Consider the following 144,179-nt stretch of genomic DNA (forward strand, 5'->3'; position numbering starts at 1 on the left):
GATTATTCAAAAGCGCTTGCGGAATTATGAGACAGCAAAAAAGACGTATTCTTTGTAACAGTCTTTTTGCTTTCCTAAAGTCATAAAAAGAGTATGGGCAGGTACCTCTGGTTGGTTAGCCACACCTATACTGAGCTCCATCCCTGGAGGGCAGGCAACTTTAAAATAGCCCAACAGTTAAGATCTCACATACCCAAGAGGAAGAAAGGAAACTAGACTCTAGCTGTATAGAGTGAGGACTTGTGTGTGTGTGATTTTGAAAAGGAAACAGCACAATGTCTTCAGCAACCGCCACAGCTGCTTTACCCAGTGGTGCTTCAGTTCTGGCTTCATTTCCTGACATTCTTGTTATTCCTGAGTTTGTGAGTATAGCTTTTTCTTCTTTTAAAAATATAGCTCAGTTGCTAGAGAACACAATATAAAAAGTTATTCTGACGGTTAGACTGTATCTAAAAAGCCCTGATTAGATGCCTTCAGATTTGTTTCATAGGGATTCTGAAAGCAAAGTATCTAGATTTTCCAGTTTTTCTAATACCTTTCCTCCCAACATCAAGTACATTTTTAGCGGAATAAGCTATAGTTTACTAGAATGAATTATATTTTGAAAACAATAACGTGAGGCTGGGTAGCAAAGGTATTTTTTTTTAAAAAAGAACTAGACTAGCAAGGAGGTAACATGGCCCCACTCCTCCATCCCTTGTTGACAGGCTTCAGAGTTAAAAAAAATATATCTCTATTTTTAAATTTCAAGAGCATGTTTAGTTGATTTTCAAGGTTATACTCTGCTAATTCATGCACGTAGCAGGTCCACCCTGGGCAGGTGTGCAGCACTCAAGTAGCTAATTATTTGGTTGAACTGGTGACCTGTGTACTGAAAACCAATCTTCAAGGTCTATTGAGTTTGCTGTTTCCTGGAGAAACATGGCATACCATTCTTGTATGCGGAGGTGCTTGGGTTCTTTAATAGATATTAGAATATGTAGAACATATGCTTGGAATGTGAATGACTAGAGGAGTAGCTACAGTTGCAGTGATTGTAAAGGCTAAGAGAGATTGACAGTCTTGTGTCCAATGCAGCTCTCAGGTTTTTGAGTTGATCAAATTTAGTGGAGAATTCTTTTCTCATAGCTCACCACATCCATTGGAGAAATTATCACTTTCATTCATTCAGGGTGCTTGGAGGGGTATATGCATAGAGCTTATTTTCTATTCTCCTAGAGCAGTGGTTCTCAACCTGTGGGTCACGACCCCTTTGGGGGTCGAACGACCCTTTCACAGGAATCGCCTAAGACCATTGGAAAACACATATTTTCGATGGTCTTAGGAACCGAGACACCAATTTTATGGTCACCACAACATGAGGAACTGTATTAAAGGGTCGCAGCATTGGAAAGGTTGAGAACCACTGTCCTAGAACAACTCTGTAAGATTGATAAGGCAGAGGGAGTCATTGAGGTTCCATTCCTGAACTTCAAGAATGAGTGAAGTTTTGAACTAGAGTTTCCAATATTCTATGTATTTACACTGAAACAGAGACATATTTATCCCCAAGGAGCTTTATCCTTAAGGTAGGCATTCAACAGGTGGTTTCCCAGGGAAATACCTGAAAATATGATAGCTTAGTGACTTTCTTCCTCTATAAGAACCCTGCTAATTGGCAGCAACAGCCTTGAGTTACCTTTTAGATCTGCATGATAAAAGAGCCTGTAGATTCCCTTACCTATATCTACTATTATATTGCAGCTCTACTTATAATTTTTTTTAAGACTTAAGAGTGGAGTTATTAAAGAGCTATCCAGAAAGATAGTATTTCCTTCTTCAATGGGAGACTTGATATCCTCTCCAAATGTTAAGTGCTCATAATAAATACAGATTGTACAGATTAATCAAGTCTAGTGATTTACCAGGGTGGGGTTCAGTTGTGCATATGCTTTTTCAGTTAAAGGGATTTAAATGTTTGTGCTGCATTGAATGTTTTGCAGGGTTTAATCTCTATACATGTCCTAGCAATTATTTGAAAACTTCAGGTCATTTCCTTATGAATACTGGTTGGGCTTCTGTGACTGGGTTCACACAATACTGTAATCCCAGGTAATCAAAACACAATTGCTATATTCTTCTAATAAGCTCTGCCTAGTGTACTAGCCTTATTTACACAGCCTAAGAAAAAGATTTCACAATACACTGAATGGCAAAATACCCAACCCCATTTGAGCGTAATTTTGGGTGTTGAATGGATTCAGTTTTTGTCTTTTAAAATTTTAACTGTAGCCAAGTATAGTGTCAGCAGGAAGGGGACAATTTGTACTCCAGTCCTGCAGTTTCCCTAAAAGACTCTCAAAATTCTCTCTGCACACCTAGAGGGGCCATTAGTTGCTCATTTCTCAAGGAGAAGAAAAATATGGACTTCCGTACCCAATAATTCAAAAATGCCAGTGGCATGATTATTCTCATCTACAATGTGACCTTCAAATAATCTTTTTCTAAACCCTTCATTCATAACAGAAAGCAAGCAAACCTTCTTTTCTTTCCTAGAAGATAAGGATTAACTACAAAGCATAAAAAATTTAGTGATCAAAATAAAAATAACATTACAAATACAATAAAAGAGACTGAATAGCTCACCTATGCCTAGGGGAAAAGAAAATTTTCATCTGTTAACAAAATACTATTTTTCCAGGATGTTAACCCAAAATATATGCTAATTGAAAGACATATTTTGAAAAATATGTCCTTAACTGTCTTATACTGAGTAAAAAGCATCTTGAGAAGAATCTCCAGTTCCAGTCATGGAATTATTGTTTCACACCTCAGCTTTGACATGCAAGCCACATTAAATCAGCTGTTTTTACCAGTTCCTTCTAATTTAGGAGTCTCCAGCTGTTTACGTAGACCTCCTTAGTTACTTCTGAACAGGACAGACTATGGGGAAATTCCAAAACCTTTGCTCCATTAGTTCTGGTGTTTCTAGGGATTGTGGCAGGTCACTATATTAGTCAATTAAGAGTCTAATCTCTGGGTGGAGCCATAGCTTTAACATTTGAATTCATACCATTCATATATGAACTGGATGACATCTTTTCCAATTGGACCATATAATAGTGTGAATTCCACCTGCAATTTGATTGACATGTTACAATCCTTCCTAAAGAACTACTTCATGTGATATCTTTGATGAAGAATAATTATGTCTCTACCCTTATGGTGTCCAGAGAGAGCTGGCCAGTGGCCTTGTTTAAGGTGACCCTGTCCCTTCTGGACAAAGTGGAGTCACAGGAACTCTTGAAGGGCCCTTGAGAAGATTATTCTAGACATCTACTGGATAAAGTTATTCAGAGTTGGAATCCAGTTGTACAGATTCTGTGGAGTTGCCTGAGGGACAGTCTTGCCTGATTAACTGGAAAGAGTGCTAAGAGTTCTGTTGGTTCTAATGAACTGGCTAGGGTCTTTGGAGTGGTGAATTCAGCCACCTGTATATTAGATCTCTATTGTTCCTGGTTGATTAAGATCTCTTGGGGGCTGGAAGTGGCTGGGCCCGTGCAGAGGTGAATACTTCTCCTCTGGGAGACAGGTGGCTGTGTGTTTCTTGAAGGAGGCAGTTGTTTGCCCCTTTTTAATAGGAGTATACAGGATGCAATGCATTTGGACAATTTTTACTGAAAGTGGTTGAATTATAGCTCCAGAAGGCACTGAAAGAAGCAAATTATCTGGAATCTTTTCAATTAGGATTTAGGACTGAATATTGCATTGAGACAACATCATCTGTTGGATTTGAAATAGGGATAATGCATCCATTATTATGCGTCCTTCTTGATCTCGCTGTGACCTTTGATATCATTGATCATGAATCAGTCTGCACCAGTTCAGTGGGTTGGGCATGGGAGGCAATGTGTTACAGTGGTTCTCCTCCTTTCTCCAGAATTGACTCCAGTCAGTGTTGGGTAGAAGGAGGCAAGTTGAGCCTAAGGTCTCTATATTTTCCCCTCATTCTCTTTAATATCTATGAAGCCATTGGGCAAGGTAATAATGAACATGAGTTGATACCATCAGTGTGCTAATGATATCCAGTTGTACTTGTCCCCTCTGGGCCAACCAGGCAATGGGCAAAGACCTTTACCGTTGCTTGGAGACTATGATGCTCTGGAGGGGAAGAACAGCTTTTGGCTCAACCCTGACAAGATTGAATGGATGTGGGTTTTAGGGCACCCCAATTCTTGGGACTTTGCATCTTAATTCTGAATTATGGTGAATTTTCCCAGTTAAAGTTGGTGCCCAGTTTAGAGGTCTTCCTCAGCTTCAGAGCAAAGATGAAATGGCATCCATGGCCAAGATGACTCTTGCACATGCTAGTTCAACCCATACTTGGATCTGGAGCCCTTGCTCATGGTGAATCTCGCCTTAATCACCTCCAATTTGGATTACTGTAATATGCTCTATAGTATATCAAATTACCATTGAAGGGCACTTGGAAGCTGCAATTGGTCCAGAATGTAGTTTTGTGAGTAGTTTTTGGTTTCTCTTATTGTTCCAGTGTATCACTGCTCTGTGAATTCCACTAGATCTGAGTAGGCTTCTGGATTCCATTCGATTCAAGCTGATGTTTATCATTGTAAAGCCTTGCATAGCATAGGGCCTGCAGAGTACCTCCAGAACCATCTTTCTTCCATTGTTTTTGCTTTCCCCAGCCGATCTAGCACAGAAGGCATGCTTAGGATCCCCTCTATCACTGAGCCATGAAGGCACAGTGATTAGAATGCAGTACTGCAACTCATTGCTCACCCCAGGGGTTTAATTATGAATGGCTCAAGGTTGACTCAGCCTTCCATCCTTCTGTGGTCAGTAAGGTGAGGACCCAGATTGTTGGGAGCAATATGTTGACTCTGTGAACTGCTTAGAGAGGGCCGTAAAACACTGTGAAGTGGTATATAAGTCTAAGTGCTATTGTTATCAGATTTAATGCCATCTTGTGGAATGCCCAAGTTTTTATTTTCAGTAGCAGTGCCTGCCTAATGGATCAGAATCCCCTGGAAATTTAGATGGCGAGCACTCATGGGCCATCTCCCCATCTCTGAAAAAATCCAAAGGACTTGTCTATTACCTTCCTTCATTCTTCACAGTGATTGTTATCTCCGCTTGTTCATTGAGATGTCTTCAGTCAGCCATGATTCATGCTGGAAACCCCCATGTTTTGTCATGAGGTTATTTAGGTAATAGTAGTGGAGAAACAGGATGACATATAACCTTTTTCTGTGGGAAATGAGTTGAGACATGGAATACTTGCTTTCAGGAAAAGAGTTCTGCAATGGTTAATAACTACTAAGTTGCCATTTTCAAACACTGAGAGAATCGGATAGAAAATATGGCCCTTTTGATGTGGATAGAAAGAATAGGGTGGGAAGAAATGTCAGTAAAAGTACTTGGTGCACTCCACTGGAATCTGCACATGGGAGGTGTGACTGCACATGAGAAGCTAAGTACCAGTGATTCTCAGACTAGATTGGACAATTATGTGAATCCTCAACACAGCTCAGCCTCAATATTGTCCAGTGCTATACAAAGCCCATTATTTATGAAAAGAGCGAGAAGAAATATTAAAGATTTGAACTACCAGAGGTATAAAGAAGCACTTGTGTACCGAAAGCACACAGTCAAAAGTTTCATTTGCTGTATGATTATTGTAATGTTATATGGCTTGAATGTCATGTAATTTTTTAGGTTTATAGTTACTCTTCTGTTGCACTCTGCTCAGAATCACACTATTTGAGCTGGAATGGCCCTATGAATTCAATAATCTCTATATAATTCAATAAATAAATAATCAACCAGTATAGCTGTGCCATGCCTATGAGATTTCTACCAATTCCTTGCTTAGAAGACAAGTTAACTTTGTACAATGAAATATTTTAATGGGCTCCAAAATTCTTGGGAGCCTTAAATCTAGCAAGCTGTGAATATGCTTATGCTAAATCCAGTTCTTGGTCAAGAACACTGGAGAGGTGGGTTTTTTTGTGGGGAGGGATGGGGCAAATTCAAGTTGCTTAAATCGCAACATGTTTTATACTTCTGCTGAAATAGTCAGTTTTTTGTATTGCTATACAACAGAAATAGCAGCATCTCTTGTCCTTTAACTCTTGAAAGGAACAGATTACACATTCTATGCAATAGATATGATTGCATTAAAAAAAAAACTAAATACCATGATGTGTGATAAATCGAGAAATAAAGTAAAATTCATGGCATGTTTATGGAGGGAAAAACCAACCAACAGTAATCTGGGAATCCTATAAATCTGTTTTAATAGCTTTTTAAAAGGAAAATGAAGACTTTGTATTTGCCTATAAAATATTGTGGATATGTAAGCAAATAAGAAACTTCTGAATAGAGTGATTGACGCTATGAATATTGAAGCAGGAAAGTTATATCAATTTTCACACAATAATACCTACTGAAAGATTAAAATATCTACATTAGATCAGTCACAGCCTCATGTTATCATTTCCTAACCTGATTCCTTCCAGATGTGTTGAGATTAAAATTAATAGAACTTTATTAACTATATGAGAGAGGGGGAGTTTTGGGATCTGTGGTCCCAAGATGTGGGAAATGATGGGGAAAGTTGATATAAGATGGAGTTGAACATTTTTTGAATCACATCTAATGAATGTAGCAAGATTACTCCCCTTTTCATACTCATTTTTTTTGACAAACAAGAAATTTCTCCAACTTGAATCCAGATTTAAATCCTTCTTCAAAAATAGCCTTTGGATAACACAGACTAAATTGAATGATGACATATTATCTGCTATTTTATTTTCCCATAATGCTCTTGATCTGTCTGCAACTTTCTTTACTCTCTAAGGCAGCCTTTGTACCCTCTAATTTTCAGGTCTCAGGGAATCCATTCCACAAAAATAAGCAAGCAAGCAAACAAACAAACATGAAAACAACACAATTCAATTTACTTCTAACTTTTAACACTGTCCCAAAAGTGCTTTTCAAAAGGCAACTGAATTTTCTTGGGTTATTTTCCTTGAAGATATTTTACTTCTCATCCAAGAAGCTTCTTCAGTTCTTGGATGACAAGTAAAACATCTTCAAGGAAAAAAAAAACCCAAGAAAATTAGTTGCCTTTTGAAAAACACCTTCATGAGAACCATGACCTGGATGATTGAGAATCTCCATAGACCTCCAACCTATACAATTCTATTTTCCAACATTTACAACAGTAGCAATATGGCTAAATTGGAGTGTGTAAAGCTGCGGGCCATGTTACAATGTATAAAAATTCTGACTATGGTGAGCATTAGCATAATCTACAAAATTCAAAAATTATGTATATTTTTAAACTAAATGGGAATTATCTTCCATATTCTAAGGACTGGCTTACTTAGCTGTACCTTGTGAGTATTTAGCAGAGGTGTTATTTGAATCAGGAATTTCCTGATTGTACTTAAATTTCTGAGTCTTATAAACTAAGCTTCTCCACAACACAGCATAATAATCTCATTGGCGTAAAGAAATAGACAAAAATACTATGCTGCCTTAAAGAAGCCATAGCTGCACTTCCAACCTTCCTGGACAAAAATTCTGCCTACATCAGAAGTTTGTGTGTTGAGGGAAGAGTAAGAATGGGGAATTCCTCCTTTGCTACCAGTTCCCCAACACTACAAAGATCAAAGAATTGGCAGCAGAAAACCTACATTCCCCTTCTGCACTTTGTAGGAAGAAGAGAATCTTTGTGGTGCTGGGAGAACTGGCAAACAAAACATCCAGTTCCCTTACTTCTCTCCCCATATTTCCTGCCTTGCCTAGATTGGCAAGAGAGATAACAGATTTTTGGTACAGTGAGAGAATCCTGCTAACAGATGAGCAGCTCTGAAAACAAATGGCCAGTGGCCAGAGCAGAAAACTGGCCCCAAGGGCAAACTGGAAGTTCGGGAACAGACTTCCAGTTTGCTCATAGGGCCGTTTTTTTTTGCACTCCAGAGGCTTCAGGGAAGCTCCTGAAGCCTCCGGAGGGCTTCCGGGGTGGGGTGGGAGAGGCTGTTTTTGCCCTCCCCCAGGCTCCTATAAAGCCTCTGGAGCCTGGGGAGGGTGAAAAAAGCATGCAAAAATTGGGGGTTGCGCCTGTCATGCATGCTCACTGGGGGGTTGCACATTGCAGTATGGGTGCGGCATGCCCATGCATGACCCCCCTGCGCTCCCCCCACTTATGGTATGAGCCAAAAAAGGTTCGCCATTGCTGGTGTAGAGGAACCTTTATCATTCTTGAAAACAAATATATGTGGGACTTTAAAACTTATCTGATTATAACACAGGTTTTTACAGGCCAACTTTATTTTATCCGAAGTGTCCACCCTTGGTTCATTTCTGTCTGTCTCTCAAGAAAAGAATTTTTACAAATTATTTAAATGACTCAAACACCAGAAAAGATCAAACAACAGAAAAGTTAGCAGTGTATAAGTACTGGGTTGCTGAAATGTACTCCATTGGAGTTTCTGCATTTACAGCAGAAGTGTTTGAGAAAGAAAGGACAGGAAATGTTAAAAGATGGAATGTGATGTACTGTTACAGGACTCAAAGTGAGATTACAAAATAGTATTCTGTCTCTGCTGCTGATAGAGACATACTGACTTAGAAGTACCACCATATCTCTCAATATCAGGTACTAAGGGACAAAGTGGGACAGTGCTCATGGCCTTGATTTGATACCTGAAGGCTTCCATACTTGGCCACCATGAAGAAATTTTCTGGATTCCTTATAGTTTATTACTCCTAATGGGAATCATTATGGGATACTTTCTTAATGGGAGTGCTATCACTTTGTTGCCTGAGTGTAGTTTAGAAGCTGCTGTTCATAAAAGCAATGTACTCTAACATTACTTTCCCCCAACAATTGATTTGTGTGGGCAAATTTACCTATCCCAAAAGCTTAAGGGTAGCAGGAAAGATGTGGCCACAGTGTGTACCTGTTGCGAAAGCCCACGATCCCAGCACACCCAGCTTTATTTTCACCATTAAACAAACTGATAATAAGACATGGGGAAATAGCAAATAGTAAAGCTTATAGAGGTGGTGCCCACTCAGTGAAAGATTAGAGAATGGGTACATAGTTCGGTTGTGTAAAATTTGTTTCCCTGATACAATAGCAGAAAATCTGATAGTGAGCAAAGATAAAGAAGAGGGTGGTGCAAGACCAGTGGGGGGCGGGGGGAGGGCAGGACTTATGGCTCCAGTGCTGGGAAGAAGGACAGGGGAAGAAGAATTAATGGCCCATTTCATTTTTGTTTGGAGCAGCTGCTAGAAACCTGTTAAACCAGGTAGTCTGCAATAGACGGATGCAGGCTGCCTTTAAAAATAAAAAAAAAAACCCAAACTTTATTGAGAGCACTTGTAGAACAGCTAACAAGAATGTAGAGCAGGGGTATAAAACTGATGGCAGTGTCATGGGATGTATTGGGACTCCCCTCCTTTTGCTAAACTGGGCGTGGGCATGGCCAGCACATGACACATTTGGCCCATGGGCCAGGAGTTTGACAGCCCTGATGTAGAAGTATGCTCCTATGCCATGACTCGGCAAAGAATAGCCTATTAATCTGCAAATCTCTCTCTCTTCCCCCTCTTCCTCCTGTGTCCGCCCTTTCTTTTAAAATTCACATGGCAATTTGAGAAATATTGATTGCCATCGTCTTTGAATTTGGGACATTCAATTTCCTTCATAATATTCATAAGGTGGAATAAGGCATTAGGGTAAAACAAGTTATGTCTTTTTACTTTATGTATCTAATGAATGTAGCCTTTTCAAACCTGCTGCCCTCTGGAAGGGTCGAGACAATGGCTCCCCAAATTCCCATCTAGAATATTTAATGACTCATGCTGGTTTGGAACTGTAGAATCATAATTTCAATGAATCTGAAATGTACCTGGTAAGCAGAGGTGGCATTCAGCAGGTTCTGACTAACTCTAGAGAACCAGTAGCAGAAATTTGAGTAGTTGGAGAACCGGTAAATATCACCTCTGACTGGTCCCACCCCCATCTATTCTCTAGTCCCCCAAGTCCCAGCTGATCAGGAGGAAATGGGGATTTTGCAGTAACCTTCTCTTGCTTTGCCCACCACACACGCCCACAAGCCACATCACGCCCACCAAGACAGGCCCACAAACTGGTAGTATTTTTTTTTGTGTAAATGTGTTTTTATTTTCCATTTTCAATTTTTGTACAGTCACATATTACTGTGCAGAACCGGGGCCATATAACATTAAACAATAAACACAGCAATTCCTCTTGTCCAATCATACCCCCCAAAAATAGAAACCAAATGTACCTCTTCGACCCTCCTACACCCTTTCTTTTGCCCCCTTCCAACTTTCCATCTTCCCTCCATCATCCCCTCTACCCTACTTCCCCTCCTCCTCTACCACACCTCTCTCCCGATACACTCCCTCTCTTCCTTCTAAACCCTCCCTCCAATCCTCTCTCCCACCCTCTCTCCCCCAAAACTGGTAGTAAATTTTTTTGAATCCCATCACTGCTGGTAAGTGAAGAATGGGTTGTAATATAATATACCTGGAAAGCAGTGGTGGGATTCAAACAACTGGTTTGCTGAGAGTGCATGCAGTGTGTTTGAAAAACAGCTCTAAACTTACCTTCTACTGCAGCCCCGGTGAGTAAAACAGCTGAGGTGCAGCAATCCACTCTGCCGCACCTTCAGCTGGGCTTCAAACAAGGAATATAGAACAGACTAGCGTAGGGGTGGGTGGACGGGGCCAACTGATTGCCAGAACTACCGGTTCACGCGAACTGGTCCGAACAGCTGAATCTCACCCCCTGCCTGGAAGATACCATTGTGAATCTGAAGGATGCTGTATGTATGCTTGAAGTCCCTCTTCTTCAGAAAACCTATTCTAAAAGAGATCCTTGTTTTCCAGATGGCTTGAACACCTCAAGAATCCTGTATTCTTACACTTATATGGGCAAAGATACATAGGCCAGGATTGGTTTTAATCCTCTTGCTATTTTTCTGTATTTGCCACCACTAAATCATTTCATGGTTCTGACTGGCCAAGATGCAGATTGATTGAACTTCGTTCAGGCAAGAAAATCTATGTGGATAGCCTTGCTGCTGTTTTACACTATAGGATAAAAGAAGGGTGACAGCTGAAGTAGTCAAGTTTGTTACTGCTAATAAATTCTTTACAAGGTTAAAAGAGGTCAGTGAGGGGTTCCAACTGCATCTCTCCAGAATGGAAGTATGGTAGTAAAATGCTGATAGAGTTCAGTACAGGTAGTCTGTCAACTCGTGAAGTCTTCCCGACCTACTCTTGAGTTGCCATAGGCAGGGTTATGGGGAATCAAGTCTCGCAGCTGTATCAAGCAGTTTGCACCTCAGTCAAAACAAAGCACATTCCAGCCAGCAAATGTCAAGGCCATCTGCACAGAGATCCACAGTGGCTGGAGGGAGTGACTTCTGTAACCCGCAAAACTGCTTTGTTGGGGAATGTGACTGATGACACACCTTGTGGGGCAGGAGAAATAGGGTCAGAGCCAAAGGGCAAATTAAGTGCGGTCAGAGTTGGCTTCACTTGGTACGTGCCGACATGACACTCCTAATAAATAACTGGATTTCTTTTGAACCTCGGCTTGAGATTCATGTTTTAATTAGGGCATTGGTCAGAACCCTGATATAGTCCTTGACTTACAAGGCTTCAATTGAGCCCAAAATTTATGTTGCTAAGTAAGACATTTGTTAAGTGAGTTTTACCCTATTTTACGATCTTTTTTGCCACAGTTGTTAAATGAATCACCTGCAGTTAATAATATGTTGGTTAAGTGAATCTGGCTTCCCCATTGACTTCGCTTGTCAGAAGGTCGCAAAAGGTGATCATGTGATTCCGGGGCACTGCAACTGTCATAAGTAAGAGTCAGTTGTCAAGCATATGAATTTTAATCACATGACCATGAGGATGCTGCAACAGTTGTGTGAAAAATAATCACTTTTTTCAATGATGTAACTTTGAATGGTCACGAAATGAACTGTTGTAAGTCAAGGACTACCAGTATAAGCAATGTAAAGTGAGCACATTTGGGGGGGGGGAATTATACACACATGAAGACTTCTGAGCTGCAGATGACTGGACAGGATGGGACCTTGAAGTGATGGTTACAAATAGCTCAAGGAAGTAAAGAATTTACAAAAGAACATAAAATGGGGTTTGGCTATGGTCTCTAACCCTCCAAAAGCATGTCCAAATTGTAACTTTCAATGTGAAATAAGAATAAGTTATTATATGTATGATGATCTTATTGTATTTAAGTAATATATGTTATCATATTTAACTTTACATCAAATCAATGTTAGATTTTGTCTAAATCCCATTAACTTTGTATCCTGTTTATAGCAACTTTTGGGAATGTAGCATTCAGTTTATTAACCGAAGGCCAAGTATAGTCCATGGACTCCAAATGGTGTCCTTTTAGCAAAAGAATAGTTAAAACAATAAATCTGCTACTGCAAGGTGTGATAGTGTTGCCTCAGCTTTTGCACACTAGTTCCCAGCCTACAGATGTCTCAAAAGTGTCTGGTTAACCATAGTAAGAAAACAGGATATTGATTGAATTTGATGCACCAGTTGGGCTTCTTAAGACTCTCAAGACCTTCCTTAATGACCTTTCCCCACTTATAACTAATTACAGCATAAACATGCCCATTAACATATTTTTCTGATTGTGCCTGCAGTCTTGTCTTCATTTCATCCCCAGCCCGGCAATGAAACTGTTATAACACTGTTCTGAGTTACGTTGTTAGTGAAACAGATCATCATGCAGACTGAAAAGACAGCCACAAGTTTTATACAAATCTGTTAGGGAAGGGGTTCCCAACCCTCAGTCCCTAGACCGGCACAGGTCCACGGCATGCCACAAAACCGGGCCGCACAAACAGGCAGCACATGCAACCACATCCCCTCAGGTCCTCTCTCTCCACAGAACCGGTCCCTAGTGCCCAAAGGTTGGGGACCTCTGTGTTAGGGATTTGTTACCCATTATCTTAGAAGGAAGTTAGGTAGCTCCAGTGAACTGAAGTAGGATAAGAATCAGCAGTGAGGAACAAAATGTTTCAAACTGGTGTCATTTTTTTTAACGAACTCAAGGATGGATGGATAGTACTTCAATATGGAACATGAGGTGAGATGCCAGTGGAAGAAGGAGGTTGGGAAACATTTTCTCTGAGTTTGGAGTTAGCTGGAAAAAAACATGGGCAACAATATGACTGGGGAAGAAATATAATAATATGGTAGGAAATATTTAATGTCACCTTGCATTCAGTTTTCATTCCTGCGCTCTCCAACATTTTAGTATTTACAGTAAGCTGGAAATCTCTGGTTTGTCTTAAGGTATATAATTCTGGCCTGAACATACCCTTCCAATGTCCAGGAGATAGTGGTAGAATAACTCAAGTGTATTAACAGAGGTAAGCTGGGTAGACTATATGTCGAAACAGTTTCCACCCCTATCTCACTAGGGAAGCTAGTGAGCTGCTGTTAAGCATTGAGCAGGAGCTGGTCAAAGGAATTGCACCAATCTGGTGACACACCCTGCAACAAATACTTTAAAACAATCTCTTTTACTGTCTCAGAAAGCCAATCTTGTGTTCAGCAGCAGTTATTCTTGTCTCACCACATTGCAAGTTGTAGGATGTGGCAGAGGAATCCAGTTGGTGCATGAAGTCAGAACTTCTTCTTGCCTAACAGTAGAGTTTGATTGCAGTTAAGTCCTGGGATAGAACTTTCAAATCCAAGCCATAATGGGAGTCATCTGTAAAAAAAAAAAATGCAGATGCCATTTGAGGTCGGAGATGAAAGGAAAAAAAATGTCACTGGCTTATTCTGCAAGCACAGCAGCCAAGCTCTTTTTTGACATTGTTCAGAGAAAGAGAAAATGTTGATATCTAGGACCTGCTGAATATGTCACTCCTCATTCCCAAGTACTCAGCATTGTATCCTATTTACTTTTTGAAATGTGGATCCACAGTGTAGAACCTCCATCATGCATGGTATACTGAACCAGAAGCCTGTGGTTTTAGGCTATGTGCTATGGAAATTCAGGCTCCCGTGGTGAGCTGATGGATCATCCTGTTGTGTAGACACAACAAATTGACTTGAGTTCAACTGTGTATGAATATATTTGTCCTGCAAACACAACTACTGGCTTAATTAAAATGCTCACTGATTGTACCCTTTTCTCACAATGTATTGTAAAGCTACAGCTTTGGATATCACATGCAGTTTATGCCTTCCAGTGAGAATTTTTAGCTAAAATACTGTGTTCAGTAGAAAAGGATTGCTTGGCTTCATTTGTGAGAAGCAAAACAACGACAAGCTGGCTCTGCATGTTTGGACTTTCCTTGTCCTAATTTGTACTAGAATTTCCCCTTCACCAGAAGTGTTTGTGGGGCAGAGGAGGTCAAAACTACAACTGCAACTGTACAACTGAAGCATTGCCCCCCCCTTTTTTAAAAAGTGCATCAGGTGTAAGAAGCAACACAAACTTACAAATGAGGATACATTGTTTTCTGCAAACCAAGCAGGACAATTGCATAACCAACAGCTTAAGTATATATATAAAAAAGGACAAATTTGGACTCATAGACATCTTAGTGTGGCAGGTTTGAAATTGCTGACATCTTCTGCCTTTTAAAATATGTAATATGTTGTTCATCTTTTGGTATTCAACCTGTATATGTGCAAATAAATGCAAATATTACAAAACACCAGTTCTGTACTTGGTACAAAGAACTTGGCAATCTTTCACCATCCAGTGAATCTTTGCTCCTAGAACGTCTTGCCACATGGAAAGTGGAATGAGTGAAATAATGATTAGAACATGGGAAGTGGAAATATTTGCTGTACTTCTGCAAGTAATTCTACCCAAAGTTATAGGGCACTGTCAATGATTTTCCCCTTCCCTCTCTCTCTATCAATCGTCTGCCTGTCTATTGTCTGTCTATCTATATAATTTATCATCATCTGTCATCTATCTATCTATCTATCTATCTATCTATCTATCTATCTATCTATCTATCTATCTATCTATCTATCTATCTATGGTGGGTTGCTGCCGGCATTACTGCCGATTCGGTGCGCAAATAATTCTGCATGCGCAGAACTGAAAATCAAGATGGCGCCACCGATGCCAATAGAACTGGTTCAGGGGTGTGGCAGCTGAGTTACTACTTACTTGGCCGAACTGGTCTGAACTGGTAGGAACCCACCTCTGCTATCATCATCTATCTATCTATCTATCTATCTATCTATCTATCTATCTATCTATCTATCTATCTATCTATCTATCTATCTATCTATCTATCTATCTATCATCTACCTACCTACCTACCTACCTACCTACCTACCTACCTACTACCATCTTCCTCTCTCTCTGTCTCTTCCTCTTTCCCTCCCACTCTCTGTCTTTGTCTCTCTCTCTGCCTCTGCCACCTCTCTATCAGTATCTTTATCTCATATCATAAGAGCATCCAGGTCCATAGTTGCTTCTGAAGCAATAGAAAGCTCTTTTGTGCCAGAGCCCATAGATGTCTTTCAAACAATGGATCAGAAACCTCAAGATGTGGTGATTATAATTTAGTACAAGGAAACTAAACAGTACATGTTAGCAGTGCTAATAATGTATTCTTATTGTGTTGCTTTAAGATAAATATTTCCACCTGGAAAAAAACTTAAAACCTGCATTACCTGGGGCTACTTTGCTTGGCCTCACTTGGGCATCACCATTTTCTGTTTCTCCACAAACAAGTGGAGCTCCTGGAACTGAAAATATTTCTTCCTAGGAGAGAGGTGGAGTCTGGAATGTGGACACACAGTGCAGCCTTTTCTAAAGCTGTTGCCTTTAGATGTATTGGGGCTACAGTGATTGAAGTTTCTCAGCTACTGCATAATTGCCTACTCTTATTGATTTCCTCCAAGAGGCTATGGTAAATATCCATGCATTGTCCCGGATCATTTGTTGTTGTCCACTCAAATTAATCTATTTATGATGGCTCAAGTGAAAATAACTATGAAACAAACTACAGACAAAGTATGTGTCTTCAGTCACAACTTCCTTTTCTGATGTCCAGGAAAATCCAAATTATGGGTAAATTTCCCAACAATCTGGGTCCTCATTTTACCCTCCACAGAAGGATGGAAGGCTGAGTTAACCTTGAGCCAGTGAGATTTGAACTGTTGAACTGCAGCTAGCAGTCAGCAGAAGTAGCCTGCAGTACTGCCCTCTAACCACTGTGCCACTTCGAGAGTTGGGAGAGATGTCAGGAAAAACATGCATTTTACCTAGAGAACAATCTTTTCAAAGTTCCCATGTACCATTCTTGTTTATTATATAGTGTAGAAAATAATTATGTTGATAATGTTGAAGTCTTGTTTTCAGAGTAGAAGTCAGACTGAATTTAGGGAAAATGTTTGTATGTTGGTGATTTAAACTATATTGCTTTTTTGTTTTGTATGACTTTTTAAGTTGCTTAGATTTGACCCAATTGAAGCAGGATAGAAATCACAAGTCAGGAAAATAGCAATGCTGTATATTTAGTGCCTTTACTCTGAGTAATTCAAGATGAGAAAAATTTAAGTAGAATTTTCTCTCCCTATTTTGTCTTCACAAAATCCTTGGATGAAAAATTCCTGCACTCTGATAGAAATTCTCCCCAAATCAAATTTCAGTCAGCCCCACAGAACAATTTACCAGATAATTGCAGAGTAAACTATTAAGATGTAAACCTAGGAGAAGTGGAAGAGGATATAGCAACTAATTAGCCTCCTTGGCTCTGATTCTTAACAGCAGAGTTTTGGTTCTAACTGGTTTGAACAAGAACCCTTTGGATTCAGCATGGCTTGTCTGTCACTAGAAGGAAGAGTTTCAGCCACATATTTGTGCTTTAAGAGGAATTTCTATCCATGCAAGCAAAATGATTTGGAAGAAACCATGCTACCAGCTGAGCAACCAAAACTAGCTGAGAAAGGCAAATGAAAACATTTTCAAGGTTGAGAAACCAAGGAACAAGGAAACTGTCCCAAGTGGGGAACTAATAAAGTATTGTCCAACTGGCACACCATATGAAGCCATAGTTCGTTTAAAAGGATTTACTGAATCACAGCTGACTGAGTTCTCATAATATCTTAAAAGTCCCAAATCATGATTGTCAAACCTCAACCAAGCAGATTCAAATAAAGCATGTGATAGCGAAGTTCATGCAGCCTACTTTTCTATCCTAAAATTGCCTATCATTGGTTGCTTCTCTGTTGTTTGCTGTCTGACAAACACTAATGCAAAGTAGAAGACCTTGTAAGCAATAAACACAGTCAATAAATTGGGGAAAGGAAGATTGATGCAGTGGCAAAGTAGGTACTTGAAATAGGGAATGTTTATAAACTATGAAATATTGTGTATCTGCCATGACACAAATGCAATGTGTTTTGAGCATCCTTGAACCCAAAGCCCATCATTGAATTATAGCTGACTGCTATAGTTACACTGGGGGTTGGGAAAGAGATTAATTATAACTAGAGTTGTATATTGTGTGAGCAAAGCCTGTATCTGCTTTGGCAGTCAATGCAGAATTACCGTGAAACAATTGATTGAATTTCTTTATTAAATTTATATAGTCACCCGTCTCGCATGTGATTCAATTGCACCTAATAATTAGGGCAATGGTGCCTTTTTTATGAAAGGAAAACAACATTCAAATGTGGTACCTTATTAGTTCTCCTGGAAACTATAACTCTATCAGTAGTAAGTTGCAGCAAGTTGTCTGATGGGAAACACAGGATACAAACCTGCCATTTTTAGGCTCTAAGTGTAGATCTATCAGTAGTGAGTTGTAGCAAGGTGTCTGATGGGAAACAGAAGGTACAAACCTGCCATAACAGTAAACACTTGCGTGTTAGTCGTTTCCGGCTCTAGGGGCGGTGCTCATCTTCATTTCTAAGCCGAAGAGCCAGTGCTGTCCGAAGACATCTCCGTGGTCATGTGACTAAATGGCGAAGGCACTTGGAGCACTGTTACCTTCCCACCAAAGTGGTCCCTATTTTTCTACTTGCATTTTTTTACATGTTTTTGAACTGCTAAGTTGGCAAAAGCTGGGACAAGTAATGGGAGCTCACTCCATTACGCAGCGCTAGGGATTCAAACCACTGAACTTCCAACCTTCTGATTGACCATCTTAGTGTCTTAGCCACTGTGGTACCACATTCCCAACCTGCCATATTTAGCCTTTATTCTCACATCTCCTTTCAGTTCCAGGAAACATGGTTGTAGATGTTTCCCAAGGGAAAGGGAACTACTCAGGTAGGTAATTAAATTCCCACAACCTTTTTTTGAAGAGAAGATGCTCCATCTTTTCACCTGGAATTGAAGGAAATGGAACAGAAAATTCCTTCTCTAGGCTAACCCTTTAAATAAATAACTACAGCTTCCCCTTTTAACCTGGCTTATCAGGACAAGTGCTTTTCAACTAAATAGTACTAGAACAAATAAAATAGTGGGGAAATAAGTTGGTGATACCAAGTTATAGGGGATCATCCTACAAAAGCTTGCATTTGTTATTCTGCTGCAGGCTCATGGGCAAAGAGATAGATAGAAATTGTGAGCGAAGATAAAATGGCATAACTGAGCAAAGTAGTATTGAAATAAAATATTCCCAATACTTCTGTCTATACTGCTGGATCTTGACAACTTGACTGATCCAGTTCTTCTACTGCTTTTGAGCATATCGGATCCCTAAATCCAGTCAAAACAATCTTCTATAGTCCTTGTTGTTCTCATGACCTGAAGCCAAGAAGAATAAATCCTGCCCCATTTCTTACTGAAAAAGGCTTTATAACTTCTGAAACCCTAAAATCTGTAAGCAAAGTGTTCGATGATAAAGCTACTACATGTTAAAAAGAAAGCAATAAAGCAAGTATCGGTAGTAGAGTTATAAAAGGTGTTTGTACATTGTCAGAGCTGGGAAAAGAAATGCTGGCTCAAACCCAGGCTTCAAAGGAATGTAACTGTGAGCAAAGTGCTGGATGGCAAATATAAAACTAAGAAAATGAGTTAGTGCCAACTAAGCCAATGGTTCAACATCATTTAGAATCCGAATCTGCCCAAGAGTAATATAGTTGCAGAAGATGGTAAACACTGTATCACACTGGTAACTCATTAGTAAGCTGTTCCAAGATCCCTGAAGGAAACTGATGTATGGATGAACCAGTGTATGTATGTATGTATGTATGTATGTATGTATGTATGTATGTATGTATCTATGTGTATGTATGTATATATGTATATATATGTATATGTATGTATATGTATATATAGTATATGTATATATATGTATATATGTATATATGTATATATATGTATATATATGTATATATATGTATATAATGTATATTATGTAATATATATGTGTGTGTATAATATGTATGTATGTATGTATGTATGTATGTATGTATGTATGTATATGTATATTAGATTTTTTACAACCCCCGGTATGCCCAAATATGGGAGGAAGATCACTACTTCCATTTTCTGTCCTTCGGCTTGTCACAAGAGACCATCCAGACAGAAACCCAATATTTTTACTGTTGCCTTTTTGTTACATTTTTGTTGTATTTGTGCTGATAAATAAATAAAGGGAGACTAGTATAGATCTATTTCAAGCTATTTAGCTCTCATCAGCTAGCCAAATGGTTCAAATCCCAGTAAGGGTATGGCTAGCTGATGAGAGCTAAATAGCTTGAAATAGATCTATACTAGTCTCCCTTTATTTATTTATCAGCACAAATACAACATGTATGTATGTATGTATGTATGTATGTATGAATGTATGTGTGTGTGTGATGTATGTATGTATGTATGTATGTATGTATGTATGTATATACATCATTCTATTCCTTTGCTGGTAAGCGACATCTCCCAGGACTTAGTTTGCCCTGATGGGATTTCAGATAGGACACTTTGTCATCATGCATGATCAGGGAAATGTGCTATCAGATATAGTTTTTCATGTCATGTCCCTTGGTTTGGGATCCTAGAGAGTTCATCTCTAATAAACATAAAAGACAAAAGGACAAGTATAAAAAATGGAAAGAGGGGCACATACCAAAGGTAGAATATCAGCAAATAACTTGAACCAGCAAAGATAAAGTCGGGGAAACTAAGCCTCAAAATGAACTAAGGCTTGTGACAAAAATAAAAACTAACAAAAAATAGCAATAACACTTAATATACCGCTTACAGTGCTTTACAGGCCTCCTTAAGCAGTTTACAGAATCAGCATATTGCCCCCCAACAATTTGGGTCCTCATTTTACCCACATCAGAAGGATGGAAGGCTTAGTCAACCTTGAGCCTGATGAGATTTGAACTGCCAAACTGCAGGCAGTAAGCAGAAATAGCCTGCAGTACTGCACTCTAACCACTGCACCCCCATTTCTTTCAACATGTAAAAAACAAAAAAAAAATCAACAGAAATGATTGGTCCATTAATAGGAGAAACTGACAAAAAGATGTCGAGCGGCAGGGAGAAAGAAGAATTGCTTAACTCATTTTTGATCTGTCTTTACACTAAGGAAAAAACAAACAGTTTGACCTATTCCCCTGCCCCTCCAAATACTGTAAAATGCAGATTAGAAATGCAAGTCAAATAAACAAGAAAATGGTAAAAGTACAATTGTCCACTTTAGACAAGTTCAGATCATGAGGACTAGATGGATTACACCCCAAGGTTCTGAAGAGGGTGGCAGACATGCTCTCAGAACCACTGAACCATGTCTTTCAAAGATCACGCAGCACTGGGGAACTACAAGAGGACTGAAAAAGAGCTGATGTGGTTCCCATCTTCAAAAAAAGAAAAAAAAGATCCAGAAAACCACAGAGCAATCAGCCTGGCATCAATACCTGGGAAGATTCTGGAAAAGATAATCAAACAATGGATCTGCAAGCACCTAGAGGTGAACAAATTCATAACCAGAAACCAACATGGGTTTGTCAAAAACATATCATGTCAGATAAATCTTATTGCATTCTTTGACAAAGTGGCAAAATTAGTGGGCCAGCGAAATGCTGTGGATATATTTTACTTGGACTGATAAAGTAGACCACAACTTCTTACTTGATAAGACATAAAATGTGGGTTAGACAGCAGCACCGCACCATAGATTCTTAACTGGCTGACCAACTGCAATCAATGTGTAGTCCTCAATGGAACTGCATCAGGGGTGGGTTTCAACCGGTTCGTGGCGGTCCCCGCGATCCGGTTGGTCGCTGAACCCGGAAGTAAGTACTTCCGGGAACAGCGAAGCCCCCCCTGCGCCCCGCGCGCCCGCTCCTTACCCGGTTGTTGCCGAATTCTGCGCTTCCACGCATGCGCAGGACGCATACAGTGCCTGCGCGATCTTCCAGGAGCAGCTGGAGCATCGCACAGACACTAGTACGCATGCGTGCGCTGTGCGCGTGCACGCGCGAGGACGCCGCCGGCCTCGTTCCAACCGAACCGGTTGGAATGGGGCGAGAAAACCCACCCCTGAACTGCATCTACATGGAGATAACTATGCAGTGGGTACTCCCAGCTCTGTCTTAGGCACAGTATTCTTCAATATCTTCATCAATGATTTAGGCAAGGAGATAGAGAGGAATTCATCAAATTTGCAGATGACACCAAGCTGGCAGGAGGTTTGGACTAGAAGAACTCCAAGGTCTCTTCCAACTCTGTTATTCTTTTATTCTGTTATTCTTTGGTAAAGGCAACACATTAATTCAGAGATACAGATATTGTACACTTCAAGCCACATTCAGGTCAGTATGGTATTGAGGTTGATATAAACCTAAATCAGAAAAAGGTTTTACTCCATTATGAATTCAAGAGAGTGATACTGAGGTAGTCACTCTCAGTGTTCGATTATAAAGATAAAGTAGGATAGTGGAGATCTTGTACACTACAGTATTCTAGGACAGGGATGTCGAACTCAAGGCCCGGGGCCCAGATCTGGCCCAAGGGGTGCTTAGATCTGGCCCACTGGGCCTCTCTGGAAACAGTGGCCCGGCCCGTGGTGCCTCTGACAGCGAAAACAGACCTTGGGAGGGTCGCACATAGTCCTCCTGAGCTGTTTTTGCTGACAGACGGTTGCAGGAGGCCATCGCAACTGAAAATGGAATTCAGGAGCCCATTTTTGCTGGCAGAGCACTCGGGCCACCACAGGACCCCCAACATGAGTGACGTCGAGCTGGCCATGCCCACCCTGGCCATGCCCAACCTGGACCCCAAGGTCAAACACAATCCTCAATGGCCCTCAATGCAATCGAGTTTTACACCTTGCTCTAGGAAAACAAATGGATATAAATGATTTTTAAAACAATTAACTGCATTCTTCTAAATCTGTTAAAGTCTTGTAAGATACCATGCCTGGATTTCTATACCATGTCTATTTTAGCATATTGTGAAAATCTAGTCACGTGTTATTTCTAACTGATAATTATTTTTATATTTCTTGTAGGTCTTTGGTGGCCTGGTCTGGATCCTTGTGGCTTCTACCAAAGTTTTGGCCACAGTGAGTCAAGGCTGGGTGATGTTTGTCTCGGTGTTTTGCTTTGTAATTTCTACACTTCTTTTCCTCTTATATTTGTGTGGAGCTCATGGTGGAAAAAGTGCTTGGGTTGCTTTGGTAAGTCACTTCAGAGAGACTAATATTGCGTATGTTAAATCTCATCTCTTTCCAAATTACCAGATCTTACAACAATGCATCATATACTTCCTCACTCCTGAGTTTAATTTACATGAAGCAGAAAAACTGGTGAGCTATACAAAAGGAAGATGCATCCTCAAAGTATTGAAGCAAATGACTTCAGATGATGGCAGTCTAGCCATTTTTGTCCGCTCATCACAGTTTATTATAATCAGTATTCTGGTTTCTCTTCAGATCATATAAATCTTTTACCAGAATCTTTTCTTTTACCAAATTCTACTGTTTATCAGTTAGAAACTGTATTTCTATTAATTTAGACCAGATTTGCATTTGTTTGCAGCCGCATCATACTACAGATTCACTTAATCACTATTTCAATATTTTCAAAAATATCACTGTGAAGTCATTGATTTCTAAGGTACATGACTTTACATTGATTGTAGTTAACTTTCATAATATTCTTTCAGCTATTTCTGTAATTAATCAAGGATGATTTTGATTTTTGTTGTATTAGTTGTCTCACAAAATTCAGTCTTATTTGAAAAATTGGTACAAATTCTTGTCCATCAAATACTGAAGAGTGAAATCTTATGGCACTGCACGATACATCTCTGCAGTTTGATTTGGAACCATTGATGGACACATTTTACATAAGATTTTTGAACAATCTATGTAATCATTTAAACATTAGGCCATATTACCCATATTATATACCCAATTAAGTCATATAATGTTTACAAAAGCGAATTTGGTGTAGTGACTAAGACATCAGGCTAAGAATTGCTAGACCAGAGGTTCTAGTCCTGCCTGTGACACAAACCCAACTGTATGACCTTGGGCCAGTCACTCTCTATTAGGCCCAAGAAGGAGGCAATGGCAAATCATTTTCAAAAAACCTTGCTGAGAAACTAGGCCAGGTAATCTACTATCTATTAAGGAATTTACCTGATTGAATGATATAGAATAGAATAGAATAGAATTCTTTATTGGCCAAGTGAAATTGGACACACAAGGAATTTGTCTTTGGTGCATATGATCTCAGTATACATAAAAGAAAAGATACATTCATCACGAATCATAAGGTACAACACTTAATGATAGTCATAGGGTACAATAAGCAATCAATAATACTAGGAAATCAATATAATCGTAAGGATACATGTAACAAAGTTGCAGTCATACAGTCATAAGTGGGAGGAGAGGGGCAATAGGAATGATGAGAAGGTTGATAGTAATAGCAATACAGACTTAATAAATAGTTTGACACTGTTGAGGGAATTATTTGTTTAGCAGAGTAATGGCGTTCAGGGAAAAAACTGTCCTTATGTCTTGTTGTTCTGCTGTACAGTGCCCTATAGAGTCATTTTGGGGTAGAAGTTGAAACAATTTATGTCCAGGATGTGACGGATCTGTAGATATTTTCACAGCCCTCTTTTGATTTAATTAGTGTACAGGTCCTCCATGAAAGGACCACATTTGCTTCTTTTACTGTCCTCTATTTCCCCTCACCCAGTGGCATTGCTTGTTTGCTATTATGTTTTTATTATTCCTTTTTAGGTATTCCCATCCATTTTCAACTTTTTTCCATTAGTTTTTCCTGCTATGAAATCCTATTCATTTTTGTTCAGGGTTTCTTTTTCTAAAGTCCAAGATATTTTTCTGTTAAATCAGAGTTCCAACATGAGACAGTTGCTTTCCCTATTCTTTCTGATACTTCCACTTCCTCAAGTGAATCTTTCCTGTTGATTAGTATTAAGTCAAGGATAATTGATCATCTTTTGCTTTCCTTTACCCTCAGAAAAATACAATAACAGCAAGATAAGTCATGAATTTTCTGGAATGTACAGGCAGCAAATTCAATATTATTATATTTTTAAAAATCATTGTTTAATGGGTTCTATTACTACATTTTTTCATTTTTAACTTGCACAACACTTAAAGTCCTCATAATCAAGCTCACCATGCTTTAGGCATTTGTACCACTACTTACTAAAACCAGTCATGTGCCAGCAGTCCATCAATGAATAATTCAGGCAGCGGCTCAGAAACAAATTTCTCCTATTATCACTTTTTGCCTAGTGAGTTATTTATCTACAGCATTCTTCCTTAACATTTTCTGACATTTTGAATTCAAGCTGATTCAGTATGGCTTATGAATGAATAGAATGAAACAACTTGAGAACATTGCATAAACTAAAGGAGGCTGTGGTATTGTTGTGCCATGCTTGGCACAAGTCAGAAAAGTAATTACTGATGTTACAGCATTTTATAAATGTTCATTGTTGAAAAGGGATGCAAACTGAACCATCTGCTCCTATTAGACGCTTATAGTGGCACAAGGGTGAGAGGGGAATGTGGGTGGATGCCTATAAATAGCAGAATTTGCAGAGTTCTTAAGATTTTTTTTTCTGATGTCCTTTTTTTCCAGGATGCTTTCTACCAGGTAATTGCATCACTTTTCTATTTGAGTGCAGCAGTTTTGCAAGCCTACACGACGATAGAAATTAAATTGCTTCCTAGTGAATTCAAGGCATACCAAATAGATATAGCAGCTGTGGTGAGTATATGTCCTTCAACTAAAATTAAAATGATTCATTAATTAGGGCAGGCTTCTTCAATCTGCTGCTTTCCAAATGCACTGGGCAACTGAAAGAGAACTGGGCTTAATTTATAAATTGGAAGTGAAAGGAATGGTGTTTTTTTTTGATAAAAACTTTTGGGTACATTTTTTTATTAATTAATTGTTAAGAAGTAACAATTTCTTATTTTATTATTAAAATATAAAATGGCATAGACAATTAGTGTCTTAAAGTAACATCTTGCCAGTTTCTCATATATTTGTGTGCTGCTTCAGAGCTGTTTTCTAAACTTTATATGAAAATTCAGCTAATGGAGTAACAGATATAAGGCTGAGATATCTCTGACTGGATGACAGCTCTGCTTACAATGAAGCATTTTGTTAAAAAGATGTTTTATAATGAGTGAGGCGATTTGTGTGTTTATTCCAGTAGTGTTCACTTACTCAGTTTCCCCCCCACATGGTTAATTAGTTCTCAGAGTCTGGAGCTTTCCGAGATCAGAATGTGCTGTGCCCCTGAATTATGGTTCTCCTCAAATGATAGGCATATATAGTTATAAAATAAATTGGCTAAATGACATTATGAACATTAGAGATTTAAGAACTGCTTGTTATTTGGGTGTGATTTAAAGTTTATTGCAAATATATAACACCTTTTGGCATGGTTTGGGAGTAATTGGGGCTTAATTCAAGATCCCAAACAAAAGTATCTATGTATATCCTGTGTTGAGTTCATCCTTATCTATGGGTGACCCTATAGAGGAAAAAAATCTGTATAGATAGAAAATGCCTTTAACTAAAATGGCTCAGACAGAATGAGAACACAATCAGGTACTTTTAAGGTACATATGAGTGAATCTGTTAACTACAAGAATATAAATGGATTATTGTGTAAAGTAAAAGTCAAGGATAACTTTTTCCTTCCTTCACTCTCTAAAAAAATACATTTAAAAGTACAGAACAAGTCTGTGGAAACAAGCTCTTAAAATTAGAGATTATATAAGGAATTGCAGTATATAAATCTTAGGACAGATTGTTATATAGAGGAACACATAGTACTGGCCATAACTTATTACAATAACAAAAGTCATGACTTCTTGCATTTTTCATTAATAAACAAAAATCTGATTCTTATGAGGAGTTAATATTGAGATTAAGAGTGATGACTAGATACGTTGGGGTTTGAAGACAACTCTCAAATGCTGTGCAGGGCTTTGGCTTTCTTTCTTACTGATGCTAATTAACATGATACTTTTAGGAACCACAACTTTGGCCTTGGCAATAAATTCTGGTTCCATAGGGATTGCGGCACTTCTAACATATGCATTCAATGGAACATGTATAGGGACTCACTATATGTAGAACCAGAAAATCCTCATCTACTTATTGTACTAGTGAGAACTCTAACCCCAATTAATACAGATTTTAAAGGTTCCTTATGAGATACTCAGCCTGATTTCACATTTAGTTCACTAGTATAAGTATTTGCCCTGTGACAAATCTCATAAAATCCCCAAAGTGTAACCAGCTAAAACTAAAGAAAGTTATATTAATTTCAGTTGGATAGTCACACCTACTTAACTCTGCTCTTCAGGTTATTGGATGGGCAACAGATTTAGGGACTTTCCAGCCCTGGGTCAGACATAGCCCCTCCTGGTGACGATATAACTTGTGATCAGTGGCTTGGTATTGCGATACAGCTTATTGTATTATGAGTGAATTATTAAAATGAGACTTTCTCTAAGATCTCAAGGCAGTTAACTTGAGGGTCTTCTTTAATTTTATTCTTACAAAAGCAAGTCGTGTAGAAAGTCAAACAGAAAGGTGAGCACTGATTAGTCATTGATTCTCTGTGAACTCCCAACTCACAAATGTATATGTATATGGTCGGTGGAAGCTATTCAAATAGTCTGGATAAATTTGGGGAACATTTGAACCTGAAATCAGAGATATGGGAAATGGAGAATCTGGTAGAGTAGAAGTGTTCTTAAGCTTTAAATGTTAATAATATTTAATATTGCAATATTAGAGGGCATTGGCAAAGCACATGGATAGAGTGGAACTATGTACAACTTACACAGACATTAGAAGAGCAAGTCCTCATAGCTAGAAGCGCTTGTTGATACTTTGCAATAGTAATACCTTCCGAGTATGATGGATCAGCTGATAGGTATGCTGTGATGATGGTGTATGTGTGAATAAAATCAGCATACAATAAATGTGCCTGTGATATAGCCCAAAATCTAATTGTACTAAAGTAAAAAGAGAGAAGTGGCTAAACAGAAAATGTTTCTGTGCTGGGACAGAAAATTAATAACAAAGGCAAGAAAAAATGACACCAAGACTCTTGCTCTGGGAAAAGGTCAGTGTTAGGAAAAGCCAGAAGAAAATTAGACATGACTTTGACTGGCCAAACTCCGAAGCTAAATTATCTTCTCTTCTCTTCTAGGTTTTCGCATTTGCAGTCACACTGACTTATGTAATCCATATGGTGTTCTCCCTCCTGAGATGGAAAGCTTCTTAAACCCAATGTTCTATGGATTTTACAGACATATTTGTTATTTTGTAAAGAGCTTCCTTTAGAAATCTTAAATACACAATAATGTACTTTATTACATGTCAATAGCAAATTTCTTTATCAATATTTACCCCCAATCGTTGAACCCCGGATTCAAATCCTTGTTAGAAGAAGAGAGTGAAGGAAACTAAGTATCTACCTTAAAATACATTTGTATTACAATGCCTTTTATGTAAATGGACAATAGGCTGTAATTTACAATTATGTAAATTGTACAATAAAAAGCTTCCAAGTTCAACTTTTAGATGGAGGTTTTTTTTCCCATTTTCTTCAGTGGAGTAATCTACCAACATGAACAATGATGTGACTAAGTTTGTTGGCAGCACTAAATTAGATTGATGATGTTATCTAGTTGGATAATGAAACATTTTACGAGCAAACCACCAATCTCAAGAGCTTCACATTCAACCTTGAGCTATAGATGCTATCATCTTCTGGAACACTACATTACTTTGAGTGATTAAATGATTTCAAATATCAGTACTTCAAAACGGATTGGGAAAGGTAGCGATGCATGTCTGTGTGAGAAAAATTCATTTATTCTAAGCAAAGTATAAATTAAGTAGTAAATATCCATTTTTTAAAAATTGTAACATCATTTGATGGACCAAACTGATAATGACTGGTCTAAAAACAGACGTAACAGTTATGGTGGTGTACTTGTTGGAAATGATCTATACATCAGGGGTGTCAAACTCAAGGCCCGTGGGCTGGATCTGGCCTCCAATGTGCTTAGATCTGGCTTGTGGGCCTCCTGCCAGAAAAAATGGAGCTCTGTTTTCATCCATAACATCACTATCACAAGTGACATTATGTTGGCCACACCTACCCTGGCCATGCCCCCAGGTCAAACACAACCCGGATGCAGCTCTCAATTAAATCAAGTTTGTCATCCCTGATATACAGCAACTAATTTTATGTTAGGGATTGTTAAATGTAAAAATAAAACTGCCAGTAAAAGAAAGGAAAAATACAGGAAGATTTATGTGTGTGTGTTTGTGTGTGTGTGTGTGTGTGTGTGTGTGTGTGTGTGTTTGTCATTAGAATTTAGGATGAAATATACCAGGGTAGGCTAAACACATGGAGATTTAGGGCAGACAAAAAGAGATACAAAAGTACAAAAGAGGGAGGGAGAGGAACTTGAACAGGCAATGACCAACTCTAGAGCCTGTTCAGCCAGATTGTTTCCTTATGGTTCCTCCCACAGGAAATCAGTAGCAATGACTTTCTGGGAAAATCTTAGAAACTGTTCTTAAAAAAATACACACACATATCTCAATTTTTTCTCTCTCTTTTTTTTTTAAAAAAAATCCTAATTATAACTTGTGTTCGTGCATGGTGAAAGTTGTTAAGGACAAAATAAATCAGTCAATCATTTATTCAGCGAGAATATAGAAAAAGTCACCGCCAGCCACACAATATACAATGCACAACTGTAAAGGCTAAGAATAGGAGCACGTTACCTAGGGAAATACTCCTTTATTTTGAATTGATATAATAGAACAGAAGAGACAGAATAGAAAATAGAGCTGGAAGGGACCTTGGAAGTCTTGTAGTCCAGTCCCCTGCTCAAGCAGGAGAACCTATACAATCTCACACAGGTGACTGTCCAGTCTCTTCTTAAAAACCTCTAGTGATGGCGCACCCACAATTTCTGAAGGCAAGCTGTTCCACTAGTTAATTGTTCTTACTGTTAGGAAGTTTCTCCGTAATTCCTTATTTCTTGTCCTGCCCTCTGGTGCTTTATAATAATATAAAATAGTATAATAATAGAAGATTATTCTATAATATATAGAATAATTTGACCCCCCCTTCTTTGTGGCAGCCCCTCAAAACTGAAATATTGCTATCAGGGCACCCCTAATTCTTCTTTTCTTCAGAAAAGTGACGTGCGGTGAGCTTCATGGCCGGTGAGGCAAGCGCGAAAGCCCCGCTGAAGCCCCGGCGCAGCATCCACCATAGAGCGGGACCCTCACTGGCAATGAAGCTCACCGCATGTCACTCGGCAGTTAAAACTCTGCTCTGCAGCCCAAACTTTCTCCTCCCAGCAACTTGGCCTGTTGGACACAGTGGTGGCGGGGGGAGGAATGGGCTGGCTGGCTGGGGAGGAGGGAGCCCTTTAAAGCCCTGCTGCCACATCTTCCCAGCAAGACTTCCTTTCGGCTCGTGGTTCCCCTTGCCTGCCTTAACCAAAGCTTGGCGCCCTGCCTCTGCTTTCGTGCTCTCCCTCCCTCAGCTGTGCAGCAGCGTCGGCGGCAGCTCTCGGCCTACAGCGGCAGCATCGCACAGACTGTGGAAGGAGGAGGAGGAGGAGGGAACCAAGAGAGGCTTTTACCGGGCGTGCGCCCCACAGCCAGGACCGTCATTGCACCTCAAGCTGCATTTCTTCCTGCAAAGCCCTTCGAGCATCAGGCGGAACTCTCGGGTTGCCCGAAGGGCTTTGCAGGAAGAAATGCGGCTTGAGGTGCAATGACAGTCCTGGCTGTGGGGCGCACGCCCAGTAAAAGCCTCTCTTGGTTCCCTCCTCCTCGTCCTCCTTCCACAGCCTGTGTGACGCTGCCGCCGTAGGCCGAGAGCTGCTGCCGACGCTGCTGCACAGCTGAGGGAGGGAGAGCGCGAAAGCAGAGGCAGGGCGCCAAGCTTTGATTAAGGCAGGCAAGGGAAACCACGAGCCGAAAGGAAGTCTTGCTGGGAAGTCGCGGCAGCAGGGCTTTAAAGGGCTCTCCCTTCCCCAGCCAGTCAGCCCACCCAGCCCATTCCTCCCACCGTCACCACTGTGTCCAACAGGCCAGGCGTCTCGCATTTATGATGGACATAAACGCGAGACAACTGGCCTCTTGGGACACAGCGGCGAGAACATCCCTGCCGCCTCTGCGCTCCTCTGCCTCACCCCCCTGCCTCCTACGACCCCACCACTGTGAAGAAAGAAACACACACACACACACACACACACCTCACAATAAAAAAATTACAAATTAAATTACAATAAATTTGAATCCCCCCTCCCTCCGTCCAATCCACCTTTTCCAGCTGTGGAAACTCTCTCAACTCTCCTCTTGTCCGCCCAACGTAAGCGTGCTCATAAGGCATGATTCGCTGCTCCCTGATCAGGAGGCGGGAGAATCAGTGCCTCTTTTGCATATGAAAGTTTTCGCTTTTTAACTCCTCCTTAACTTTTAAAAGGCGAAAAATTCCTTAGGCAAAAGAGGGCCCAAGTTCTCTGGCCTCCTCCCATAGTTAACACTGAGAGCAGACACCAAGCCATTGTGACTTTGAATCTGGTAGCAACTACCCTGGCTTTAATTAGTAAAAAAAAATTATTTAAAATTCTTCCTTTCTCTCAGGAGACTGGTGAGGCCCCGCCTCCCCTGCCTCTAGTGACTGCACGTCCCTGCTTTAGACTAGCCAGATCTAAAATCTGCAGCTTTTCTTCATATGGTCTTGTCTCCAGGCCTTTGATAATCTTAGTTGTGGGCTTCCGGGGGAGGTTCTTGCCGCCGTCGGCAGCTCAATGAAGCTGCCCTCAGAGTTCTGGTTCGTATATCTATTTAAGATCTTAGATAACTCTTTTTCCATTAAGGAAAAAGTAGGGAGGGTCCCTCAGCCAGTTAGAATCCTCTTTGAAGTTCGTAGCCTTTTTTTCTTTTTGGCTGCGAACGAAAGAGAGTGAATCAACAAAAGCTGAGTCATTTACTCCGGCCAGATCTTCTCAGCTGTTTTTTTTTCAGCTCTAGGCGAGTTACTTCCCCCCCCAGAACAAGCCTTTGTAATTAACCCATTTAAGATTAATCCGGGCAGTGAACATACCTGTGAATTTTTCCTTTTTCTCTATTTAAAATACCAGCTTCAATTTTATAAAGACTCCTTTTGTTTAACCTTTTTTTTCTTTAAAAAAAATGGCGATTTTGTAACTTCCGCATTTGCTATAACGATATATCTTCAACTTCCTGGACAGACTTAAGGGATTACAAACTAATTAGCCCTGTTCCCTCGAAGATTTCTTTTTATTGATTGCCAGGGGTTTGTTGAAACTACCTTATCTCAAATTAACGTGAGCAGAGACTCTGTTGCTTCCCTTTTTATCATGGCACCGAAATCGAAACCCAGACGCTCATCTCAGGCATTTGTTACAAAGCCGCTGTCCTTGCCTTCTACGCCCTCTACTGGAGATTTGCTAACGAAAGAATTTCTTTTGAAATCCTTAAAGAGTTCAGAGAGGAAATGCAAAATTTATTTCAGACTTTTATGACAGACTTGATGCCAAGATTGCTCAAACAAAGGAGGATATGATCGAGGTTATGAATGTTATGACAGATTATATTGCTGGAATGGAGGATAAATTGGAACTTTTGGAAGAAGCTAATTCCAACCTGACATCTAAATTGAAATATTACAACAGGAAATCCAAATTGCGCAAAAAACAACTTGTCATGATAAATTATAAGAAGACTGAGTCTGCAATAAGAGTTAGGGGATTGCGTGAAAATGAGCAGGAGAATTTGAAACAGACCTTTTTGAGGCTTTTAGTCGCTCGGTGGGAAGTCCGGGACTTAACTTTGATTGGCAGATTCAAAAAATCTATCGCCATAATTCGTACGTAGCAAAACAGCGACAACTTCCGAGGGACATAATTATATATTTTGCCACAAGAGAATCCAGAAAACGCGATAATACAGGAGTTCTACAATAATAGGCTGCGAATTGATGGACAGGACTTGATAGTTTTCAAAGAAATACCACCTCAAATATTAAGAGCCAGAAGAGACTATGCCTTCTTAACTAAGGAACTCAGAAACTCTCAGATACAATACAGATGGGAAGTGCCGTTTGGTATTACTGTTACATTTGATAACCAAAAACATTGCCTCAACTCTGTTTGGGAAGCCCGAGATTTCTATTACAATATTCTGAAGGCGGGACTTCCTGAATTACCTGGACATGGAGAAAGACAAGGAGAAGGAGAAGAGAAACAGCGGAACACGTGGCTACAAGGCGAGAGGCATTGCTTTCCCCCTCCGGAAGGGCAGAAGAGTAGAGAATAAAGACTTAGTTATGCTTCTAAAACATTTGCTTAATTTTAATCTGAATAATACTTTGTGATTTCTGTCTTGGGTAAAACGGTATAGCTGCATACTGACGAAGAGACATTGAGACTGAAAGAGACTGAAAGAAGTGGCGATGATTTTGGAATATATATTGTATGGATTTAAACAGGATTCGATGGATAACTTTGAATTTCTACTTAATTGTTCATGATTTATTTTTTAGGGTGAGGAGAGCGGAGATCGTGATCTTCTTGGATTGTGGTTCGGGTTGAATGGAGCTGGGAAGTGTGGGGTAGATGGGAGGGTAGTGAAGGTTTAAGTAGAGTTATTTTGAGACAGAAAGTAAGCTGATCTTTGTATAAATTGTTATTTGAATATAATGTTTGGAAAGATACCTATAGAGTCTGCAGGAAGGTGAAGCAAATATAAGAGGAGTACGGATGAAAATAAAATATATATATGGACACGGGTAAAGGCAGGATGGGAGGAGTTGGAAAAGGAAACCGAGAGAAGTATTTGAATGTTTAAATGGTTTAATAGAGAAGGAGGTAAAAGAGATAAATCAAAGGTTTGGATATTTAGATAAAGAGATAAGGCCTTCGCTGGAATTCCATTTAATTAACTTACTTGGTTTCAATATAGTTTGAAATCCTGCAAGTAATAAAATAACTGAAATTAGGAATGAGGTACATTGTTTAAGATTTAAAAATGATGGGAAGCTGAGTTTAATGTAGAGAATTTGTTGATTTTTCCCGTTTTTCCTTTTTTTTGTGTGTGTGTGTGGTTTTTTTTCTTTTTTTACTATTTCCTTTTTTTTTGTTTTTCATTTATCTTTTATCTTTTAATTCTAAAGTTATTTGATTTTAATATACTCCAGACTGTGCTTGATAAAAAGTTATGCCGGGTATGGGACCTGGGAAGCCGAAAGGGGGTTAGGGAGGGGGGTTTAGGGGGGACGGGGGAGGGTGGAAATACAGTCCCAATTTTCAGAACAATAAGAATGCACTTGTATACTGTTGCTCTCTTTTCTTTTTTTTTCTTTTTTTCTTTTATTTTCTCTTTTTTCTTTTCATTTTTCTTAATTTTAGAGTAAAATATAAACTGAATAGATAATGAATTGTAGAGATACACCAAAGTGAGGAGTAGAGGGAAAGAAGAGGGAGAAGTAAAGAGGGAGTGAGAGGGGAATGTAAGGAGGGTGAGATGGAGGGAAGGGGAGAAAGGAATGTTTGAGGGGGAAGGGAAGTAGAAGAGGGGAATGTTGGAGGGGAGAAATGAAAGTTGGAGGGGGAGAGAAAGGGTGTCTGGGGGATTGAAGTGCTATGTTGGTTTTCTATGTGGAAGATGAGTTGTGTCATTGATTTTCCCCTTTTTTTTAAAAAATGCACAGTATATAAGTGATTGTATAAAATGAAAATGAAAATGAAATAAACAGTTTTAAAAAGGATAATCTTAGTTGCTCTTCTCTGAACTTTTTCCAAAGTCTCAACATCTTTTTTGTAGTATGGTAGATATTTTGTAATGTCCAGAAGTAGATGAATCGCAAAGTAGGAAGGATTTCCGGAGGGGCTTTGTCTAAGCATCAGAATTACCTTGGAGAAATCCTGGAGATTGAATAAATTGCCAATGACTACAGGAACACAAATGTCCCTATTTTTAACAAAGATGAAATAGTATGAGAATGTTAAGCCAGCCCATTTGACATTGGTACTGGGATTCTATAGCAATAATAAAGCAGTCACTCTATGGCTACCTTGGAAACAATGCCATGATCAGTATAAATTAGCATGAATTAATCAAGAATGCCTCGTCAAACTAACTATATTTCATTTTTGATGGAGTAATTTCACTGTAACTGTTGTGTTCTGAGCTTGCGCTGACTAAAAGTTTAAGTGGGAAGCGCTCGACAGCTGATTGGCTGATCGTTTGACAGCTCCTGTATAAATAGGGAGCTGTCCAAACGAGCAGCGCGCGTTCCTATCTAAGCCGGTTCTGAAACGTTAGCTTGTACTTTAAGGGGATAAACTTGTTAGCCTTTTATTCCTGTCTCTGCCTCAGTTCTTCTGGCTACCCACAGGTCCTTGGTACACACCACTGGCGACGAAGGTGGGATTGCCAAACTGAGGTACGAGAAGCTGAAGTCACTTACTGCTGAAGTCACTCGCTGAGTCACTAGAACCGCGCTTAATTCTACCGCGACGAGACGTCGCTGGCTCTGACAGGAATGGCCACGTTAAATTTCGCGCCATTCAACTATGGCTCTGAGACATGGAAGTCTTACACGGCTCGGTTCGAATGTTTTTTGGTCGCGCACGACCTCACCAAGCTGACGGACGAGCGGAAATGCGCGTTTTTCCTGTCCGTCTGTGGCACAGACGTTTTTCACACTGCCAGGGCTCTCACAGCTCCTGAACCCATTAAGGCCGTTCCCTGGCCTGTGCTGCTGGCAAAGCTGACAAGCCATTATGCCCCGTCTCCGTCCAAGATAGCCCGCAGGCACGCTTTTCACCAGCGGAGCCAAGCTGAGGGGGAGTCCGTCAGTGCCTACGTTGCAGCGTTACGATCGGCCGCTCTCCACTGCGAGTTCCGAGACTTGGACGAGGCCCTCCTTGACCACCTTGTGTGTGGCCTGAGAGATCTCAAGCTGCAGAAGCGACTTCTAACCAAAACAGATCTCTCCTTTCAAACTGCCTTCGATGAGGTCCGGGCATCCGAAATGGCTGCAGCATCCTTAGCCACCATCGCGAAGAGTCGGTCTGCCACAGCAGCACAGCCGGCCAATACATTCAGCACAGCTACCGGCCTCTTAGATTCTGAAAGTGAGGATTCGGAGTATGAGAACTCTGAGGAGGACATTAACCGCCTTCACGAGGCGAACAAAAAGAGCGTTCCGCAGAGGAAAGGCGACCCTAAATCTGCATGTGTTGGTTGCGGAGGCAACCACGAGAGAGCTGAGTGCAGATTTAGGCAAGCCCTCTGCCAGCGATGTGGCAGGAAGGGCCACATCGCTCGGGTATGCCGAGCCGCGCAGCCCATGTCCTCCTCTGAATTTCAAACCGATCGGTCTCGACAACCGAGGAACCGAAATAGTGGCCCCAAGAAGGCCAGGATGGACTGTCACGCCATCCTCCGAAATGCCACCCAGGATCTCTCCTGCCACCAGCTCCAAAAAAAAAATACAGCTAACCGTTACCGTGGAAGGAAAGCCCTGCGAGATGGAGTTAGACACCGGATCCGCAACTTCCATCGTGTCCTGGAGCACGATTAAGCGCCTGCTGCCACAGCTGTCAAAACGCCAATTACAAGACTGTAATCTGACGTTAAGAGACTATCAGGGCAACCTGATTCCAGTAATTGGCACCCGCAAAGTCAGAGTGCAGTTCAAGGGGTTTGACGGCCGGTTACCCCTCATCATAGTGGAAGGCCGGTTGCCCAGCCTTCTTGGCCTCGATTGGTTCCAGTCCCTAGGCCTGCAGATCAGCGGAATCCACCATCTAAGCGAGTCAGCTCTTGATTGCCTAGTAGCAGAGTTCCCTGCGGTGTTTGATGGCTCACTAGGCAAATACACTGGCACACCCGTGTCTTTCAACCTTGACCCATCAGTACAGCCGGTGCGAATGAAGCCTCGCCGAGTACCCATCGCACTCAAACCAAAAGTGGACGCCGAATTGGACAGGCTGGTGGCTCAAGGCGTCCTAGAGCCAGTGGACCATGCCCAGTGGGAAACACCCATTGTGTTACCCATCAAGCCAGATGGCAGCGTAAGGATTTGCGCTGACTACCGCTGCTCGATCAACCGTGCCCTGCCTTCCAACGCGTACCCGGTGCCAGTGGTCCAGCATTTGCTGCACACCTTGGGCGAGGGGACTGTTTTCGCGAAGCTCGACCTCGCCCAAGCTTATCAACAGCTGGTGGTGGACGATGAAGCAGCGGAAGCCCAGACAATCATCACACACCGGGGCGCTTTCCGTTGCCGCAGATTGCAGTTTGGGGTCAGCATCGCCCCAGGACTGTTCCAGAGTTTGATGGAGCGGCTGCTCCAAGGACTCAGAGGCGTCGTTCCCTATTTTGACGACGTCCTCGTGTCAGCCACCTCCATGGATGAACTAATGGCCCGGTTGCGCTTAGTCCTCCAACGTTTCCAACAAGTGGGACTGAAGGTCAAGAGAGATAAGTGCCAGGTTGCGGTAACCCAGATAGAATTCCTTGGTTTCATCATTAATGGCAGTGGCATCCACCCCACGGCTGCCAAGACCAAAGCCATCGTGGAGGCCCCTGCCCCCACTAACAGAGCTGAGTTACAGGCCTTTTTAGGCCTACTTAATTTTTACGCTGTTTTTCTGCCCCACAAAGCATCAGTCGCAGAGCCGCTCCATCGCCTCCTAGACTCAGGCGCACCCTGGGTTTGGGGCCGCAGGGAAGCTTCCGCTTTCCTAGCTGTCAAGCATCTCCTCATTTCCAACGATGTTCTGGTACAATACAGCGAGCACTTGCCTCTCGTACTCGCTTGTGATGCTTCCCCTTACGGGGTGGGCGCCGTCCTTTGCCACCAGTTACCCAGCGGAGCAGAGGTGCCAGTTGCCTATTTTTCACGCATGCTCTCTGCCTCTGAACGTAACTATGCCCAAATTGATAAAGAGGCTCTTGCCATTGTGGCTGGGGTGCGCCGGTTCCACCATTACTTGTACGGCCAGCCATTTCAAATTGTCACTGATCACAAGCCCCTGCTCGGTTTTCTGGCTGGAGATCGCCCTGCCCCTCAGGTTCTCTCCCCACGCATGACCCGCTGGTTTGTTTTCCTCGCGTCCTACGAATACCAGCTGCACCACAGACCGGGGAAGCAGATCACCCACGCCGACGCCCTCAGCCGTTGCCCTCTGCCAGAGGCCTTGGAAGATCCTGCTGCTGCCGCACCTGTATTCCTTATAGACGACCTCAACCTTCCACTCTCTGCCGCCGACATCGCCCGGGAGTCCGCAAGGGATCAGGTAATATCCCGGGTGCTAGACTGGGTTAAGCGAGGGTGGCCGAAAGACCCCGTAGACCCCGTTTACCTCCCCTTCAAGTCACGCCTGGCGGAGCTATCCGTTCAGCACGGCTGTTTGCTGTGGGGCCATAGGGTTGTCGTGCCGGCCTCACTGAGGACTACCGTCCTGCGGCAGCTACATCACGCTCACCCAGGAATTGTCCGGATGAAAGCCTTAGGTAGAAGCTATGTTTGGTGGCCCAAGCTTGACCAAGACATCGCCGACCATGTCGCCGGCTGCCCACAATGCCAGAGCGCCCAGGCGCTGCCACCTAAAGCAGAGCCGCGAACGTGGGAGCCCCCTTCCACCCCATGGTCCCGAATTCACGTTGACTTTGCAGGCCCCATTCACGGCCGTATGCTCTTTATTGCTGTTGACGCCTTCTCAAAATGGGTCGAGGTCGTCCACATGTCCTCCACTACAGCAGACGCGCTAATCGTGACCCTGCGCCACCTTTTTGCCACCCATGGCCTGCCCGACGTGTTGGTGTCCGATAACGGACCGCAACTGACAGCAACCAAGTTTGAGGCTTTCCTTGCTTCCCACGGCATCCGACATGCCCTCACCTCCCCGTTCCATCCCGCTAGCAATGGCTTGGCGGAGCGCGCTGTTCGCTCCGTCAAAGAGGCTCTTTCCAAATTAGACCACCTTCCCTGGCAGGAACGAATTGACGCCTTCTTGCTAGCCCAACACTCTACTCCCTCGCCAGAGACGAACACGAGCCCAGCCGAGCGTCTCATGGGACGGCGGTTGCGGACAACCCTGGACCGTTTGCACCCCGCTTATTCCGCTCCAACCCCATTGGATTCCCGGGGAGGGTCCCGCTCCTTCGTCCAGGGGGAGGCAGTGTATGCCCGGAATTATGTAGGACATCCCTTGTGGCTACTGGGCATAATCACTGACCAGACCGGACCCTGCTCCTACAGGGTCAGGCTCCTCGACGGCAGAGTCTGGAAACGCCACTGCGACCAGTTGCGGAGCAGGCACCAACCACCAACAAGTCAGCAGCAGTCAACCGACCTGCCAACACTGACGGGCCCGACGACCGACGCCGAGCACGGAAACGAGGAGGCCAGCCGAGAACAAGCAGCCGGAGCCCCAAACCGAAGCGGCGACTTACTTGGTGGGCCAGCACCATCCTTCGTTCTCCGGCGGCCCGGGCGATCGCCGTCCTCCGATGCAGAGTCCTCGGCCGAACAACCAGAACCTCCAAACGGTGCAGAAGGGCCTAGGGCATCCGGCCGCATCAGGCGGCGTCCAGCATATTTACAAGACTACGCCTGCGCGAACTTAAGGGGGGAGGAGTGTTGTGTTCTGAGCTTGCGCTGACTAAAAGTTTAAGCGGGAAGCGCTCGACAGCTGATTGGCTGATCGTTTGACAGCTCCTGTATAAATAGGGAGCTGTCCAAACGAGCAGCGCGCGTTCCTATCTAAGCCGGTTCTGAAACGTTAGCTTGTACTTTAAGGGAATAAACTTGTTAGCCTTTTATTCCTGTCTCTGCCTCAGTTCTTCTGGCTACCCACAGGTCCTTGGTACACACCAGTAACAATTAAAGCAGATATATTAAAGAATTTGACATGTACCCCATAACATTCTAATTACTCTGTTTGAGTCAGGCCTAGATAATGTAACAGTTAAATGAATCAATATCAATAATCATTTAAAGTTTCCCAATATACTGGAAGGAGATAACTTCTTCAGATGCGTTCAAGTTCTCCACTCAACATTGACAGATTTTTTTTATTAATGATTTGGATGAGCAAAAGACATAACATTGGATGGTATAAATAAATAGCTAGAAAACTCATAATGACAAAGACAGATGCATATTTGCTATACTTTTAGTTGCTCTTATGAACAATGAGGTGGTGGCTCAGTCTGGGCCTGGGCCTGGGGCTGTTGACCTCATTGTTAAGGTCCAGCCCCGATTAGAACGAATGCATGTCTTGTGAATTTTTAAACTATCCTTTTTTTAATTTTCCTTTTCTTTTTTTCTTTCCTCTTTTGTAAGCCGCCCAGAGTCCTTCGGGATTGGGCGGCATATAAATTTTAACAATAAATAAATAAATAGTGGCTAAGATGCTGAGTTTGTTGATCAGAAAAGTCGCCAGTTTGAATCCCTAGTAGTGAGCTCCCGTTACTTGTCCCAACTTCTGCCAACCTAGCAGTTCGAAAGCATGTAAAAATGCAAGTAGAAAAATAGGAACCACTTTGGTGAGAAGGTAACAGCATTCTGTGTGCCTTAGACATTTAATCACATGATCACAGAGACGTCTTTGGACCCTGCTGGCTCTTTGGCTTTGAAACGGAGAGCACCGCCCCCCTAGGGAACAACTAGCATATATGTGCAAGGGGAACTTTTATCTTTTTATGAGCAATGAGAAACAAAGCAGCATTGGTGAAAGAAAATACCCCATTTAGGCCCAGGACCTCAAATACCTGTTCTTCACAAGTACTTGTTCAGAGGTAAAGGGGCAGAGGCAGGTGAAGAATAATGAAGAATGGTTCTGTGGAAAGGTGTGTCTAGGACTGGTGAATATTTTTAAGAACTGGTTTGTACCAGTAACATACAGCTCCTTTGACATTCTATTTTAATAAGCAACTGTTTGTTATAAAATATGGGAAAGGTGGAGAAGAGAATATGATTAAAGCAGATGATCAGGGAAATGCCTTAAATGCAGTTTCAGTTTAATGATCAACCAATATAGAATTTGGTTTTATTCAACCTTTCTTCTGTAACTATTTTTATTGTGAGGATTGAAAGACTGATATGTAGATGATAAAGTAAATTTGTTCTCTGTTGCTCTGGCAAATAGGCGTAAACCAATCTTTTCATGAAGCAGGAACTAGAGCATATCTGGCATGAACTTCCTATAATAATGTTTTTGAAGTGGCAGGTTCCCTATGATTTGGAAAGGCTTGGAACACCAGCTTTATTCCATTTGGTGTTCCCAACAGCAAAATATCTTTGTTGAAAATACATGATTTGCCGCTGAATTTGAATTGCATGATTTGAGGAGCTGCATAAAACAGACTGGGGGCTTATAGGGGGCTCAAGGGATCACAATCTGCTACTTTTCCATTGAATTTTCCCCCAAGAGGAGTTGTGCCATGGCCAGTGTCACATTTAGACTATTGCACCTGTGTTGATTGGAAACAGTCATTGAATATCTTGGCAGGATATGTTGCTTTTTTGTATATTGAGCATGTGCCTGGTTTTTGTTTCTCTTTTTTACAATTCCAAATACAGCTTTGAAAATGGGTAAATAGAATGGAGCACCATATAAGGCAACCATTCATTGGTGGAAGGGGCAAAAAGGAGAGAACAGGCAAGCTAGAAAGTTGTTAAGACTGTCAGCTGTGTTTGAAGTAGCTACCTTAATGTTTTAAGGCAGGTATTTTCTCTCTTTTTGGTTCTTTTGGCTTTCTGTTTTAAACGTTCTTTTTCTTTGTTTTTTCCCCAGAGTGACAGCTTCATTCATTTGAATATGTAAAGTACTAAATGTGATTCTAGGGCCAACATTGACTTACATAAATCACAGGAAACCTCCATTTTTACCAAACCAACATTTAAAAGCCCTGCACTGTAAACAATCCTTCATCTACAACAGTGGTTCTCAACCTTTGGGGCTCAAACGACCCTTTCACAGGTGTCACCTAAGACCATCCACCTCCACTGGCGTCGCCCATGCTCAGAAGCGCGTCCTGAAGCGGCAGGTGCATGAAGAGCACCGTGTGGCGAAGCAGCCTCCTCCCAGTTCCGGGCGCAACCTCCACGCCAGGGAAAGGCTGAGGCACTGAAGGGGGAGAGAGATGGGTTCTTCTGGGTGGCAGATCAGCCTCAGCTCTGACAGACGTCTGAAGCGAGCACGGTTGGCAGTGCTGCTTCAGCCCAGCTGCCTGCACAGGGCTTGAAGGCACCCGGAGAGCAAGAGACCGGCAGGGCAGTTGGGCTACCCGCTTCAGCTGGTAGGATGGACTCTCGCCCAGGCAGGCACATGCTGGGATTCAAGCCGCCTTGGGCCTGGATGCTGCCTTTGCCACCCCTGCCACCGCCACTGTCCTGCGGGCTAAACTGAGCTCAGAGACATTTTGGGCCCCGGGAAGGGCTGGCAGGAGAGGCCGGAGGGGAGGACAGGCCCCATCCACCCATTCCTTCCATCCTGAAGAATTCCACTTGGGATGGAAGCACAGTTCAATGTAGCTTAAGCCTCCATTTAAAATCCCATTTAAAGGGCAACTTCTGTGTTTCAGAAAGAAAGAAAGAAAGAAAGAAAGAAAGAAAGAAAGAAAGAAAGAAAGAAAGGAGGGAGGGATGGAAAGAAAGGAGGGAGGAATGGAAAGAAAGAAAAGGGAGGGAGGAATGGGAAGAAAGAAAGAAAGAAAACTGGTTGGGTGGGTGGAACAGAATGTAAAAAAAGTAAACTTAATAAAGTGAAACTCATGTAAACCACGAACTGCTGCTGGAAGCAGGCAGGGAGGTTGTTTTATCCTGGAAAATCCCAGCCTGGCTAATCTTCTCCCAAACCAAGATTCACAGATTAATCACTATGCTCTTAATTATGTTCAATTTGTAATAACGAAAATACATCCTGCATATCAGATATTTACATAACAGTTCATAACAGTAGCAAACATATAGCATAACAGTTATGAAGTAGCAACGAAAATAATTTTATGATGGGGGGTCACCACAACATGAGGAACTGTATTAAAGGGTTGCGGCATTGGGAAGGTTGAGAACCACTGTGATAGAGTGCATTACTCGAGTTTCATCCAATATGCTGTGTTTCTCATTATATGGTATACAACAGACCTGTGGAACATTGTTAATTTGGATTTGGGGACTGGGCTTCTATGACTAGCTTTCTACCTGCCTCACCTTTTTGTTTCATGTCAACAAATTTTGATTGATTGAATCAGACACTCTCTTGCTTTACCCTCCCTGCATGACTTTCCTCCTTGATATGGTATAGCAAGGGTTTGATGACAATAGCATAGGAATGCTGCTCCTCAGGCAGAGAAGTCAAAACTGGGGCAACTGTCACATATTTTGTACTAAGGGTTTGGCGTTGTTTGAGAATAAGCACTACTGTATGTTGCAACATACATTTCCCTGCATCGAAACCTTCCAGGGTTGGGCACTGGAACTGTCAAACTTTTGCTATGAAGAAAAGCAGCAGAAAACAGATCCAATTAGAATAGCACTACATAGATCTATAATGCTGTTGACAATTCAACTACCGTCAAAATCAATTAACAAATGGGCAAAGTAATTGCTGGGAAACTTGTACTATTAAAAAAGGCAGGTTTGTAATTCTAGGAAACAATATTAGGTATGCAGGAAAAATGCAAAATTTTGGGAAAATATTATGCATACAAGCTGGGAAATGCATTTGAGTTAATATCTTGATCTTATTATGATATTCTTACTTGCTTTGGATGTTGGTCAGATGAGGAGTTTCTGAGTAAACAAAAGTTTGGAGGTTGGCAATCTGTTGTTCAAATTAAAGGTTTTCAATCAAAGAATTTGAGAGGTAATTATGGAATCACTGATAGAGGACAATTCACTTATATCTAGTTTTTTTTTTTAAAGCAAAAAACAAAGGTCCTCTCCAGATTTTTCTTGGAAAAGAATACTTAAGCCAATCGAACTTTGTAGTGCACACATATTCCCATTAACCTGTAACTGTACTTACAAAAGTAGCATTTATGAACATAATTTAAGGATAACCAATTCTAACATTTCAGTTTGGGAAAGAAAAAATAAAGAGAGCTTCAGTGTGCTTGATTTTCTTGTCCGTAATTTTGAGAAAGGGTAGGCTGACACCTTCTGGACATAGTTGGGCTACAGCTGAGATGGTAGAGACTTACAGATATTTAGAATCTATTTGGTTCTGGTCTGCAGTAGAGACCTTGACCCATGTTGGCTGAAGTTAATGGTAGCAGCATTCCAAGAATATCCACATAACCACTAATATGAATTAGGTGTAATTAGATGCCTTCTTAGATTGATTGATGACTCTTTGGTTTTCTAGATTTGTAGTAATATGTGTCTTTACATTTCTATTCTGGAACTTGGATAAGACATGCATCCATAAAGGCATTTAAATCCCCTTCTTGCAATTAAGATAAGAGAGACCTCAGGTTTAGCCAAATTGTTTCGTAATTGAGACAGAAAGCTATGCCTCTTTATCTGTGAACCAACACAATTTCCTGTTCTTTTATAATTTCCAAAATTAGCTTTTTCATGCCATCTAAATGTGGAGTGGGCTCATCATGTCTCAATTCATAGCAGCTCCTGGAAAGGGCACTTTTTCTCAGGATCCACCAGGAAGGAAGAGTTAAAATTCTTCTGCCCCGTGTTCTGTGAGCACAATGGGAAGTGCCCTCCCCTACTGCTAAAGAGAATGAAAGCATTTGCAATAAAATTATGTAACAAAAAGAGTTATGGTAACTTGAAATGTGTATCAGTTGTATTTTAAAAAGTTTACTTATTTTATTATGTTTATATGACAACTTACAATCAAAGTCCTCTTGGCAGCTTACAGTAAAATGAATATTTAAATGTAAATATCTTCTGCAACCAAAAATGCCAGGCATACAAATTTGAAATATAATTAACACGGCCACACTTGCTTTCACTGGAGGATTGAATTGGGCTAGTTGACAGGTGGAGAAATGGTATTCCTGAATGTTCTCTGATGTAAGTTAAATGTAGCTGAATTGCATTAAGGGCAATTTTACAGACACACACACACAAACATAGAGTGAATTTTAATTAAATATGATTACTGTTCATTCATGTATGAACAAATTCCTCTTGTGTCATATTAAAGAGAAATTTGCTCTTTATGAATTTATTTCCAAATCTGTACAAAGCTCTGTATTTTCCAAGTGATATCCTAAAGCAGGGGTGTCAAACTCGTATTGTCATGGCAGCGTCACGTGATGTATCGGGACTTTTCCTTCCCTAAACCAGGCGGGGTGGGGCTAGCATGTGACGCATCTGCCCCACGGGTCACAAGTTTGACACCCCTGTCCTAAAGCATTCACTGTTGCAATGAAATATTTAAATCAGCTTTGTTTCCGCCAGGGTGGATTTGATTTAAATCAAGTCAATTTAAATCATGATTTAAATTACTAGTAAAAAGGCTAATTTTTAAAGAGCAACTGTCATCTCTGTCCTGCAGCGGCTCCTCCCGAGCCGCTATTGACTTATCGACAGTCCCAATATTGCAGAATATACAGCCTCATGCTACATAACTAAGCTCCATTTCATTCTGAATAAACTAAATTATTAATGTATCTTAAATAGAAAACTATTTTCAGATAGATTTTTACTCCAAAAGCATTTTATTAAAATAAATTTGATAAAAATAAAAAAAATCCAATTTAAATTTAAAAAATCTTATTTTTTGATATATTTTTTAAAAAAACAAAACAATTTTTATCCACCCTGGTTTTCACTAAAATAAATGGGGAAAGGGGAAGGAGGAAAGGGTTGATTTTAAAGCCAGATAAACCATTACAAGCATATACTGTATACTGTGTCCTCTAAGAAGAAAACAAGACTTTTTATTGGGCTAAAGAGAATTCCCAAACTGTTATGTTATTAAAAGTGGAAGTACATGCCAGCTTGCACCTTCAGATGCAACAACTGCTTAGACTTTCCTTTGATATATATAATTAAATTATGCAAATGAGTTTGATGTTAACTAATTGTAAATTATTAGTCATTTATCTGCTCAGTACATTAATATTTTTTTCTTAACCAGAAAATACCTTCTCAATGCAGTTTTTAAAAATGCGTCATCACCCAGATGGCTATGCAAAAGGAGCTAACTAGATTGTACTAAAAAGCTAAACAAATGTTTGACATTTATTCAGGATATAACATTAACTTATTACAAATTTAATCACCTTTATACATAAACAAAGTCACTTTATGCCAGAAGTCCTGTCAGCTACATAGAAAATACTATGTATAAACTGGAATTTATTGGCAATCTTATCTGATCATACCATTTTAGCTACTATGGATGTTGAGCTACTACTGTAGAGCAACCTTCCTTTTAAGCATTAGAAATATAATCAGGGCTGTCCATAAAGCATACCTTGCCACCAGTTCTTTTGATTTTGCACTGAATTCATAACTACTTTGACAACAACATTTATGAGGAAATCAGGTCACAGCTATGCTAGCTCCACAACACGTCATCATCAACATATTGACTTAGCAGCTTTCTTACCTTTTACCCTCTTAAATCCCTCCTTTATTTGATATTCAGTGATGGCATTTTCATTATCTGGATTCTCAGAAAAAGAATGCCTTTTCAATCAAGACTTCAATAAGTTCTATCCTACTATCAACCTAGAAAACTTTTTGTTCCATCACCAAAAAAGGATGCAATGTTTTTACGTATGTTTGAAAGTGGTGGATGTAAGTTTTAAGATTGTTGATGATATTGCTGAAGTCTTATACTATGACAAACGATTTCTTCTATTATCTCAGAACTTCCTACATTGTTTAAAACTGCTCCTTAGGGTTTCAATCTTATTTCTCTCAGCCCTGAAATTGGACCTGCAGCTTTCTGCAACCAATTTGCCTCCTCTGTCATAATGACGAATGTGGCAAGGAGTTATCCAAAACTTGTTAACATTACTAGGACTTCTTCCAATTGTTCCTTTTGGTTCAGTATTGTCCAAGTAGTAATAAAAACCAAATGCACCAAATTACCACATTCATTAAAAGCCCAAGTTTCCTACTTGAACATATAGAGGTAAGTGAAGCAAAATGAAATTCAATTATAACTTTATTTTTCCACACTGTTATCTTCTTCAGTTATTTGAGGAAAGATTCATTTTCCTGTCAAGAGATTTTGTAAATTCTTTTTCCTTTACGGCCTGCACACCACAAAATAATTGCATTTCAAATAGACACCAACTGACTACATTATAAAGGACTGCAATAATCAAGGCAAGCAATAATATATTTTTTCACTTCATGTGGAAACAAATATTGCCTTATTATACAATTATGCTGGCTCTTCTTTAATGTTTATATCTACATACTGCCCAAATCTACCAAACCGCTCTTTTGACATCAGCCCATCTACTCTTCATTCCCTGTGCTGCCTTCACTTCTTTCCATTCCAGTTTGACATCAAGAGCTACTTCTTCTGATTCAGGATCTTCTCTGACTGGTCCATTATTAGGCTTTGCAACAACAATGGGCAGCGGGCCACATTCTTCACGGAATTCTACCACATAGAGCTTCTTCTTGTTTGCTAGCTTTTGATGAGTTTCCTGTGGGGATAATTCAAAGAGAGTATTCTAATCTCCAGAAACGCCAATTCATCCGTTTTCAAAATTTAGTAAACCAATAATTTCATAGAAGGTAAAAGCTATCCTTAGCTGCTAGTTTTAACTCTTTAAAAACTCTACTGTTTTTAGTATGAAACATAGTATCCCTTAGCTTCAGCTTTCATTTCAATATTTTAGTATATCAGGAAAGATGGACACAATAGCCTTTGGTAAGGAAAGGCTGAAAGCCTGAAATGAGGAGAGAAAGTTCAAGATTTGAAAAGTCAAGACATTGAAAGAATAATATACATGTGAACAGTTTGTTTGTATTGAATTTTCAATCCAGCAATATTTGTCACTTACTAGTTCTTCAAACTAATTCCTAGTTCTTCTTCATACTTACTAGTTCTTCAAAACTATTTTGCCTATTTGCCATAATAATGTACTGGCATTCTTACTACCAAATGAGATCCACTGGTTGATTTCCACCTTTACAGATTTTCTTGGCATAAAAATGACTGGAAGTCAGATGAACTGAGATGATTTCACAGACATATGATAATAATGAAAGCAAGCAAGCAACCCAATCAGAAAGCAAGTTCTAAAAATCACAAATGAAGCTGAATAAAATACAGCAATATTATAAAGCTGAAATTTGTTTGTTTGAAAATCCTTCAATGAATGAAATGAAAACACTCCCCTCACAAAACAAAATTTAGCCAAAAAGAGAGAAGAATGGTAAAAATCAATATATTCCATATAGGACGCAAGTGGCATATTTCAATAATAATGGATCAGACAGCAGACGGTGAGAGAAAATCTCTTACTTGCCCAAAATCCAAGAGAGACTGTCACTCAAGCTGTTAACACTAGGCTACAATAAGGAAAACAAGTTTTTTATTTGGCTTCTGATTGTCATACCTGGGCAAAACCCCTAATTGATTTAATTTCATTCACCTTTATATTGCATCAATGTTGCCCTTGTTCTGCACCTGCCTCAAGTGTCAGCCATGGCAGAGTTTTTAAGAACAAATACAATCCATCTTTGGATTGTAAAAAAAACCTTATTTTTAACCAAAACTGGAGAAAATTATCATACTCCACAAACCATGTTTAGGAGATCAAGAAATTATTTTCCGGTATTCACTTTAAATTAATTTGAACATTCCATCCTTGTACCTTCCCACTGCACTACGGCAAAGCACAGTTCATAAAATATCATTACAATATAGGTCCAAGTTAATATTTTTAACATTCTGAGAAGCATGTATTAGTCTCTCACTTATTTTTTACCTGATTAGCTAATCCCTTAAAGAGACATGTGGTGAGATTCAGTATATTGTTCGATCCATAAACCCTGGCATACATGTCTTTAACCCCAATCAGTTTGCAGATTGTGATGATAGCACGGTGACAACGAAGTCCATACCCTGTGAAAAACAATTTAGTATGATTCAAATAAAAATGGCAATATTATAAACAGCAGCTATTATTACATTTTTTCAACTTATCTGAGGACTATATTATTTTAGACTATCTACAATAATGTATTCTTAGAAGCAGGTTTGCTAAGTGCTTCAAAAGGTGATGAATTTCTTCCTAATACAAGAAATGTCCGGTTACAATTCACTTGAAACAGCAAAACCTAATTTAATCTCCTTCAGATATTATTCACATGCCTTGTTTGTTCCTTGTTTGTCTTTTAAATAAACATTTTCTATGTTTATTAATCTGTATTAATTAGCATGTTTACCTGTTACATTAGCTACTTCATGAAATTTATTTAATTTAGTTTTTGACAGACACATATCATCCGTAAAAAAGTAAATGTTGTATTTTTATTTTTAAGATCTTACTATTCATACTCTTCCTAATATTTTGTTTGATATTATTGCAATTAATATTACTATAAGATCAAACAAAATGGGTAAGAACGGATGTATTTGTTTAGCATGGTTATTTATTTTAAAAATGTCTATATGAGAAGTCTGCTAAAATGCAATCAATGGAATATTGCTAATACAGGAAGCCGAGGGGTATGTCGGTTGTAAAATGGAATGTAGAATACTTCTCTTCGTAGATTTATACTTATTTTTGAAGTAGATATTCTACTGTCACTTTCATTGAGAATAATAGTCCTCTTATATTTTCCAACAGAAACTTGTTTCATGAGGTAAGGCTTATAAAGCTTTTAAAATTCCAAGTCTGACCAAATGTATTTTATGAAAAAGCTACAAATACAGCTCTTTGTGGTTATTTCAACTGCAGGACCAATTGTCACTCTGTGATTGGAGAACAACTGTTTATTTCTCATGACAACAGCAGATGTGCAATTTATTAAATGAGAACACTCCACTGAGATAACTATATGAATACTGGACAATACTTTTATCATTGATTCTTCCGCAAGTAAATATTGTGCTCTACATTACTTTGTGATTATAACAGACTAAATCCGGGCTGCTATCAAAGAGTTTAAAAGAAAATTAAAGCCACTTAATTGAGAAGGTCACTGTGGAGTCCAAACTGGATGAATATTAGCTGACTGAATAAAAAATACTATACATTTTCCCTATAATAGAAATTCACAATTTTATATGCAAATGTCTTTTTTTAACTCACCTTTGTTTTGCTTCTTCATCCGAATTGTCGTTTTCTTAAAAGTGGCTGCAATATCATGATAAACTAAAATAAAAACAAAATATTACTAAATAGGTATTTTGAATCCTGAATGATTTCAATGCACAATTTTAAGCATGTTTACCATTTGTTCACAGAAACTCTAATTCCTACACAGAAAGCAATACAGCAGTGGAAATGGAAACATTTTCATTTGTTGAGTGTGTATTGCTTTGAAAGTTGTCTGAAGAGCAATTTGTACAGTGTTTATATCTTTAACTATATGGCGCCAGAATGAAAACCAAGTATTGATTTTCTGGTTCTGAATCTTGAGAAAAGACAAAACTTTTGCTTTTCTATTGCTAAGATAACATAAATAATAAGGCGGTTTGGGGCAATCCACAAATTGGTGCAATTAATTTATGTTTGTGTGCTTTATCTGAGGTGGCTAATTCAAATGAATCACAGTAGTTAACATGCATTAAAAAAATCAAGGCATAATCTGAAAGAAAAAGCAAAATAATCCTGCTAAAATTAATCAGATGTTGATAATTTTGGGGATGGGAGAGGAAAGGGCCTAGGGAACTATGCAAGCACCCTGACATTTTCTTATGAATTTGGAGAAATTTATGCAAAAGAATGAATTGGTGTGAGATTTATTTAAAAGAAATACACCAAATAAAAGAGGAGATGGAGTTGCACTATATATAAGAAATAACTACATCTCTACAGAAATAAAGCACAACAACGATGAGAACTATCTTGAATGTATTTGGGTCAATATTAAAGGTTGGGGGGGGGGAATGACATTGCCATAGGTCTATACTACAGACCACCCAACCAAGCAGAGGAAGTAGATGAACTTTTTGCTAGTCAGCTAACTAAGGTATGTACGAAGCACATCACAATAGTAATGGGGAATTTTAACTACCCTGACATCAACTGGGAAACAAACTCTGCACCAAGTGGAAGATCCAAAAGGTTCCTAATGAACCTAGCAGACAACTTTATTCCCCAAAAGTAGAGAAGGGAACAAGGAGATCAGCCATATTGGACTTAATTCTCACTAACAGAGAGGAAATGATAGAAGGTGTTGAAGCCACAGGAACACTGGGGGCAAGTGACCATGCAATATTGGAATTCAACATTATACAAACACAAGTAGTAGAACAAAGTCAAACTAGAGTCTTGGACTTTAAGAGAGCTAATTTCAATACATTTAAGAAAGAGCTTGGGAAGAATTCCATGGATGAGAATCCTCAAGGGGAAAACAACTCAAGAATCTTGGGAAATTTTGAAACATGAGATTACAAAAGCCCAGTCTAGCACAATACCAATGAAGAAGAAAAATAACAGCTCCCAAAAGAAACCAGCATGGCTACATAAAGAATTGACAAATTGAAAGACAAAAAAGATAAGTCTAAAAAGTGGAAAGAGGGGGACATAACTAAGGCAGAATATCAGCAAATAGCCCGAGCCTGTAAAGATGAAGTGAGGAAAGCTAAGTCTCACAATGAAGAAAAGCTTGATACAAAAGTAAAAAATAACAAAAAAGCTTCTTCCAACATGTTAAAAACAAGAAAAAGGTTAAGGAAACAATTGGTCCATTGCTGGGAGAAAGTGGCAGGAAGGTGACAAGCAACAGGGAGAAAACAGAACTATTTAACTCATTTTTTGCATCTGTCTTTACACAAAGGGATAAAACAGTCCAACCTAGCAAAAACAGCACTACAAAAATCAGATTAGGAACACAAGTTGAAATAGGGAAGAAAATGGTAAGTGAGCACCTGTCTACCCTAGATGAGTTCAAATCACCAGGACCGGATGGATTACACCCCAGGGTTCTGAAGGAACTGGCAGACATGATCTCAGAACCACTGAATTATATCTTTCAGAGATCCTGAAGCACCGGGGAACTGCCAGAGGATTGGAAAAGAGCTGATGTGGTTCCCATCTTCAAAAAAAATAGATCCAGGAAACTACAGACCTATCAGCCTGATCTCAATACCAGGAAATATTCTGAAAAAGATAATCAAGCTACGAATTAGCAAAACACCTAGAGGTAAACAAAGTAATAGCCAAAAGCCAACATGGGTTTGTCAAAAACAGATCATGCAAGACTAATCTTATTGCATTCTTTGACAAAGTGACAAAATTAGTGGACCAGAGGAATGCCGTCGATATAGTTTACTTGGACTTCAGTAAGGCATTTGATAACGTGATAATTTGATAACTCAACATGTAGTCCTCAATGGAACTGCATCTTCATGGAGGGAAGTATGCAGTGGAGTACCTCAAGGCTCTGTTTTGGGCCCAGTACTCCTCATCATCTTCATCAATGAATTGGATGAGGGAATAAATGGGGAACTCATCAAATTTGCAGATGACACCAAGCTGGCAGGAATAGCCAACACTCCAGAAGATAGGCTTAAGATACAGAAGGAACTTGACAAACTTGAACATTGGGCGCTATATAATAAAATGAAATTCAATGGTGAAAAGAGTAAGGTTTTACATTTAGGCAACAAAAATGAAATCCATAGGTATATTATAGGTCAGCAATGGCGAACCTTTTTTGGCTCGTGTGCCATTAGCGGGGGGAACGAACCCCCCCAGCACGCATGCGCATATGATAGGCACCCCCCCCATTTTTTGCATGCTTTTTCCCCATCCCCAGGCTCTAGAGGCTTTATAGGAGCCTGGGGAGTGCGAAAACAGCCTCCCTAGTCCCCCGGAGGCCCTCCGGGAGCTTCAGGAGCTTCCCTGAAGCCTCCGGAGTGCAAAAAACCGGTTCTATGGGCAAACCGGAAGTTCATGAACAGACTTCCGGTTTGCTTGTAGGGCCCATTTAAGCCCTCTGGAGCCTTCCGGAGATAAACGACCCTACAAGCAAACCGGAAGTGACTTCCGGTTTGCTTGTAGGGCTGTTTTTAGTCCTCGGAGTCTTCAGGAGCCTTCCCTGAAGGCTCTGGAGGACTAAAAACAGCCCTACAAGCAAACCGGAAGTGACTTCTGGTTTGGTTGTTGGGTCATTTTTTTGTCCTCCAGAGCCTTCAGGGAAGCTTCTGGAAGGCCTCTGAAGGCTCCGTAGGGCTTAAACCGGCACTCCGAGCAAACAAGTTTGTCCCCAAACTTCCAGTTTGCCCATAGGGCTGGGTTTTTGCACTCTGGAGGCTTTAGGGAAACTCCTGAAGGTCCTCCCTAGGTTCCTATAAAGCATCTGGAGCCTGGGGAGGGTGAAAATGGCTTTTAAAAAGGCTGAAATCAGCCCTGTGTGCCTGACAAATGGCTCCACGTGCCACCTGTGGCACGCATGCCATAGGTTCGCCATCCCAGGTATAGGTGGTACCTTCCTCAATAGTAGTAACTGTGAGAGGGATCTTGGAGTCCGAGTGGACAACCATTTAAATAAGAGCCAGCAGTGTGCAGTAGTTGCCAACAAAGCCAACACAGTTCTAGGCTGTATAAACAAAGGGATAGAATAAAGATCACGTGAAGTGTTAATACCACTATAATGCCTTAGTAAGGCCACACTTGGAATACTGCATTCACTTTTGGTCGCCACGATGTAGAAAAGATGTGGAGATTCTGGAAAGAGTGCAGAGAAGAGCAACGAAGATGATAAGGGGATTGGAGACGAAAACATATGAAGAACGGTTGCAGGAACTGGGTATGTCTAGTTTAACGAAAAGAAGGACTAGGGGAGACATGATAGGAGTGTTCGGATATTTCAAGGGTTGCCAGAAAGAAGAGGGAGTCAAACTATTCTCCAAGGCACCTGAGGGTAGAACAAGAAGCAATGGGTGGAAACTAATCAAGGAGAGAAGCAACTTAGAACTGAGGGAAAATTTCCTGACAATTAGAACAATTAATCAGTGGAACAGCTTGCCTCCAGAAGTTGTGAATGCCCCAACACTGGAAATCTTTAAGAAAATGTTGGATAGCCATTTGTCTGAAATGGTATAAGATTTCCTGCCTAGGCAGGGGTTGGACTAGAAGACCTCCAAGGTCCCTTCCAACCCTGCTATTGTATTGTATTGTATTGTGTTCACCATTAAATCATCTTTCCAGCCAGCCTCCATGCTTCCAGTGTCTTTCTCCCAGCTTGGAACTGAACCAGATAGATATTTCTCAATGGAGCTCATACTCCCTTCTCCAAACCTCTGCTACTGTATTGTATTGTATTGAGATGGAGTAAAACAGCTATTCGTTCATGTGGCCAAAAGAAAAGTTTCAGATAGGGCATACTTTTGCAAGTTCATAAAAATTGGATTTTCAGATAAAGAGATGAAAGAAATAATCAGTTTTATAATATCTGGGGGAAAATACTGCAACTAGCTCACTTTTAAAATTTCAAAATGTATTTCTAATACTTACTTGTATGATCTTCATATCTTTCAACATACTGTAAATGGCGAATAGCTTTGTTCTTTGCCTGGGGAAACAACATTAGTTTAAAAAACTAGAAATGATTAAGAAAATGTACCAACTCAATTCTAAAGTTAAGTCACAGGTCTGATAAAAGAGAAAATATTAAACTTACTTCTGGGTCAATTATAAACTACAATCTAGTACTTATTTCAATTAAAAGAATCAAAATAATAGCTGGAGGTCTACTGATGTTAATATTATTAATATTGTTATTAATATCTACTCTCTTCTGCGTTATACTTTTAATAACTCTTTTATATTTTTAATAATGCTTGTTTTACAACATTTATTTTTTATTTAATTGCTGTACGCCACTTAAGTCACTTTTTGTGAGACGGATGACTATATGCATTTGCTAAATAAATAAAGTCTTCTATACTTAATAAATTCTGACTTCCGGGGGGCGTGGCCTGTTGCCGAGGAGGGCTCCACCGAGCTCCTCAGAGATCTGGTCTGTATATCTAAATAAGATCATAGATAGCACCCCTTTTTGGCTAAGAAAGGGGCAGGGAGGATAGCTCCGTAGGCTAGGGTCTATTCGTAAGCCACAGCCTTTTTTCTTTTTTGGCTGTGGAAAGAGATTAGATCCAGCCGAAGCGGAGCGTTTATCTCCAGCCATTTCTTCTCAGCTGCCTTTTTTTTTTTTGGCAGCCCCAGACAGGCTAGCCCCCCCCAGGACAAAACAAAGTTTTTTCAAGCTAGAATTGATACGGGCGGGTCCCACCCCTGTGAGATTTATGCTTTTATTACTATCGTAAATACCAGCACCATTCGTCTTAGAGACTTCTTTGTCTAAATAGACCTCAAAATGGCGATTTCTCTCCGTGGATGATTGATGTACTTAGCCGGTTTTATCTTCCTGCAGACTGCTCCTTAACAAAATAAACTCTTCTTCTTTTGAAATAGAGGGGAGCGAAGCTCTGCTTACTTGTTTATTTATTATGGCACCCAAGTCAAAGAAGCGTCTTGCTACAAATGTGTCTAAAGAATTTAAAGAATCTTTATTGGAAACACAGCCTTTGTCTCCTATGCCCTCTGCTGGAGAACTTTTAACACAGGAATATCTCTTTAAAATGCTTAATGCTTTTAAGAAAGAAATTAGGGAATTTGTATTGGAATTATATGATGATTTAAAATCTAAAGTTAATCAAATGAAGGCGAATACGTTTGCAGCCGTGTCTGCCCTGACAGATTACTCTGCTGAAATGGAGAACAAATTGGAAAGTCTGGAGAAGGCTAATTCTAATTTGACTACCAATATTCAAATTTTACAACAAGAAATTAGAGATAACGAAAAACAGCTTATGATGATAAATTTTAATAGGAAGGCATCTGCGATAAGAGTCAGAGGATTCCGTGAAAAGGAGCAAGAGAATTTGAAACAGACCTTTGCTGAAGCCTTCAGCCATGCGCTGGGAAGCCCGGGACTTAACTTTGACTGGCAAATTCGGAAAATCTATCGCCAGAACTCATTGATAGCGGCACAGCGACAGCTCCCGAGGGACATAATTATACATTTCTCTACAAAAGAATCTAGAAATGCGATTGTGCAAAAGCTTCATAATAACAGTTTCCGAGTTGACGGCCAGGACCTGATTGTTTTCAAAGATATTCCTTTTCAGATGCTGAAAGCAAGAAGGGATTACGCCTTTTTAACTAAGGAGCTTAGGAGTCAACAGATTCGATACAGATGGGAGGCCCCTGCCGGTATCACGGTTACATTTGAGAATCAAAGATTTCGTCTTAACTCTGTTTCGGAGGCTCAAGATTTCTATTGTAGGATTCTGAAGGCGGGACTTCCTGACTCGCTTGGAAGAGAGGAGAGACAAGCGGAAGGAGAAGGCAAACGGCAGGCCATGTGGCTGCAAGATGGAGGGGGTAGCCCCTCCTCCCTCGGAGAAGCAGAAAAACGGAGATCGAGAATCTAGACATTTCAAAATGCTTGCTAAAGTTGAGGACTGAATGGGGGTTTGAGACCTCTCTCCGGTAGAAAAAGCGGACTAATTTTTATCAGAAGGGAAAGCTGGGTGAAACTACTTTGAGCTAGATTTTAAATTAACGTTAGCATAAATTTGATAGTGGTAAACATCAGACAAGCAAGGGATGAGGGTAAAATTCACGTTGTTTAAAGCTTATTAATGACTTTTGCTGAAAGTATTATTTGAATATGTGGAATGATCCATGCTATTTAACTTTTATTTGAAGGGAAAGTTGGTTGAAATCGCTCTGAATTACATTTTAAACAAATGCTAGTACAAATTTGATAGTGGTAAGGGATGAGGGTAAAATGCATGTGGAATGAACTACGTTATTTGTGGTAAACATCAGACAAGCAAGGGATGAGGGTAAAATTTACGTTGTTTAAAGTTTATTAGAACAGAAAGCCGGTTGGGATTATCTTAAGATAAGTGTAAAAAGAATGCGGAATGATTTATGTTGCTTAAACTTTGTTAGAAGGGATTACTTTAAAATAGAAGGTTAACTGACTCTTGCTGAAAGTATTATTTGAATATGTGGAATGATCCATGCTACTTAACTTTCATTTGAAGGGAAAGTTGGTTGAAATCCCTCTGAGTTATATTTTAAACAAATGCTAGTATAAATTTGATAGTGGTAAATATCAGACAAGTGAGGGATGAGGGTAAAATGCATGTGGAATGAACTACGTTATTTAAATCCTATTAGAAGAGGAAGTCAGTTGCAATTATCTTAAGATAGAAATTGATTCCTGTGTAAAGTAATATTTGATCTACGCTGTTTAATTTTACTAAGAAGGGGATTTTGAATTACTGTTTGAAAAGGGGGTAAAGAAAGATCACTTACGCTGTTTAAATTTTACCAGAAGGGAAAGTTTGATTACTTGTCTGTAAAGTTATATTTGAATATATGGCATGAACCACGCTGCTTACATTTTATTGGAAGGGATCATGAGGTTTAGGAAGAGGAACGGGAGAATCTACAGAAGGTTGGGGTAAATAGCAAAGAAGTAAGAGACGAGAATAAAATATAGATAGAATGATTTATACTATTTAAGTATAGATAAAGATAGGGGGCTGAGATCAACACAAAGAGTGGTTTCTTTTCTTTTATTTTTTTTTCTTTTTTCTCTTTTCTCTTTTCTTTTCTCTTTTTTTTTTTTTCTTTTCTCTGTTTTTTTTTCTTTTGATATATTACTTTTATTTTTTAATCCATATGTATACAAGATATTTTAGACAGAAGGTAGTGCCAGGTGTGGGCCCTGGGAAGTCGGGAGGATTAGGGATGGGGATTTGTGGGGGGTGGGGTGGGGGGGTGTTAACATAGTCTTAATAAGAACAAGAATGTATTTATATACGGTGGTTTTTTTTTTTTTTTTCTTTTTTCCCTTTTTTTATTTCTTTTTTTCCTTGGTTCATTTTACTTTTATCAGATCAAACAACACTCGAATAAAGGCATACACCAAGGAGGGAGGTAGAGGGAAAGAAGATGGAGGAGTAAGGAAGGAGTAAGGGGAATGTAAGGAGGGTGTCCGGGGAGTAAGGGGAGAAGGAAGGTTTGAGGGGAAAGGGAAGTAGGAGGGGAGTGTTAGAGGGAGAAAGGAAAGTTGGAGGGGGTAGATGGGGTGTATGGAGGATGAAAGGGTTAGGTGGGGTTGTGAATGATGAGTTGTGTTTCCTTTTTATTTGTTCGTTTTATTCCCTTTTTCTTTTTTTTTTTCTTTTTTTATAGTAAATACCCTGTATATAAATGATTGCAAATGGAATGTGAAAATTGAATAAAATATACTTAAAACCAAAAAATATATATATATATATATATATATATATATATATATATATATATATATATATATATATACATATATATATATATATATACTTAACAAATTCTTCCAGATTATTTAGTATGACATGACATTTTAATAATTTGGGTCATAAAATATTAATTTTTGTCAGCTTTCTTGAAGTCCCCAGGAGGCAAAAGTTTCCTCAATCCAGATGCCCAAATAAGGGGCTAAATTTAATCTAGAAGATTGATATTCAAGAGAAATGTCAAGTCTGAATTAAGGAAACCTTATTGTTCTTCGCCTAGAACTTAACAGAAAGATATGAAAAATAATTATGATACTAAAAAACAAAGAAAATAGATGTTTAATTAATCCATCATTCTTTTAAAAAAAGAAAAGGGAAAATAAAATGGTCCGTAAAAAGTAAAAAAAAAAACCTCCAAAGAAATTATATTCCTTCCAAAGTCTTAGTTAAGTCAAAATAAAAAAGGTTACATGCAGAAAATAAAAAAAAGTTGCATATAATATTTAGAATCTGTATATATTTGTTGATTTCAATTAGTCATTTTTGAGTATAACCTTGAATGATAAATTGGCTTCAACTGAGAGGCCTGATCAGGTCCTTTTAAATTTTTGATAACCTATTATTTTCATCAAAATATAAACAAATCAGTTTTCTTATAATTTCTTTCCTTCTCCTCACCTCTCAGTCTAAAAAAGTTAAGAGCAATAGGGATTTATTTAGCACAAAGAGAAGCACAAAGAATCTGCGACCTACTGCACTTCACCATGAATGCAAATGCAAAGCCATAGATTCTGTATACATGACAAACAACATCTTTCAAGTGGATGCTCTTCCCTGACTTTTAAAATTGTGAAATCCTCCAAATCTGCCTTTTGAAAACACGGCAATTTGTTCAAAATGATAAAGAGGAGAAAAAGGGATACACTCTGCAGAAGAACCTATCTATCTTTTGAGTGCCCAAGTGCAGCAATGGGAATTGAGTGAATCTTGGCCACAAGTGGCAGCAGTGAATAATAACATTTCTCCATCTATACCAATGTCAATTCATTGTCCTTATTATTCCATGAATGATGTCTATGGAATTTGTGATGAGAAGGACAGCTGAAGGACGGAGTGTTTATTTTGCACACAAATTCAGTGTCTGCCAAATGCATATAAAAGCAGCAAATAGAAAGTGATAGGAAAGCTTGTTTATCAGAAAACACGTCCTGAGATATTTAACATTTTCCAAATGGATTCAAAGAAGGGTAGAAACAGACAATTATGACTTTATATCTCAAAACCACGGAAGTAAAGACAGACTTTAATAACAATAGATTATGTTAAGCTTTTGCATTACATACTTTTCTTAGTGCATTCTTCATGTGAGATGCTTTTCCTAGAGCAAAACCTGATAAATACAAACGGGCTGTTAGAAAACAAACACCACCATGGAAACTTGCAAAAAATGAGGAAACTCCTATATATAGCACCAATGTTCTTTATATGAGAAGATTCTCACCCCAGGATGCCCATCATCTTGGCTCTTATCTTTTAAACTTTTTATTCTAATTTTAATTGTTTTAAGTACTTTTTAACTTTTTATTTTATTGGAAGCTGCCCAGAGTTTCTGTATTAGTAAGATGGACAGCATAGAAATTTAATACATACTGTATATACATACATTCAAACATATGTTACATTACATACAGTACTAAGGTTTTACCTTATCTATGTAATATTAAAATTCTATGCCGGTTTCCCCCACCCGGAACTAGAACTTTTAAAAGCTGCAAATATATCCAAGTAAAAAGGAAAAGATCTGCCCCCTTCCACTACCCCCAATAAATATGCCCTTAGCTCCTGGATTAATCTAAGGTCCAGTTTTTGTTCAGCAAAACTCTGACTGTCATAAGGTTTTTAATTATATATTTTTTAAAAATCTAACAGATGAATATGGCTAATTATATTAGCTTTGTTGCTGGGCGGGATTTTCGTTCTGAACATAAATAGGTCCCTGATGCTGAGCTTTACAATCTGGGTTGTGTTGCTGCTACGAAACAGATTATTTCCAAGAAGACCCCTCTTGACAGATTTACAAAGCTTCCTTCCCTGTTTCTTCAGTCTTTGCCAGATTTAGGCAATACTGTGTTGTTTCTACATTTCGGTCCTAATATAGAACCTCTCTCTTTTACTTCTTGGCTGATTAAGTCATATACTGCATACATTTAAATTCTACCAGGAGAAATAGGACAAAAGCAAATAATGGGGCTATACGAAACCAAATGGTAAGAAATAAATGAAAACAACATCACAGATGAGATGAAAGCAGGAGATGTCTTCAAAAAATAAAGGGGGGGGGGATGATTTGAAAAGCCTGTTGCTGACCTGCTACCACAAAGTGAAGATAGTTAAAAGCTCATTCATTTGTCTATCCTTCAGTACATGCTTATATCTGAAGTGCTGGGGGTTATCGGAGAACGCTATGAATAGCATCCATTTTCAGTCAAGCCTGTTTAACAGAAGCAACAACCTCATTACATGCAAGGAAACAGTATCAACACTTAACGTGATTCTCCATCTTTCTGCAGAATAATATTCAGAGAAAGTGCATTGCAATATATGTTCAAGGTTCAGGGTGCCTGTTGAGCCACGTCCAATGCTATCATTTCCCAAACCTTAAATTTAATGGGATCTTTTGCATCTCAGCACGAGTCTGGATAGTTAGAGCAGACAAGCTATTTGTGCTCTTCTCTAATTCTAAAAGATGCCTGCCTGATGCAATATCCCCCAAATGTTAATGCATTCAACAAAAGGGAATTTCTACCTCTATTGGAAGGGATTACCTATAGCTTCCACGCTTTGAGTCATCTATTGGAGGACAATTACTTACCAGCAGATCCTTTTCCATTGCCAACAGCCACAAGGGCCCTCATGGATCTTTTTCGGCCTTCATTTGAAGTCATGTTAAATACAGATCTTAGCTGAAGGAAAAGGTAGCAATTATTCAATTTGATTAGGTGGATTGAGTAACATATATTCTAATTTTTTAAACATGAACAAAGATTTGTGATTTCCCCCCCTTCCTCTCCCAATGATTTGGGGTTGGAAGAAAGCTATTCATTTGAGAAGCAAATAACTCCAAGATTATTATACTGTTTTTCTGAGGTAGACATGAAATCAGGGACCCCAGATGCTCTCTGAGCTTGGTTGTTTTCTTGCAGAGTTTCATTACTCAAACTAGAGATAATGAAACTTCTGCAAGAAAATGTATAGGCTGCTCTAACTGACAAGAGTTCTAGGCAGGGTACAAGGAAGTCACACGCAAAGAAAAAAGGAATACAATACAGACCTGACTAAAAGCTATAACAATATTTTTTTCAAAATCCCATTGGTCCCTAATGACTAATTGCCCTAATGGCCAAGTGCCTCAACTACCAAGGAAAGTAATAATGGTAAGAAAAACCAATTACAGATGTCAAAATGTTGCCTGTCTCTATTGGATTGGCACTGTTATTATATATAACCTGTATTAACATCGTCTAATATAGTAGACCTGTATTGGCAAAGCTATGGCACACAGAGCCCTCTCTGTGGGCATGTGCGCTGTCGCCAGCTGCTCTTCTGGGTTCTGGCGCGTGCATGCACCTCCAGTTTCGGCACTTGGTGCCCAAAAGGTTAGCCATCACAGCAGTAGATGGTTTTTCATACTGTATCCCACAGAAACCTAAGGTTCAACATGACCTTTGACTAGGTTCCACGAGAGAGTAAAGATTTTTAAAAAATCATCTAAATGTAGCCAATTTTCCACCACTAGTTTTTGCCCCTTAATCAGGGATTCTGGGGACTAAAACAAAAAACAAAACAAAAAAAACCCTAACAAGTCCCTTTCAGGATTTAAACTTTTTTGCACTACTGGATCATATGTATGTTTTAAACGTTTTCAAATATTCTTTTACAGATGGCCTTTGACTTACAACCATTTGTCTAGTGACCATTCCAAGTTACATTGGCACCTAAAAAAATGACTTATCACCAGTTTTCACGCTTATGACAGCTGTAGCATCCCCATAGTCATATGATCAAAATGGGGACGCTTAGCAACTGGTTCATATTTATTATTTTTGCAGTGTCTCTGGGTCATGTGATCATCTTTTGCAACCTTTCCAACCAAGAAAAAAAAAAGGGGGGGGAACCCAGATTCACTTAACAACTTTGTTATTGACTGAACAACTGCAAGTGATTCACTTAACTACCCTGTCAAGGTTGTAAAATGTCACAAAGATTTTGCACAATGTCTAAATGTTAACATGAATAAAGTAGAGCTTGTACATGCATTCTTATGGAAAAAGGGAATCTTTAAGGAGAAAAAAAATCCACATTATAGGTGATTTGCAAGATATGCTCTCTGCGGTAAGCAAACCTTGGGTCAAGGTATGTTTCTTAAGATCATACACTGATTTAGGGGAAGAAAATGTATGGCTTTTATATTATCAGAAAATATGTCTTAAGAACCACTGCTCTAAGATTATGCTCCAACTTCCCAACTCTGGATTAAATGTCAGAGCACCAGGTGTTCAATGTTCACTCTGAATAATGCTAACCAAGACTTCTTATTAAATCAGGATTGAAAGATTAGCAGATTCTAACTAAAAGTAGATACGGCTGTTATAAACTGAGAGAACACAATTCCATAGACTGCCCGGTATTTATTAAAAATGTGTGAAATGTTGCATTCGTATTAGACTGCAGATAAACTGGGGGATGAAAATGCAGGAGACCAAGGCTCCTTTTTTCCTTTTCCAGCAGATGGCAAAAGCAGCACATAGAAACAAGTCAACCAAGAAGTGACTGTCTTTTAAAAAAAAAAAAAAAAACCTACCCACGTCAGCTGTTTTTGTGCAGCTGAGAAAGAAAATGTGCCCGGTCACCCATCACAATCACGGCTATCACATCTCTCTCAAAATTCCACAGAGACTTTTCAAGCTTGGTCACGTGTACAGGCAGCCATGGACTGCCACTACTTTTTTCCGTTCACTGAGCACTGGCAATTAGTTTGCTTCCTTCCCCTTTGTAGGAAAAGAAAATAGCTCAGTGTATAATTGCCTTGCTAAGAAATTTATAATTCTTACAGATATGAAAAAAAAGTATCTACTTTGGCTTCAGTGCTAGCATGTCCTTGATAATGCAAGTAACAACTCCATGCTAAACATAATCACTCAGGACTCCAATACCTGCTGCACAGCAAGATTTTTACTTAGCAAATTAGAATGTACACTTTAAGGAACGGGTGATGAAAAAGAACATGCTTGCACAGATGTATGTGTAAAGGTAAGGGAGAATCACAAGAACAGGGGTTACATCCAGGTTGCTACAGAACAGCATTTCTCAACCTAAGCAACTTTAAGATGCGTTGATTTCAACTCCCAGGATTCCTCAGACAACACGTTCCTAGACAGTGGACAGAAGGATAAAGCTACAGTACTATGTTTTCTTTTTAAAGACTGCTCTACTCTGTTAAGTAACTAGAATTGTAAAACAGGCTAATAGATGTATTTAATCCCTCTACAACTGCTAACTTGTCAGTCAAAGCAAAAGTTATTTCAATAGTAGCAAACATCACTTCATAACTCAAAGCTCAATATAGGAAACTTTAATAACATTACTGTTAGATATTAAAGAGACATCAGGGAAAAACTCTCTTTCAGGTTCTCTCTTTCAGGTAATGTGGAAGTGTAACCTTAAATCGTGTGCACCAGTTGTGACCTGATGAGAGGGAAGGATCAAAGAAAATATATCGAGAGATATAAAATATACTCAGTATAGATAAATGTAATGATAGACAAAATTTGTAATCTCAGAATATAGCTGTTAAAGCAGAAATATCATGAGCTACTCTGTGCTGTTATAGAGCAGTGACAGAAATCAAAATGCCAAGGAATCTCAGTTTAAGGACTATTAAGAAAATAATCATTGAAAGCATAGCAAAATCTATAGTTACATAGATCATCAGTAGGAAGCAGGGGTATAATTCAGCAGGTTCTGGAGAACCAGTAGTGGAAATTTTGAGTAGTTAAGAGAACCGGCAAATACCACCTCTGGCTGGCCCCAGAGTGGGGTGGGAATGGAGATTTGGAAATATCCTTCCACCAGGAGTGGGGAGGGAATGGGGATTTTGCAGTATCCTTCCCCGACCATGCCCATAGAACCAGTAGTAAAAAAAATTGAATTTCACCACTGATAGGCAGTACACAATAAGTTTCATTTCATATTGCATGAGATTTGGAAGAAATATGTACTTAAATCTTACTTTTATGGGTTTCAAATCAGAAACTGAACTCCTGAACCATTGTACTACATGTATAAGCTTTCTAGTTCTGGTGCTCAGCAATACAGGAAGGGATGTGTTGCCCTTAGTATATACCATTCCACATCTTTAGAAAACTTCTCATTTACCTTTGAACAAAATCCGAAGGGAACCATTAAGTATTGCTATTATGGCACAAGCTTAAGGTCAAAACAACATCTCTTAATGCAGGCCAAATACCCTTCACCATAAATTACTTGTGTACAAAGAAAAGTCTGAGGGTGAAGTCTTAGACAAAAGCTAGGAAGCTATTAACAAATGCAACATCCAATATGCAGATATTTACTATCCTGTTGCATCAGCAAGACAGATTAATCAGTGTTTTCAGAAGGGTACCATTAGGATTCATTGTTCATAAAATACTAGTAATGCTGCTTTGGCATCTTTGTTCAAAAAGCAGTTTCTTCTACAGTATAATTAATTTTCAGGAAAATGCTGATTAGCGTAGGCCAACAGTCAAGCACTCTTTAGAACCATTCCCCTTATTAACAGAAATGGAAACAAAAGTAACAAAGGGAACTATACAATCATATAAAAATCTCCCACCATTAATTATTCCATGGTGCCATTTCTGTCTGACTTACTATTCTATTATTATATCATTACAAGTTGATATAACTTGTGCATTTTTGATACAGTTTGATATATACTTTAGAGTTGATATATACAGTTGTGTTTTGTTAGGTTCTGTCCAATTTTCTGTAACTTGCCAAGAATGGTTTTTGTTGATTAGATGGCCAAACGAATGTTTTAAATAGATAAATCTTAAATATTAATGAGAATATACAGAATATACAGATATTTTACAATACTGTAGTGTTGCTTGATATATTATGAAAGTGTGTGGATTGCCAATCACTTGTTATAATGCTAACTTATTATTTGCTGCTTATTATTTTTAAAGCATTATTTGGTGCTTTAATGTTGCTGCCCTCAAAAGAAAACACACATTTGCAGAATGATCGCAGAACACTATGAAAGCGGGAAGAGGAGGACACAAAATTACAACTATTTTTATACTGCTTATAATTTAAAACTTCCTCCTCTCCAATGAAAAACATAAGCTTAACAATTACATTCTGAATTGTTTGCTAGTCCTTCCCAACTGTATAAGAGTGACTCAATATTTAAATCGTTAGTTGCAAGATTTTAAGATTTTTGTGAGAAAAGTACATTCATCTTAACTGACAAAACCTCAGCAGCAGTTTTCAAAAACCTTATTATTCAAGTGTTTTCTGACAACACTAATAAATTTAAATCAATGTAACTCTGAATTAAGTTACTGTAAGGCTAAACATTTTCTAGTACTCTAGACTCTTCCTCCCGATGTACCGTAATCTGCTTGATTTGTTGCATTTATTTAATGTTAAATGTTAAGCATTTTTGTTGGGATCCTTGTTGTAAATAGCTCCTTGCTTCTATTATATTTGGAAATCAGCCTTCTATTACTAATGCCTCTTTATTTCTTGGAATGAGTACAGGTAGTGTACTAAATAGTGACTGGGTACTTAATGACAGTTCCAAGTTACGATGGCCTCTCCAGAGCTACATATGATCTGGTTCTGGAATTTCAATAGCTGCAACACCCCCACCCACCCCACTACAGCTATGTGATTACATTTTAAGTGCTTGGCAACCAGCTTGAATTTACTGATTTTTGCAATGTCCGCAATCATGTGACCATGATTTTCAGCATTTTTTCTGGTTTTCAGAATTCTGCTTTCCAGAAGAAAAAAAAAGCCCATTGAAGAAAATGAATTTCTTTAACAACTGTGGCATTAGCTTACAACCACTGCAAAAAAATGTTGTACAATTGGGCATGATCGCATTATGACCCACTGAATGATGCCATGATTTACAACTGTAATTCTGAGTTTGATTACCATCAAACACTACCTGTAACACATTCATTTAAAAACTGAAGTAGAGTCTCTTAGGACAGCAATCAAGATACCATTTTAAAATTGAAACAAAAATATGATGCTCTTTCCTTTAAAGAGATTAAAATGAAATTTAAATTTCACAGTTCATTACAATTAATTTAATCCCATAGCACCTCAAATAGTTTGTTCAAATGCACTTGTGACCCATCTTCATCTATTTGTCTTAATGGCTTGATCTGTATTTGGTTGTGAGCTTTTTGGCGCTCTAAAATCTTTGGATGGAAAACAAGCAGCTGTTGAATTGCCTGTGGCATTAAGGGCTTAACATGACATTCTTTGCCCTAATTTCTTCTAATCTTTTTGCTGAGACATCATAAGCTCTGCTTTCATAATTTGGCTAGTAGAAAGATACGCATTCAAATTATTAATGGCCTCAAAAGAATGGATGGATTTTCTAGTCTCTCTCTTAAGAATCTTAATTTTTGTCTCGTAACATTACCTAGGCCTTGTGTCCATGGAGATAGTATTGAAAATCTGACAGACACTTTGCTATGATCTGTGCCTGGATGCTATCTACTTTTGAAATAGCAAGTTGCCTCAAGCTGTATATAGCATGTGTCTGCCACCACTTGAACATATGCTCAAAAATCTCAGTGACACAGCACATGCTTTGCGTTCAGATATCTCAAGTTTAAATCCTTGGCTTTTTCTATTAAAAAAGCAGCAGAGTTTTTTTTTTCTTTTAAAAGTCCCACTGCTACTATTAATCACATTTCTAGAGACACTAGACCAAAGTTCTGGTGTAGTGTAAGAGGGATCCTTTGTTCTTTCATGCTCCACAAGGCACCTTTATTTTGGTGGCAATCCTAACAGGAAAAAAAATGAAGACGCTCAATGATTTCTTGAGAGATGCCGAAGCCGAGCACTTGCTCCCAAGAAGGGAATCAAGACATGACTGAGATGAACAAAATTATGCAAAGTGTGGATAAAGTAGAGGAGGAGAAGCTATTCGAACCAGAAACCACCCAATGAAAGTGAATCCTGAAAGAATCAGGACAAAGAGATTTTGTTGCATACAGTGTGAAATTAAATTTTGGAATTCATTGTGAGATGTGGTGCTTGCTGGCTTTAAAAAGGATTAACCAATTAATATAAATTAAGGGCCATTAGCCTTGAGGGCAGTGTGATTGCTTCAGAAGACCATCTGCTGGGAGACTAGTGGACTACTTTGTGCAGTTGACTGACCACTATGAGAACAAGATACTGGAGTAGATGGGCCAGGGATCTGCTGCAGCAGAACACTACTTACGTTATTACTTGTATACATGTACTTGTACTTATATGTACAAGGTCAAATGATATTAGAAGACCCTCAAAAAACAACTTTATTATACATTCCAAAGGATTTGGTGGATTCTGTTCTTTTTTTCCCTTCTGAGCAGCAGATTTACAGATATACTTTGCTAATGCAACAAAAGATTTTATACAATACTGATGGTCAGACCAAAGGCACTTTCAATACTTGATTTAGATCTGAGATATGCAAAGCTTTCAACTTAACTATTTTAATAGTACAGTTCTGGGGTTAAAACTACCTGATGTCAAAGGAAAATCTGCTGATTGAGAGAAGAGTTTATACACAGAACAATTTAAGACTGATACCTTTTCTCTCCATGCTCCCATTACACATAAGGCTAAATTCCACACATAGATTCTTCTCCGTTTGGCATATTACATTACTTTAAAGGTAGAGAAAGCCAGCAACAGTATGGACTGAGACAACCTTCAAATGTATCTGGGTCTGTGGCATCCAGCATGATATAGTGTATTAGAAATAAAACAACTTCCAGATAATTACAAATTAATATTTAGCCTGTTCATTTTTTCAACCCTTTACATAAGAGATGGGTTGCTGCTGGTTCGGCCTGGATCGGCTGAACTGGTAATAGCAGAGGTGGGAGGCTCCGCCCACCTGCACGCTTATGTGCGAACATGCACAGGAACACGCTCGAACCAGTAGTAAAAAAATTAGCAACCCAACTCTGCTTTACATGTTGATTAAAATAAAGAAGAGGGGAAAAATTTAGCATCTAAACCCAGGGTCTTCTTCTGTTTCTCCCAAACATTTCAGAATAAAAATAAGCAGTAACTGCAATGCTGGGCACACTGCCAATGGAACGCAATTGACGATAAGTACGAGCCAAGATTGAACAAGGGACAGTGAAAATAATTTTAAAAAGACTTGCATGGGCATTTTTTCCCTCAGAGGACCACCAAGTCAGATATGTAATTTAAAAATCCCCCTTGATATCAATGGAAGTGGGTGGGGGATTTGTATGAAAAATCACACCTGCATTGGCATGACAGTCATTTCTTGCAAGGCATAGTTACTTAAAGTATATGTGTTTGGCCTTTTTCCCTTCCAAACTTGTTCACTCCCATCGGAAGAAAGCAAAGCTGACCACAAACTTTGCTTGATCTGCCTTAGTGGAATATATAAACTTGGAGAAAGGATCAGGGACCATGATCAAAGTGTATAAAAGGATCAGGGGCCATGACCACAGTGTATAAAATCACAGGTAGACAATGAAAGAAGTGGGCAGAGGAATATTTTTCTCCCTTCTCAATAGGTTCTCCAATAAAGCTAAGAAGATTTAGGACAGAATCATTCCTCCAATGCTACATTAATTACCACAGAATGTGTTGATGACCACTGATTTGGGTTAGGTCTAGAAAGTAATTGGATCCATTCACAAAGGATAGATCTATCTAATATGAAACTAAAAGCCAACTATGGGAAAAACAAGAACAGGTTTTTTTCCAGCTCCTGCTTCTGAGCCTACTCTACTCACCCACCTTCCCATGGCTATTATTAAAAGCAAATCAATAGTCTATGATGGTCTTTGGATGGTTCCACCAAGGACTCTTACCTTTTTATAGCACTTTTATTCTAGTCTACTTTCTCTTTCACAATTTTTTTAAAGCCCATGATTTTATTTCCTTTGTGGCATTGGAGGAGGAATAAAAAAAGTGAGATAAGAATTTCTTTTCTTCTCTCATCACCCCAAGGCAGCATCTTGATATTTATGAGAAAAATGGTCAAGAAAAGAGTGTCAATTGCAAAGAAATCATAACCAGCCTATTAACTGCTACCTCAGCATGATCAAGATTGAAGGTAGGAAAAGATACGGCTGCTTTAAGGAATTGCAAACAGTTGACATATTTATACTCCTGCATACTCCAGTGCCACTTCTTGAAGCCTGAATTTTATTAGTCCTAATAATTATGTTTCTTCAGAATGAACGACCTAAATTAGAGTATTAAATTCTCTTGAATATCAAGTACATTTATAAAGCTGGTAAAACATCCTAGCATTGTTTTAAAATTCAGTTAAAAAAAACCCGTAACACACAGAATTATAATTTAATTTACTAGAATAAATAACTCTACCAAGTAACAAGAAATTAAACTGAAATGCTAGTAGAAAAGTTTTAACATTAGATCCAGTTGTCTGCTAACTATCATACATGGTTAATTACATATATGCAATAAAGATTGGGTCTGGATGGTGGAGAACAAATCCTAACAAATATTTCAGAAAGGTTTAGGAAAGTTGCATTGTGTTTTATAGATTCTGAAGCATAAGCCTTATTCTTTTTATATATATTTTTAAAAAGAGCTGCTGGTAGCAAGAGTACTTTACTTTTATGGACACGTGGAAGTGTCTGGATACTCTGTAGACATTAAGAGGGATATTGCAGTATGTTTGACTGCAATATCCCTCTTAATAATGATCCTAGGTTGGCCTCAACATGAAATGGCTCATAAAGCTCTATTTTAATTACTAATAGATGGACAGAGATAGGTAATTACTCAGTGTAATGTATAATGCCTCAAAATTCTAAAAACAATTTTGACTATTGTAGTTTTACATGGAGAAAGTATCCAATATGGATAGGTATAGGTAGAGATGAAAGGAAATTTGTTAGATTTATGTATGCATCTAATCTGTACTTCTCAGAATAATAGATGAACTAAAAAGAAATTCTACTTTAGTCTTCACAATTCTCTGAATTTTATATTGCAGTTCTCTAATAAAAATGTAGCTAGAGAGGGAAATGTACACTGTGCAATTCACAAATTGTTATGCTGATTTTTAATTTAAAAAATAGTGAACTGCTGCAAAACTAGGTGGTTAAAAGGTTTGTAAGCCCAAGTAAGTATATTGACCTGTCTTGAGGAATATGTAAAGTATCAGCAAAGGCTATGTAAACAACAATCCATGAATGATTTATAATAAGGTTATAAACAATCAAGATTCTGAATCAGACAAAATAATGGGACCGCTGGAGAAGAAGAAAAGATGTGGTAATTTCCAAAATTCTGGTTTTTGTAATGCTGGGATATGTAAGAAATTTACAAGGCAGCTTTGCTGGGCATTTGCTTCCTGTTTAATTGAAATCTGAATTATGTGAAGGATGAGAGTGAATGCTACAAAGGGGGTATGAGTTAAAGTGAAAAGTAACTATGCAACATATTTAGGAAGAGAAAAGAACAGGAAATCGGAACTGCAAGAACATAATCCCAAATCCAAATTCACTCAGTATCATATCACATTTATTACATCTAAAGAATAAAAAAAATCACTCCTAAAGAAAATAAAAGAGTCTAATGTTTTTCAAGAGCAGAAAGACAAAAAGTGATCCTGACCCCACTTTATATAATTTTATTCTGGCATACTTTTGCTTTGGATAAAATCCAGATTAATTGAAGAACAGTCTGTTCCTATGTCTATTTCACTTTCATGTGATTAACCTAACAGTTAACTTTAGTTTTTCAAAATTGATTAGAAATATCCTCTATTTAAAAAATGCTGTCTTCAAATTATGATCTTAGTTTTTACCGTTTCCCTGAAAATAAGACCTCCCCCGATAATAAGCCCAATCGGGCTTTTGAGCGCATGTGCTAAAATAAGCTTTCTCCCCAAAATAAGCCCCACTGAAAATATTGCAACACAGCAGCAGCCATGAGGTGACCACCTTCGCTGCCTCCTGCACCTCAAATATAAGGCCAATAAGGGTCAAAAGAAAATAAGACCCTGTCTTATTTTTGGGGAAACACAGTATTGACTTTAATGTAGTCAATATATTTTTTTTTAAAAAAAACCAGCACATTTTACTTTACATACATTATTTCAGAATTCATTGGTCTGACAAATTCTTGTTTTATAGACCTGGTCAGCACAACATGTGGTTCATCAACAACCTTTTACAACCTGCTGGTGGTTTTTCAAAAGTCAATACATTCACTGCCATTGCCCCAAAAGACACCCTGCCAAGCGCCTCCAATGTCTCTAGGCTTCACTGTCATTTTGCTAGCTGTTAAACAGCTGATTGGTGCACCAGATGTTTCTTTGTGGCTTGCAATAATTTTTAATTTATTAATGGGGTCCTTTCTCTTCTACAAGCTACAGAGTAAAGGAATGAAATTGACATTGGATTTTAAACATTGCTTTTTATATTTAAAGATACTTAAACTTACATTTTTAATTTAAAAAACCCTCTTACCTCAAGTACTCTGCTATCAAAATCTTCAAATGTTTCTGTCAGTTAAGGAGACATGAATCAGTGTTATACTGCACATACAATATTCATATTATTTTCCAAGAGCAATTATGGTGCATCTCATCACAATCAGACATCTATGGGATCAAGTCATGTGGAGTACACTAAATTATACAGATGTTGGAATTGGCCTTCAAGGAGTCATTTGATGACCTGCCCATAGTGGTACAACAATGGCCTCATTCCACATGAATGTCGCTGTTTCTTTAACTTAGGACAAATATGAACCAGTCAACGCAGAAATAATAGATCACTAATGAACTGGAACATCTACTCCATAAGGGATGAAATTGCCTCAAGAACAATAGCCCTTTGTGAAATGCAAATGGAAGTCTGAAAAGAAGGAGTAAGACTACATTTTGTTTTGTCCTTTTTATTTTTTTAAAGTGACAAAATGTAATTAGGCAGCACCAAATTATAAAGCAAACAGATGACAACCATTTTGCTTAAATTAATTCTGAAATGCCTTATTCACCTGACTAAGCATTACTCGAATAAGCAATCATGCACAGATCAGATTGTATTTAAACTAAACAGAAACAGCCAGGCTCTAAATGCTCGCTTTTACTGTGCCAATACTACAACAGGATGTCTAGGAATGAGAAAACAATTAATATTTCTAACTATATTCTAGTTTCTCCAGTAAATTCATTTTCCAAGGGAGTCAAGAGGCAAATTATATTGAGCCAATTTCGCTGAAATTCTCTGCGCTTTGGGTGTTCAATTCTTCTTACAGTCACTGGGGAAATTAACGTTACAAGACATTAATTTGAATTTCTGGACAGTTCACAACTTTAAATTCCCATTAACAACCTGGAATAATATGCCAATTGAGCTATATTCTGAATCTTTTCCAATGTGTTTTAATAAATATTTTCAGTTATTAGATATGTAGCCTGAAATAATACTATGGAATATTACATGTATCTTCCCATCCTTTCCTCTTAAGATAATATTAGCAAGGAAACAATTTCCCCCCAAAACTAGGGTTTTTTGTTTGTTTGTGTGTGTGTGTGATATTTATTCTTCTACATGGATTTCCATTTATGTATACTGCTTGGTATTAGCAGTAAACACAGATTATGAAACCAACAAACAAATCTTGTTTCTAGAGAAAAAAATGTTCATTCTTTCCATAATTATCTCACCTCCATTAGGACCAGGATCAGGAGGTCCTAAACTGACACCTCCCCAGGATCGTCCAGTCCAACCTCTCTCCTTCTTAATCCGTATTCTCCTTCTTTTGTCTAGTTGCTTTTGTTCCTCAGCTTTTGCTAACTGCAAAGCCTTCTGCTCTTCTTCATCTCTCTGGGAAATGGTTTGAACTTTTCCAGATACCATCAATGGAGCATTGAGGCCAGGCCAAAGGTAACCAATTTTTCCTGAACACATCAACACAAAAACAATTACAACTTAAACAAATACCCCTGTCATAGATATTATTTAGCATACTAACAATCCACACTTCCACAGCAAATACCCAAAATCATAAAATGATTTTTTGCACTTTTATATGTACTGCTTTTCATGGCATCTTAAGATAGAGTAAAACTGTAAAATGTGGCGGCCAATTTTGGCTAACCAGAACTTCCAAAAGTTTAACTGTTTCTAATAAGATAGAGAGAGAATCCAACTATCTAGAACTTATGATTGAAAGTGAGTCCATATTTTTACATACAGTATCTCGCTCTCTTCCAACTTGGAATCAATTCTTTTCAAGTAGAAAACATATTTCCTGAAATAAAATCTGATTATCACTCTCTAGCTATTTTCAGCATCCCAAGGAAATCATTATAAATACACTATTATTATGTGGATCCTGCAATAAGAAATTGTAGTACATCCTCATCTAATAAGCGAAGTCTTTCTGCTGGGATTCAGCAGTAATTCCTTCCATACATGGTTGACTCTATTACAGTATTAGGTGGAGTGAGACCGCAATTTACCTCAGGCAGCAGATGCATGGGCATCTGGAGAAGATAGCAGTGATAACTTCCCCATACCATTATTGTTTCCCAGACATAGCTTACTACTCCAAAAAGATAGCTATCTCCCCTGTGTAAGCTATCTTTACCTCCCAAACTATCAGTTTACTATTTGGGGGATTTTGTTTTCCAATTAATTAATATTTGGCAAGAGCTGGAATTATCTTTCTAAATAACTCAAGGCAGTAAACATACCTAATGCTTCCTTCTTCTATTCCCCCCCCCCCCCAAACAACAACTTTGTCAGTTGGGCTCGGAAAGACTGATTGACCCAAAGTCATTCAGTTGGTTTTCATGCCTGAGGTGGGATTAGAAACTCAGTTTTCTGATTTTTAGCCTTGTGCTTTTAATCACTGGCACCCTTACATTTTACGTTGTTATATTATAATCCCTTATATTGCTACCTCCTTTACATTATTATAAAAAAAAACCACCTTCCTGAAAGTTTTGTATTGTTTTCAATGTTCGTTTGTGTTAATTTTGATATTTGGATTTTTAGGAGTAATGTGTACATTAAGATTACACTAAAGGGAAATGTAATGGCAATTTTTTTAAACCCCTATTCCTTCAAATTTCTTAGGGTCCTGATTTAACTCATTCTGTATCATATCAGCATCCAAATTCAGTGTAAGTTGGACTGATTTGAGTAATTAGCCCCTTCAGGACTCTTCACTGTGTCATAGGTTTACCTTCGCCAAGGACCTGGCCTCTATTGAGATCCCTTGTTCTTTTCCGCTTGCCTCGCTTGCCTCTCCCTTTCCTTCCACCTGCAGTATTCTCAGCTGCAACTCCTTTCCAGAGTTGGTGGGCTGTCACTGTTACAAAACATAACATAAAAACATAAGGACCTGTTGCTTGGAGGTTGAGTCATGGCAATTGAACTTTTTCTTTTTGGTTAGAAATGTTTTGCTGCTTAGCCAGGTAATTTTTTTCAGTCTGACAATTGTCATCATCATGATCTATTACCAAACAATTGCATCAATTTATATAATCTTTTTCATTTCCACAAGACTGTCAAATAGTAATTTTCATCACCAAGTGCCCTCCAAAGTGTAAAACTTCATATAGCCGTAGGACTACAGGTAAATCTTTGGGATATGATGGCAATTCTGGTAATCTCAATTGCCATTGCTAAACAAGGACTGCATGGATTGTTCTACAAGGCTCTTAAACCCTGGTTGACCTTTGCCTTCTTGCTCCTGCTGTTGATCATGCATGTCCACTCTGGCCCTTTGCAAGGCAACTGCTAGTTGAGCAAGGCTTTCTTCACAAGGTTGTGAACTGCAGCTTTCTTGCATGACTTGGTGAAGAAGTGTGGCCAAACAGCTATCTCATGGAGGATCAGGCTCAACCTACCTCATCAGCAACAGGAGTAAGAAAACAACAAAGGTCAACTGGAGTAGTGAAGTGAAGGTGGCTGGGGTCTTAGAGTGCAAGGGCCTGTGTGCCACACTGCTGGGCTAGGCTGTATCTGATAGGGCTTCCTAGGTTGGTTAGGGCTTTGAGCCACACTACTGGGGCTTTCCCAGGGAGCCTGTGGCTTGGCACAATGCTTCTGGACTGGGTTGGGACTTCTTGGGGCTTCTGTACTTTGCTGTGGTTTGGGGGCTTAGAGAAACAGTGCAGCAAGTAGCCTCAGAGCTGCATGATTTTGGAGCTACTTGTTGTCTCTGAAAGTCAGCCAAAAGGGCAGAGATGAGAGCAATAGGCAGTTGGGGGGAGTTGAAGGGGAGGTGCTCCTTTACCTTCAAAGAAATGAAGCTTGGGGCTGGGAGGGGCTAAACTGGGAATGGTTTAGATCACGGTGGGTCTTCATCTAATGACTGGTGGGATTTCGTTAATGATGGCTTCAAGAAATGCCATGAAATTAGGTAAAGGTAAAGGTTCCCCTTGAACATATGTGCTAGTTGTTATTGACTCTAGGGGGCAGTGCTCATTTCCGTTTCAAAGTCGAAGAGCCAGTGGTGTCTGAAGACGGCTCCGTGGTCATGTGGCAGGCATGTCTAAATGCTGAAGGCGAATGGAACGCTGTTACCTTCCCACCAAAGGTGGTCCCTATTTTTCTACTTGCATTTTTACATGCTTTCGAACTGCTAGGTTGGCAGAAGCTGTGACAAGTAACGGGAGCTCACTCCCTTACGCGGCATTTGGGATTTGAACCGCCGACCTTTCTGATTGACAAGCTCAGCATCTTAGCCGTTGAGCACCGCGTCCCATGACATTGCTTAGTTACAATTGCCATTGTAACTCAAAAGACTTATTTTTAAGACATTTGTTTTAAATTTTCTTTCTCACATGGGGTCCATCTCATCATCACATGAAAGAATATAAAAGATAGAAAACACTTAGGTCTGCAGCAAAGTACAGGTGGCCCTGGTTAAACAAGCACTTCTTCAGTGACCATTTGAATTTACAGTACTAAATGAGTAGCCGTTATGACTGGACTTCATTCGACTGTCACAATGTCCTGTGGTCCTGTGATTGCAATTTGCAACCTTTATTGCTGGTTTCCCACAAGTAAAATCAATGGGGAAGCCAGAGGGAAGTTGCAGTCACACAAGGACCTCTTTTCATGACTCAGTCCTTCTTTAACAACAGCAACTGGGACTGCCAGAACTTCCATTGCTAAGCCGAGGTGGCGCAGTGGTTAGGGTGCAGTACTGAAGGCCACTACAGCTGACTGTTATCTGCAGTTCAGTGGTTCTAATCTCACCGGCTCAAGGTTAACTCAGCCTTCTATCCTTCCGAGATGGGTGAAATGAGGACCCAGACTGTGGGGGAGATATGCTGACTCTGTAAACCGCTTAGAGAGGGCTGAAAGCCCTATGAAGCGGTATATAAGTCTAACTGCTATTGCTATTGCTAAGTGGTGTGGTCATGCTTTCCTTACCACCACGTCTTTTAATGATGGATTTTCTAGTTGTAGTTAGAGTTGTTGAATGAGGATTATATATAAAGCTGTACTGACGTTATGGATCAGCCATTTGAAATATCCAGGGCAGGAAATAGATACCAGAAGAACTAATGGAATTCTATTATTTTGCAGGTTATAACAACCCTTCTTACCCCCAAAGAGGGGGTAAGGGGATTCCCAAAGAGAATCCAGGTGGAGTAATCCTTAACTTCTTTCTCTCCCTCTCCAGTTTTTCAGGGATAAGCTGGTATTTACACAATCCTTCCCTCATTTCTTTTTAAAGGTTATGTCCATATTTTTTCATTCTACCACTCTCAAATAACTCTTGCATTTAATTATTAATGATCTGAATCTGTAAGATTTTTATCATATAATTATTTATATGATTATCAACATTTTATTTTACCTTTCTGGCATAAACATTATTCAAATAATATACAAATAAATATCACAGCAAGAGGTATAATGCACCAGTTAAAATGATTTTTGAAAATATTTCTTAAAGCAGCATTTCTTCATATTAAGAAAAAATGGGTAGACATTTCATAGTTTTCATATTCATAAAAGTTTTCCCTTTGCTATTAGCTGACTAAATTCCTAATAGCTGGGATGGGTGGGCCAGTGGGATTAGGCCTCGGCTTCAGAATTAAATGACATTTTTAGTGGGACTTACAAACTGCAAAAGAAGATGCTGATCTTTAATATGAAATTAGAGTACCAAGATTATAACTGATAAAAGACCAAATTAATAAGATCTAACCAAGTTCATGCTAGAACTCATTCTGATTTTTTTCTTGTTCAGGGTCATAAAAAGTACATTACAGATGGTGACTATAGCAGGAACTGTTTAATTGTGCCCTGAGGATAAGTACACTGAGATTAGTCTAGACCAAAAGAAATTTATGAGTAATTTCAGAGTCTTGTTTCCATTTCGAACCTCAATTTACCCCAATTTTCTGGTGTTTTTGCCTTCTCTCCTGGCATTCTGTATTCCATACTCTTTTCTTCCCATCAACCCCATGACTCATCACTTCTAAAAAAAATCAATTCCCTACTCCTCTTCCACAGTCAATATGGAGCATAGCAGAATCAATTCACAGCTGGTGGTGACAATACTGCTAAGTGCTACTTAAAATGTTCCGCAGTCTTTCCTGAGGTGACAGTGTGTGGCTAATGTAAAAGAAAGTAATACTTCAAATAATTTTCAAAATATGGAAACTTATAGCACTTAACTACTCCTAGGCACAACAAACACTGTCAAATATTCATCAGGAAACTAATAATTCATTTATATTCCCTGTGGTTAATATAGCAAGTACAGAAGGTTTTAGGAAATGTAGACTCGCTTAGCCCTAATCAAGCTGACTTGAGACACAAACTCCAACAATTTATTTCTGCTTCAGAGGCAGATGAAAGGGAATTGATCTTTTGTATGTTAATATTTTCATTCGTCCAGTATTGATGCTACATGGAGGATCCAATCTAATCTAAATTCTTTTTTTCCTTTTTCTCCAGGGCTAGTTCCAGCCAGTATTAATGGGATCTAGCTCATGATTCTCTGCTTTGCGGAGTGCCTCAGAGCTTTCTTCTTTCCCTGCTCTTAACATCTGCATGAAGTCACCGGGCAAGGTCATCTGTTGGCCTGGGGTGCAATATCCTTCATATGCTAATAATACTCAGTTGTACATCTTTATCCTTGGGCTGACCAGGCAGTGCTGCCAAGGTTCTTTCCCACTGACTGGAGACTATGAGGGTCTGGATAGGAGAGAATAGGCTTCAGATCAAACCTGGCAAAACTGAATGGCATGGACTTTAAGGCCATCTAGTGCTGGGAATTTTCTATCTTTAATTCTGCATGGAGGTGCACTAAGAGTTGGTGCACAATTTGTGGGTCCTCCTGGACACGTGGCTCCTGTTTGAAGGGGTTTTTGTACGGATTTGTCTTACGTATCAATTGTTCCCATTCTCAGAACAGTATTACACATGGTGACTCATCTGAATTATTGTAATATGTGGTCTACATGGAGTTGCTCTTGAATAGCAATCAGAAGCTGCAGCTGATGCAAAATGTATTGTGCATATAGTTGTCAGCAGATAGTTGTGAGCCAGGGTAGCGCAGTGGTTAGAGTGCTGTACTGCAGCCACTTCAGCTGACTGCTAACTGCAGTTCGGCGGTTCAAATCTCACCGGCTCAGGGTTGACTCAGCCTTCCATCCTTCCGAGGTGGGTAAAATGAGGATCCAGACTGTGGGGGCAATATGCTGACTCTGTAAACCGCTTAGAGAGGACTGAAAGCCCTATGAAGCGGTATGTAAGTCTAATTGCTATTGCTATTGCTATTTCTTCTTATGCTCACAAAACAATGCTGCTCTGCAAGCTGCGCTGGTCCCAGTAAGGTTTTAGGTGTGATTCAAGCTACTGGTTATCATCTACAAAACCATACATTGGAGAGGACCAGGCTAATTGTGGGGGCCACCTTTTTCCTATTGTTTCCCTTATCCCACCAGATCTAGAGAGATCCAGGTCCTTTCTAATAAACAGTGTCATCTTGTTGAATCCTAGAGTCATGTCTTCTCAATGGTGCACATGTCCAAATGAATAGCATCTTTCACAGATGCATTCGGCCCCAACCCTGAATTTGAAACCTGGCTATTTGGGTCAGGTGGTTAGATGGCTCTACTACTGTCAATATGGTTTTTTTTTTCCTGGTGAAAAGTAATTTTTGGACACTTGGGGTTATATGTTATAGGTTTTGCTGTGTCTGTAATACTTGTCAGTTGCCTAGAGCTACTTGGCATCTATACATACATACATACATACATACATACATACATACATACATACAAACACACACACACACACACACACACACACACACACACACACACACACACACAAAACTCAAGACTAATGGGTCCTCTAATGTCAACCCCTCAATCAGTTATCCTACTACATGCCACAGTGAAATATAAGTGCTAAGAAAAAAAATAAAACATTGCAAGAGAGTTCACATCAGGTAGCATAGCTCAATGACAGCTTGGGAAAAAAATCATAATATCCTCAAAGTAGTTTTGATTTTCTAAATGTTACCAAATAACATTTCCCAGAACAAGTATCATTTGCCATTTTAACAAGAGTTGCTTATGGTTTGAAGTTGAGTAATTATCTGGAGGACTTCAATCTCCACTTCTGGTAAGATTGGACTAATCAACACTGATCAGCTCTGATTGTGAGAACTTTAGGGATCCACAGGAACTATTTTAATTTAGTCAACTGAGGAATCATGTAAACTCTTGAGCACTGTAATTTACTATGAGACAATTTGAGCCTACTCTATGGCAGTTAAGGATGGTAAACCAGGCAGACTTTCCCACCCTGAAAGTATCCACAGGAGGCCAGGCAGCTGCACACTTTGCACAAGTAGACTTCCTGTCCACTCCAGTCCAGGGAGAGCTGCTTGATCCCCTGCTGTCACTAAATTTACAGGTAATATAGTGAGTGATACAATTGCACATGGCTAATGTGCCAGCTATAAGCCTTTGAGTCAGGCAGCTTTAATGGAGGTTAGTCACACTTTAGTGAACTGCTGTCTTGATGTATCCTTGAAAAGTGTCCAAAAATATAACTGGAGAAAAGTGCTGCAGTTAGATTAGTGAAGAATGCACAAAAACTCTGAACAAATTGCCTGTCTACTGTGTTTCCCCGAAAATACGACATGTCCTCATAATACAGCCATGCCATATTTTTCTGGTGGGCAAAAATATAAGCCCCCCCCCAACCGCATATAAGCCCCCTGGACAACCCCCCACCTCTGGCCAAGCAAAGCGCCGCTCACCAACCTAGCTGTATCCTGCGGGAACCTGGGGGGAGGAAAGGTGATTGCATTGCTTGGCGCATTCGGGATACCGCTAGGTTGGTGAGCAGCGCTGTGCCCAGCTGAAGAGGGGGGTTGCTGGGCGGCTGCTCTCTTGCGAGCGGGCTCCAAAAAGACAGGCACAGCCTCATGGGTGAATGGCTGGGTTGCGCTGTCGCAGCAGTGCAACACAACAGCCATGAAGTGACCACGCTCACAAGCAGCCATCCGGCAAACCCCCTTTGCAGCCGGGCACAGTGCCATTCACTGACCTACGGGTATCGCCAAGCCGTGTGAGCGCCAGTTTGCCGCCGCATGGCTCCCGCAGCTTGGCACCTTCCAAATGCCAGTGAATGGTACTCTGCACGGCTGGAGAGGGGGGTTGTGCAAGCAGCTGTTCCGCTCTCGCTCACCCGCCTCCCAGCCTCAGGATGCATGGCCCAGCTATCATTACGGAGCCAGGGCAACTCCACCGCCGCCATCCCAGCCTGGCTTTTTCCGTGGCTTCCAACCCGAATCTTTCGGCAGCGGCTGATCTGGGCGCACACTCTATGGTTGTACGCTCTGCAGGCAGCTGGCCCACAACCATAGAGCCCACAGCGGCCACTGCCGAAAGACTCGGATTGGAAGCCACAGAAAAAGCCAGGCTAGGATGTCGTCATCAGGGGAGATGCCCTGGCCCCGTAATGAGAGCTGGGCCATGCATCCTGAGGCTGGGAAGCGGGTGAGCGAGAGCGGAACAGCCGCTTGCGGAACCCCTCTCTCCAGCTGTGCAGAGCACCATTCACTGGCAATTGGAAGGCACCAAGCCGCGGGAGCCAGCGAACAGGCGCTCATGTGGCTTGGCGATACCCCTAGGTCAGTGAATGGCGTTGTGCCCGGCTGCAAAGGGGGTTTGCCAGGTGGCTGCTCGTCAGCCTGGTCACTTCATGGCTGTTGTGTTGCGCTGCTGCGACAGCGCAACACAGCCATTCGCCCATGAGGCTGTGCCTGGCTCTTTGGGAGCCCGCTCGCAAGAGAGCAGCCACCCGGAAACCCCAAAACAATAAACTCTCCCCCCATAATAAAGCCCAAGCCATATTTTGTAGGTAAAAAGAAATTAAGACCTTGTCATATTTTCAGGGAAACGCGGTATTATCTAAAATTTAAGGCAACAATGCTGATTTTATAGCCCTAAAGAATTTATGGGCTGGTTGCCATAAATCTTTCCTGCTACAAGCCTGACTAATAACTTAACAGTAGATGCATCTGCTATCAGAAGCTTTTTTATCTGACATGTGGGAAAAGACCTTCTCTTGTGTAGCTTCAAGACTATGGAATCAAAAGTTTTCACCCAGATTTTCACTATTAATAGATTTTAATTTCACTTTATAGTTTGATTTTAAATGTGGTAAGCTGCCTTCAAAGTTTATAAAAGTAGAAAGATGGGGTGTGAATCTAATTAACATAAGAGTAAAATTATAGGTTGCAGGGTTGATTTAGCAGCTTCCAAATACTTACATTTATTGAAAAAGCTTCTCTGCCTTCTCTGCTGCGCTGTCACATTATATGATGCAGAAATGTTGCAATGTGTCTGAAATGTCGATGCCAAGGCAGCATACTGGCAACTGATTCCATGGTTTGAAATCAAAGCGTAACCTGTGGGGGAAAAATCATGTTAATTATTGAAAGGTTGAAAAAATATTAACTTATGAATAAGAAATATCTCAAGAAATATTAGCATATTTGGATACATTTCTTGGATAATATGTATATACATTGTATAAGAGAAAGAGTAATAAATTGAGTGAAAGTATAATACATTAATTAAAAAGTATATATTATTTTATAATAAATTAAGTGAAAGGATAATAGGAGATAAGGAAGCTTCTTGCTCTGAAGGCTTTTCTTTTTCTGTTCAAAATCTTCTCTTCGCTTCTTTATGGCAGCAAAGAAAATGCAAGAGCTCTTAAGATGGTTCCACCACCAATAATTTTTATAGATTCTTGTAGTAAATATAACAACTTTAGACTTTTGCTGACCAACCAATGAGCCATATCTTTTTACCTATTAAAATAATTTAAATGTATTAACTTAATTAATTCACTCATTAATATTTCTACCCTAAAGCAAATCACCACCATTTAAATATAAAGCAGTAACCCAGAGAAGCAACAGTCTACATCTCTCTAGTCAGTTTACAGAAAAAATGATTGTTTAATATTATAAGCCCCCCCCCCCCCCCCCCGGGGCCTGGTCAGAGTTTTCTAGGCAATTCTCTAGACCAGTGTTTCTCAACCTTGGTGACTTTAAGCTATGCTGGCTGGGGGATTCTGGGAGTTGAAGTCCACAGGACTTAAAGTCACCAAGGTTGAGAAACACTGGTCTAGACCAGTGTTTTTCAATGTTGGCAAGTTTAAGATGGGTGGACTTCAATTCTCAGAATCCCCCAACTATGCTATCCATTATAAGCTAACCATTATTGGCAAGGCTGAGAAACATTGCTCTAGGCTAGGGATGGGCAAATATGGCAACATTACAACCTATGGACTTCCGTTCCCAGAATTTCTAATCCAGCAAGTCCACAGGCCATGAAGTCGCCATAGTTGTCCACCTCTGCTCTAGAGAAAATAATTTCCTTCAGCATCTCTGTTACTGAGAGTACGGACTATGTATTTTCTTCACTACAATAAAGAAGCGAAGAGATGATTTTGAACAGAGAAACGAAGTCTTCAGGGCAAGAAGGTTTCTTCTCTTATTATCTTTTCACTTAATTTATTATAAAACAATATATGCTTTTCAATTAATGTATTATACTTTCACTCAATTTATTATTGAAGAAAGAAAAAAAGATCCATTGAACCATACTGCATGTCCACTTTAGTCTCTGTGTGTGTGTGTTCATTTCATTTTTTTTTTTTCAGACCATCAGTTATAATGCCCACAGAAACTTTTTAGATTCCAGTCTATGTTTTTCTACACTGGACTATCACAATTTTCAGGAGGATGCAATTGTGATTGGTTTCAAGGTCCATGAACAAAAATTCCTACCTATGAGTATCAATTGGAGCCCATTCTCCGTATCATCAACTCTTACTCCTCAAAGTTGGGAGGTTCAGAAATGGATATAATTCATACAAAAATACACCCACCCTAACAAAATTCTAATACAGATTATCATTGTTGTGTTTTACCCATTTACCTGTTTGCTTTAGGGAAATGTCATAGAAAGCAACCACTGTGAGATAAATGACAGCTGCAGTATTTATTGGGAAGTATGAGATGGGGCAATGAATGTTTGTACCAACTGGACTCACAATTTCAGAAAAAGAACAGAGACAAGAAAGGATTAAACTCTCTGCATTTTTAGTATCTTTAACATTTATTTATTATTAGTAAATTGATTTGCAATCGATTTGAGGTGATTATTCTAAACACTATTGGTTGAAACTATATCCACAATGAACTCTGAAAGCAATCCATCTTAAGCACAGCCTATGGCCGATATTCCAATTTAGAATGCTCTTTGCAATGAAGGCAAAAATTGCACAGCAAAATACAAAGTTATGCAACAATTCTAAAGTTATTTTATTCTATTCCTAATATGTAAATCTGCAAGTTTACAAGGTAATTCCACTGTTTTTTTCATTATAGCCAATCACGTTTGCCAAACGGGTTCTGCAAGCCAACTTATTTTATGGTTTAAAATACCATGTAAAGGCTTAGGAATGGTTAAGTTAATCACGAGTGCTAGTTGTGAACAGTTTATGTTCATTTATTCAGAAGCTGACTTCCTTATGTATTGCATTTATCCTTAATTAAGTAAGCTTGGCTTGATTTTCCAACTTGGATAAACTGCCTATGAGGAAACACTAAATTTCAGAGCCCGTCTTCTCATTTTTTATTAGCAGATTTGCTACTCTTAAAAAAAAGCAACCGAAGCTACAGGGGCTATGATGGCTGCAATCCAATACATATATACATATACATATACAAGGGCAGAGGCTAGAAGGGCCCAGAAGAAGGAAGGCTAATGTGAAGAAGCCCCCGATCCAGCCCGTGCATGGAAATCTCAGTCCAGGCGAAAGCAAGAAAAGGGTTCACCTCTGCACGCGGTCCTGAGGATGCCGGCATTGCAGACTCTCTGGGCCACGAAAACTACGGCGGCCGCCATGTTCCCAAAGATCCCGGGCAGCTCCCGTAGTTCTTGCAGACAGAGACCTCCTTCCGGATCTCAAATTTGAGCGCGTAAAAGTATGAGTTCGGTTTTTCAGTAAATCAGATGAAGTTAATCAGAATGACAGGCACTGTTGAAGGCAGCTTCTTCTCTCGGAGGAATTATCGTTAAGACGCAGCCTCCAAGTCCTATAAACAAGCATTTCTCACTTTAAGATGTATGGACTTCAACTCCCAGAATTCCCCCGCCAGTCATGAGAAACACCGTATTCTCATAGATTCAAGAGTTCTAGTCTGAGAAGGGTTTGTCGTCATATCCTGGTTTCTTTCGAAAGGGGCGAGAAATCTCCGTCTGCTTCCATGTGCGGGGCTCTAAAAAAAAACAATAAATCGATGACTATTTGTATTGAATTAGTGCCCAGCGTCGCGAGTGCCTTTATCAACACGGGAAGTACCACCTCGTCCTTTGCCAGTAAGCCTGGTTAATATGCTCCCAACTCCGCTTTTTGACGGGACGCTTCCAAACGGGCTCAACAATGCGAGGAGAAGCAGGTGCCTGGACTGGCTTAATCTGCATCTCTTTCTCCTTCCCTCTATGCTGGGGATCATATAAAGAATATTCTTTCATGGTTTGCAGTATAGCTGCAGCATAAGCGACAAATATAAAGGAATTCTTCCTGGCCATTTTAAAAAAAAGCCTTTAAAAGCCAGTTGACTTCTCACGGCTGCTAGGACGACTCCATGCAGTTTTCTAGGCAAGATTTCAGAACTGCTTATCTAATTGCCTGACCCAAAGTCATTCAGCTGCCTTTTGTGCCTAAGTAGGATTAGAATTTAGGATTTCTAGCTTGGTGTCTTAAACTGGCTCACATGACTTTTAGCTTCAAATCAATGATCTTGTAGTTACTGAGCACAGATTTAATGTTGGTATATGGAGATTGTTCAGGGGCCTGCTCCCCTGTTTCTTTTTTCTAGTTAGTGAAACACTCCTAGGAACATAAAAGTTCCAAATAAATTGCACAAACTTGAAATCTATTTTTATCTGTACAGAAGTAGACACTGTAACAGCATTGCCAAAAAGGCATTAAGAGTTGTAACCTAATTTTGTGAAGCTTCTTCTCTGGTAACAATGTACTATTAACATGGGCATACAAAAACTTTGCTAGATTAATACAATTGAGTGGATTCAGAGGTATTTCACGAGAAGAGTACTCCACTCCTCTGCTCACAACAGAATCCCTTACACCACCAGGCTTGAAATTTTGGGGTTGGATAATCTGGAACTACGCCGCCTGCGGTGCGACCTAAGCATGGTACACAAAATTGTCCGCTACACTGTCCTACCTGTCAATAACTACTTCATCTTCAACCACAATAATACATGGGCAAACAATAGATACAAACTCAAGATAACCCCTCCAAACTCGATTGCAGAAAATACGACTTCAGCGACAGAGTGGTCAACACCTGGAATGCTCTACCTGACTCTCTTGTTACATCCTCAAATCCTCACAGCTTCAGCCTTAAACTGTCTACCGTGGACCTCACCCCATTCCTAAGAGGTCCATATAGGGGCCGTGCATAAGCGCACCAGTGTGCCCACCATCCCTGCCTTACTGTCCTTATTTATCTGTGTTTACTTCCTTTGTTCATGTCCATGTTCATACTTATACCTGCTATCTTGTACATGTTTGACAAATAAATAAATAAAATAAATAAATATTTGTTCAGCAGTTCAATCCTCCTCAACTTTTTCTTAGTGATCAAGCCAACTCAATGTAATTTTTTGAAAATGGTCACTCTGTTTTGAGTTTAGTCCACATACAGTTAGCACTTATTCAGACTATACAGTATCCAGAGCCTTCCTGGCAAGATTTGCATATCATAAAATTTCTTTATCAATTTCCCCATGTTAATAGATTCTTCCAAGGTACACTAATTAATTTACTTGTTCCAAATGCCATTTATGTATAAATGGTATTGTTTTTCTTGTCAAATATTATCAAACCCTGGTTTTTGTATTTATTTTCAGATCCATACTTTTCATTGCATCATATAATCTAACAGCTGCTGAACAGCACATGTGCATTCATGTCCCCGACTGATATATCTTTAATACCATCACAAGCATTCCTTCTACACTTTACCATAAAGCCATTGAACAATGAAACATTACATTTCTTTGTCTTACTCCCAACTCATTGTTGAACCACTAAATAGCATTATCATGCATGCATTGCTTCCATCAATATGTAACTTACCAACTTCAGAAACAACCTTCAGCATCAAATTTGTGCACAGCTTCCATAATTCAAGATTATTTACTTTATCATGCAGTTTAATTAGATTTACAAAATACAATAAGTTTTTTTCTGCCATTTATAATTCCCATTAGCAGTGCTCCATTCGCTTCTCTGGAGCTCTGGAATATATTTTTTTCTTGCTGCATCAAGCATTTTCCACAGCCCACTTATCATTCATTCTACTGGGAAATGTATCTATTTTTTTCATGCAGAAAAAAATCATTTTTTCATTCATTTTTTTCATCATCCTTTTCATCCATGGCTATTTTATTTTTATGAAGAAACATTGTTGACAGGGTAAAACTAGCCTGTTCCATATTCAGAATCTCTCATCATTCTTATATCTGCACCTAATTTTAGCAGACCTTTTTTGGTCTCTCATCAAATCAATATTAACATAATGTTCATTTTTTCCTATGTGTACCTATGAATAGACTTATGCTTAAACCAGGGATGAAATTCAGCACGTGCTGGAGAACCAGGAGCAGAAATTTAGAGTAGTTCAGAGAACTGGAAAATTCCACCTCTGACTGGTCCCAGGAGTGGGGAGGAAATGGGGATTTTGCAGTATCCTTCCCCTGCCACGTCCACCAAGCCACGCCCACAGAACCGGTAGTAAAAAAATATGAATTTCATCACTGGCTTAAACCACATGCTCAAAACACTCACATAAAAAAAAATGAAACAGATACATATGCATCATATGAATAAACATACGCTTAAACCATGTATTCAAAATAAAGAGATACAAGTACTTGAATACTCATCCATCAGGGACCATTTTCTTTCATTCTTCAATCTAAGAATGGGCCAATAACTTTTTATGTACTGGGATGTCTTGCTCCTTCCCATTGTTCATATCACCTTGCAGATACACACACACAAACACACACAGAGACACCCACACTAAAAGGCAGTCATATAATTTGCAAAAGAATTACCATTATATACTGAAATCTTTTATAGTCCTTCAGGCGAAAATAGTCTGCATAGGAGGAGCCATTCCATTATTTGGTCATGCTCCATTGACTTGGTCCAAGTTTTAGCAGTGATAATTCATCATAATGTGGGAATTCTGCACAAAGCAAAATTCTTCTTAGGTCCAGCAATGATGATACCTGATTGGTGTATTTAAAAGGTCACCACCATTTCCTCCATCTATTTGGACTTCAACTCACATCAGTTACCTGCCACCATTACCAAATTTGGGAGTTGTAGTTGACCATTACATCCTATTGAGGTAATATTCTTAGCTTATAAAACCAATAGGAAAAGCAAATTTTAATATAAGCAGCCTATAGAACATCTCATGTAAATAACTTTGTTTCCCTCTCTCTAGTTTTTTTTTACAAAAAAGAAAAGCTTTTCTTTTTAAAAAAAGAAAAGCAAGAAACGATCCTTATTTTCTCCTACAAATGGCAAAGAAAACATTTATTCGTCTCTCTCTTTTTTTTTTCCTGTAAAAGCCATTTCAAATTGAAGTACATCTGAGAGACTTTCCCTGACAAAGATTGAAGAAATCAGTCATGGCTTACACATAGTATTTTACATGATTTAAACAGTTAGAGAATCAAGCAGCAGTAATAAGGCTAGAACAGAAGTCATAATTTCCCAGATTTGTGTGTTATGTAAACTGCACACAGATTAAATGCAAGGAAATCCTGAATACAGAATGTGATGACTGTGATTTTTGCAAGCTAGTAAATTCATCTCAATTAAGGATGGAGTAACTTATTGGAATCCCAAGTTTTCTTATCCAAGTTGATTAAAATTCTCAAGCCAATCTATGCTATTATGGAGCAGTGAAATGACAATATGTAAGGCAGCTATGTACTTCTCAGATATTTTGCGTAAGTGACCATAGACAATTCCAACATTAGTGAATTCTTTCCAGTAGTGGGATTCAAATTTTTTTACTACTAGGTCTATGGATGTGGCTTGGTAGGCGTGGCATAGCTTGGTGGGCATGGCAGGAGAAGGATACTGCAAAATCTCATTCCCATCTCACTCCAGAAGAAGGATACTGTAAAATCTCCATTCCCTCCCCACTCCAGGGGAAGGATACTGCAAAATCCCATTTCCTCCTGATCAACTGGGACTCGGGAGGCAGAGATTCAGATTTCAGATTTAGTTTATTTGTATGCCGCCCTTCTCCGGAAGGGACTCAGGGCGGCGAACAACTCGGAGGGGGAAAAGGGAACATAAAACACAATACACATGATTAAAATAAACAAGAATCATACAGCCATACAGGTCGAGAGGGGAGGGGAACTCATCAACCCCAGGCCTGCCGGCACAGCCAGGTTTTGACGGCTTTCCGGAAGGCCTGGAGAGAGGTGAGGGTCCGAATCTCCGCAGGGAGTTCATTCCAAAGGGCCAGAGCTGCCACAGAGAAGGTCCTCCCACGGGTAGTAGCCAGGTGACATTGGCTGGTGGACGGAACCTGTAGGAGGCCGACCCTGTGTGATCTAACGGGTCTTTGGGAGGTAATTGGCAGCAGGCGGTCTCTCAAGTACCCAGGTCCAATACCATGAAGGGCTTTATAAGTTACGACTAGCACTTTGAAGCGTATCCGGAGACCGATCGGTAGCCAGTGCAGCTCGCGGAGGATAGGTGTAACGTGGGTATACCGAGGTGCACCCACAATCGCTCGCGTGGCTGCATTCTGGACGAGTTGAAGTCTCCGAATGCTCTTCAAGGGCTGCCCCTTGAATATTGAATAGATGGGGACGGGACCAGTCAGAGCTGGTATTTACCGGTTCTCTGAACTACTCAAAATGTCCGCTACCGGTTCTTCACAACTGGTCAGAACCTGCTGAATACATCTCTGATTCCTTCCCTAGAGAAAGAAACATTGGTGAACACAAAATAGCTACAAATTAGTCACCAGGTGACAAACTGTTCCTCCAAGCCTGTCTTGTTTTACAGATCCTTTCTACTATCTATATTCATCATGGTCCTTTGGGAGGGAGGGGGGATAGGTGAACACACTTTAAATCAGGGATGTCAAACTCAATTTCATTGAGGGCCACATCAGAATTGTGTTTGATCTCGGTGGTGGGTGGGGTGGGGTGGGCATGGCCAGCTTGACATCACTTGTGTGAGGGGGCACTCTAGCGGCCTGAGCACTCTGCCAGTGAAAACTGAGCTTGCGTTGAGCTCCATTTTCTCTGGCAGAGGCATTGCGGGCCAATCTTTCACTGTTTCCAGGGTGACCCTGTGGGCCAGATCTAAGCATCCTGTAGGCTGGATCTGGCCTGTGGGCCTTGAGTTTGACACCCCTGCTTTAAATAAAATACTAGGCTATTTCGAGGTGGCGCAGTGGTTAGAGTGCAGTACTGCAGCCACTTCAGCTGACTGTTAGCTGCAGTTCGGCGGTTCAGATCTCACTGGCTCAAGGTTGAGTCAGCCTTCCATCCTTCCGAGGTGGGTAAAATGAGGACCCAGCCTGTGGGGGCAATATGCTAACTTTGTAAACCGCTTAGAGAGGGCTGAAAGCCCTATGAAGCGGTATATAAGTCTAACTGCTATTGCTATTATTTATCTATTTTGCATAGCAGGATGAAGTAATAGACAAATTTGGGGAATTTAATGAGATGGTTTTTCAGTAGAAGTACCCACACTTTAAGTGGCAGGTAAAAATATTCCTGCTACCATGATGTTTATGACTCTAGGTTTATCCCTAGTGCCACTTTTCTAGTTTATTTCTGCCTTCCGATTTTAGCTTTGATGTATCGCTGTTCTTTCTTCTGTGAGTTTCTGGCATTTAGATGATAATAAATAACAGGGAAGATCAATGCTTTGGGAAAAAGAAATAAAATCCACCTTTCCTCAGCTTAAAATTTACGCAGAACATAGGAAATTGAAAATTAAGCAAGTACCTGTTCAGCAAATGTATCATTTAAAAATGGCATGACCTGATTAATGATTAAGAAGAGAATGGTTTTTATTTAATGACTTCATTAATGCTAACTTTGTTTTCAGACACCCCCCTCTTTTTTTTCATCCTAAGCAGCTTTGATTTTTCCTATTCCTTCCGCAGCATTTCCCAAAGTGTGAGTTACACAATGCTTTCCTCGCAAACTCTTTCCACACATGTTTACCAGTTTGATGCACAAGGACAGTGAATGCAAAAGCCCCAGGGTGCTATATGAGCCTGAATGGGGTTTTTGTTGCTTAAACACAGCATCCTTGTCTTTCACAGGGAGCATTCAAGCATGAAATTTCTGTGCAAAGTTCACACACCCCTGACCTGAAATCCATTCTGAAATTGGAAGGGAAAGGAAGGACAGGGAAGAAAGATGCCATTGCAAGAGAAGAGAGAGGAACATACAAAGCTTCAAGTTATAAGGGAAGCAAAATGTTATGTGATTGTTATTACATTGAAAGAAAAACTACCAAATGCAACCCACCGCTTACCAGTGTTTTGCCAGCTGGAACATTTGAAGGAGCCTTCCTCATAGTGGTTATTACTGTGTCTTCCTCTTTACTCAAGAGGATGTTGTTAATACTGAAAGCACTGCTTACTTATTGTAACAAGACTGGTCAGTGGTGTTGCTGTCCTCAGAGAATGCAATCTAGACAGTCATTGGTGGATTCCCACCTAGTACTATCTACTAGCAGAAACCCAATCACCAATGGTTTTTCTGTATCTGTGGCAGGGACAGGCTGAGAGAGTCAACTGTTTTTGTTATGTATTAAACAACCTGTGCCCCACTGGTTCATCATTTCAGAAATATTTCCTTACTTAAACCTAAACAGAGAAACAGAATGACTAGAGGTGAACAAAAAAAGCAGTGGAATCAGGAGTGACTTCTGACTTCCAGTGGAATGCCTCAGGGGTCTCCAGACCATACTTTGAGAATTGCTGTTTATAGGGGGGTCATCTTATTGCAAAGCTGTAGAACTCTTATTCCAATCGACTGGCTTTCTGAACTGGCTCTATCTTAGGCCTAATTCCATGACCTGCCATTAGTTCATTTGTTCTATGGCCCAGGTGACTTATTTGTCAGACCTGGAAGCCATCTTTTACATTGGGCCTTCAGACCTGCCAAATTTTCTACTGTGGGAAAATGGGAGGGAGGATTATATAAAGCATAGGTGATATATAGTCAAAATAACATTCTTTTCTCAGAGAGTGAAGGACACTTTGCCCTGCAGTTGCAATGATGCAACTGGGAGATATCTCCAGTTTTGGATGGTACCTGATTGGATGATGTGACATGTGGGTGCTGGGCAGGGACTTGAACTTTTTTTTTGTGTGGGGAAAACCTGGAAACTTTCAGATTCGGGTTTTCCCAGATGTGCCAATATGACATCTCTAATAGAACGGAACTTTGAGGAAACTCAAGCCATTGAGGAGTCTTCTTTCATTAGGATTGTCACTTGGAATCCTGACATTAACCTGAATCCTCTTTAACAACTTTACCAGCTCCCCCGAACTCCCTGCTGCTGTCTGGGGTCCTGAGCCCCAAGCGTTGACCTGATCCTGGGCAGCGCAAAGAATCAGGAAGAATGACCATTACCAATAACAGTTACAATTGATTTTCCATCTTCAGAGGAAGCATATCATTAGATACCAAATCTTAGAGAAACAAAATAACCAACTACTGTCTTTTCAAATTGGAATGTATGCAGGGAGTCAAAAAAGTCTAGATGGTGGCCAACTCATACAGTGGAAGCCTCGCATCCATTTTGATTCTCCCATAGAGCCTTGTCTGCAACTTGAAAGCAGTGAAATGGCAACAAGAACCATTTTTAAAAACTATAAATAATTTGAACATGGAAATGTAGACTATTGCTGTAGTCATTATAGAAACATGAGGCAATCAAATATTGCAGAGGAAAGGAGCCTGTAATCCCTAAATGTTATGGAAATATGAGTGCCAGAAGACCTGTTGGCTGAAGTTTCAGGGCAGTAATAGAGCAATATCTGGAGGTTATAATTTCCAGATCTCATATATACAACTTTCTCCTGAGGTTAAGCAATTATGCTGTCATTTGGACCCCCTTTAGTTTGCTCTGAGTCACACACTAGGAGACTTCTAAACAGCACAGGGATGTAGCTGCCTCTCCGAGTCTAAGATCAATTTTGTTCAAAACAATTTTCTGTAAATAAATAGTTCCAAATGTATCCCACATCTAACCTTTCAAAGGTTCACACATGCCTTCAGTGCAATGCAATCAAGAGGAGAAAATGATCAGCTTTAGCATCGGCCTATTGTGACAGTTCATTGAATGTCAAAAAATCATCTTGCTGCTTTAACTGCATGCATGATTCTGAAAAGTTATGTGTTGTTAAAAACAAAGCAACCAGCCAATTGTGTAGAGCTAAAACATCTGAGCATCACCTCTTTCCAATAAAGAGGTTCTAAAATGACTATCAACAAAACTCCTCAGTTCTTAAAAGCTTTGAGAAATTGCACAAAATGAGATGCTGGAGGAGAAGATGATAGCTTCTGTCAAGTAATGTCCCTTGTTGAAAAGTGGCTGCTATAGAAATTCCTCCTGGAGAAGTGCAATCTGACTTATATAATGTAAATACAACATTTATTTCAATTCCTCCTCTTTACCAATGGGTTATATTTATTTAATCTATACAATAGAACAGTAATGATCAGCATGCAATTTATTTCCCTCCTTAGCCAAAATCATTGTGTAAAACAATCCACAGTTGGAAGGGAAGGCAGGAAGAGAGGTTGAGAACATCAGTACATTTCTTTTTGTTGTAATGAGATTGGTAAATTAAGGGGCATTTCTTCAACATGTATTGACAAGAATTTGCATTCAGGAGTATAATCAGGTAAACTGATTCAAAAGGCTTTTTTTTCCTTTCTAGGGACCTTGAGATTTGTTCTTCTGAAGAAACAATCCAAGCTGTTTAACAAAAACTTATTTACTACAGATTTTGAAAACCTTGAGGTATGTTGGCAATTTAAAATTTGTGTAATTTCTTGTTTCAGCAAGAAGAATCTGTGTACACATTGTATATCTCTTTAGCTAATTAAGTAGAATATAAGCAAAACAGTGAAATGTGGGATTAATCTAATGGTAAACAACATACTTAATAATATTATTTATACACTGAACTCATAAATAGAAGTGCTTCTTTGGCTGCTGTTCTAAAAACTTAATTTTCTTTTTTCTGGCCAAAGTTACTGTTTTTTCTATACTTGAAAGCTCACATTTGTTTATTTGTCCTTAGAGTTATTGCTTAATATATGGTATGTAATGGAGGCCAAGGTATTTAAATATCTTATTTCTTTTTGCTTTTTCCATGTACTGCATCTGCTTCAGGAAGTTTAAAGTGAGTTTCTGGTACACAGAGGTTCACAGTAGAAGCAATAATAGAAGCCACCACTGCTTTGTTGCTAATGAAAAGAAATCACTTGAGTTTCAGTTATTAAGAAGTCATTAACTCCACTATACACTATATTGAAAGAGATACAAAACTCATGGGCTAACCAAGCTGAAAATATTTTTTTAAACCATGATTGAATCTGGATGATGACTCTTAGCCTGGAGCTGTTTTCTTGTTTGAACAGCATCCTTTAAAAAAAACAACCCAAAAACCAAAACCTGTTTTGAAGCTCGCTTAAACTATTTATTTGAGAGATTGCCTGCAGGAGAGGCATTAAAAAGGATCTTGTCTATTAAAGAGTGCCATCTGGCAGGACCTTGGAAGAGAGACTTTTCTGTAGTATTTCCCACTCTTTCAACCATCATCCTGACCAGTTGTGGGATTCAAATAATTTAACTGGTTCTCTGCCCTAATGATCAGCTGGGTAAGCAGGGTGGTCATATGACTGGGTGGGCATGGCCAACTCAATGCCACTCATGTCGATGGACACTCCGCCTTAGCTGTTACAATGTAATAAAGGTTAACCAGAGAGACAGTTTCTGTAAGCAGGGCAATAAAGATTAGGCTAGAAACAACACCAGAATGTTTACCTCCTGCCTTCCTTGCAGTATTAGCCCTGTAAAGGAGGAGAAAAAATAAAATGAGATTTCTTCCAACAACTGGTTCTTTGAACTGCTTAAAAAGTTAACAACGGTTCTTCCAAATCAGTGTGAACTGGCTGGATTCCACGACTGCTCCTGACCTTGTTGGCTTTATGTAAGGTCTTGAAGATGTGGTTGTATCACCAAACATGGTGGACAGAACATTTGGCAGAACCCGTGGGATGGTTATATTGATAGATATCTGTAGTTCTGTCTTGGCTGCTGCTGATATATCCATCACTGCAATTTATATTATGTTGGACTTTGACTTGTATGTAGCTGCTCAGAGTCATTATGAGCGAGTAAGGGGGGGGCGATATGGAAATAAATAAATATAACCATGAATGCCAGCCATGGTGGTGAGATTCAAGCAGTCTTTGCTGAGAAGTTCTTCCATTTAGTTCAGTGATTCATTGCACACGGGAGCTTTATGGGTGCAGAAATTCTGCCAGTTCTCCAAAGTGCAGGTTTTCAAGGGATCTTGGGGTGCATTCTCTTATTCTGGTTGCTCAGGGCCCAAACAGGTGGATAAAAAAAAACAGAAACAGAAAAAGCCTTGGCAAAGAATGGCCGCAGTCAGTGGAGTAATCATGGTGGCAGCTGCAAAAGAACTATTGAGTGGGGGCAGTGCAACTTTGAGACTCCCCCTACTTCTCCACCCCCCAGAAGCAGAAAAATATATTTTCTATTTTTCCTTTCAAAGCATAGGATAAGACTGAAGCTCAAGTCATGCTCTTTCAGAATACAACACCTGAGCAAATATCCGAATTGTTTCCAATGTACTTGGAGTTAAATTTATCTCGGCATCCCTCTGTGAATTATAGAATTATTTAAATTAGGGACATTGTGGAATCATTTTAATAATGCTACAGTCATTTGCTTCAGCTCTTGTAAATAATTGATAATTATGCTGCTTTTTTTTTTAATGCTGTGCTTGAAGACAGAAAGTTGCAGCAATTAGCCTGTTCATTCAACTCCTCTGCTGGTAGTGATTCATATGTATTATTTAGTTTATTTACCTGCTGATTTCTCGGAAGGCAGAAATTTGCTGGATTGTTAGGCATTGGCCAACCTGACTTCATTTTCAATGTCAAGTTGTATATTTTTTTGCTTTTCCTTTATTAGGACAATAATTGTTGAGTTTTAGTTTTGACACTGGGCTACCTAGCCTGAATTTAAAGATTTTAAAGTTCAGTTTCTTATCCTGACTAGGCTGAAAAATACTTCTGAACATTCAGTCACTGTTGATTCAGACTTTGTATCTCTCTCTCTGTCACTATGAGTGAGAGGTGGTCCATCATCATGTGCAGTTAGATTAGCCCAGCTTTTTCCTCTTTGGAAACGAAAAGGCTTGGTCTCATAGGCTGGGAGATTCTGAGAGTTGAAGGCGACACATCTTAAAGTTGCCAAGGTTGAGAAACACTAGGCTTGGTCTTTTCCAAGGCCAGGATTTACCAGTGCTGAAATTCAATTTTTTTTACTACCAGTTCTTTGGGTGTGGCTTGGTGGGTGTGGCAGGGGAAGGAAACTGCAAAATCTCCATTTCCACCCCACTCCAGGGGAAGGAAACTGCAAAATCTCCATTTCCACCCCACTCCAGGGGAAGGAAACTGCAAAATCTCCATTTCCACCCCACTCCAGGGGAAGGAAACTGCAAAATCTCCATTCCCATTCCACTCCAGGGGAAGGAGACTGCAGAATCTCCATTTCCACCCCACTCCAGGGGAAGGAAACTGCAAAATCTCCATTCCCATTCCACTCCAGGGGAAGGAAACTGCAAAATCTCCATTCCCATTCCACTCCAGGGGAAGGAAACTGCAAAATCTCCATTCCCACACCACTCTGGGGCGAGTCAGAGGTGGTATTTGCCAGTTCTCTGAACTACTCAAAATTTCTGCTATCAGTTCTCCAGAACTTGTGAGAACCTGCTGGATTTCATCCCTGGGATGTACCTGTGGGGAGAGGCTGAGTGAAGAATGGGCATTCCCAGCAACTTCAGATTAAAGTGGGAATCTCCAAAAATCTAGAGAAGGCCAGAAAATTTAAGCAGAGAACCCTTTACTTCAGGATATCATCTGTTTCTGTAGAAAAAGGGAAAAGTGTATAGCCAGAAATCTGTAGTAAGATTTTATTTTTGCTTTCTGTGTTGTGTGTAGTCTCAGTTTTTTCTCCCTGTATAAATTTTGGAATTGAATATCTCAAGTTATATTCATGAAGATGTTTCTCCTTAAAAATTTGTTATAATGTACAATATTTTGAACTCTCTCCTTGTAATTTACATTATTTTGGGCAAAGGATTCTTCAGGTACACAATTCAGAATCACTTTGTGATTTGTCCAAATATATTGTAGTTTTAAAATAGTTTACTTTTAAAATTAATTTGCAAATTGCTCTATGATTATGAACTGGACCGCTCCATAATAATCTCATCGCACACTGATTGCTTGCATTTTAATATTTATGGTTAAAAGGGTTTTGTTTCCTTTTCATTTCATTTGTTTGATTTTGAAGGCAGTATACCTTTTCCCTCCACTATAGGTTCCAGCAAACTTTGAATTAGATAGTTCTGTATAGTCATCATATTTAACAGTCACTGATGGCTTCATACTTCATTAATTTTGCCAATTACTCTTTCTCTTTAAAGGAACAGAGGAAGGCTATATGAAAACGAATGCCTAAGTTACCAGTGTAATGAAATCTTGTTTGTAGAATGTTAGCTGGAATGATTTATGAAGCCCAATGTATAGCAGGCATATCTGTTATTGTAACAGCTTCTTAGCTTTTTACTTTCCTTGTTTCTGGCTAATTCATTCATTTTGATAGTTCCCAAGTTCTTTTTCATAGAAGGAGGATACTCTAGATTATTTTCCTTCAGATATAATATCTCCTCAGACATGTAGATTATTTTCCCATAAGTCATTTATAACATTATCTGGTACCACTCAACCATTGTGGAATGATATATAGTCTGCAGTGGTGGGCTTCAAAAACTTTCGCTACCGATTTGGTGGGCATAGCTGGGGGGGGGGGTTCATGTAACTGAGTGGGCATGGATAATTTATGTCACTCATGCCCATGTCCACTCAGTCACATGACCCTCCCCCCCCCAGCCATGCTCACAGGAAAAAGTAGGAAAATTTTTGGGATTTCTATCTCCTTTTCTCAGCCATCCCCATTTCACCTCTTTTAATGGCCCTGGCCCTAGTCCCACTTCCTCCACCACTATCGCCTCTTTGTTTGGGCTGTTCACCTTTTGCAGCTACTGGTCCAGAGTCCAGAAGGCAAGCTAACCAGAGTTCTCAGCAGCCCCCAGCTAGCCGCCACTACTGGGAAGTGGCTGGCTGGCAAAGAAGCCTCCCAGCCACTGCCTCTTTGAAAGCCGCTTTGCTTGGACTTGCAAGGCAATGGGGTGCACATGTACGAAGAACATGGCGGTGATGGCAGCAGCTTTTTTGATGACCAGAGGACTTTTTGGTGGTCGGTGGTCAGCAGCCAGCCATCTCCTCTTGAGAGCCGTGTTGCAAAGCATCTCTCAAAGAGGCAGTGGCTGGGAGGCTTCTTTGCCAGCCAGATGCTTCCCAGCAGCAGCAGCTGGCTGGGGGCTGCAGAAAATTCTAGTCAGGTTGCCTTCCGGACTCTGGATCAGCCGCCATGGAAGGTAAGCAGCCCGAACAAAGAGGCGGGGGTGGGGGAGGAAGTGGGGCAAGGCCAGAGCTGGAGAATGGCACATTCTTCGACCAGCCAAGGTGGGTGGCGAGAGGGCAGCAGCTTCAGGGCAAGGCTGAAGCTGGATGGTGGCTCTAGGGCCTCAGGGAATAACACATCCATGGAGCCCCAGTCTCCAACCCAGGGCAAGCGGGCGGCATGCTTACTTACCTTTGGTGAGCTGAGCAGAGCGGGTGTGGTGTGGAGGCGACTGACGAGATATGTAGCTGGGGGCTGGGCCACGTGGCGAAGGCATTTTTAGGGCCCGGAGGAGTGAGTGAGTGTTGGGCAGGGTGATCGAGCATCGAACAGGGTGAGAGAGCAGTTCTCCGACCTGTTTGGGGACATTGCCAGCTGGCCATTGCTACCGGTTCTGCAACCTCAGGCAAATTGCCATAACTGGTTTGTGTGAACCGGTGCAAACTGGCTGAATACCACCTCTGATAGCCTGTCTTCATCATGGCTATATGATCAAAACTGTTGAGAAGAAAGTCAGAAAAGTCAAGATGTCATTGTGTGACCTCAGCCTATACATGGATGGATGACACAGAGCACAATGATAATTGATCATTGATAGTGGGTAAATAGTCCAGAACTTGTAACAATGGCTGTGTAATTGAAGAAAAATGTAATTTTGCTAGCTTAGAAAAAGAAATTGCCTCACTAAGTGCTATTTACAATGTAAATACAGAAATGGATCCTCTGCTTATTTATTCAGCATTAAGTGCCACTAAATTGCACTTGAATTACACTTTTATCTATTACTTTTGAATCAGTATCAATTTATATCATTTTAAATGAAATATCAGGTTGGCATGTAGGAGTAATCCCACACATTTTTCAGAGCACTCAATCTACTATGACCTTTAATCTAATTCATTAGTGTGCACTTTTATAAGAAGGAAGACTTAATACATATACTTGATTTGTTATTCCTTACAGTTCTATCCTTTGAGACCTTTTCTATCTGTACAGCAGCTGGCTAGCTTTTATTTACATTCATTGTAATAAGAAAAATGAAAGTCAAGGTCATCTGCTGTTCCTTTCTATGACGTTTATGCAGCGTAGGCTGTGTCTTTACGGAAGGAAGCTTGCTGGGTAGATTGTTTCCATGGAAATTAAGACTGTGCCAACACTAAGAAATAGATGTACCCCAGTCCTAATTCATCAATTAGAGCACCAATTGATGGATGCTAACAAACATTTTCTTTTAACCAGTTGAACCGAGAATGTATTATAAATCACACAGTTACCTCTGTCAATGATATTGATGTATCAAATTCTTCTTCTGCGTAATATGCAGAAACAGTTCTGTGATATAATCATATTGCACACTTAGCCTTTGATAAGATCAAGAACACGTACTGAAACTAGGTACATACACTGCAATTAACCATAGCTTATTGAATAAACCACAGATGATGGTTTGCCCAATCTGCTAAATTGAAAGCAAACAAAATTACATTACACTTTAGCAAGCAGTGTGAATCTAGCTATGGCTATTTTGGCATAACTATAATCGGACTCGCAATATTATACATAATGAAAAAAAACTTAAATAGGGTAAAAAGAAATACATATATAATCTGGGGTTATTGCATTGTATTATAATATATAGAGATCTAACTGGGAATTCTAAATAAGAATAATATAACTATTTGTTTCAAGTCCCTCTTTTGAAATAATAACTTGAAAAGCAGTTCTAATTCATAAATATATAGATTGAACAGAAGCAAATTTTACAAAACTTGCTGAGAAACATGTCTCCTTAGAGATTTGTGGTCTCCATGTGTGTATTGTATAATTTGAACTAAATGGTTTGCATGTTTCCATAGTTACATAGTATATTGAAGAAAGAAAAAAAATCTTAATACTTAGATGAATGGTGTTAATATTCATACAATAAAATCAGCCTACTTGTAATCAAATCTATTGAAATATAAATGACTGTTTAAGTAGGTTTAGTTGCTAATTCTAATTCCTTTCTTAAATCATTGGATTCTGGGATGGGAAGGAGGTGAAATTTTAATGGCAATACAGAAAAGCTAGGAAGAATGACAAATCTGTTTTACAGATTCATCCCTATTAAATGTTAAACTTCTTCACACAGTAAAGGTTTTAACTATTTGGGATGGCTGTTCTATGAGCATACTACAATTTACTGGTATAAAGCAAGTATGTTCCAGAAATACAATACTGGAAATTCAGTGATCACTGATTAATGACATCATTTAAAGCTGTGATTCTCTGAAACTACAGAACATGTGATCAATATGTGGCTAGTAGCAGCTGAAAAAATTCTGTGACTTTCAGTGCCAGAATAATGCAGAAAAACCTGAGAGATTCCTCAATTTCTAGAAAATTTAGAAATCCATCTTTGTATGTCATGTTATTTTTTATTTATTAAATTTCTTTGTCGACTATTGTCAGTAAGAGTATCTTACTGACAATAATCTAAAAGCAGCTGTGTATTTGGCCCCGATATGAGAAACAGGAATCTCAATTATCTATGACAATACTGTGCTCTTTGTGTTAGATGAAAATGGATGCTAAAAGTATGGAGAAACCTCTTGCTATGTTTACATTTACAGGTGTTGGTTTATTTTTGCTATTTATCCACTGCCTCAATTCTTATGAGCTTTCGGGAGTTTTACAGAGACTAAAATAACAGTAATAAATAGTACCTAATTAAAACAACAATGATAAGAAGATAAAAACAAGTTCTTCAAACTTTTTTATTTATTTAGTGTGAATGCTGTAAATAAGTAAAAGAGCATCTACAAAATAATTACAAAATGACAATTTCTGACTTACTAAAGTTGGAATGAATTAGAGGATACAGCTTAAATATTTTTATTTTGTAAACCTATTTGTAAATCTATATAAATCTATATAAAAAGTATGATAAAGGGAAGGAAATTACAGAAGAAAACATTGAAGGATGGAAAAACCTATTTCAGTATAATTTAAATATATTATGAGTTCCAATCCTTTGATAGTTCCTTCTATTGTACTGATTGATAACCCTTCTGGTATCTCAGAAGCAATTAAAAACAAGATGATTGGAAAACCACTTTTGGCTGAATGAAGCTGGCTGATTCAGTGATTTGGACTGATAGTTTTTGAATTATTGCGATTATTTGACTTTGTGTTCTATGTATTTACTTATCCTTGTATCCTATGGATAACAGTGTGGACGAATAGGAAGCAAAGGGTAATTTTTTTAAATGTTACTATAACATCCTGATATGTCCAATGTAGCTTTATTCTGATATGTCAAAATACCATATATCAAAGAATTGCCCTGTAAAGCTTGTTATAAATCCCACCCTCATGAGTTCCTGGGAATGGAGTGGCATAGACGTTGACATAATAATAAATTGAGGCCTAGACTAGTTGACCTCTAAGGTAATTTCTGACTCTATAATGCTAGGAAATAAATGAATAAATGCTACATTGCTGCTGTAAAAAAATACAACAACATGTAAGAATAGTCTTTTGTTCCCTTTAAATAAATGTGAAATATTTTTCTCATGCATTACCATGGTGACTGTAGCTTTTTCTTCAGTACAAAAAAAATGTGTTAACTGGCACTTGTTACTTCCCAACATTCATGTTACCAAAGGGAGGAATACAATAGATACTGATATTGATCAGCATATGCAAGGTTGCAGTTATTCAAGAGTTCTTGAATTCTTGTGAATATGCCTAATTGGTTCCAGTCCTGTTCTGCCAATTGAAGTCTAACACCAGGCTGTAGCATATTGATCAAAGCCATAGATCTGGAGCATCTTCAACGTTAAACCCTGCTAACTGAATCTATAAAGCTGCCTGATCTCAAATAAAAGCCTTTCCCTCCCTCTTTCCCCCTCCACTCAAAATTCTTCCCTTTCTCTCATCATGAACACCAGATTTGCAGAATCTTCAAAAGAATACCATGTTTTCCCAGAAAATAAGACAGGGTCTTATTGACCCCTGAAATAAGTGCTTGGCCTTATTTTTGGGGAGGTCTTATTATTTTTGAAGTGTAGGAAGCAGTGAGCGTGGTCACCTCATGGCTGCTGCTGTGTTGCAATATTTTGGGAAGGGCTTATTTTGGGGGGGGGATAGCTTATTTTAGCACATGTGCTCATAAGCCTGATTGGGCTTATTGTCCGGAGCGGTCTTATTTTTGGGAAAACAGGGTAGTTCATTTTTGGCTGCTCTTAATTTTTTTCCAAGGACTCCCTGTTTATTTTGTATGGAATGTATCTATTTCCTTCATAGAAGATGTCTCAGGCAGACTTCTATTTACTCCATGTAGAATAAGGAGCAGTACAATAACTTTTAGTTTCATCTTGTCTGGAATATCTTTTTCTATGAAGGCAAAAAACAAAACAAAAACCTGTGTGTGTAAAAAGTGACAAATCTGCACTTCCAGTTATCATTGGGCATATGTTACATTAATGTCTGCACATTTTAATGCATTTTTAAAAATAGTGAACTCATGCAAGATTAGCAATGCTGAAGAAATGTAGAAGGAAATAAAACACAAATTAACAGTTTCACTTGTCTCTTTCATCAGCTTGTCTTTATATATTATTCCATATTTATCATTTTACAGTTGTTTAAATGGAACATGATTTACTGTTTGAACATCCATTGACTCAGACTGAATAAATCTGACTGGAATTTTTCAATGTTTCTTTTTTTATTCAGCTAACCTAATATCATTATATCTCATCAGCAAACCTAACTACCTTACTGCTTGTTTCTTCCAGATCATTTATGGACAGGTAAAATAAAGTATAATGGGATTTTCTGATCCTCAGAATGAAAGTGGAATTTTGTAAAATATTGCAGCACAAGAACAGATGGACATGGTATTTGTATCTTTTAAACAGGTAGCCAGCTTTCCCTTAACTTATGAGAATTGGAAAGAAGATTGGCATCATGACATATTTAACATATTTACTGATAAAATAGGAATCTAAAATACTTCCAGTTTCAAGATTATGTAACCTAACTCTCTTTTCTGTGCAACAAACCTGGCTAAGAAGGATTGTGAGAGTTTCTTGTATATTATTAGGGGGATTGACATAAAGTCTTCAGGGAGTCCCACATTTTTAAAAAGGCAATCCTGATTTATTTTCTTTTTGCCATTTGAAAACAAAACAAAACAAACCCAACCCTATAAAGTTAGTTGAGAAAACGAAGCAATACATAAATCTGCCCCTGAATGTGAAGAGCTGACTCCCTGTGGCATTTTCCAGAAGGTGTCCCTTCAGATATTGATGGAATTTACTTTAGACAAGCCTCTTGCAAGAGCCACAAAGAAGCATTCGTCCTCTCAATGCAACACTTCTTTGATAAAATATTCTTTTTTATTGTTTTTGAAAAGATCATGATCATGTATATATTCATAACTGCATATGGATCTCAAAAGAAGAAGAAATTGACAAAAATGGCCACCATGTAATTAAAAGTAAAAAGGATGTACAACTAGATAGGGAGATAATCTATTTCATCCCCATCTATCCTCTAGTAAAGGTATGAGGTATGCTATGTAGCAATAAACGCTTCCTCTTCCTGTCTCAGCCTCAAGACTTGAGATGGCACAGTATAGCACTACAGCCCTGGCCCTGGGAAATAGGGGGAAAGTGTGTATTTTGTAGTTGGAGAACATCCTTGTCAAATATTAGTTTCAAAGTCAGAGGTGGGTTCCTACCAGTTCGCACCAGTTCGGTAGAACCGGTTCGTCAAATCTACCGAACCGGTTAGAAGAGGTTCCACCAGTGGACCCGGAAAGCAGGCCACACCTACAGAAGAGGTTCCAAAATTTTTTGAAACCCACCACACACACACACACACACACACACACACACACACACACACACACACAAACACAGACTCACACAGAGAAAGAAAGAAAGAGAAAGAAAGAAAAGAAAAAAGAAAAAAGAAAAAGTGAGAGAGATGAAAGAAAAAAAGGAAAAAGGGACAGAGAGACAAAAGAAAGAAGAGAGAGGAGGGGGACACATGGCTGGCAAGCCACTCCCACCAGGTCACATGGCCAGCAAGCCACTCCCACAAAGGAGGCCACACCCACAGAGTAGGTTCAAAAATTTTTTGAAACCCACCACTGTTCAAAGTATAACTAGTTAAGACTTGTGTGACTTGGGCCACCTATTAAGCTATAATATGGTTTATTACTTAGCTATATAACACAGGTAGTCCTTGATTTACTACCGTAAAATGCTAAGTGAGACAGATGTTCCTAAGTGAGGCAGATATTAAGTGAATTTTGCTTCATTTTACTATTCTTTCTTGCCACAGTTGTTAAGTGATTCACTGTAGTTGATAAGTTAGAAACATGGTTGTTAAGTGTGTCTGGCTTTCCCATTGACTTTGCTTGTCAGAAGGTCACAAAAGGTGATTACATGACTCTCTTATGAGTGAGTTGCTAAGCATCTGAATTGTAATCACGTGACCATGGAGATTTGCAATGGTCGTAAGTGTGAAAAATGGTCATTGGTCAGTTTTTTCAATGCTGTTGTAATTTTGACAGGTCACTAAATGAACTGCTGTAGGTCAAGGACTACCTGTATTATATGAAGGAATAAAAGTATTCCTTTAATCTGGATTTAAGATTTAAATCACAGCCACACAGCCGTGATTTCTCAATCTAATATGCCTCACAAAGTTGTTGCTAAAGACCACATGGAATAACTGATGTGATTTGAATTCTGAGGGGGAAAAAGAGGGATTTGTTAAATTAATCAGATGTGGCAAATAAATTCTGCAATTTAAAACATTATATGTCAGTGGGGTCATAATTACATACCTAATATACTATATCTGTGATTTCATTGGTTTAACCTGAGTCACATTTGCAACTACTACAACCTGATTGTTTTAACCACTGTTTCAAATTGAGAGAAGATTTATATTGATACCAAGATCATTCATCAATAAGCATTCACTACAACTGGTTTTGATTGGTTCAACTTTGAACACATCTACCCATAGCCAGATTTTCCAGAACACATCCTAAGGAGGAGGATGTATTTTGACAGCACTGGTAACATTATCAAATCATCTTTGCTGTCTGAAAGTTCTCTTAAGGTCTCTCAGACAGGCTGCAAGAAGGAGAAATGACATTCTATTGCCATCCTTTAGCCAAAAGCAATTAGTGACAGGAACTCTATTTTGTCTATCTTTAGTGATTCTGACATGAAAAAAGTCAGTTAAGGCCAAAACCAACCTCTGAGTAATTAGGTGTGTCTTCAGGATGATTTTTTTTTATTGATCTCTGTGTTTTCTCCCCCTCTTTCTCTGCTGCCCCAGAGGGATTTGTGATCAACCATACCAAACAATGAAGGGTTTTTTTGGAAATAATGTTCTACCCCATAGGCAGATTTCATATCATTCTTCTGCCAAAACCACATTCTTACTGTATGCTATTTTATTTTCTCTTGTTGTGATATTACTTGTAACATTTCAAGTTGCTGGATCTGGGAAGGATCAACAGTGTGACATAGTCCATCAACTTGACCAAAAACACTGTAAAAATAAAATGCATTATTTGAACAAATATAACAACAATTCAGAGATTAAAGGCCTGGCAAGCCAATATTGTGCTTCTTGATTTTTTAGAAAAATGCTACAAGTAAGCAAAATGCAGTTCAGATATTTCTTTATAAAATATGCCAAACTTGAAACAAATTTTAAAGACACAGTGAGTATATTATATGAAAGCTCCACCATAGTTCTTGCTGAGTTACGTTTTATAAAGGAGCATATTTTATAAAGAAATATCTGAACTGCATATTTTCTTACATATGATGTAAGAAAAAAATGTAATGCGATGGAACTGTGGATAAAACACAGCTAATGAACTTCAGCTTCATTCTTACTGTATACCAAAATATATCTTAAAAATCTTAGCTCTTTTATTAGTTTTTTTAACGTAACTGTTATATCACATGTTTACATTTCAAGTGTTTATTATCTATTTTATTGTTTTATTAATAAAGTGGGCTGAAAATATATGAGTACGAAGTCAAACATTTAGATAAAGGAATGTGGCAATATTACCGTACTTTCCCTCACCACCCATTCTCCAGGGTACAGATATTTAAAAAAAAATTCCTCTTCTCTGTGAAAAAGCTAAATTCATATGATTTAGCTTAGAATGAGCTTAGAATTCAAGATGCTAGAGAAAGCAACTTCAGAATTTAGGAGAAAGCTAGGTACTGATCAAATTAATCTGTGGTTATTTGGCTTGACTTTAGATGGATTTATTTGGGGCATATTCAACAACTTGTAATTAAACTATGGGTTAGTGCAGAGACAAATAATTTTTCTGCAGCTGACACTTGAGACACTGCTTTCTAGCCAAAGGTCTAGCTGCAAGTCACAGAGGTTTCTTCCCTCCATTTTGTGTCTGGGGTCTAGCACAGTAAGAACATCCCTCTTATGATTTCTCCCCAACTTACTTATCACATGAGCCGAGGTGGCGCAGTGATTAAATGCAGCACTGCAGGCTACTTCAGCTGACTGTAGTTCTGTAGTTCGGCTGTTCAAATCTCACCGGCTCAAGGTTGACTCAGCCTTCCATCCTTCCGAGGTGGGTGAAATGAGGACCCGGATTGTTGGGGGCAATATGCTGACTCTGTAAACCGCTTAGAGAGGGCTGAAAGCCCTATGAAGCGGCATATAAGTCTAACTGCTATAAGTGCTATTGCTATATTTTTGAACTGCCTATCTTCCTCAGAGAGGGAGTCTGGGTGGCATGCAATATATGTTATAATGTAAAAACAGTATATACTGTATAAAAAAAAATAGAAGGCTGCAAGGATGATTAAATACTGTTAGAACTATTTGAAAGCCGTAGGGAGTTTTTTCAGGGCACTATCCAGACCCATGGCTGCATGTTCCTCTGGGCTCCCTACATGAGGTTCCTGAGCAATATTTTGACCCCTTTTTGGAAGGCCAGGAGAGTAGATTGCCTCACTGGTGGTTTAAATCTCCCCAAGATTTAAAGTCTTTTTATGGGCTGTTTTTATTCTGCTTTTTACATATCCAATAATTTTCCCTTTCTGTACCAGAGGTGGGTTGCTCCCAGTTCAGCCCGGATTGGACGAACCAGTAGTGGCGGCAGTGGGAGGCTGCACTTGCCCACCTGGACGCAGAAGCGTCACATGTGCATGTGACTGCGCACATGAGCACGAGCGAACCAGTAGCGCCCGGATTTGCAACCTACCTCTGTTCTGTACCATAAAAAGTTTACTAATAACTTTTTATAGATATCTCAGCAGTAAAGGCAAGGCTTTTATAGGTGGTACAAAGCCAAATTCTTAATTTGTACACCTCTATCATAGGGAAACAGCCAAATGTCTGAAGTGTCATTTTTTTCCAAATGGAGTGAATCCAAAATGTAAGTTGCTGAGATATTTTTTTAGCAGTCGAAGAGAACATTTGCTTCTCAGCAAGAGTTAAAATTGCAGAATTTTCTTTCTATGGGAAGCAAGCAAAAACATTCAGTATAGACATAGCCAAACTCATATGACTATCATTTTCATAATCCATGTGATTATTTAACGATTTCCTCTGAAACATGAATTGAAGAGACACAATGTTCTTCACTTGATGACATTATGTGATCTGATACTCTCCAAATATCTTGCCATTCTTCGACACCAGTGCCCATCATAGTACCTGGTATTCCAAGTAAGGCACACAAAACTGAGCACATGATGTAGACCACTTTTTCTCAAATTGATATCCTTAAAATATATTGGGATTACAAACCCCAGAACCCCACATTAATATGACCATTGGCCTTTCTAGTTATGAACTTCAGCCTACAGAGAACTAGGTTTTCTAGAGATCCCAAAAGGCACTGCAACAGAAGCAATTTTCAGCATCAGAGAGCCCTGTAGTGCTGGAAACATGCAAAATACTCTTAATACGTTTTTGAAATCTAATAACTTTAATAAACTTAAAGTTATAAACAAACTTAATAAATTAAAAAAGGCCTAATTCACATCTTTCATCAATCAGCTTGCAAAAAGTACAAACTTTTTAAGGGGAAATTTTACTCTAAAGCAGATTGTAGAACAGCATACATTTTAATGAATACCTATCCTTACTTTTTACAGAGTTAAGAAGGGACATCTGGTTTTCAAAAGCTGCTAACTCCCAGCAACTCCCAACACCCCCATTTTATGAGCAATTGTGAAAAATACTGGGAGTTGCAATTCAGCAATATTTGGAGACAACAGACAATATAAACTTGACCCTGATAGAATAAGGTCATGTCAGCAAAGTTGATAACTGACTTGTTATTATTTTTCCCAGCCACCATTGTGGTATTGTCTAAAGAAAACCTAAGTAGATAAACACTTTATATCTGTAGGATGTGACCCTTCACAAATGTAAGATTTGTTCATATCTCAGAAAACATAAAGTGGCATATTCTGGCTTTATAAACACCATCTGTTGTAGCCTGTTATACTTTTTAATGAAAAGATCTTTATTTTCTTCAAGGAAAATAGAATTATATGTATTTTTTTCGAATATGTACTGTAGTAGACTTGAGAGAATCATTAGATTTTTCTGAAATTTGTACTTTACCATATGTAGTGAAGCAAGTTCATTTGCCAGGGAAAAAAAATATGTGTCATTTCATTGTTGACTCTTTTTACTTGGTAGTGCTGTATGGCAGATATAGAAGTGGGGAACTTACTATATTATGCTCCCCATTTACTCAGAAATAAATTGATCCCAAATTAAACTTCACTTAAAAGTAACAGATACTGTAGGTAGGATATGTATAAGTTACTTCTTTGTAATGAGGTGCATTAAAAAATCCTCTTCTATTCACATCCCATAAAAATAGATTATTCAGTACTCTATTCCTTTCTCATCCTTTTTATTTTAATAATAAACTGCCTCTTCACATTCTTCTTCTAAATGTTATGGCCAAAAGAAATGGGCCAGTTAATATCCTCTCATTATTATGTATTTTCTTATCTTCCTTCAAGTATAATACTGCTGTTTTATATGATGTGAATGTGCCATATGATAAATAATACTGCTGTCCTTCTAGAATACAATACAATGTACAAGGAGGAGAGGTTTCTATTATTATTTGTATATTTCCTGCTTCTATAAGACATTCACAATCCTAATTCACTCCAGGTATATGTTGCCCTATATAGGCACGACTGCTTCTTTTGCTTTTGTCCATTATTTCTTTCCCTTTTTTTTTACAACCACATTTTCAATGAAGGCATCGCCACCACCACCACCACCACCACCACCACCACCACCTCCCATAGCCAGTTCTGATCTAAGATTCCTTTAGTCCCTGTTGAATTTCTTCTCTCTCTCTCTCTGGCCTAAAAACAATGGGTGATTTATGTGACTCCATCAGATTGAAGATACATACTTTTATTGTCTCATGAAAAGCTCAAAGATAATGGCTGCTCCACGGTTGCTTATAGACCAAATTCACCCTCACATTTTTGAAATTTTTGAGTCCTCCATCTTTACTCTGATTTCAAAGAGCAACATATCTTTCATCTCATTCACAGCTTATTACAGTAAAATATTAGGATTTTGTAACTCAGTCATCATAGTCTTTCTTTATCAAGGACTTCTCTTAATTTACTAAACTGCAGATGTGTTTTAGCACACTGAAGTACACACTGAAGCACACTCAATCAGTGATGATTCCAGTGCTGAAGCAACCAGATATGGTAGCAAGGCTTGGCAGGCAAGTGGTTAACTAATTCTACTGAACAGACAGGATTGGGACTCTTTAATAAGCTTTGATTTACTTTTTAGATTTCATCTCATTACTCCTTTTAATTTCATATTAATCTGACTACCAGAAATCCATTGTTTCTGAATTTTGCAATTTCTTGTCCTTTATTCTCTTTTTCTTCAGCTATAGAAACATTTTCTTAATTCTCTTCATTACTGTCATTCTCTTCTGATCTTTCTGTTCATCTTCTGCCTATCCACCTTTCTCAATTTATCAGCCTTTTTCCCCATTTCTATTTCATGTGAATGTTTGCATTCCCTGAAAAGTTAATTTGAAGCTGACCCTAATACTTTGAAGTCAGGAATCCTTAAATTCTTTTCATTTACTTCAACCACTGTTCTTCTCTAAGTCTCCATTTTCTCAACAACAGTTCTGGCTTCCTGTTCCACCTTTTTTGCCTTTCAGCCCCAATAGATAGACCATACCACAAAATCGACTCCACAGGAAAGCTAAAACCACATATAATGAAATTGGCTATAATAAGAGAATCCTGCCATTCTCATTGTTCTCTTCCTCCTCCTTTCTCTTGTCCCTCAGTAAATTAGGGGGTGTTGGCCTGAGCCACTCAAATGCTATCTTGTTGTGGACTTTAAAAATGCTTCAGGCCTTTAGTAATGATTTTTGCATATTTCCGTCAAGATCATCTTTATCTTTACAATTCTTGCAATTCTCCTTTCTCAGTAGTGAACAATAATTGTGTTTCCTCTACTATCTTAGATGAAGCTTTTACTCATATCTCTGTTACTGAATGTTCTAATTGTTCTACTGATGTATCTGCATGCTTTTCAGTACTCCAATTTACGTTCTGCTCTGGTTTTGTCATTTTTTCCCCATGTGGCTTTTTTGTTAGCCATTTGTTTTTCTACAGTTATCTTCCTTAATTGCCTCTGCACTATTATTATTACATCTACTTCCCCAGCTTACTTAGCCACAATCATTAGTTTCTTCATCACAATATGGTCCTCGGCTTCTTCTATGATCATTGCCTTTTTTTTCTCCATCTGTCTTTTCCCTATAGTACACTTTCTCTCTAGGTCTAACTCTTATTTTTGAGTGAACATCAAAATACTGTAATTAATGGTACTTTCTTAAACCGATTTGTTGTTGTCTTTGTCTTCTGTGGTTTTCCTTGCTATACAAGTTGATATTTCAAACATTTATTCCCCTCCATAAACAATTTTGCTATTAGTAATTTAAAAGGATCTTTCCTTCCTAATCTTTCTATCATGATTACTTAATTAACCAGTTATGTAAGCAAAACAGACAGTTATATATCCCTGTTTTCCATTTCCAGTACAATTTTGGACATCACCAATCATACATTCTTTTCACTTGTCATTTACCTCAACACAATTAGCAATAAGAAATCCAAATTAGTGCCCATACATTTTAATTTTGGAAGAGTTACCTCTTTTTTTGTGCTTCTGTTTTTCTATCCACTTCTGTTCTCCTGAAATATCTATTTTTTTCCAATTACCACCATATCGCTTTTCTTCCCAAAGATCTGTAGATTTACCAGCTTTTCAAAGCAAAACATTTTTCTACTTTGTACATAAGTCTGTCAGAGATTTGTTATTTTCTTCAGATGTGCCTAATCTGATGGATGGCTTATCTCTGTTCATTTCCAAATCATTCATTCTGAGCTGCTTTCATTACTTTATTTGATCCTTATATTTTATTTTTATCTTTAATTCATACATAATTGATCTGAATTAATTATCTTTAATTCATACATAATTGATCTGAACATATTTACCATCTTCTCTAGTATAATATCTTAAAATCATCTGATCATTTATTTAATAATTGTGCTTACTATGTACAATTACACATAACACGTTCCTGTTTCAGAATGCAAACTTTATTTCTGAAAAAAACCAGATGCCATTTTAAATTCTTTGCATACACTTTTTTTAAAGACAGTTCAGAAAGCAGTTTATTATCCAGACAGATCATTTTAAATCTCTGCCACATCTCATTTAGTCAAATTTGGGAAGAACGTTATTAAGTTCTTTTCTGTTGGATTCTATATATTATCAACTAGTACCTGTTGTGGCCCAACAGCGGCCGGCTGAACTGTTGGTGGAATCTGACAGTGATGAACACTATGGGACTGCCCTGGAGGCTGTGGAAGACTCTGGGGGGGGGGTGTTCGGAGTCAGAGCAGGGACTAGAGAGGCCTGTTGGCCACCAGGTGGCATCTGAGTCAGGGAGCAGTGAAGAAGAACAGAGGGAGGCTGTCCCTGACATACGTATGTGTAGGGCTGCGAGGAGGAGGGAGCAGCTTTGGAAAAAGGGTCACAGAAGGAAATAGGAACAGGTGGCTACTAATTGGCCCCTCCTAGAGAGCTTATAGGTGGGGCAACTGGAGGGGAATTTTGCAGGAAACAACAATTTACTGATCCAGCCGTAGAGAAAGATTGGGAGAATTTCATGAGTTTAAGCCTTGTTTCATAGAGATAGCTTTCTGGGCTCCCAGCCAAGGGGTTGCTTATCTCCTTCCTTACTTGTGGCAGACAGCCAAGTCTGCGTCCGTATATATTGTAGTGGCTTGGGACAGAACAGTACCAGAGATGGGTTGCTGCCGGTTCGGCCCGGTTCAGCTGAACCAGAAGTGGAATTCAGGTCTGTGTTGCAGAATCGGCAGCAACCCAGGCCTGCCATGTCCCTGAACCGGTTCCCTTTTTGCCTCTTGGCAGAACAATTTACATTGAACAGGGAATGTGCATGCAAACATTGTGCATAGGTTGGGAACTGGCAGTGACCCACCCCTGACTAATATCTATCACAAATACCATGCTACTATTTTTCATAATCTTCACTATGAAATTATTTAAGGAAAAATCATGCTTTACATTGCACAAATATGGAACCATGAAGTGAGCTTGAAGTAACATGTGCTGGCTGTATTAGCATCAGGATGTTCCATCTGTTATAATCCTGTTTCATTTAATATCAAAAGTACAGATTTCCCCACCCCACCCCCAAAATATACATATATTAGCATCATTGCAGCAGAAATTATATTATAACAGCAGGGAGAGAAGGAGCAGAAAGTTTAATGTTTTGTTTGCTGAAGAACAAAAACAAAAGAGTTTATCCCACTGAAAACTCTTTGATGGCATGTAAAAAATGGAGAAAAATATTTTATGTAGAAAAAAAATTGTTCATTTGATGAATGAAATGAATTTGCTTATCATAGTTTTTGTCATCAAGATTCTTTTGCATAAATGCAGCCTCTTTACTTTATATTTAAGGAGATCGTTTCACATAATTCCTCTGACTTTATGTCTCTAGCACCATGCTTATGACCAGAATAACTAGAATAAAAAGTCCAAAACAACACCTCCATTTCTAAACGCCAAAACCAGCCTGATTCCATATTTGGGTGGGGGGGATACCTATTGTCTGCAATGACATTTATGTATCATGAACATGTGTGGTTCTTTTCACAATACAAAAAACCAGGTTTCGGATGCAAAGAAGTCGAATCAATTCAATAGAAGTAACAACAAAGAAATAAAAAAGAAACAGAATAGATATGAGAAAAATCATTTAGAATCATATAATCACAGAACTGAATTTTTGGGGGGTGATCTGTCATGCATGACACTGCTACATTATTAACTACAGGTGGCTGCCTGGCAAATAAGGGGGAAAAAAACCCTTTCCAAGGAAATCTGTTTTATTGCCAGTTTTTAAGAAGTTTCCCTTAATATTTAAATGAAATTTGCTTGCCAAGCTCTATTCTGTCTTGTACCTGACTGCCTTTTATGTATTTGAAGAAAGGTGTCAAACTTTCTTTGAATTTTTTTTAATTCCATTCTAAATTACCTGGCTGTTTCATCTGCTTATCAGACCACTTCGTTTTCAGTCCCCTCACAGCCTGATATCTCTGGGATGTGGTCTAATTTGTCAAAATCTTTAAAATGTGATGTCCAAAATTCAATAGAATACTCTAAATGCAGAGTAATGATAATACAGGAGAACTTACTTTCTGAACATAATGTTTTTGTAATATAGTCGAAGATTGTAATAGTTTTTCTTACTGCCACTTTGAACTATTGGCTTTTTTTTCTATCAAGACAAATTCCTTTCCGTGCTCTTTTCCCAAGTGAGTTCTCTTCCAACTTTTTGTGTCTCTTTAATACTTTGTGTTCAAAACAGAGGTGGGTTCCTACCGGTTCCTCAAATCTACCGAACTGGTTAGAAGAGGTTCCACCAGTGGACCTGGAAAGCAGGCCACACCCACAGAAGAGGTTCCAACATTTTTTGAAACCCACCACTGGTCCTTGGATATGATTATTCTACACTATCATGCTCATATTTATAAAACTCAGTGCCTCTGTGAAAGGTAAGGATGGCTACTGCGTTTGTGGTACAATCAGAACATTGCGTGTATTGAAGTTGTTTTAACGCAAACCAAAGATGCCTTTTAAAAAACAAGTTTACATCATATTCTTATGCATACCAGTGCTGTGTGTGAGGTAATTTAAGGTGGTTCTGACAAGTGTCGTCGGCATCTTCATATCCGGTCACATGGGCGGCAAGCTACTCCCTCAAAGGAGGCCACACCCACAGAGTAGGTTCGAACAATTTTTGAAACCCAAAAATTTCAAAATGCAAAAGATTTTTACCTATATCTCAAGGCAAAGAGGAAGCAACTTGGATAAGCAGCAAAATGTTTCAAACCTATAAGAAAATAAGTCCAGTTGTTGTGATTCAGCTTCCAGAAAACTCTACTTGAATGACTTAGAATCTACATCAAAAGATAGATGATATAGATATAGATATACAGTAGATATATAGATATACAGTATACACATATTAACAAGCACAGGACCTTCTGTTAATTAACTTGAGTACATCCAGTTAAACAGATCCATTAATATACTATTTTATTAATATATTAAATACAGCTATTTTAAATAGCAGATTGACTCAACCAGCAATGTAACATACAGCTCACCAAACAGTGTGTTACTATAAATGATAAATGCTTGAAATCTTTATTGAATTTTAGATTCTCATTTTGATGGGGCTATTATTCTCATGATCTACCAGGATAGTAAATATGAAATAGAAACAATAATTGTTCTTGCATAAATTTTTGACAAATCCATAGTAGTCCTTTATAATCAATTAATTATTGATCATGGTCACTGCTTGATTGTTTAATAGTCCTTTTTTGAAAAATTAGCCAGTAAAATAAAACTTCATCTAACACACCAGTTGGGTAAAATAGATTTCTATTAAATCCCTATTTACAGTATTGACATAAAATGTGCGATATTAGTGTTAACTTAAACCATCTGTATATTACACACTAGGCAAATTACATAAATGATATCAGTTGTCTGGACTGCTTCAGAAACAGCATATTTCCTGCTGAATTTGCAGGAAAAGGCGCTGAGATGCTCTTGTGTATCTGTAATCCAGTTAAGAGATATTGCAATCCATGAGAATCCTAGATCTTATCCCATCTGCATCATGCACATTTTGGGCATGAAAGACAGCCTCTAAAACCCTCATACATGGTGTGAACAACATATGTCATTTTAATAGGAGTCTTTTTATGTTCCAGTGGGATACAGGACACAGGGAATTAGTGCACCACAGGATTTACCAATGAATCAGAATACCATGGCAGGATAGAGTTCTGAATTTAGGTGGGTGGAATGTGAATCAGCACTTCTGTGGCACTTCTGTGAGCCAGGCAGAAACACCTTCAAGCAGCTACATATCTTTTCTGGGATTATTCCACCATGTCCACATTGATGAAGTTGGATTGTCTTTAGTTATGTTACTTGAGGCACACAGGCAGGGAAGGAGAGATAGGGAGGCTATCGTGCCAGAAGAGGGTCTCTCCAAAATTGTCTCCTAGGGCCTTTTATAAATTAGGACACTTTAGCAGGCCCGCCCTACAGGGAATTAAGAAATCCACCGATTGCAAGGCTCCATAGTTCCATAGCTCTTCTTCTCAGCTTTTCCTGACTTTGCCTAGCCTCTTCTATTTCCCAGAATTCCATCTTTTTCTACTTTAGTATGTTCCTTCATTTGATTGCCAGCATTTATTCTGGGGTTCACTGCTAAATTCTCTCTCACTCTGCAGCTCTTTTCTTTCTTTGCTACCTCTGTTACTCTTTTATTTTCCTCTCTTCTCTCCTCTGGCCCTTTACTTCCATTTACATTAGGCTACATATCAAGGGTACAAAATCCTGACAGCTATGGTAGTAACAACTCTAATGCTAGAGTTCTCCTATTCTGCTGGCCATCTGGATTTTTGCAGCCCAGATCTGGTAGCCCTAATCCATATTCCCATGAGCTTCTTAAAGTGGAATCCAAACTGCAATTGCAAGTGGTGGTTTCATTTATTTCTAAGTTCAGATGAACAATGAGTAAAGGTGGATTTGGTTTATATGCCACTTTGGCAGTTCCTTGCAAACTACAATATATAAATTAGTGTAAGATTAAAGGCAAGGAATCATAATCTGAATGGATATCTTTGAACATGGTTTATTTATTCCTGTTTGTATGAAAGCATCAGAAGCAGAGTTAAGAGAAGACACATACCATAAATCCACGGGAAAACATTACAACAAAAAAAGCCTTATCATAACTTGGTTAATTGCAAAGTGAATTGCCTTAATAGTGCACATTGCATGCACGCAGCTTTGTTTAATGAGCTGATAAATTATTCTCTAGGCTATCCCACCCCTCCTCTAGATGAAAAGTAACTTCTTATGGGTGTCTCTCCTGAAATATTTTGAATAACAGACAACTTGATGTCTGTTATCTTCAAGACGTAAAGCACTTAGTTTCATTACTATGTAATGCTAACACCATTTATACTTATCAGCAGTTTGCAGCATCCCTGTGAAATTTGTCAGCTGGCAACTGAAAAACCTATTCATCTCTCCTGTGTAGAGAACAAAACATTACAACTCTACTTTCCAGCCCTAGGCTGCCCTTGACCTTTTGGTGACATGCTAGGGGCCAGATTCAAAAATCGGCCCAAGACAAAAATGGAATTTGATTGAACATCTTAACTGCAGTTAATACAGTTCCCTTTATGTCATATTAAAACTGTAATGATGATGAGATCTAGAGATTACACTAAAGAGCTACTTTTAAGAGCTACTTACAATTTTAATGTCCTCTTTGTTTCCTTTCTTATACGTTGTTTCATTGTTTGTGAAAAAGATATTGTGCAGAAAATTCCTAAAATCATGAATGCGGAATTGTTGATCTTTGGGGTATTAGATGCTCCAGATACTGGCAAATCTCAGCTTCACCAAGTTCATACTTTTCCATTGTTGCAGTGTCCCACATCTTTAACATTTAATATTTAGTACCTTGCAATTGATTCAAGCCAAAATAGGGACAGTCCTCCAACGCCCGGCAATACTTTTGGGCTTGTTTGTTTGCTGTCATTAATAAGTATTGAAAATACTCCTTGCCTGTAATGCTTACTAGCAAGGATCCAAGAAGAACATAAAACTCCTACCAGCTGTCCCGTAATAGGACATGAGTCCTTCCTCAAATCCTACCATTCAAATGAATTATTACAGTCTGAAAAAAAATCCTCTCTTGGAACCAGTTTGGTGTCTGATGTGGGTGGTCTGGAGGGGGGGGGGAAGTAACAGCTGGTCTGAGAATTGTTAATGGTATCTTAATGCTTGTGGTGATGTAAGGCCGTCAGCATAGCTTGCCATGTCCTTGAACTAGAATGAAAAGGAAACAGAGAAACAGCCAAACCATATTTTTATTCCCTAAATAAAAAATAATGGCATTCTACCACACCTTATCCAGAGAGGCTCAAATTATTCTCCAAAGCATCAGAGGGCAGGACAAGAAACCATGGTTGGAAACTAATCAAAAAGAAAGGCAACCTGGAATTAAGGAAAATCACAATAGCACTTATACACCACTTCACAGTGCTTTACAGCCCCCTCTAAGCGGTTTACAGAGTCAGCATATTGCCCCCAACAACCTGGGTCCTCATTTTACCCATTTCAGAAGGATGGCAGGCTGAGTCAACCTTGAGCCTGGTAAGATTTGAACTGCCAAATTGCAAGCAGCTGACAGTCAACAGAAGTAGCCTGCAGTGCATCACTCTATCCACTACACCATCGTGGCTCGTAAACTTGGCAAGTGAGAAAAATTAATCAGTGGAACATCTTCACTTCAGAAATCATGGGTGAAACATCACTTGAAGGGGTTTAAGAAGAGGCTGGATAGTCACTTATCTGAAATAGTATAGGTTCTTCTATTTGAACTAGAAGACCTCCAAGGTTCCTTCCAACTTCTCTTCTCTTCTCTTCTCTTCTCTTCTCTTCTCTTCTCTTCTCTTCTCTTCTCTTCTCTTCTCTTCTCCCTTCCCTTCCCTTCCCTCCCCTTCCCCAGAAAAACACTTTAAAGATTCTAGTAAGGTTACCAGTTAGTAACAATAATAAAATTATGCCTCACGCAACTAGACACTGGACTTATGTCCCCACCCTCCATTTCCTGCTGAAATGGAATTTGTGGTAGCTCTTACTATATCATCCAACATTGTCAGCTTTCTTGTTGTACTGATTAGGAGTCCAGGTGAGGGCGGCAGGTGAAATGCCATGACATCTCCTTCCATCTCCTTAAAATGGTTACCAGAAAGCAAAGGTGAGCAACTTGTGGGCCCAGGACTACATGTGAGTTGCTTTTTTATATCCAAATCTTTAGCTTTATTAGTTTTAAAGGAAATTTCTTATTAAAACCTTCTGCATGTAGATGACAATGTGGTCGCATAGTTTCTCTCTCTTTTTTTTAGATGTTCACACGTTTTTATTAAAATCTGTATTCTTCTAGAGCTAGGCTGAAGAGAAGGCTAAGGATTCACATTAGATTAATTAAGGTATATTATGAAGTTCTGGCTGACTGGAGGCAAACTACCCTAATCATCTTAGAGGAAAACTCTTGAAGGGATTACTAGTGAGAATTGCGTAGCGCTCCTTTTCCTGATATTCAGAACACCAACTCCAAACTTTGCTTTACCTAGTTCAGTGATGGGTTCTGGGTGGGTTCTGGGCGGTATGCCCCGGTATGGAGTACCGGTGCCTGCTGGGTATGGTATGGTGCGTCGGAGGGGCCACCCGCCTGCCCACGTTTCTTAGCTGTATTTGACCCAACCGGGCCATTTGCACATGCAGCGTACGGCGCCTGTGCGATGCTCCGCTGAGCAGCTAGAGCATTGCGGGCTGTGGGTGCACATGCGTGGCAATGCACATGCACGTGGTGGATGCCTGGCCCCATCGCAGTGTACCGGTTGCCACGGGATGTGGAACCCTCCAGTGACCCAGGGTAATGGCTGAATTCACTTCACACATTGTCAACTTACAAAGTAGTAGACATGACAGATTTCATAGCATCCTGGTAACCTTAAATAGTCAGAACATCCCACTCTGATAGTAATAGCACTTCGTCTTATATACTGCTTCACAGTGCTTTTCAGCCCTCTCTAAGCAGTTTACAGAATTAGCATATTGCCCCCAATAATCTGGATCCTCATTTTACCCACCTTGGAAGGATGGAAGGCTGAGTCAACCTTGAGCCTGGTGAGATTCGATCTGCCTAACTGCTAGCAGCCGGTGATCAGCAGAAGTAGCCTGCAGTACTGCACTCTAACCATTAGACCAGCACGGCTCTTTTAAAGCTCCAGCTCCTTTCTACATGCACTTACCTGTAATAGAGCATGCTCTACTAACCATCATAGAATGTATTTCCAAGTAACATATGTAGGATTATATTAATAGCATTTTTTCTTTTTTTTAGACCCTCATTGGATTTAATTTGCTCAGCTCTAACAGAATAGGATATCAAATGCATTCTGGTTTTTCCAGAATGTGTTCATTGACAATGATGAAGTGGCAGGTTTTCAGTTTTAGAGCTTAATTTTTTTTGATAGGACTCATTTAATCAGCTTGCACAGATGATCCTGTTGGAAATTGATAAAATTGGGTCAAATGATTCATTTTTCTCCCATGAGCTTATTAGGCTGCTGGTTCTTAAACCTTACACTAAATTGGAAATGTTACAGAAAATGCCTTTAGCATCTATCTTCAAAACTAATAAGCAATTGCCTGAATTTTTATTTGGAATACTTTTTGCTCTCTCTCATATGTTGCCAGATTTGTTAATGTCAACATATCTCAAAAGCTCATACTAGTCAACACCTCATTTTACTTGTACAGTGATGCTTATCATTCTGTTTTGTTTTTAAATCTGTAAAATAATAGGAATCATACTTTTCAGACCTGTAATTAAACTCTTATGTAAATAAAGTTTGTAAATGTAAACATAACAAAATGAATGAAACTGAACAGCAGAGACAGAGAATTAATTGATACAGAACATTTCTGTGCCCAGCAATCTAAAATTCATAAGGTTATCAGTGCATGTAACACAGATGTTTGTGTGGGTAAGATGATCACTCCCGCTGTCAAGCAAAACCAAGCATTTAATAGTGAGTGCCATACCATGTGTATGAATCATACAAGTGGCAGAAAAATAGGGGCAGTCAGGCACAACACAGGTTATGTAGACAGTAAACACAGTAATGTTTTTAATATTTAATTGTAATACATGTTTTGAATTCAGAGCCATTCAGTTGTTTGCAGAGAAGAGCAGCTACAGAAATCAAAGCAAATCAATAAATATATACTGGTTGGTAGTTCTCAGACTCTCAGAGAGATCCTATGTAGTGGGTGATGGATTCAAATGCCAACCTTGGGGAAGCGAAGTCTTACTTATCAGTAACATCTGGATAAGAAAAGGAAAGTCTTTGTAAACCCATTTCTCTAGTCTTTTGCTTTGATATTGGAGAAGCTCTCTGCCATACTTTCAGTTCCCTTCTTGGGTTTTCAAAATGGAGTAACATGGGGAGCAGCTGTACATAGTACAATCAGTTGAAAGGTGAGAAGTCCTAAATTGCATTTAAGGTGCATTTGGGATGGTTAGTAAACAAATAGATCATTGTCATAGCTTGATCCAATTGCTCTGGGACAATTTTAGTGTTGTATGCATCCTCCCCTCTTTGGCTGGGGTGCTGGTGGTGAGGTTTTTGAGGACTCAGCAGGAAATGGACTGTATAGACCTCTTCCAATCAGATTCATACCAGGGCATAATATTGAGACAGCATTGGCTGTGTAGTGAACATATCTCAAGAATACAGGTTTTCTTTGATTCCTCAGTGCCTTGTTACTATTGATCATGGTATCCCTCTGGACTGCCTATGGAAATTAAGAAAGGGTGACAGACTATCGCATTAATTATCCTCCAATATGTGTAGTCACATCCAGTCTGTTGGATGGGTGTGATGAAAATGGCCAGTGATCCCTCTGTAGCAGGGGTGTCACACCCGCGTCATCATGGCATCATCACGTGATGTATCAGGTCGGGGGCTAGCAGACTGTGAGTTTGACACCCCTGCTCTATAGGGTCCCACAGAGCTCAATGCTCTTGCTGCTCCTGTTTATTATCCACATGAGGCTTCTGATGAGGTTGTCTATTGGTTTCAGATCAGTATGCAGCTTAACATCTTGACTGTGGGTTGACCAGATTTTGTCAAAGTCTTTTTTCTATGTATTGGAGGCTATATAGTGTCTGGATGAGAAGGAACACATTCAAGCTCAGCTCTAACAAGACCAAATGGCTGTGGATATTTGGGACACTCAAATTCTGGATATGATCCATTTAAATCCTGGCTAGTATTACATTCCTACTTTTGGAACACAAGAGCAATTTGGTATTATTTTTGGACTTACAACTTCTACTCAAGGGCAAGTGTAGCCAGGAAGGCTTCAGACATATTCATTTATTGTATTAAATGTGCTCTAACCTGGATTGAGAAGCAGACATACAGACACACACACACACACACACACACACACACACACACACACACACACACACACACACTAAAATTGTAATTGCTTTTATTATTATTTCATCCATTGCAGGAAGCAACATCTAATTAGCCTTAACTGTTCTTGAAAACAACTAAACATAGTCAGATAGAAAATGGTCAGAAGAAATAAGAATAGGAATATAGAAATAGAATAAAATAGAATAACAGAGTTTGAAGGGACCCTGGAGGTCTTCTAGCCCAACCCTGTGCGCAGGCAGGAAACCCTATACTATTTCAGACAAATATTGGCTATAAACTAATCTGGGAAAAATCCTGAAGTTGACAAGCGCAATCTACTTCCATATTATTGTCAGAGAACAAGCTAAATGCTGAAATCAACTTAACTTAGGGGTTTCTAGTCATTAATTAGCAATTTGTCCTTAATCTTTATATATTATTATTTTTAAAATATATATTCTGCATTTCTTCCTAAAGAGCCCTCAAGACAGCAAGGATTAAAATTGCACAGATCATACATAATGGTTTTATCAGGGAAAGTTATCTAGTTTTGAATAAAACATTGGATCAACTTAGCAATAGCAATAGCAGTTCGACTTATATATCGCTTCATAGGGCTTTCAGCCCTCTCTAAGTGGTTTACAGAGTCAGCATATTTTCCCCACAGTCTGGATCCTCATTTTACCCACCACGGAAGGATGGAAGGCTGAGTCAACCTTGAGCCGGTGAGATTTGAACCTCCGAACTGCAGTTAGCAGTCAGCTGAAGTGGCCTGCAGTACTGCACTCTAACCACTGCGCCACCTCGGCTCTATATGTGGCAACTTATATTTGATCGACTGAATATCATTCTCAGATGATACTTTCCTTTGGTTTGAAACTCGTTAGAAATATTGCATATATGAAATGTGAGTATTGAAGTATTTTAAGCTATTTTGACAAAACCCTGAATATTAATCAAGCAGAGCTATGCAAAATATCTGATTATTAAGGTTCTTTGCCCTTGCTTATTCTACTGCTACCGTGATAAATTCCAGAATAGTGGAACTCAGCAGGTACTCAAGCATGCAGACTGTTTTAAATGCAAAATGCATCACCTGCAGGAACACATCTGCTTAATGGGATCAGAGCTGATCTGAGGAGGCAATTAAACCTTTTCTTCCACTGTTATTTATCAGCTGCTCCTCACACGGAGATGGTAGTGAAAGTAAACTTGCAGATGATGCCAAGGTGCATTATTGTCACCTTTCATTTTGCCTAATATCTATTGAAACAAGAGGGCAGAAGAGGGTATTTTAAAGACAGTTCAGGTGCCAGAAGTATTTATTACTGAAACTATCCTTCATTACATGGGACAAAGTTCTCTAATATGGAAATAAATCAAGTGGCTTTTGATTCAGTTCAGAGACAAATTCAGTCTATTTATTCTTATCTTTTTAGTCCTGTGAACTTCCTCCTTTGGTCCTTTGCAACTGAAGTTTCAGATATCTGAAGAAATATCTGTGTCCCGTACCAGTCTTCCCAGATCATAAAAACGTAAAATTTATGTGTTAGAAAGAACATTGCATGTCTAATTCAAGTCCTGCTCAATTAATTAGTTCACTAAACCACTCTATACAGGTAGCCATATAGCTCCCATTTAAAACACCTCTTGGGTATGAGTATGTGTCTACTCACTGAAGCAGATTGCTGTACTGGTTGATAGGAATTTCTACAGATGATTCCTCCTAACAGTTAGCTTGAATCTCCTTTCTTTTAATTTCAGTCACAGTTCCTTGTCCTGCTCTGTTTTAACATAGGACAGATTTGCTCACATGTTGCAACTTTGTAGAGATGTGGACTGCTATATAACATCTGTTAATCTTCCCTTTTACTACAAAATAAACCTGACTCCTTATCAGTTATATTTATAAGACTTGACTTCCAGAGTCCTTATCATCTCAGTGCTCTCTCTAAATTCATTTCAACTTCTCCATGTCCCTTTTCAAGTGTGGTGCCAACAATTGGGCAGTATATTTCAGTGTGGTCTAATAAGCACAGTACGATATAATTTTTCTCTCCTATGATCATTAGATATTGCTTCTTAGCTGCTGCAGTGCTGCATCCGCCACTTATATTGATTAATACTCCTAAATCCTTCTCAAATGCACAGTTTCCAAATCAAGGCAATGTCCGCAGTTCTGTGTCTGCAAATCTGACTTTTTCTATCCAGATGCAGAAATTGAAAATTGTCACAGTTTAATATTATTACCCTGTTGAATTTGGCTCCAATGTTCCGGGAAATTTTCTGTGTGAACTGTGATTTTCTTTTTTAATGCATTTGTCCATTGTTTCATCTTCATTTGAAGACATATTCGGAATCTCTCCTGCAAGTGACACCACCATCTGAATAAAAAGGAAACATTTCCTTTTTGAAGTTATTACTATGACAGCATTTGTTGTGGAACAAGGTGAGTAGAAGTTTCTGCATTTTTACAGTGAGATTATATAATTTATTTAATATATCCTTTTTCAAATGAATGTATAAAAGGTTTGCTGAAATGTAGGACACTGTATATTGAAAAATAACCTGTATTGGGTTGGTGAGAAAGAATGGGGCAAAGCAGCAAGGAAATTAAAAAAATGCAGTTTAGCAGTACATTTACTAATATGATATGATTTGAGTTACCTCTGGACAGAAAAGACATAGTAGTTAGGAAGAAGGACAAAATATAGTCAGGGACCTATTGTTAAATGAATTTCAATGAATGGCTACAAAAAGGAACTCAGCCATTACATAATTAAAATTATGATTAGATTAAACTAGTTTTTCCTTTCCCTGTGCTACTGATTAATACGTATATGTTGTAATTATTTTCCTAGTTGCAATTTTTCAGCTAATTTTAAATTCTACTGAACAAGCTTCAGCTATTGCATAGGTGTTTTGTACCTGCCAATAGAATAATACCATCCACGATATGTATAGATATACTATTGCATAACTGTGATGATGTGTAATCTCTTTTCTCGCATTTATCTCTGTTTCATTCTACGTTTAATTTAGTAAATAATTATTGTTGTGAATGCAGCATTCTTGCATATGAGATGGCATTAATTTCTCAAAAAAGTATGCATTTTTGGAAAAAAAACCTAAAATAACCTTTAAAACTTTCAGTTTATATAGTTTTTTTTCTTGTTTGATTTTTCTGTCTCCTGCAAGATTGGTTACTCTCTCACTGTGAGGGAAGGAATCATGTAGCCAAAAGCCTCTAAGATACGCCAGGAAATTCTATGACAATATATCAAATGTTTCCTTTTAAAGCTGTTTTAATTTTCCAGTCACCAGAAAAGAGCCTAGAGCATGAGAGCCCTATTTCTCTCACACACCATGGTTAACAATAGCAATAGCAGTTAGACTTATATACCGCTTCATAGGGCTTTCAGCCCTCTCTAAGCGGTTTACAGAGTCAGCATATCGCCCCCACAGTCTGGGTCCTCATTTCACCCACCTCGGAAGGATGGAAGGCTGAGTCAACCCTGAGCTGGTGAGATTTGAACAGCTGAACTGCAGATAACAGTCAGCTGAAGTGGCTACAGTACAGCACTCTAACCACTGCGCCACCTCGGCTCTCAGAAGATGCCTGCTGAGACATTCATAGAAGACAAGTAGTGGTTTGGGGAGCCACTAAATTACCATCCTATAGCAGAACCAAGGCCAGGAGGGGATTATCCAAGGAGCCTTTGTTTTGATACATGTAGCCTTCTACCCTATGGGCTCAACAAGGTGGTGTTTGTTTTTCCCTCAATCACTACATTGCTGTATCAATGATTTTTGCAGGTTTGGGTTTGATTTGTACTTGGATGGGAGATCCCTAGAAAATACCAATGGTAAAGGCTAGACTTAGAAGCTTAAAAAATACAGGGAGAAGACCATCACAAACCTATCCCATACTGTTTTCAAATGGGGAATGAAAAATCAAATGCCACCCATATCTTTTACCCCATTAAAACTCCATGCCAGCCCACTCCACTTTCAAAACCAGGCTTCCCCTGATCCATTAACAAGCCCCAGATGACCAAACAAAAACCACTTAAGGGGTGTTAAACTCACATTGTCACGGCGGTGTCACATGATATATTGGAACTTTCTCCCCTTTGCTAAACTGGGCAGGGCATGGCCAATGTGTGACACATCCAGCCTGTGGGTCGGGAGTTTGATACCCCTGCCCTAGTGAATATATTAAAACATGAACCGAATGTTTCAAAGCATTTCCCACTAAGGAATTAATAAACCTCAATTTAACTCAATCATAAGTAAAGAATCCCCACAAGACAGGAAAATGCTTTAACAACACAACCACAAACCCCAGAGCCGGAACCCAAAAAACAAAATTGTAACACCTCATACAGAAAGGATGAAGAATTAGCATGTCTTGCAAGGTGAAAGTGCTGCATTTCTCCCTGGCAAGTATCTCCACAAAACTAATAAAAGACAAATTTCTGTATCAATATTACTGTCTCTCCTGTTCAATTTGTGGCCACCTTTGAGAGCTGTACAATCCTCTATGCTGTCAAATAAACCATCCTCCACTTCAAGCAAATTGCCCAGAGTGTTTATTTTTGTGACCTGGCTCAGAAAATGGATCAAAGAATTTTCTTCTAACACACAGAGAGACTGTACATAGAAATACCTATTTCTTAGGTATCACTAAGAAGCACTCCTGATTTGAAGGAGATTTTATTTTTATTTATCATATGGCTCTTACCACAAGAGATTACTATAGGTTTACTTTACATAATTTAAGTCTCTCAAAATCAAATTATTTCTAATGAGAAACACTTCAATACAGCTGAGAAAATTCCGTTTTTCTTTTCTTGCTTTTTGCATTAAAGTTGCCCACAGAGGGCAATTGGTTGATGCAAGAGGGTGCATCTGATAGGATTTAGTAAATTCACTACCGTATAATTGCTTTTTAAACTACTAAGTGACTCAAATGGCAATTAGATGGAGATTTTTACGTCATCTCTTTTATGAGATTGAGCTATATAGAATTACACAGGGTCTGATTCAAAGTTTCAGAAATCTAGCAAGAAAGCTGATGAAGCTTTACTTAAAACCTACCTTAGATGGCTGCAGTGCATAGTCTTTATTATCCACTCCTTTATCTAATTTCTTATCTTTCCTTTTCCTGTCCTATATTTGCAAAGATGAGAGGGGAAAAGCTTTTGGAACCAAGTCTTGTATTTAATGTTTTGTGGATGGATAAAGCCACATCATATATAATGGCATCTTGTTTGCAGGAGAGTTTTGTTGAGTTTGACATACTGTATCTATTGTAGAGCCCATATTACTGTTGGCATGTAGCCCATTCAAAAAATTTTACTACCAGTTTTATGGGCATGGCTTAGTGGGCATGGTGTGGCTTGATGGGCATGGCAGGGGAAGGATGCTGCAAAATTCCCATTCCCTCCCCACCCCACTAACCTGCTTTCCAGCTTCATTCTCCTGTTCAGGGCAACAAAAGAAGATCAACTGGGAGGCTGGGAGGGAGCGGGGGTGGGCCAACCTATTAGCAGGTTCTCCCAACTACTCAAAATTTCAACTACTGGTTCACCAGAACCTGTCAGAACTGGCCACCTTTGGTGTCTCCCCATCACTTAAATAGAAGGGATGCCTTGCCCAGGGAGTTGTGTTAATTGGCTAACCTTTCCCAACAGCTGCTCTTCTCAATGGACCATAGCTACTGAAGAGGTTTCCTCTTTCCCAGCTTGTTATTTATCATTATGATAAACCTAATGTGTTAGTTTAGGTTTGGATCCACAACTCAGTGTATCTTATTATTTTTCTTTGTGATCTTTGTCAGTCTAACCGTTCCTTGAATTTATTAAAGAAATAATAATCAGAGGATGTGTCTGTACTGACCTGACATTTACCAATAACAATCTGTTCCTTCCAACTCTCCTTCTGCTAAATAGCTCATCTAAATGGCTCATCTTTGTGAGTGTGTTTTCACAATCTAATACCTCTAGCGTACCATGTGATTTGCAGCAGGATGGATTGCTTGTAAAAGAAAATCTTTAAATCAACCCTTCATTGTTCTGTGGAATATACCTTTTTTCCCCCACAGCACCTGCTGTTAAATAAATCTTACCTTTCAGGCTGAAATCAAAGAAGGACGTTAAATGTGGATAAATGAATGCACATTTGTGTATGATACAATGGCAGGCTCCCATCTGCCTTATGCTTTCTCACTGTTTAAAAATTATTTTTCTCTTTATGCTGGAATGTTAAAGTATTATTGTAAAACTACCTGTCAAAATCAGGAGCCATGCTATCTATCACAGATTGTGTTTTGTGGTTTTGGGGAAATGAGAGACACCATTATTTCAGATTGCTTTTAAACTGTGGTTTGGCAAGCTAAATAATCTCATGGTTTGGGGGCTATGCAAACCCATCAAATTATGGCTTATTTAACAAACCATGATTAGGCAATCATAATTAAGCAAAATCATGGTTTATATTTTTATCTATCTATCTTTTAGTTTCAAATATTGTTGCTATATTGTCCAGTCTTTTCTTTCAAACCACAGTGATACTATCCATAGATTTCAAATATACTGGTTTTGTATATAAAGTCAGGCATTTGTGTGTAAAATAGCAATGACCCCAATATTACAGCTTCTAATTCTATGTCAGCAGCCAGCAGGATGGAAAGAACTGGAAGAAAAGATGAAATATACCTCTTGTTCTCATTTTCCTTTTCTCCTTGCAAGGCATCTACTGATTCAGATGCCCACTATCCTGCATTTCTCTCCTTCTGTGATGGCAGGTCAGGCTAATCATTTTGGAAAGGTTATACTTGTCATTTTTGATTCCTGTTTCTTTCTTCTGCCTGCTAGAGTCAGCTTTCTATTTGGACTCAAGTCAGATTGTTCAGTGACATGTTTGTGGACATGCACTGATGCAGCCTAAAGCAAACATTAATTGTCACTACATTACTTTGATCCAAAGGCCATCCTTAGAGAACCAAGATGTTTCTTGGAAGTAGAATATGAGAGAGAGGGAAACAGGACCCACTAGATATGGTGCCTAGTGAAATCCCATGGCTGTATTTTGGAAGTTAAAATCTCTTCCCCCCCCTCTCTCTCTGTCTCTCTCTCTGTCTCTCTCTCTGTCTCTCTGTCTCTCTGTCTCTCTCTCTGTCTCTCTCTCTCTCTGTCTCTCTGTTTCTCTCTCTGTCTCTCTCCCTCCCCCTTCCCCCCTCTCATATTATGGAAGAAGGCATTGGCAAACTGCTGCCATATTGGTGCCAAGATAGCTATACAGATATAGATAGAACACTATGGTGTTTATTTATTTATGTACTTACTACTATTTCTACACTGCTCTATCCAAAATGGCTGAGTGTCACAGATGTGCTTTACATCTTAAATGAGCACAACTCCTTGCTATTCATGTTTCAGCCTGGCTTTTTCAGGTTTCTACATGAACCTGAAAAGAAGCTTGTAGTGGCAATGCAGAAGATCATTGTTATTTCAAGGAATTTAGTGTCATATTTTGATTTCTCCTTAATATTGAGAAAAATCTGGACGTTTAGAGCTTATTCTGGCATAGCCTGCTTGGCTTTTTAAATTCTTGTTTACTGAATAAAGAAGCTGTGTGTGTGTGTGTGTGTGTGTGTGTGTGTGTGTTTCATGTAGCTGCAAAGCTTTTCTCACTGTGAAATTCTTAGACTTTCAATTTTCACTTCAGAGTGAGATAGAGTGATGTGCCAACCAGTCAAGGTCAAGTTTTGCAGTCTCCTGACCATAGCAGGATCATGAAATCATGGTGCCAAGTTTTGATAAAAAAAACCTTATGGTAATTGCTATTTGCTGGGAGTTTCTGCACAGTGCACAGTAACTAGTGCTGGGTAGATATTCCCAGCTTGGAATATCTCTGTTGTTATTAAGGAACTCTTGGTAGCTTGTAAGAGATCCGGGGTTTCATCTTGCTTAATATGCATGTTTATGTTATGTTTTTATGTTCCTTGAGTTAATAATAAAGTTTAACATTCCCTTTATATGCTTATTGTGTCTGTTCCAAAATAATAAATTGCCTGGGAAGGTGATCGCTGCCCTGACCCTTGGCAAAACATCAACGTACTATCCAAAGTTCATATGTGATCTTTGATAGCAAAATATTTCTTACCTCTTCTACAGGGAGATATATTTATTCACATGGAAAACCAACTTCTCTGAAGATTATTTATGGGGGGAAAACGCAAGCAGTTTTGAAGTGCATAAGGCATTTAGATACTGAAAGTCAGGCTTACAGAAAGGATGTTCTTATAATGTCCTAGGATCTTTGAGAATGCTTAATATTGTTCCTAGATAGGCTAGTCCACTAGAACACTATGAATCACCTCTTGTCCAGAAGATTTAACTTCTAGAAAATACCATAAATCCAGAGGAGACAGATAGAATCTCTGCTGTTCAGCATTGTACATCTCCAATTCCTGGGCTGTCTTCCTCCAAATATGCAGTGCGGCTATTAATAAGCAAAGTGACTTTTTTCTTATCTTTTGGCTATTAACTCAATGGGGGCAAAAAGCCCAGCCATTCACATAGTGTACATGACCATAGCGACAGGTATGGTGTAATTATGATAAAAAATACAAATGTCTCAGATTAAATACTTGGTAGAAATGCTATCACACTCACATTTGGTTTTTGGTTAAACTGGAAAGAAAGTGCATGGATCTTGCAACCGGTCTGGCAAAAAAGAATACAACAGATCACTATGATAGAATACTTGCTGGATAATCTTGCCTGACTTTCTTTTAATTATCCATTTGAAGTGCTCTTAAAAATAGGCAAAACTATGAAGATAAATGAAAAGATCAGTTTGTTGCAGATTAATTTATATGATACAAGCTAATGACCACAAGGTCTATTTTTGCTCTCATTTGTTCCATTTATGGAATTTGTTGTCTTCCTATTTCAGACTTCAGCCTGCTCATTACATTGGTATAACCATTTTACATTAATTTATCTATTAAAAAGACAGAAGAGTCTGCACTAAATCTTACACAGAAACTGCATTTAAAAAAGCTAATAAATTAACGCATGCAGTAGTCTGATTTTTTCCCCAAAAGAGTGATGGGACCTCTTCATATTGGCGACAATGAAGAAAAAGGTCTTCCGTCCATTGGTATCTCCTAAGGTCATTTTGACCTTTTTTTATTCAGTAATCTTGCATCAGTGTTTGAATATAAACATCTAAACAATATGCCTGCCCCTTCACATACAGGTAGTTGTTGACTTATGACCACAATTTCAGACCAACATTTCTGTTGCTAAGTGAGACATGTGTTAAGTGTGTTTTGTCTCATTTTATGACCTTTCTTGCCACAGTTGTTAAGTGAATCACTGTAGTTGTTAAATTAGCAACATGGTTGTTAACATGGCTTCCTCATTGACTTTGCTTATCAGAAAATCGCAAAAGGTAAATTATACAGAAGAGAAGCCCAGTAATGGTCTATAATGAAGTAGGAATATTACTAACAGTGTGTCAAGTTAGGACTCAGTACAGAAGCTCAATAATGATTAGAGATATTCAGATATTAGATATATTCAGCACTCTGGACAGTTCACAGAACAGTGAGAGCTTGTGCAGATTGGCCAGTTGACTATAGCCATTTCTGCCAGAAAAACAATAGAAAACTCAGTGCCTATCACTCTTAGCAGACTGGATACAGCAGGTAGAATGCACCATAGAATACATTCTATGTATTCTACACACAAACACACACACACACACACACACACACACACCAAGTTCAAGGTTGACTTTCATCCTTTCGAGGATGATAAAATGAGAACTCAGATTGTTGGGGGCAGTATGGTGACTCTGTAAACCACTCTGACCATGCTGTAAAGTATGATGGTATAGTATATAGCTCTAAGTGCTATTACTATTGCTATAGAAAGGGGAAATTAAATTTTGTCTCTTTTTGGTTCCTTTTCTATCACTTTATCTAGTGACTGCTTACTAGATCAAAAGTAACAATACACCAGCCTCAGCCAAGAAATAAAGTTAGCAACTCTAACTTGGTTGTCTTTTCATAAATAAAGTGCATAACAGACAAATAGCCCTTTGTCATAAATTTGTATTTGATTGCATACACGTATACATCTCAGAGACAGTGGATAGTGGGATAAGAGCCATCAATCCATAGCATCTTCAGGCTGGTCTTAATTTGCGTTTATTTGAACAGATGCCATTGTGAATCACAAAGTAGGAGAACACACTGCTCCGCACTGTTTCATACAAAATCATTGAAAAAGTTCATGAGGAGGACATTGGTAGTCTAGAACCTAAATTGGAACATGATTAATTGGACAAAGTTCACAACCTTAGAAAACAGCTAAAAGGCCTTCAACCGGAAGCTATTCACTCCGTCGAAGATTTTGTTTCATTACTTCTTACCACCATTTGCCCTAAAGATTTATGCAGCACATCATGAAGCCAAATGTCAAAGAAAGCTGAAAACATGATTGTTCAACTATTTTAAGTGAGATGTTTATGTGGATTGGCAGGGCTGGTTGGAGACATTGTGGTGCCTCAGGGAGAACATCAAAGGATCCTAGTTCTTCTCCAATAATTAACATAAAGATAAACTGACAGGAAGCATCAGGATGCTCCAGCAAAACCAGAAAAGGATTGAAGTAAGCTCTCTGGCTTCCCTGTAACTGAGTTTGTATTCTGTTTTTTTAAAATAACTTTATATAATGCCATTTTTTTTCTCAATACCAAACAATGGCCATGAACAATGGAGATATATGAAATACGAAATACCAATTGCCAAGATGAATAAGAGATGAATAAATATTTCCTTGGTGTTGAAGAACAGTGAGGATGTGTGGAAAGCAAGCCCTTCCGATGGGAACGTTTGAAGAATAGTTCTACTACAACAGGGGTGATAAACTGATAGCCCACGGGCTGGATGTGTCACATACAGGTCATGCCCAACCTGGCTCTGGAAAGGCAAAAAACATTGTGATATATCATGATATGTCACGTAATGTGATCAAGTTTGACACCTGTGTACTACAACTATGGTAGAACAGTTGGCTTAACCTGTACTTGTATTGCTTCTTAAGCAGATGAATTCACCCCCTCATTTCTGCTGTCTCCACAACACTTGTCATTCTGATGTTAGCCTGACACAGCTCCCCAATATTAGAGAAAAACGAAGAAAGGCAATAAACTTTTTTGATAATCTCTGCAGCCTTGTACAGTTCCAAGTTTCTTTTAAACATCTATGAAACTAAAGCATGGCTGAATGAGATGTGATTCATTAAGTGAATCACCCTGGTTGTTGAGTGAGACATTACGTGACCACAGATTGCAATTTCACTTCTGCATTCTCTATTAATTGTACTTGTTGTAAGCTAGTTATGAAGTTTGCAAATGGCAATCACATGATTGGAGGACAGTGTAATGGTTGTAAATGCGAAGATTGATTCTCCAAACTGATTTTTTTTCAACTGTTGTAACTTTGAAGCATTGATAAACAGGCAGTTGGTAAGTGAGGACTATCTCTAGACAATTCTGAGCTAGGAAGATAAATGGCCTGAATTGATATGTGGCAGACAGCCATAACTATATAGTTAGGAAAAGGATAAATGCACAATGCAATTAAAGTTGCAATGTTTTGAAGATTTCTGGTAACTTAAAACCCCTTTTCAAAAAACCATTCTCAAAATTTTATTGATCTCGAGAAGGGGAGGAAAATGACAAACTAAATGATAAAGAAGTCAGAATATTTTTTCTTTGAAGAAAACTAATATTTAGAGCATTTTAGTTAAGAAAGAATTGTTTCAGGACCATTTGTCAAGCTGTGTCAGGGGAAATTCAGGACAGACTTAAAGGAAGATTTCTTTATACAACAAAAGGCTGAAATATGGATTTTGCCACCAATAATGTAGTGATGAAAGCCAGCTTGCTTTACAGCATGGGTACAGGAGTGGGATTTCTGAATTTTAGTCCTGTCTTACATATGAGTGCTTAGCCCTTGGGCAAGTCAGGTTTAGGGAGAAGGCAGTGGCAAGCCACTTCTGAACATCTTGCCAAGAAAACTGCAAAGACGACCTTAGGCAGTCACCAGTCAAAGGAAAAAAAAAGGCACCAAACTACCTTGGAATCCCAGAATAGGGAATACACAATCCAGAAAAGCAGCCAATCATTAAAGCTATCTGATATCTCCAGCATTGGAGATAAAACATCTCTTATTACCATTTGCTGGAAACCAGAAGTGAGCTCTTGTCATATTGTCCACTTAAAGATATCTGGTTAGCCAGAGTGGGAGAAAATGCCTAGATGAGAAAGACAGAGGGCAGCTGAGCAATCCTGGGGATAGATACAGCTGCCTTAAAATATTTCAGAGAGATGATGTATTTGTATCCCTGCACCCTCTGAACCTATTTTTCTGAATTTATTTCTGAACTCCTAAAGAATCTTAATGCACCTTGTAACTGGATTTGTACAGAGAAAATTGTATCTTGAACACATGAATGTAGCTGAATCCCTCATTTTGCAAAATTAGACTAGCTTTGGGTTTGGTAGGCCTCAAGAAAAAACAAAATTCAAAAGAGCTTCCTACATAAATTAATTACGGTTTACCTGCCAGCATCAGTAAGTGCAAAAAAATAATAATTCAACTACCCTGTCTACCTTGGGATAGTGGGAACTTAACTCACAGGAATCTTTATTTTTAAAGGTTCTTAAGGCTTTTCTTTGTACCCAAGAACTATGAAATTATCAAGGATATTTTGTCCTAGATGGCCCCATGGTTTTGTTTAGCTGATAACAGTTTGCTTTGGTAAAATTGAGCTCCTACAATAAAACAAATATTAAAATCAAATGAAAAGCAGAATCAGAGGACTATAAAAGAGCCACAGGAAATACTGACAGTTCATTTCTGCTCTCACTCTAAACTAGATAACTGCTTACAGAATTAGAATCGATTGAGATAGCTTTTTCAATTAAACCACTCATTACCATGATTATTTATTGACTCATTATGGGAAAAAAGGTAGACACCATAATAAGAGTAAATCTATTTGTAACCTGCAATGCAGCTCATAGTGGGAAGGGAATGGCTTCCATGTATTGAGTTTTTTAAAATTGTTTCTTTCAACCTTTTTAACACCTGCCTAGGGAAAAAAGAGGAGGAGCACAAAAGCTGTTTTATGTCCAAGGGTTGTTCAAAATGTCACTAAGCATGGAGGGATATCACCTATTGAAATAGGTGAGTCGGATTATCCAATTATAGTTAAAAATCATTGCAAGTATTTGAACGTTATTTTTATTATGTATAGCTTACAAGACCATCAAAAAATGGTGGCAAGACATTTTTTTTAAATTCTCATTTAAAAAATGGTGGCTAGACATCATCTAGAGCACGGGTGTCAAACTCACCACGTCACATTGTCATAAAGTGACGTAAAAACATAAAACAGAGGGATAAAATCAAGATCACTTGAAGTGTTAATACCACTTTATAATGCCTTGGTAAGGCCACACTTGGAATACTGCATTTAGTTTTGGTCACCACGATGTAGAAAAGATGTGGAGACTCTAGCAAGAGTGCAGAGAAGAGCAACAAAGATGATTAGGGGACTGGAGACTAAAACATATGAAGAACGGTTGCAGGAACTGGGTATGTCTAGTTTAATGGAAAGAAGGACTAGGGGAGACATGATAGCAGGGTTCCAATATCTCAGGGGTTGCCACAAAGAAGAGGGAGTCAAACTATTTTCCAAGGCACCTGAGGGTAGAACAAAAAGCAATGGGTGGAAACTAATCAAGGAGAGAAGCAACTTAGAAATGAGGAGAAATTTCCTGACAGAACAATTAATCAGTGGAACAGCTTGCCTCCAGAAGTTGTGAATGCCCCAACACTGGAAGTCTTTAAGAAGATGTTGGATAGCCATCTGTCTGAAATGGTATAGGGTTTCCTGCCTAGGCAGGGGGTTGGACTAGAAGACCTCCAAGGTCCCTTCCAACTCTGCTATTGTATTATTGTATAAAGTGATGTTTCACGATATTTTCCCCATTTGTGGAGCTGGGGTAGGCATGACCTACACATGACGTATCTGGCCTGTGGGCCACCAGTTTGACACCCCTGAGCTAGCGCATAAACTGAAAAGTTAGAAAATGTGGAGAGAGCTGATCCATGGGCTTCATCCAAGAAAGTTCAGTTGTCTTTGAAAAAGCACCTTCAGGATAACCATGGCCTGGATGACTTAGAATCTCCATAGACATTTAGGAGGAAGGAGATATGTTGGACATGTATGAGTTATTTGTAAAAATAAGTGGGCTATAAACAAACAAATAAATATGGCAGTGGAAGAGTTTTATATGCCAAATAACTGCTTTGAAAACAGCCAAGTCTTTTTCACCATTTTCACCAAGGTGCATTTCACAAGATGTCTCCGACTTAAAAACTAAATGCAGACCAGAGAGGACATGAGCCCCATGCTGTAGCTGTAATGCCCTGTGAGGCCATCATAAGGACTAGTGTTGTAGCACCAGAAATAACTGATGCTCAAGGAAGACGAGGTAGGTGTTTTCACCTTAAGTTCTTCACCCGAAGATCTCCTTAAAAAAAAAAATAACTGACTAATTTTACAATATGCATCTCCATATGCATATGTAAATCCAGAGCCACAGGACACACACTCCTCCAAAGACATCAAAGCAGAAGCATCAAACCTTTTGAAAAAGAACAATGGTGTTAAAAAGAAAATCTGATCAAGGAAGGACAGGAAATGGGATGCCTCAAACTTGGCAACTTTAAGATGTGTGGATTTCCACTCCCAGAATTCCCTAGCCTTCCATAGTGACTGGGGAATTCTGGGATGCACATCTTAAAGTTGTCAAATTTGGGAAACACTGAAGTAGACCCTCTTATCCATCAAGTCAGCACCCATCAGGCAGGAAATTGTATTCTATCACTGATTCTTGTCATGTCTAATTTATGTTGTTTGTTGATTGGCTGAATTTAGAATCAGGTATTCCATGTTTTAAAAAAATGTGCTACCTGGAATGACCTTTCTTGGGAAGATCAAAAGACAGTTGCATTTTGCATTATTTTGCCTTGCCCTAAGTGGAATATTAATTTTGTTGCTGTTGCCTTGCATTTGTGTGTGAAATTGATATTGGTGAGAAGGACTAACATAAACATATTATTGCAAAAGCTGCTTTTCTAAAATCTAGTTCTTTTTTATTTTTCACACTTCCCACTACAATACTTTTCTCCTTACAACATTATTTATAAAATTGCCATTCTGGCCAATTCATTTTAATCTGTACTATTTTCTATATTCTTAGATCTACAGCTATTTCTTTTAAACTCTGTTTTTAATTAAATAAAGTTCTCCCTGGAGGTAACATACCATTGTAACAGTAAACAGCAAAATATCATACTATGAGCTCAGTACTCATGACCCAAATATCTTTCTTCTCTGGGAATAGTGTCACAAAATTAATTCATATTCAAAACGTAAGATGTTTTTCTATAGCGTTGCCATTTAATCCTCTTCTGCGTCTTAAGATCAGCTTGACATTCAAGTATTTAAAATGACATTGCGAATACCCACTCAACATTAGGAAAAATGATGTTATTTCAAGTGTGAGAGGCTAATGCTTCCACCTGCTTACATAAATTGCATAATTTTTAAAGTAACAATGGACCTCAGGCTCACGAGTTTGTCTCATGTGTTTATTCATATTTCATTTTTGACCCAATTTCATACCAATCTGTTTCCTCTAAAAGAAATCTGTACTGCTATACATATTTTGATTACATGGGTGGCGGGAGAGTTGAAACTTTTGAATTGCTCAAAGGGCTGGTATCATGTTGTACAGTTCAGGACCTTCAAGTTTTGATTGGCACATTTTGAGAACATTTTATTGCTAATTTCTCAATATCAGAGTGCTTTATAGGTTTCCAGCTTTGTTAATTTCCACGCTTGGTAATGTCAACACCAAGAATTCTTATCAATGGCCATAATGGCAGTGGATTCCACTGAATTCTTGGTGTTGACATTACCAAGGGTGGAGATTTGATGTCCACACATCTAGAAATTGCCAAGATTGAGAAATATTGCTATAGATCTTTTCTTCTGCTGAAATATCATTACTTTCAGACAGAGTATCCAAATCCAGATATTCAGTATCTGGTACACCAGTGGTTCTCAATTGTGGAAAAAACCTTTCCCTAATCTTTCTTGAAATTATGGATTGGATATTTAAAAGAATAATTGTGTATGGATGAACTATTTCAAAGAGTATTTGAAGTATTTATCTCCATTTTTTTGTTCTGCTGTGGAATTTCTAACTGAAAATGCTGATCAAATCCTTCTTTTAAGATTTAGATGCCTTTCTCAGCTACTGCTAGAAGAATAGCTCACCAGTATAAATCTCATTCAACATGAAAGAAAGGTTCAGAAATTGCAAATGCTGTGACAAGTTGTATCAAAGGCAATGCCAACTGAGAGGAATATTTGGATTAAAAATGTTTGAGCTTATAGGATAATGAAATGCATGAAAAGTTTCTAATGAAAAAAAGGCGAATTTGATAAATGACTTTCTACATTCTTTTCTTTTGGCAAAGTATCTATAGAAATCAATACTAAAAATGGCCAAGAAAATTAGGATTGTCAAGATCATAAATGTCTTGTGTATTTCTTTAGTAAGCAAACATTTGGAGTTTGCTCCAAATGAGTAACGGTTGAAAAATGAAAATACTTCATTGGTATTTCATCTTGTTGATATTAATTTACCTACTAATTAATTTATCTTTTGGACCTAAAACATATATCATTAAGAATAGTTTAGTATAATTCAGAAAGTTTATAACCTAAATGTGCTTAACATGGGGCTACCCTTGAGGATCTTTCAGAAGCTGCAACTTATGCAGCATGCAGGAATCCAGGGAGTGATGGACACAAGTATGGAAGACTGCTACAGTAGGAACTGCATTAGCTTCTACGTGCAATTGAAGGTGTTAGTACTTACTTTAGAAAATTTATATTGCTGCCTACTTGCACATGGCGACTCAAGGCAGCTTACACGGATTTAAAATGATATAAAAGAAATAAAAATAATAAAAAGAAAAATAATAAAATAATAAATTAGTAAAATAATAACTCCCTATCCTCCACCCCATCGACAACACACGTAGTAGTTACATTTAAGCCCTTTATTCATTTAACACAATTTACAAGGCTGCCCAACTCAATTACCATGACTCTGTGATGATGTACAACATATAAAACAAACAATAAAACAACACACAAACCATATAAATATTAAGCATATACAATATATAAATATAAAGGGGCAACTAAGAAATATAACAGAATAGTCAAAAAGGGGACTCTTGCTCAACTACCTCCCTGTGCCTGAGAAACATCCAAGACTTAATGGCTTTCCTAAAGATGAGCAGAGTTGTGGCTGTTGTATATGTGGGGTGGTGGTGATGGTGGTGAATTATTCTAGAGATCATGGTCAGCCAAGGACAAAGCATGCCTTTTAGGTCCTATAGGTTTATGAGACTGAAATGAAGCAGACTTTCTGTGGGAATGTGTAGGGCTGGCATATTTTAGGAGAAGATGGTTCATCAAGCAACCCAGTTCTATGTCATGTAGGGATTCAAAAGTGAAAACCAGCACTTAGAATCACACTTGGAAGCCTAGTGAAACCCAATCTAGCTTGCAGCATAGCAGTGTTAATTGAATATAACAAGCAGCACCCATAGCTTCCTATATACAGTGATGAGCATGATCATGCTAACCTTCAAATAGTGATGCACCACATTGATTTATTATAATTGTCTTAATGTATTTTTAAGTCATTATATTAATATTGCAAACCATTCAGAATCCCCCCAAACGGTGTGGCAAAGAGCATTAAATAAACAAATCAATAAAAAGGAGATGCGATGTCATGGCCATCTCAATTGCCCCAAACCACTGTATTATCACACTTGACTAGTACCAGCTCTCTTGGATTTTAGTTGGGATCCGTCCCAGCCGTACTTGAATCCTGGAGATCAAAGTTGGGATCTTCTGCATCTCAAGCAGGAGCCAAATAGATGTGTCAACAGAGTAAACTGACCATAACCTAAGGGACCATAATCTAATGATTATATCTAGCCCAGAGGCCAATAGGAATGATTGGCAGAGAGTTATTTGAAACAAGCAAAGAAGTTAGAGCTGTGGGAAGCAGAGAAAAATCTAACCAAGTTTTATGGCAGGCATAATCTTAACTACACAAGGGTGGGTTTCCCCCCACCCAATGTTATTACATTTATCTAGTAGACAACTTAAGTAGACAACACAGCTCAGATTCTGAGGATATTTTACTTTTCAGGAAGATCTTCCGAGATGCATTTTGACGGCTCACCACCCAGGGCAGCATCAGCTCATAAAAGGAAAGGCTCTTGTTTCCTATTTTTTTGTCAGTATTGTAACTAAAATTAAGGCCATATCACTCATAGGGGAGATGTCTTTTGCCTACTGTTCAGCAATTGCTCTCAGGATGCGAGCATGACTCGCATGAGCTTGACTTAAAGGCTTCGCTTTCTCTTTTCCTTTTGAACTGGCGCCTCCCATCATTATATATCAGCAGCTATTTTTGCAGTTAAGACCTTAAGGATCCATTCCCTTTATTGCTTCTAATTGTCTGCATTCTTAATTATTTCCTCTTTTATTATACTGTAATTTATATTTTGTTGTTGTGTTGCTTTGTTAACTGCCTTTGTCTGTGTTGTAAAGAAAGGTGGGTGATGAATGCTACTTATTCTTACTCTGAGTAAGGATGTCCCTATTACAATATCTGAAAATGTTATTTTTGCAAAAGACAAAATTGGTCAATGTATTTCAGGTAGTTTTCTTCTTCCTTTCCACAATGGAGCGTTTAGGGTTGGGCTGCCATAGTATTAAAGCTGCACCAGAGTTTTCTGTGCATTCCATTAATCAATTCCCCAAAGGCAATTAGCAATAAATGCTGCCAAGATTTCTGTAGCTATCAAAGCAAGGATGTTGCTATAGTTATTTATTTGACCTTGTTATTATTATTCTCTCATCCAAATGGAAAGCTTGTAAATTTACTTGGCCAACCTTTTCATTAAAGATGATCTTTTCTCCTTGGGTGAGTATTACAACTGTTTATTAACTTATTGCTTGTATAGGAAGAGATACAGTAGGGAAGGACAAGTACAACTGGAATTCTACTGAATATTCTGAACCTGAGATCTGTATTTTTTATGGTTTGATGCAAGTAGAAAGGTAAATGGAGGTGGGAAGTAGGATAGCCTCTTGCCTAGCACTAAAAGAAGTAGAATTCCAATAAAGGAGAATATTTGTACTTCAATGTTGAAGGGGTGAGTGGGTGTCATTGGTGCTCTCTGAGCTTGAAAGAAAGCAAGAAAACAACCAAGCACCCAAGGACCACCTCAGAGGTAGATTTTCATAAAATGTGTACAATCCTGCTTATGCATATGAATGCAAATTTAAAAATACAGGCCGTCTTTGCTCAGTGACCACAATTGGAACTGGTAACTCCATCATTAAGCAAGACATCATGTGACTGTGATTTGCAGTTTTACTGCTAGCTTTTCATTTGCATGTTTCCCAGAAGCTGGCTGGGAAACATGCAAATAACAATGTCTGCAGAATGCTATGTCAGTTGTAAGTGTGAGGGTCAGTTGTAAAGTTACTTGTTCATCACTGTTTTAACTTTAAATATTCACTAAACATGGCAGTCTTTAAACTAGGGCTACCTGGGAAATGCCCAAGAAACTTGCCATAATGGGGGGCTGATATATCTGTGCATCTGCTCAGCCTGCATTGGGGAAGTGCACTCATTGTGTCCCTACTCAATCTCTCAGTTGCCTCTGATCTCATCTGTGAGAAAAGCAATCAATTGTTCTCATAGAAGAACAAGGAGACTATAAAAAGCATATTTTAACCTCAACCCTCAATCAACCTCATAGCTTTGTTATTCCCTTAAATTTCCCTCTATATAAGGTCTTAGCTTAATGTGTTACAAAGGTTCTGCTTGTGTTATGTAAAGTGTAAAAATGAAGTCACTTGGGTTCTTCTCTTTTACAAGAATAACCCCATTTCTTTCACCATCTATCTTGGTATCCATCTGGACTGGCTTAAGATAGCTGGGAATGGGACACACTGTGTTCAATGGTTCTACTTTTTTCTCTGGTGTTGGTGGCAATTGGCATTGCAAAGGAGAAATTCAGCTCTAGGCTCTTGCTTTGCAATATGTTTCTACTTTTTCCCTGTTTCTTTTTAACATCTACATGAAGCCAAGGGTGAAGGTAATCTGTCAATATGGGGTGCAGCAACATCTATTTATTGACAATACTCAACTGTATATCTCTGCCTCTCATTGTATCTCAGTGTCTGGAGGCTGGATTGGAAAGAAGACTAAAGTTCAACCCTGCCAAAACTAAGCGGTTTTGATTTTGGGGTCCCCTGCATCTGGGAGCTGGAAATGCTTTAGTTCTATATAGGGTTGCTCTCCTGAACTCAGACCTAGCGTAAAATCTGGGGGTACTCCAGGTTTTTTTTGAAAAGCAGATGGCAATTGTGGCCAGGAGGGCCTTTGTACAGCTTTGTCTTGTGTATGGGTTGCATCCATCCTTGGATCAGGAAGCCCTGCTCACTTCACTTCCTGCATAGACTACACAATGCACTCTACATGGAGCTGCCTTTGAAAGCCATGTAGAACCAACAATTGTTCAGAATACAGTGGCATGGGTAGTTATGGGCATGCCTCAGTATACCATGTATTTATCATATTTATATAAGCTGCCCATTTCTCCATGGGTTGTGTTAGTTTCTTTATGGGTGCAGTTCAACCTGTTTATTATCTATAAAGCTCTTCAGTCAGAAGACCAGGTTATTTGTGAGACTCCCAGTGATATCTGTCTATGCCACATACTCCAATAGGATGGTCTCCCTTGCCAGAAATATTCCATCTGATGGGATCTAAGTGGTTTATATTTTCTGCTGCACATTTGACTTCTGGAATGTCCTCTGAACATTTGCCCTCTAGAATGATTTCCCCTTCCCAAATGCAGTTTGTCCTGCTGTTTGGCTTTCAGAAAGGAGTTGGACACTTGATTTTTCCTTGGGCTTTGGTGCTGGGATCAGTGGTGAGTTTTCATTTTTTTACTACTAGTTTGCTTGTGCGCGCACGTGCACGTTTAATACTCCTGCACATGCACAGAAGCACTGTGGGTGGACAGAGCCTGCTGCCACCTGCTACTACCGGTTCGCCCAATCCAGGCCGAACTGGAAGCAACCACCTCTGGCTGAGATGCCTGGAATTCCTCATAGGAGTAGGGTAAGTTTCAGATTGGTGGTTGTATTTTAATTGAAAATATGAACTTGTTTTGTTCTGGGGTTCTGTTGTACATTGCCTAGAGTTGCAGTATTGGAGCTAGGTGGCCTTATACATTTTAAAATATTTATTTATTTTGTCAAATGTATATGACTGCCCATCTCACCCAAAATTACTCTGGAGAGTGTAAAATAAAA

At 38.9% G+C, this 144,179-nt stretch overlaps 3 protein-coding genes across 3 annotated transcripts; 2 read left to right on the forward strand and 1 right to left on the reverse strand.

The window, feature by feature from the left end:
- Positions 1–218: 218 nt before the first annotated feature.
- MAL (mal, T cell differentiation protein) lies at positions 219–28,125 on the forward strand. The gene is made up of 4 exons (XM_032216949.1): positions 219–362; positions 22,545–22,712; positions 25,162–25,290; positions 27,761–28,125. Exons 1-4 carry the CDS (start codon positions 276–278, stop codon positions 27,833–27,835), a joined length of 459 nt encoding a protein of 152 aa, XP_032072840.1. The 5' UTR covers positions 219–275; the 3' UTR covers positions 27,836–28,125.
- Positions 28,126–35,158: 7,033 nt separating this feature from the next.
- LOC116507747 (uncharacterized protein K02A2.6-like) lies at positions 35,159–39,290 on the forward strand. The gene is made up of 2 exons (XM_032216074.1): positions 35,159–35,517; positions 36,098–39,290. Exons 1-2 carry the CDS (start codon positions 35,159–35,161, stop codon positions 39,288–39,290), a joined length of 3,552 nt encoding a protein of 1,183 aa, XP_032071965.1.
- Positions 39,291–45,826: 6,536 nt separating this feature from the next.
- On the reverse strand, positions 45,827–85,102 carry MRPS5 (mitochondrial ribosomal protein S5). The gene is made up of 11 exons (XM_032216381.1): positions 84,798–85,102; positions 82,215–82,352; positions 74,637–74,762; positions 73,111–73,344; positions 71,906–71,940; positions 60,982–61,072; positions 59,453–59,499; positions 54,265–54,322; positions 49,891–49,953; positions 48,562–48,698; positions 45,827–47,271 (listed from the first exon to the last, which is right to left on the reverse strand). Exons 1-11 carry the CDS (start codon positions 84,865–84,867, stop codon positions 47,047–47,049), a joined length of 1,224 nt encoding a protein of 407 aa, XP_032072272.1. The 5' UTR covers positions 84,868–85,102; the 3' UTR covers positions 45,827–47,046.
- Between the last annotated feature and the right edge of the window lie 59,077 nt (positions 85,103–144,179).

The sequence above is a fragment of the Thamnophis elegans genome, chromosome 4, assembly GCF_009769535.1.
Source record: "Thamnophis elegans isolate rThaEle1 chromosome 4, rThaEle1.pri, whole genome shotgun sequence".
NCBI classification, from domain to species: Eukaryota; Metazoa; Chordata; class Lepidosauria; order Squamata; family Colubridae; genus Thamnophis; species Thamnophis elegans.

Bases quoted from the DNA above. Each gene is read 5' to 3' on its own strand.
- MAL (XM_032216949.1), top strand. From the start codon at position 276: ATGTCTTCAGCAACCGCCACAGCTGCTTTACCCAGTGGTGCTTCAGTT. The intron at 363-22,544 runs GTGAGTATAGCT...TATTTCTTGTAG, and splicing joins TTCTTGTTATTCCTGAGTTT to GTCTTTGGTGGCCTGGTCTG. The intron at 22,713-25,161 runs GTAAGTCACTTC...CTTTTTTTCCAG, and splicing joins AAAGTGCTTGGGTTGCTTTG to GATGCTTTCTACCAGGTAAT.
- MRPS5 (XM_032216381.1), bottom strand. From the start codon at position 84,867: ATGGCGGCCGCCGTAGTTTTCGTGGCCCAGAGAGTCTGCAATGCCGGC. The intron at 74,763-82,214 runs GTAAGTATTTGG...GTTTTGTAACAG, and splicing joins GAGAAGCTTTTTCAATAAAT to TGACAGCCCACCAACTCTGG. The intron at 73,345-74,636 runs GTAAACCTATGA...TGATGTGTTCAG, and splicing joins AGGCCAGGTCCTTGGCGAAG to GAAAAATTGGTTACCTTTGG.
- LOC116507747 (XM_032216074.1), top strand. From the start codon at position 35,159: ATGGCCACGTTAAATTTCGCGCCATTCAACTATGGCTCTGAGACATGG. The intron at 35,518-36,097 runs GTTCCGAGACTT...TCCTGCCACCAG, and splicing joins TCGGCCGCTCTCCACTGCGA to CTCCAAAAAAAAAATACAGC.